At 48.3% G+C, this 124,704-nt stretch overlaps 1 protein-coding gene, 1 long non-coding RNA gene and 3 other non-coding genes across 13 annotated transcripts; 3 read left to right on the top strand and 2 right to left on the bottom strand.

The window, feature by feature from the left end:
- The first annotated feature begins 19,160 nt into the window (after positions 1–19,160).
- On the top strand, positions 19,161–19,233 carry trnak-cuu (transfer RNA lysine (anticodon CUU)). Its single transcript has one exon. It is a non-coding gene; the product is annotated as a tRNA-Lys (tRNA).
- Positions 19,234–19,311: 78 nt separating this feature from the next.
- Positions 19,312–19,394, top strand: trnal-cag (transfer RNA leucine (anticodon CAG)). The gene has a single exon. It is a non-coding gene; the product is annotated as a tRNA-Leu (tRNA).
- Positions 19,395–21,843: 2,449 nt separating this feature from the next.
- Positions 21,844–21,916, bottom strand: trnav-aac (transfer RNA valine (anticodon AAC)). The gene has a single exon. It is a non-coding gene; the product is annotated as a tRNA-Val (tRNA).
- A 6,574-nt stretch (positions 21,917–28,490) lies between these two features.
- LOC137314008 (uncharacterized) lies at positions 28,491–49,492 on the bottom strand. 3 transcript variants are annotated; one of them, XR_010961165.1, is made up of 4 exons: positions 49,261–49,492; positions 41,906–42,234; positions 38,770–39,084; positions 28,491–36,553 (listed from the first exon to the last, which is right to left on the bottom strand). It is a non-coding gene; the product is annotated as an uncharacterized lncRNA (long non-coding RNA). The 3 variants fall into 3 exon arrangements; XR_010961164.1 differs by lacking the exon at positions 49,261–49,492 and adding an exon at positions 43,213–43,926 and having other exon boundaries at positions 35,057–36,553; positions 38,770–42,234; XR_010961163.1 differs by having other exon boundaries at positions 35,058–36,553; positions 38,770–42,234.
- Positions 49,493–57,058: 7,566 nt separating this feature from the next.
- LOC137314026 (NACHT, LRR and PYD domains-containing protein 3-like) lies at positions 57,059–121,994 on the top strand. Of its 7 annotated transcripts, none has more exons than XM_067979724.1 (14): positions 57,059–57,462; positions 64,676–64,828; positions 106,214–106,380; positions 107,740–107,821; positions 108,847–108,940; positions 111,606–111,772; positions 112,089–112,260; positions 112,366–112,431; positions 114,912–116,649; positions 119,221–119,307; positions 119,467–119,637; positions 119,765–119,935; positions 120,085–120,252; positions 120,425–121,994. In XM_067979724.1, exons 5-14 carry the CDS (start codon positions 108,877–108,879, stop codon positions 120,510–120,512), a joined length of 2,892 nt encoding a protein of 963 aa, XP_067835825.1. In that variant the 5' UTR covers positions 57,059–57,462; positions 64,676–64,828; positions 106,214–106,380; positions 107,740–107,821; positions 108,847–108,876; the 3' UTR covers positions 120,513–121,994. The 7 variants fall into 7 exon arrangements, with proteins under 7 accessions (XP_067835825.1, XP_067835823.1, XP_067835829.1 ...); XM_067979722.1 differs by having other exon boundaries at positions 106,214–106,445; XM_067979728.1 differs by lacking the exon at positions 107,740–107,821.
- Positions 121,995–124,704: the final 2,710 nt, after the last annotated feature.

Raw genomic sequence — 124,704 nt, 5'->3', positions numbered from 1 at the left:
CACCACAACAACTACAACAACAATTTTATTGTTATGGTGGCCATCTTGGACAAAATTGCCGCAAGTACGGCAGCCATCTTGGTTGAAATGGCGGTAAATACCGCGCAGAGTGTCCCCAGTGATTACACTGTGACCCCAGAATGTACCAGTAACCCCCACTTTGAACCCAGAGTGCACCCAGTGATCCCGGAGTGCACCCAGGGATCACATATTGCACCCAGTCACCCTAGAGTTGTCACAGGGTACACCCAGGCATCCTAGATAACACCCAGTCACCCCAGAGTGATCCCAGAGTGGGAGTCTTTACATTTAGACCAGCACCACAACGATTACTACTATAACAACAACTTGTATTTATAATATATTTTATTCTACATATAGGTATTTACACACGGCCAGCATAGCGGCAACTTGGACAAAATGTCGGCAAGTACGGCAATTCGCAGGTTGTCCTCAGTGATGCCACGGTTGCCCCAGAATGTCCCAGTGATCCCACAGATACCCGAGACTGCACCCAGTCATTCCAGAATGATTCCTGAGTTAACATCGGGAACCTCGAATGCATCTAATCACCCCAGAGTGATCCCATATTGCACGAAGGGAACCCAGAGTGCACCCAATTATACCAGATTGATCCTCGATTGCACGCAGTGATCCCAGCGTACACCCAGTTAACCCAGATTGATCCCAGAATGCACCCAGGTATCCCAGGGTGCACGCAGTCACCCCTGAGTGGTCCCAGATCGCATCCCAGCCATTCCAGAGTGCACTCAGTCAACACAGAATGATCACAGAGCGCGCCCAGTGATCCCAGACTGAACCCACTCATTGCAGAGTGATCCCAGAGTGGCTGTCTTTATATTTAGACTGCCACAACAACGATTACTAGAACAACAACAACTTGTATTTAAATTATATATACCATATATATATTGGTGTATTTACTCATGGCCAGCATGGAGGCAAGAACGACAGCCACCTTGAACAAAATGGCGGCAAGTACGGCGGCCATCTTCGACAAAATGGCGGCAAGAACGGCAGCCATCTTGGAAAAAATGGCGGCAAATACGGTGGCCATCTTGGACAAAATCACAGTCCCCCTGCCGTATTTCTATGTCTACCACGTCCTCCTCCATGGTGAAAACAGATGCAAAAAATTCATTTAGAACCCCTCCTACATCTGCCGGCTCCACACACAGATTGCCATTTTTGTCCCTAATGGGCCCTATTTTTTCCCTAGTCATCCTCTTACCCTTAATATACTTATAAAACATCTTAGGATTTTCCTTTATTTTGCTCGCCAGTGTAATTTCATGGCCCCTCCTTGATCTCCTAATTTCTTTTTTAAGTATCCCCCTGCACTTTTTGTACTCCTCTAGGGCTTCCTCCGTCTTTAGCCTTTTGTATCTGCCAAAAGCCCTCCTTTTTTTCCTAATCCATTCTCGTATATCCCCTGACATCCAAGGTTCCCTGGAGTTCTTGTAACCACCCTTGACCTTTACGGGAACATGTTGCCATTGTATGGTCTCAATCTCCCTTCTGAAAGACTCCCATTGCTCCGATGCGGATTTTCCTACAAGCAGCTGATCCCAGTCCATTTTGGCCAGATCCTGCCTTATCCTATTAAAATCGGCCTTCCCCCAATTTTGAACCTTTATTTCCGGCCCCTCCCTGTCCTTTTCCATGACCACCTTAAATCTCACCGAATTATGGTCACTGTCACCAAAGTGCTCACCTACTAGCACTTCTTCCACTTGGCCGGCCACATTCCCGAGAATTAGGTCCAGTACCGCCCCCTCTCTTGTAGGACTTTCTGCATGCTGGCTCAAAAAGCTCTCCTGGATGCACGTTCAGAATTTTGTACCCTCTTAGCCTTTTACACTCTGAGTATCCCAGTTAATATTGGGGAAGTTGAAATCCCCCACGATTATTACCCTATTATTTGCACAATTTTCTGAGATTTGCCTACATATCTGTTCCTCGATCTCCCCCTGACTGTTTGGGGGCCTATAGTACACTCCCATCAAAGTGCTTGCCCCCTTTTTGTTTTTAAGCTCCACCCATATGGCCTCATTAGAGGAACCTGCTAATATATCATCCCTCCTTATGGCAGTAATTGATTCTTTAATTAATATTGCGACCCCCCTCCTCTTATACCTCCCCCTCTGTCTCGCCTGAAGATTCTGTACCCCGGAATATTGAGCTGCCAGTCTTGCCCCTCCCTCAACCATGTCTCTGTGACAGCATCAATATCATACTCCCATGTGTTTATCAACACCTTCAGTTCATCCACCTTATTCGCAAGACTCCTTGCATTAAAATAGATGCCATCCAGCCTTGCCCTTACATATTTGCCCTGTCTTCCAAGCTGACTTGTTTTTTTCTCTATATTTGGCTGCACATCACCCCCTATTGTAGCTCCACTCTGTATCCCATCCCCCTGCCAAGTTAGTTTAAACCCCCCCCCCCAACATTGTTCGCAAACCTCCCCGCAAGGATATTTGTCCCGCTCTGGTTCAGGTGCAACCCGTCCGACTTGTACAAGTCCCACCTTCCCCAGAAGCAGGCCCATTGATCCAGGAAACTGAAACCCTCCCTCCTGCACCAACTCTTTAGCCACGCATTCATCTGTTCTATCCTCCTATTTCTATAATCACTAGCCCGTGGCACTGGGAGTAATCCAGAGATTACAACCTTTGAGGTCCTGCTCTTTAATCTGCTACCTAGCTCCCTAAATTCTTGATGCAGTACCTCATCTCCCTTCCTACCTATGTCGTTGGTCCCAATGTGGACCACGACCTCTGCCTGCTCACCCTCCCCCTTGAGAATGCCCTGTATCTTGGATAAAATGACGGTATGTACGTCGGCCGTTTTCGACAAAACGTCGGCATGTACAGTGCAGAATGTCCCAAGTGAGCCCACAGTGACCCCAGAGTGATCTGTGAGTTCACACAGAGATCGCAGAGTGCACCCAGTCAGCCCACATTGATCCCAGAGAGGCAGTATTTATATTTAGACCAACACAACAACAAGTACTACAACAACAACAACTTGTATTTATGATATATATATTTCATATATATATAATATCTCTGTGTATTTAAAAGGCCAGCATGATGGCAAGTATGGTAGCCATCTTGGACAAAATGGCGGCAAGTACCTTGCAGAGTGTCCCCAGTGATACTACAGTGACCCCAGAATGTCGCAGTGACCCCACTTTGGCCCCAGTCTGCACCGAGTCACCCCAGAGTGATCCCAGAGTGCACACAGGGATCCCAGAGGACAGCCATGCACCCCAGACTGATCCCAGAGTGAAGCCAGGGACTCCTGAGTGCACCCAAGTATCCCACACAGCACACAGTCACCACAGAATGACCCCAGAATGCAGACAGGGAACCTAGAATGCACCCGGTCAACCCAGATTTATCCCAGAGTGTCCCCTGTGATACCACAGTGACCTCTGAATGTCCCAGTGACCCCAGCGTGATATCAGAGTGCACGCAACGATCCCAGAGTGCAAAAGGCACCCCAGAGTTATCCCAGGGTGCACGCAACGATCCCAGAGTGCATATGGACACCCCAGAGTGATCACAGGGTGAACCCAGGGGTCACAGATTTCACGCAGTAATCCCAGACTGCACACAGTCAACGCAGAGTGACCCCAGAGTGGCAGTCCATATATTTAGACCACCACAATAACAACTTGTATTTATAAGCTACATATCATATATATATTTGATATATTTATGTGTGTATTTGCATGATGGCAATTACAGCAGCCATCTTGGTCAAAATAGCCGCATGTACGGTGGCCATCTTGGACAAAATGGTCGCAAGTAGCACAGCCGTCTTGAACATAATGGCGGCAAGTAAAGTGGCGATATTGGACAAAATGGCGGCGATTACGGCAGCCACCTTAGGCGAAATAGCGGCAAGTTCCTCAAGGCTGTTCGACAGGAACAGGAGGAGGCCATTCAGCCCCTCGAGCCTGTTACATAGGAACAGGAGGAGGCCATTCAGACCTTCGAGCCTGCCATACGGCAAATGAAGCATACCGAGCACAAAGGAAGATGGTAATGCTTGTTGGAGGCCAATCATCTCAGCCCCAGGACATTGCTGCAGGAGTTCCTCAGGCCAGTGTCCTCGGACCAAACATCTTCAGCTGCTTCATCAATGATCTTCCCTCCATCATAAGGTCAGAAATGGGGATGTTCGTTGATGATTGCACAGTGTTCAGTTCCATTCGCAACCCCTCACATAATGAAGCAGTCTGAGCCCGCATGCAGCAAGACCTGGACAACATCCAGACTTGGGCTAATAAGTGGCAAGTAACATTCGCGCCAGACAAGTGCCAGGCAATGACCATCTCCAACAAGAGAGAGTCCAACCACCTCCCCTTGACATTCAACGGCATTACAGTGTGTACTATCCATAGGATACACTGCAGCAACTCGCCAAGGCTTCTTCGATAGCACCTCCCAAACTCGGGACCTCTACCATCCAGAAGGACAAGGGCAGCCATCACATGGGATCAACACCATCTGCACGTTCCCCTCGAAGTCACACACCATCCCGACTTGGAAATATATCGCTGTTCCTTCAGCGTCGCTGGGTCAAAATCCTGGAACTCCCTTCCTAACAGCACTGTGGGAGAACCTTCACCACACGGACTGCAGCGGTTCAAGAAGGCGGCTCACCACCACCGTTTCAAGGGCGATGAGGGATGAGCAATAAATGCTGGCCTTACCACCGACGCCCACATCCCATGAACGAATAAAATGAAATGAAGGCCATTCAGCTCTTCGAGTCCGTTACACTGGATCTGGAGGCCAATCAGCCCCTGAAGCCTGTTACATAGGAACAGGAGGAGGCCATTCAGCCCTTAGAGCCTTTTACAGGGGAACTGGAGGCCAATCAATCACACAAGCCTGTCAGATAGCAACAGGGGGCGTCGATTCAGCCCCTCAAGTCCGTTGTACGGGAACTAAATGCCATTCAGCACCACGAGCCTGTCATACAAGAACTGGACACCATTTATCCCCTCAAACCTGTTAAGTAGGAACAGGAGGAGGCTATTCAGCCCCTCGAACCTGTTGTACAGGAACTAATGGAGGCTATTCAGCCCCTCAAGCATGTTACAGAGTAACAGGTGGAGTCCATTCAGCCCATCGAGCCTGTTATATAGAAACAAGAGTAGACCCTTCAGCTCCTCGAGCCAGTTCAGACATTCAGTTAAATCATGGCTGATCTGTTTCTGAACTCCATCGACCCGCCTTGGTTCCTTAATCCTTAATACCCTTGTCTAACAAAAATCTATCAATCTCCGTTTTGAAATTTCGTATTGACCCCACGGCTCAACAGACTTTTGTGGGGAGAGTTCCAGATTTCCACTACCCTTTGTGTGAAGAAGTGCTTCCTGACATCAACCCTGAACGGCCTAGCTCTGATTTTAAGGTTATGCCCCTTGTTCTGGATTCCCCACCAGAGGAAGTAGTTTCTCTCTATCTACCCTATCAACTCTTTTAATCATCTCAAACACCTCAATTAGATCACCCCTTAATCTTCTATATTCAGGGGAATACTCGCCTTGTCTATGCAACCTGTCCTCATAATTTAACCCTTTTAGCCCAGATATCATTCTGTTGAATCTGCGCTGCAGCTCTTCCAAGGGCAATATATCCTTCCTGAGGTGCAGTGCACAGAACTGAATGGCGGTCCTTCAGATGGGCTCTAACCAGAGCTCTGTGCAGCTGGAACATAACTTCCACCTCTTTATATTCCAGCCCTCGAGAAATAAAGGCCGACATTCTGTTAGCCTTTTTAATTATTTTTGTCACTGTCCACTAGCTTTTAATGATTTCTGTACTTGGACCCTTAAATCTCTCTGCTCTTCCACAGTTCCGAGCTCCTCACCATTTAGAAAACTCTCTGATCTATCTTTCTTAGATCCGAAGTGGATGACCTCACATTTCCCCACATTGAACTCCATTTGCCACAGTTTTGCCCACTCACATAATCTCTCAATGTCCTGGGAATGCGTGGTGCATTCGTTTGGTTGGAGAATGCTTTATATCAGATCGTTAAGTTAAAAAAGATTACAATTGATTTTTATTTTGTACAGTTTGAACAAGATCCTTATTCACTGATCAGTAAAATGTCTGTGTTTTTCTGATAGTGGAGACAGTTCAAAGATAGTTACCTTTTTGCCTAATTTAATGAAGTGAAATTTTGCTGATTTAAAATCAGCTGTATTTCTAAGCTTCAAAAGCAGCTCCTCTGTTAGGTGAGGCTTCACTCCCAATGTCTCAATGTTTCCGCTTGTCCTGATATCAGTGTAACATTTGAAGGGCTCCAGGTAATGAACAGTGAAACCCCTTCAGATTATCTCAGCCCACTCGTTCTATCCAGTGCCTAATAGTGCCTGCTCTTCAGAGGGTGACAGATTCAGACTAAACTGGACCTTGTTTTAGACTTTAACTGCCAAACAAGTTGATGAAACAGAAAGAGAATAAAAAAATAGTTGCAGTAAGACAACAGTTTTACTGTGAAGCTCAACCAGATCCTTATTGGAAAATAAAATATTAAATAATTCACAAATACTATACGGAACTTTCGAACATCCTGGTTCTTTGTTGTCTTTTTCTCACAAACTATGGAAGCTGTCGACTTGATTAACATTCTCAGAGATTCCAAACAGATTCACCAGTTTGAAAAAGATAGACTGATGAATACCTTCAAGACAGTGACTGGGAGCCAGTCATTTTAAGCAATGGTCTGCTTAATTCAAAGAAGCTGAAAATCAAAACTGTACGAGAAGAAATGACCCCTGAGGTTTGTATCTGAATCAAATGTTTGACTTTACGAGGTGCAGGCTGCCTTTAAGAGGTGAAGCCTGCCTTTAAGAGGTGCTATCCGCTCACGCAATATCGGGGCCCCCCTGCTGGTGAGAAGCCACTCAACAGCACAGCCAGGACTGACTGCTCGCAGGAATCAGGTAAATCACCAGGCAGCACCAATCTCACGGGTTGTCTGCATCTCAATGACCGGGTGCAGGTTAATCGCGCCCGGATTCGGGGGTTATCAGTGCACATCTTTATATACATATATATATATATATATATATATACATATATTTACATACATATGTTACATAGAATACAGCACGGCACAGAAACACGCCATTCAGCCCATCTGGGTAAAGAAGTTCCCCTGAATTTCTTACTTGACAACAACAACTTCTGGAGTAGAAAATACAATACAATATATAATCTAATAATATATTGAGATATGTTTAACATCGAATGTACGGCACATTTCAGAGGCCACTCGGCCCGACTGCTCCTCCTTTTTACAACAATTACTTCTTGTATGTATGATACAACATAATATGTCTTTATTTAAATATTACATAGACTACAGCACGGCACAGAAATAGGCCATTCGGCCCTTCTGGGTAAAGAAGTCTCTTCAGGATTCCTTGTATTACTCCAACAACATTATATATGTTTGTATACGACATGGAATTACATCGAATGTACAGCAGGGAAACAAGGGACTTTCGGCCCATCTGGGTAAATAAATATCCCACAGTGTTCCCACTGTGATCCAGTGATCCCACAGTGCACCCAGTGTTAGTGCCCCATTGATCCATGGTGTCGCAGTGAACCACAGAGCACCCAGTGATCCCACAGTGATCGCAGAATGACCCAGTGATCCCACAGTGCACCCTGTGATAGTACCCTATTGATCCACAGTATTCCAGTGATCCACAGTGCACCCAGTGATCCCACAGTGATCGCAGAGTGCCCCACCGTGATCCCACAGTGCATCCAGTGAGAGTGCCCCAGTCATACACAGTGTCCCAGTAATCCACAGTGCAACCAATGATCCCCTAAAAGGTGTTGGTCTGTCTGTCTGTCCTGGTTAGTGTTTGCTGCAGGGTCCAAATTGCCCCTGTGCTCATTTTCTCTTCTGTTCCTGGAGCAGGGGACAAAAAGCCCGGGCATTTTTTGCGACTTCACCCCTTTATGTTGCAGTTTGCAAAGGCGAATGAACATTACCTTTGCTCTTTTCTCTTGTTTTAATTAGCAGTGGACAAAAAGCCTGTAGTTTGTGGTCAACTTACAGTTAGTGGCTTTTTCCAATTAACTGAAGAGTTCAAATAATTTCATGATGTTTAAAACAGCCAAAGTAAATATGTTTTTAAAAAAAGAAGTTCGGAACTCTCTTCCGCAAATGGCAATTGATACGAGCTCAATTGCTAAATTTAGATCTGAGATAGATAGCTTTTTGGCAACCAAAGGTATTAAGGGATATGGGCCAAAGGCGGGTATATGGAGTTAGATCACAGATCAGCCATGATCTTTTCAAATGGCGGAGCGGGCACGAGGGGCTGAATGGCCTACTCCTGCTCCTGTTCCTATCTTGCTCTGATATTATTAATATTGAATTCCGGCAGGCATTTGGTAAGGTTCCACACAAGAGACTGTTGACAAAAATGAAAGTGCATGGAACTTGAGGCAATGTATTGACATGGGTAGAGAATGGGTGAGGAGATTGGAGACAGAGAGTCGGGATAATGTGTACATACTCCAATTGGCAGCATGGGACTAGTGGTGTCCCCCAGTGTTCTGTAACTAGGGTCTCAGCTTGTCACCATATTTATCAATGACTTTGATGAAGGAACAGAGAGTCGTATATCCAAGTTTGCTGATGACACTAAGTTAGGTGTTGCAGTAAGTAGTGTGGATGCGATTGGAAAGTTGCAAAGGGACATTGATAGATTAAGTGAGTGGGCAAAACTATGGCAGATGGAGTTCAATGTGGGGTAATCCACTTTGGACCTATGGTCAGGGTATTTTCCAAATGTTAAGAAGCAGAGAGAATTAACGGAGTGTTAGCCTTTATCTCAGGGGGCTGGAATATAAAGAAGTGGAAGTTATGTTCCAGTTATATAAAGCTCTGGTTAGACTGCGTCTGGAGTAACTGCGTTCAGTTTTGGACACTGCACCTCAGGAAGGATAGATTGGCCTTGGAGGGGGTGCAGAGCAGATTCACCAGAATGTTACCGGGGCTAAAAAGGTTTAATTATGAGGACAGGCTGCATAGACCGGGCTCGTATTCCCTCGAGTACAGAAGATTGAGGGGCGGTCTGAGCGAGGCGTTTAACATGTTTAAATGATTCGATAGAATAGAGAGAGAGAATCAGTTTCATCTGGGGAATCAAGAACGAGGGGGACATAACCTTAAAATTAGAACCATGCCATTCAGGTTCGAAATCAGGAAGCACTTTTTTACACAAAGGGCAGTAGAAGTCTGGAACTCTGTCCCCCAAAAGGCTGTGGATGCTGGGGGTCAATTGAAGCTTTCAAGACTGAGATCGATAGATTTTTGTTGGGTCAGGGTATCGAGCGATAGGGAGCAAAGGCGGGCAAATCGATTTGAGGTACTGATCATCCATTATATAATTGAAGGGCGGAACAGGTTCAAGGGGCGAAATGGCCTCCTCCTGTTCCCAATGGAGATGTTGAGAATATGCTTTGTTGAGGCTGTGACGTCTGGGTCAAACCCCTGTCCAAACAAGGCAGGCCACATTTGGGAGTTTAATAACATTAAAATGAACATTTTTCTTTCGTGACTTGTGCAACTTCGATCAATTGAATAGTTCTGAAAGAGAATCAATGCAGTCATTCGAACTTCTGGCTGATGATCAGAACAGAGGTTTCTGCAGTGTTGTGGTTATCATGTTCGCCTCACACGCGAAAGTTTCCAGGGTGGAAACATTATGTTGGGGCAATTTTTTTTTTCTCTGTGAAAGTGCCGGTCCTGTTAAATTTAACACAAATTCGTGGTCTCACGAGCACTGAACATTTTAAACCGAGCCCTTAAAAATACAGTGTGTAAAATGAGAAGGGATAAAAAGTTCATCGCACAAAAGAAATTATTAAAGTTTTACAACTTCCCTCAGTCGCCTTTCATTCTGCAAAATAACGTTATCGGCGATTAATGTGTTCAAAAGTTGCTTTCCTGACCGGGGATCGAACCCGGGCTGCAGCGATGAAGGCGCCAAATCCTAACCACTAGACCACCAGGGAGCGCTATTTGCAACATTATCAGATGTAACATGGATTTTCCTTTCTCTGTGATTAAGCTTTTAATTCTGTTTAGTTCCTTATTGCGAATATTTCCGTGATTAAATAAGAATAATGCACAATAGGCCCATGAAAACCCGGGGAGGTAGCATCCCGCTCACCGAGCCTTTATGGCAGCATTTATCTTACCAAGCACTGGAGTGAGTGAAACTGTCTCCGGGGCGGTCTCAGTGTGGAAAGGAATGCGAGTGAACGAGCTATTTGTCGGTTAAGATGGCCGAGTGGAGTTAGGCGTTGCGTTCAGGTTGCGGTCTCCGCTGGAGGCGTGGGTTCAAATCCCGCTTATGACAGTGGTTATTTTGACTCCTATTTCATTTGTTGCTTGAGCTGCAGTTGAATTGCTCTTCCCGCAATAACCAACCCGGTCTCCATCCACGGCACGTTTTGACGCCCACCGTCTCATCCCCAAACCGAGCTTTAAACGAAAATATGCTAGAAACACAAGGCGATAATTCAACAACTGTGGAGAGAACAGACACTTGGGGAAATGTACCATCAGTACAGGAGTAGGCCATTAAGCCCCTCCAGCCCGCTCCGCCATTTGATAAGATCATGGCTAATCTGTGGTCTAACTCCATATATCTGCCTTTGGTCCACATCCCTTCATACCTTCGGTTGGCAAAAAGCTATCTATCTCAGATTTAAAATTCGCAATTAAGCTAGCATCCATTGCCGTTTGCGGAAGAGAGTTCCAAACTTCTATCACCTTTGGTGGGCAGAAGTGTTTTCTAATTTCACTCCTGAAAGATCTGGCTCTAATTTTTAGACTGTGCCCCCTAGTCCTAGAACCCCAACCAGCGGAAATAGTTTCTCTCTATCCGGAAAATGTCAATGACACAGTCAATGGAAGGTGCAGTTCACGAAGGCGACTCACCAGCACCTTCTCAAGAACAATTAGGGATGTGCAATAAATGCTGACCTTGCCATTGACACCCACATCCCATGAATGAAGACAAAAAAAGTCGCCTGCATGGCCGAGTAATTTCGTGCTGCTAAGCGACGGGAAGAATGAAACCATCGGCTTCAGTCCTTTGAACGAACTGTATACACTTGCCGTCGAGTTCAATCCCCACTTGGTCCTCTGCCCTGAAAACTACTGCATCAGAAAATACTCCGTAACATAGAATCACAGCATGGAAACATCATAGAAGGAGGCCATTCGGCCCGTTGTGCCTGTGCGAATTCTTTGAAAGAGCTACCCAATTAGACCCACTCCCCTTCCCTTTCACCAAAGCCCTGCAAAATTTTCCCCTTCAAGGATTTCCCCAGTTCCCCTTTGAATGTTATTATTGAATCTGTTTCCACCACCCTTTCAGGCAGTGCATTCCAGATCATGACAACTCGCTGCGTAAAAACATTCTCCTCATCTCACCTCTGTTGCCAATTACCTTAAACCTGTGTCCTCCGGTTACCATAATTTCTGGCACTGGAAATAGTTTCTCCTTATTTATTCCATCAAAACCGTTCATGATTTTGAACACCTCTGTTAAATCTCCCCTTAACCGTCTCTGTTCAAAGTAGAACAACCCCAGCTTCTCCAGTCTCTCCACCTCACTGAAGTCCCTCATCACTGGCACCATTCTAGTAAATCAACTCTGCTCCCTCTCCAAGGCCTTGACATCCTTCCTAAAGTGTGGTGGGCAGAATTGTGTGGTGGCCAGCTGGGGCGTAACCAGTGATTTATAAATGTTTAGCATAAGTTCCTTGCTTTAGTACTCTAGGCCTCTATTAATAAAGTCAAAGATTCCGGATATTTTTTTTACAATCTATTCAACTTGTCCTGCCACCTTCAAAGATTTGTGTACGTATGCCCCCAGGTCTCTCTGTTCCTACACCCCCTTTAAAATTGCACCATTTAGTTTAAAGAGCTGGCACAGGCACGATGGGCCGAATGGCCTCCTGTGTTTCAATTATTCTATGTTTTTGATTACACCTCTATGAAGCGCTTTGGGATATCCCCCAGAAGTGGGAGTCAGCAGTTCACTTTCTCCTTTAACAATTCCATCTGACCTGGGCTGCAATAAATAGATGTTTTCGTGGTGTAATGGATATCATGTTGGCCTCACACACGAAAAACTCCCGGTTTAATCCCGGGTCAGAAACAATTTGATGGAACTTGCTCCTCACAAACTTCCAGGGGCGAGCTTTCTCTCGTGCAAATTGGGCTGCAATCCTTTCACATTCAACAACGGCTGCTCCAGATTCCTGGTCTCATTACCACTGAACACTTTTAAGCAGTGCGTAAAATGAGAAGGGATGAAAGTTACAAAAGTTAGCGTAGTTTCGACAGTCACTCGGCAAACTTGTAGCATTTCATTCAGTGCGAAACAGAAAGTTGTGCGTTTATTAATGGTGATTAAAAGATTCACCTTTTTTAAAATTCGTTCACGGGATGTGGGCGTCGCTGGCGAGGCCGGTATTTATTGCCCATCCCTAATTGCCCTTGAGAAGGTGGTGGTGAGCCGCCTTCTTGAACCGCTGCAGTCCGTGTGGTGACGGTTCTCCCACAGTGCTGTTGGGAAGGGAGTTACAGGATTTTGACCCAGCGACAATGAAGGAACGGCGATATATTTCCAAGTCGGGATGGTGTGTGACTTGGAGGGGAACGTGCAGGTGGTGTTGTTCCCATGTACCTGCTGCTCTTGTCCTTCTAGGCGGTAGAGTTCGCGGGTTTGGGAGGTGCTGTCGAAGAAGCCTTGGCGAGTTGCTGCAGTGCATCCTGTGGATGGTACACACTGCAGCCACGGTGCGCCGGTGGTGAAGGGAGTGAATGTTTAGGGTGGTGGATGGGGTGCCAATCAAGCTGGCTGCTTTATCTTGGATGGTTTTATTTGTTGCTTGAGCTGCAGTTGATTTTTCGGCCCAGTTGATTTGCTCTTCCCGCAATCAGCAACCCGGTCTCCGTCCACGGCAGGTTTTGACGCCCACCGGCTCATCCCGAAGCCAGGAGAAGTAAATGCCTTTCATGACTGCTGCTTACAAATGTATTTACATGTATCTGTATTATTTATTCACTTATTGGGGTGTATATAATGTCAATGTATTTTCTGGATATTTATTTCTCTATGTCTTATTTCTTATTACACACAAATACATAACAAAGATACACAGCGATATAATGATAACCACCACACAGTTACACACAAATGTATTTATAAGTGTCACAGATGCAATCATATATATTTATAACAAGATATATCATATTGTAAAAATAATTAAAATAAATTTATAAATGGCACACATAACATAAACACTCACTTTGTAAAGAAGCATGACATCCATTTGTACACATCCATTGTTTAAATTTTCACACCGTCCTGTTCGCAGTCCTGAACAAATTCCACACACAGAAACTCTCAGAGTTTTTTCAGATGCTGCCCGCCCTATTGTGCATTTTGAGCAGTTCCTTTCCTGTGATGTGATGATTCTGGGTGCCGGGTGTGTGTAATTGGATTTGCTGCAGTCGTGCTGCCGCGGACAGGTGAAGGCTGCTTCTGAGGCTGCCTGACACCCGGTGGAAGTGGGAGGGGATTTAGTAATCTGAAATAAATGAAACGGTGTGTGAGAAACTTTCATAAAGGTAAACATCCAAATCTTTGCTATCAGACCTTGTAGCGCAACGGTAGCGCGTCTGACTCCAGATTAGAAAGTTGTGTGTTTAAATCACGTCGGGGTCACAGTTGTCCTTAGTGTTGTTAGGAGGCTGGATAATTCCCGCTTCCTTATTACAATCCCGTTTTCACAACAAACAGAATCCTGCTCTGAATTCCGCCTCACGAATTCCCCACTGTCAGGGAGAGAAGCGTCTGATTCCCTCATTTATTTATTGCAAGAAACATACCCAAACACACTTATTAATTCAAAATCAGCCTGCAGCTCCACACGCACAGAGATAAACACAACCAGAGAGACAGGCAAACACCGGGAAATAGACAACCCGGTTTCTCAGAGAATTGCCTGTACCTCCACGGTCGAATGTAAGGCCTTTTGTTGTTCACTTTCGTTCCACACCTTGGAATTCAGGAGAATCTGGTACATGGTTAGTCGGACAAGGCACGGGCGCGATGGCCCGAATGGCCTGCGTCTGAGTTGTATCCTTCCACGATTCTAAACTCAGCCCCTGGGGCGGAGTCAGCAGCCACCTCGCTGCAATAACAGACCAAATGGAAACACTTCAGCAGGCCCGGCGAATTCAGTCAGTCGCACATGAGACCCTTAATGGGCGAATTCTGTTTTAAACTTTGACGCTGCTTTCGCGAGTGAACCCTCCGCTTGCTTGACTGTCAGTGCAAGAGACGAGTCTATCAGTGCCGCGTAGTGTGCAATGGTCAAAACTTTAAACGGAGCAGAAGGTTATTAGGGGTTCAGATACACAAACCTCTCTGATGAGCCTGAGATTTTGTCAGAGGTTGCTGCCTCCCCTACATCTATTGCCCTCTTACGAGGCACTTGCTCCGGTTTCAATTTACAAACTGGGTGAGTTGGTGATCGGGTGTAGGAGAGCTGGTTTGTGATCTGAGTTGGAGACTCAGTGGCCCCGGGTGAGGCAGAGAAAAAAAATCAGTCCAGGCCCGGCCCCAATCTGCGGATGTGGAAGAAAACACGGGAGGAGTGTCCGGTGTGAGGTCCCTGTCAAACCAACTGCCCGAACAAAGCGGGCCACAGTCACAGAATCAGAATGGCTACTTCCTGACGCGGGCGGAGGCCGGTTCATGTGGAAAAGGATCCGGACGAGAATGATCTGATTCATAAGGTTAGGGGAGGGAAATTAGGGAGCTCCTTCGGAACGTTAATTACTTGAAAATGAAGCCTTTTTCCTGTGTAACTTGTGTGGATTTTGATGAATGAAATGTTTGTAAAAAGGCATCCGTGGAGAAGGATTGAGAGCTTTTAGGACTAGAGGGGAAATGAGGAGATTTTTTTCGCACAGATGGTTGTTACGATCTGGTAGCCACTCGCTGAAAGGCTGGTGGAAGCAGCTTTCATAGGAACTTTCAAAAGGCAATTGGACAGGTACTTGAAGAGGACTGATTTGCAAGGTTACGGGGAAAAGGCTGGGTTTTTTGGACTAAATTGGACAGCTCTTTCAAAGAGTAGGCAGGGAACACGGCCGAATGGCCTCCTTCTGTGCTATAATATTCTATGATTCTATTCCATGATTTTAGTGTGGGACAGGAGAGATGTTGTTTAAAGAGAAGTAAAACTGTCCCAATCAGAGCAGAGAGATGTGACTGGTCAGTTCCCCTCTGCCCAGTATAAGTCACCAGCGGTTTTTTGTGGTGTTGTGGTTACCAGTTCGCTTTACACGCGAACGGCCCTGCTTTCGATCCTGGGCGGACAATTTATGTTGCAATTGCTGTTTACATTCTTTATGAATGACTTACTTGAGGAGACCGAATGCAATGGATCCAAGTTTGCGGATGTTACAAAGGGAAGTGGGAAAGTAAGCCGTGAGGAGGACGCAAAGGGAGGTGGACAGGTTAAGTGATTGGGTAAGAAGGTGGCAGTTGGATTATAAGGTGGGAAAATGTGAAATTCTCCACTTTGGTAGGAAGAATAGAAAAGCAGAATATTTTTTAAAAGGTGAGAGTCCAATAAATGTTGGTATTCAGAGGGAGTTGGGTGTATTTGCAAACAAATCACAGATAGTTAACATGCAGGTACAGCAAGCAATGAGGAAGAAAAATGGTATGTTGGCCTTTTTGCAAGGAGGTTGGAGTATAAGAGTAAGGAAGTGTTGCTGCAATTAAATAGGGCTTTGGTGAGAACACACCTGGAGTACTTTGATGTAGTCTACTTGGATTTTAGCAAGGCTTTTGACAAGGTCCCAATTGGCAGACTGGTCAAAAAAGATGTGATTGCACTAGAGAGGGTACAGAGGAGATTTACGACGAGGTTGCCAGGGCTGGAGATTTTTGGCTGTGAGGAAAGATTGGAGAGGCTGGGGTTGTTTTCTTTGGAACAGAGGAATCTGAGGAGTGATTTAATTGAGGTGCACAAAATTATGAAGGGCCTAGATAGAGTGGATGCGAAGGACCTATTTACCATAGCAGGGAGGTCAATAACCAGGGGGCATAGATTTAAAGTGATTGGTGGAAGGATTCGAGGGGAGATGAGGAGAAATATTTTCACCCAGATGGTGGTGGGGGTATGTAACTCACTGCCTGAAAGGGTGGGAGAGGCAGAATCCCTCGTGACATTTAAAAAATACTTGAATTTGCACCTGAAGTGGTGTAACCTGCAAGGCGACGGACCGATTGCTGGAAAGTGGGATTCGGCTGGTTGGCTCATTTTCGGTTGACGCGGACGCGATGGGCCGAATGGTCTCCTTGTGTGCCGTCAATTTGGGGTGATTCTGCAAAAGTGGCAAGTGTTTTTTTGTAACAGCAAATTCCCTGACCCAGAATCGAACCCAGGCTGCGGCGGTGAGAGCGCCGAATCCTAACCACTAGACCACCAGCGAAGGCGTGGAAAGATTCTAAATATATCTGGGAGTGTTTGTATTAGGTACAAATAATATTTATGGTTTCGTGACTCTGTTAGTTGCAAATGTATTTACATGAATCTGTATTATTTATTTATTTATTGGGGTGTATATATTGTAAATCTACTTCTGGCGCTGATAAGAGTCCATATAATTCCGCAATTAATCTTCCATTTGCGTTTTCACAATAACAGGTCTGTCTCACTGGTTCCCCAGTGTCAGGGAGGGAAGTGTCTGATGCCCTCTTTTATTTGATGTTACAAACGGAAGACAAACACTCGTATTCGTTCAAAATCAACCTGAAGGTGGACACACACACAGAGATAAACACAGCCAATGATATGGTCGTTATGTTGGGATTGCTGCACATGCATACCCAGGGGCGAGTTTACTGCAATGATAGACAAGAGCGGCTAAGTTTTTCCGGCCCGGTGAGCTCAGTCGATAGAGTGTGAGACTCTAAATCTCAGGGGCGTAAACTCAAGCCTCATGTTGGGCGTGTTCTGATTTAAACTTTTTATGTTGCTTTCAGGGGTGAACCCAAGCTCTGACTCCCCCCGACATCCCGTGCAGTGTCACCGCGCACATTGTGGCCGCGCCCGGGCTGATTTCTCTCTCTCACACCCGGGACCGCTGAGTCTGCTGTACCGTGATCACCAACTCACCCAGTTTGTGAATTTAAACCGGAACAGGTGTCTCGCAAAGGCCAAGAGAAGTAGGGAAGGCTGCAACCTCTGACAAAATCTCATTCCCATTAAAGGTTTGTGAAACGGAATCCCTAACACTTTCTGCAACTTTTAAAAGTTTTGACATTCACTGCACAGGACGCGGCACCGAGAGACTCGTCTCTGACACTCACAGTGATGCGTTGGGCTGTTTTCACTCGTAAAACAGCTTTTGTGATATTGTGATATTGTCTTTGACTCCCTCACCAGCGGAAAGGGTTTTCCTATCTCCCTTTCAAAATCCTAAAAAGCCTTCTATATTCCAGGGAATACAAGTATGTAACCGCTCCTCATAATTTAACCCTTCGAGCCCTGCTAACATTCTGGTAAATCTGGGCTGCGCTCCTTCCAAGGCCAATATACCCTTTTGGAGTAAAAGGGAATAAAACTTGAAATGAGCGTCACTGAGGATCAGTTTTCTCTCACTCAAAGTTATCTGCTTAATGAAGTAAAAGATGCAGCTTACAAAGAATAAGGGAGCAGCCACTGTCTCCCTTTTTGGCAGGAGAAGAAAATCAACCTGGATGTTTATGGAGACCAAGTTCCAACATAATGTTTCCGCCCGGGATCGAACCGGGGATTTTTCGCATGTTAAGCAAATGTGATAACCGCTGCACGACAGAAACCGATGGCATCGTGTTCAACGCAATGGGCAACTGAATGGTGTCCTCTCTCTGCTCGTACTTGGAATGTGTTCTTTCAAGCACAGCAAGAGATTCAGACAGTGGCTGCTCCGCCTTTTCTTTAAAAACTCTCAGGGTAGTGGCTTTGAGCCCCACGTTGGGCGAGTACCGTTTTAAACTGTTATGCTGCTTCCACCGGTGAGCCCCAGCTCTGACACATCCCCCACCCCCCTCCGTCTCACCGCGCACGATGGGGCCGCGCCCGGGCTGAATATCTCCAATTAGGTTTCCGCCCCAGTCGCAGCATGAAATGGTCCTTATCAAAGTCACAAATGATACTCCATGTGACTACCACCATGATAAACTATCCCTCCTCATCCTTCTCAAATACAATATCTCACCGTGCTGTTACGCTGTTAGACGAGTTTCCTCTCTCTGCTCTTATTTGCAATGTGTTGCTTTTCCGACTGATAACACTTAGTATCATTGTATTCTGTGAGTCCATGAGAGGAGATCATTCGGCCCATCGTGCCTGTGCTGGGTCAAACACACGTATTCGTTCAAAATTCGTTCAGAGATGGATTGAGTGCCTTGTTATCAGAAAATTGCCTGTCCCCCCACAGTCTGCAGCTTTCCTCCTCGCTGTCAACCACATGGCCTATTTTTGTGTCACCCGCAAATTTCTTAATCATGTCCCCTAAGTTTCGGTCCAAATCGTTAATGTGGAGCACAAAAAGCAAAAGACCAAGTACCGAGCCCTGCGGCACCCCACTGGAAACAGCCTTCCAGCCACAAAAACACCCGTCGACCATTACACTTTCCTTCCTGCCACCGAGCTAATTTTGGATCCAATAAGCCACATTCCCTTGGATCCCATGGTCCTTTCCTTTTTTGACCAATCTACCATGTGGGAACTTTTCAAAAGCCTTGCTAAAATCCATGGAGACGACATCAATTGCGCTACCCTCATCGATCCTTCTTATCACCTCCTCGAAAAATTCAAACAGGTTAGTCAGACACAACTTCCCCTTAACAAATCCATGCTGACTGTTCTTGATTAGTCCGTGCCTTTCGAAGTGACAGTTCATCCTGTCCCTCAGAACTGATTCCAATAATTTGAAATGGAGTCTTTCGCCTGCTTGCTGCAATTAAAGATAAGGCGGTTATGTGCATTCAGGCCCGGCTAGCTCAGTCGGTAGAGCATGAGACTCTTAATCTCAGGGTCGTGGGTTCGAGCCCCACGTTGGGCGAGTATCATTTTAAAGTTTTATGATGCGTTCACTGGCCAACGGTGCAGAATTGATGCAGAATGAAACGTTAAATTTGTAGTCAGGATGGCCAAGCGGTCTGAGGCGCTGCGTTCAGGTCGCAGTCTCTTCTGGAGGCGTGGGTTCGTATCCCACTTCTGACATTGCTTATTTTTTACTAAGACGTGGAAGTATATTATTTGTGGATTGGCCTGCAGCTGATTTTTCGACCAAGTTGATTTGCTCCTCCCACAAAAGCAACTGGCTTTGTGATGGAAATGTGACTTGAGAAGTTTCAAACGGTGAAATGTTTGACATATTAATGACCTGGGCAAAGAAATAGAACAGCAGTGGGAAACATTTAAAACGGTGATCAATAGAGTCCAGGAGAAATATATCCCACTAAAAAGCAAGAACAAACCAGCTAGAAATGACACACCAGGGATGAATAAAGAAACAAGGGCAAAATTGAAACTGAAGAAAAAGGCACACACTGGACAATAAAGGAGAGAGGGGAATGTGAAAAGACTGGGAAAGAAGTCTAAAGAACTATTAGAAAGGCAAAAAGGAATATCAAAAAAGCAAAGTATTCAAGACACATCAACAGCCAAAGAAAGTTTAGGATAGGAATAGGGCCACGAAGGGATACACACGACAAACTCACAGGCAATGACAGCGAAATGGCAGAAATATTAAATAATCACTTTGCTTCAGTATTTACCAGGGAGACTAGTATTGTGGGCATGACAGTAGAAGAAGAGATCAAAAAAATATGTAAAGACATTTAAGATGGAAAGGGGGGAGATAATTGATAAACTGATCAAACTTAGAGAGGAAATTTCCTGTTAGGAGCCTAACCAGAGTTTCAAACCGCTCAGCCACGCTAATTTCCATATTACTGTTCAGGAGCTCATTTCACAGGGACACGATTACTGCGCACCATTTAGAGAGGCTCAGTGAAAGGCGGAAATTGATCTATTAATAGAATCATAGAATAGGACAGCGCCATTCGAATGACATTCGGCCCATCGTGCCTGTGCCAGCTCTCTGAAAGAGCTGTCCAGTTAGTCCCACTCACCTGCTGTTTCCCCATAGCCCTGATAATGTTTCCATTCAAGCGTTTATCCAATTCCCTTTTGAAAACTGTGAGTTAAAAAAAAAACAATATTGAAAGGGGTGCTGGGGCCTCTGCAGCGTCGATGTAGAGTGTGTGATGATTGAAGTTATCAAGATGGCTGCTTTACACATGGTATGATGTGCAATCATCCTGAAATATCTTCAATATCCAATACAAATTGAATTGCAAACCTGGCGGACAATCATTGGAAAACAAGTCACGAGTGAACGCAAATCATCTGGGACCCGTTTTCAGCCTCACGGCACTTTAAATAAAGTCAAATAACTTTGCATTGAAAAGATTTGGAACTTGCATCTGTGCCTTTGTCTGTTCCATTTCTTAAAGTTGCTGGTGTCTGATGATGTACACGCCTCTGCTCCCTCCATTGAACAAGAAAAGAGGTGTTTGACGTTGACGGGACCTGTTGGTTATGAGCTCATCCTTTGCATTGAGTGGGTTCGCGTCCTTTAAACGGCGTCAGCTTTAACCCAGCGGTGAACTTCGCAGCAAACAAGTTCGACACCGTCTCACCGCGGGCGCTGACTGACATGTTTATTGTTATTTCTTTCAGACCTAAATAAATAGTAACCGTGATTTCAAATTTGCACCAAGTGATTTTTAGGTAGTCGCCTTTACATGTTTCAAAGGCGACTCCTAATTTATGATAGTCCGACCATTTCACCAGCCGTGTTGAAAACAAAACATGTCTCTGCTTTTCGCGTCTTTTTTCGAAAGGCAAACGAATATATTTCCCGTGACCTCTGAAGGATGGACAAGTACATTTCAGAAAACTGAAGCAAGTTCACCGAGTTTAAATCGTCTGACCACGTTAAAGGCGATATATATATATATATATATATATATATATATATATATATATATATATAAATATATATGCAAGTAATTGCTGTCTGTTTCTGTGGTTGTCTTCTTTCTGTGTGTCTCCATCTGCAGGTCGATTTTGAATCAATACCAGTATTCGTGTCAGTTTGTTGCATGAAATAAATGAGGGTATCAGTCGCTCCCCTCCCTGTCACTGGGTAGGTACTTCGTCAGGGTTTAGACCAAACATCTGTTTTGTTTTGTGTGAAAAAGCAATTAAAACCTTCATTCGGGAATTATCCAGTCTCATGTGAGCGGTGAAAGAAACACTGACCCCGATGTGATGTGAACACGCAGCCTTTTGATCTGGAGTCAGACCTTTGCGCCACGCACTCTGAAAACAGGATCCTGGATGTTATCATATATATCAATGTTTCTCAAACACCGTTTCATATATTGGTTGAATAGATAGGGCTTCTCAAATCTCCGCCAGATCCCACCGGGAATGAGACAGAATTGTAAGCAACCTTCACCCCAAATATCACGCTGGCTTTCATCGCCTGCTCACAGCGGACTGCAATAACAGGGCTGGGAGATATGGACTTCGTTCACATTATTCAGCAATGTGAATCGTTAAATATTTACTCATATTTAATGGGGACAACGTTTCAAAATGTTTCTGCCCAGTTTTGAACCGGTGACCTTTCGCGTGTTAGGCGAACGTGATAACCACTACACGACAGAAACCTGACACTTGACGCTCCGTGCTAGGAGCAAACCCCCTCAGCCAAACTAACTTCCGTGTTACTGTCCAGGAGCTGATTTCACAGGAATGCATTTACTGCGCTGTATTTCGGAAGGCTGCAGAGAAGGATCGGTGGCGATGGTCAGGCAGGGAATCCCAGAGCATCGCGCCCACACAAACATTTCACTGTGTTTTTTCATGTGCCTGATATCCGACCTCAGTGTAAATTATGGCGAATCAGGCATGCTCAGATAACATTGTTCACAGAGTGTTTTCTTGCAGCCAAATCACACATTAGAAAACTTGAAATAAGATTAAGAGATCGGAGCCATTAAAAGTGCTCCCAGTTACTGCAGATCAGGAATTAAAACATGGCACCGGCTTCAGGGCGATCAGAATGAGGCAATGAATCCGAAAGTTGGAAAAAAGTTGCAATTTTTGTCCCTGGGTGGGCTACCGCCATAAGGTCTCCTCAGGGCATAGATTATATATGTACATATACGTATTATGTACTTAAATATATATATTTGATGCTGTGTTCCCTCGTGGTTGGGAATAGTTCATTGCACAAAACTAATTCAAGTCTGTGAGACACTTATTGTTTTTTTAATCAACATTAATACATTCTCTTGCACACTGAAGGAAATACTTACTTGTTTGCCAAGTGACAATTAAAACGTTAATAAATCTTTGTGCTTTGCATGTCATAAACTTTTATCGCTTCCCATTTTATATAATGTATTTTAGGAGTCTGCTTAAAAATGTTTAGTGCTTATTATACCAGGAATCTGGTGCAGCCGCTGTTAAATTTAAAAAAGGTTTGCAGCCCCTTTCACGCTTGAAGAAACTCGACCCTGGAGGTTTATGGCGTGAAAATCACAACAAAATGCTTCCCCCGAGGTCAAATCTGGGACTTTCTGCGTGTAACTGGCGAACATGATAACCGCTACACTACGGAAACGACAAACGTTTCGGTCTTTTGTCTCAGGTCTGAAGGAAGTGTCTCGGGAAAACATGAACTGCTGACTCTCTTGACACTGACCTTTTTCACGAACATTTCATCGATCGAAACTATACAAGTCACAGGGAAAAAATGTCAAAGTCATTAAACTCCCGAATTAGCCTCAAATGAGGATATATCTTTCGTTATGGGCTTCGTCTAAGATAGACATTTGATTTCCAAACGGTTAGACATTTTTGGAATTCAGAATGTGTTGTTTTATTAGTGTTAAAGCAATTCTAAATCGGGCATAAACCCAAGATGTTGTTTAAATTCCAATGTCATTTTTTCTTGTGTATTAATAATAACTGATTGTTTTCTTTATGAAGTCGTGGTCTGTGCTTGAAGTTTCTTAAGGAAAAAGAGACCATTAAGTTAATTATAAAATTAAACGTGGTGAAGATAAAACGTCATTGCCCCAAATTAAAGTGTAAAATCACTTTGTACCTTTTTGCTCCTCGATCTGTACCATGTGTAACTTTCCCAGTGAGCTGCTGGATTCTGTAATAAATCGCACTGTATTCTTACCCCTTTTGCTGTGTTACTGTGTGACAGGGTCCCGCAGTAATCTTCTGCTGTGTTACAGTTACAAATACTGTTATTGTTTCAGATTAAATAATAATGGAGAAATAAACACAATCCCAGATCAGAACTACAGTCACATTGAGTCCAATTTTACTCTGATTTATTTAATAGTTGCTAGAATTGCATTCTCGACACAAAATGACTAATTTGACCTTTCGTCCGATTGTCTGGTCTCTCCTTCGCCGTGAACATTACTTAAAAAATAACAAATGTTAATCCTTTTTTTTCAGCAGAAGTTCACGTTTTGGTGTTTAATTCCCTCACTGCACCACTGCCTTTGTGTTAAACACCAGCTAGTGCCAGTCTCACTCAGTTTGTATCTTTAACTAATGTGCAACTGTGATTTAACAGGAACAGCAAATGAACCCTCTCCGTCTCTCTCATCATAACAAGCTCCACCTTGCCCCTCAGTAAGATGGCTGCCTTCCTGCTGATCATTTTGTTTCAGCATCAGGGCGGCCATTTTGTTTAAGTTTCATGGCGGCCAATTTGTTTGACATTGCCCCCTTGCCCGCTGCTAAGTTGGTTGCCTTGCCCCTCAGTAAGATGGCCGCTTTGCACCTCAGTAAGATGTCCAGTTTGTCCCTCAGTAAGATTGCTGCCATACTGGCTGCCATTCTTTTACAGGTTTATGACGTTGAAGTTGTTGAAGTTGTTTTGTTCATAGTTTCATATTTTAATAGTAGGTACGGCACAAGAGACGGCAATTCTGCCCACTGTGCCTGTGCCAGCTCTTTAAAAAGGGCTATCAAATTAGTCCCTTTATTAACCCACATTTGTCCAAGTGGCTATTAATTTTATCCCTGATTATTTTTTCTAAAAGCTTCCCCACCACCGACGTTAAACTGACTGGCCTGTAGTTGATGGGTTTATCCTGGTACCCTTTTTTGAACAAAGGTGTAACATTTGCAATTCTCCAGTCCTATGGCACCACCTCCATATCTAAGGATGATTGGAAGATTATGGCCAGTACCTCAGCAATTTCCATCCTTACTTCCTTCTGCAACCTCGAATGCATCGCATCTGGACCGGGTGACTTATGTATTTTAAGCATAGCCAGCCTATCTCGTACCTCTTCTTTGTCAATTTTTAGCCCATCCAATAGATGAACTACCTCCCCTTTTACTGAGAATTTGGCAGCATCTTCTTCCTTAGTTATGACAGACTCATTTAGTACCTCAGCCATGCCCTCTGCCACCATGTGTAGATCTCATTTTTGGTCCCAAACCGGCCCCACCCCACTTCTTACTACCCGTTTCATTTATATGCCTGTCGAAGACTTTGGGATTCCCTTCTTGTGTGAGCTGCCCGTCTATTCTCATATTCTCTCTTTGCCCCTCTTATTTCCTTTTTCACTTCTCCTCTGAGCTTTCTATATTCAGCCTGGTTATGACTTGTATTATTAACCCGACATCTGTCATACTCCCCCTTTCTCTGCTTCATCTTACTCTCTATCTCTTTCGTCATCCAGGGAGATCTGGCTTTAGTTGACCTACCTTCCCCCCTCGTGAGAATGTACCTAGACTGTACCCGAACCATCTCCTCTTTAAAGGCCACCCATTGTTCAATTACAGTTTTGCCTGCCAATCTTTGATTCCAATTTACCCGGGCCAGATCCGATCTCAACCCACTGAAATTGTCACTCCTGCAATTAAGTATTGAGATTGCTCCTTGCCCTTGTCCATAACTAATCGAAACCTCATGATATTACGATTGCCGTTCCCTAACTGTTCCCCCATTGAAACTTGACCCACCTCATTCCCCAGAACAGCAGAACGGGAAGACTCAGTAATCAGGAATGATTCTGAGAAGCGGCCGAGCCTGCGGAATGATCACTGCGTGCTCAGTTTCTACACTGGCTGAGCAGATCCAGGTCGTCCCGTCGAGCTGGACCATCCCACACCACCTGTCCCAGGTGGAGAAGTCCCTGAGGAGGAACCCCTTTGACCACAAAGCCCCAAGACAGTGGACGGCACGGAACGTTCTGGGTGTCCTGCGGGGAAAGGAGGGGGTGGCTCCGATCGGGCAGTTCCTCGAGCAGACGGTCGATGCCATTTGGCAGAACGTCTTGTTGCCAGAACTGACCAACAGGCACCGGGATGTGGCCTGGATGGTGGTGAGAAAGGCCTTCCAGTGCCGTCCTTCAAACATGCACAGAATCTCAGCACCACCGCGGGCTGCACTCGAAGCTACAATGCGGCAAGTCCATCATCCAACTCCTGATGGACTGCCCCTTCACGCAGAAGGTGTGGAGAGAGATGCGTTGGTATCTATTACGGTTCATCCCCAACACCTCGGTAACACAGGACGCTGTGCTCCACGGGCTGTTCCCCGGGACACATACCGAGACCGATATGAACTGCTGCTGGAAGGCCATCAACGCGATGAAGGAGGCCCATTGGTCTGGCCGAAATGTCTTGACCTTCGAGCTGAGGGAACAGCCCACGACCAAGTGTTGCCAACTGGCTCACTCCAAGGTCCAGCAGTACGTGCTGCGGGACGCACTGAAGCGAGGTGCGGCCTGCACAAGGGCTCTATGCGGAACGGGAACCGAGTAAGGCCATCCCACGTGCTATTGGCCACCATGTATTATGAGATATATACTGTGGTTGAATTGTAATATTGGGATCATATTGTGTACGATTTGTTTTGAATTGTATTGCTTTGAAATTGGGGTATTTAGTTTGAACTCTGTGGATTCTTAAATTTTATGAAATAAAGTATATTTTGTAACAACAAAAGGTGTGCAGAAACCTTCGAGCGATCTAGAAATCAAACCTACAATCTTCTGATTTGTCGTTAGACACGTTACCCATTGCTCCACTGGCCCAAATTGTGGAGAGTAAGTAACAGCTCACACTCCCACAGCGCTGTGGTATGAGCAGGTACCGAGTCAGTCTCGGTCATGCCCACGTGACTCCACGAGTCAGGGAGTGTCAGAAGACGTACAGTGAACAATCACCAAAGAGAGCAATCTTTGTTGCTTCCCTTCGATCGCTCAGCTGGTAGTGCAGGGGACCAATGTCGAAAACAAAGCAAAGTCTTCCTTAGGTTGCCTGTTTAATTCTGGCTCGAAGAAGCCAGTGTGCTTTTGGAGTAAGCAGCAATTAGCTCAAGGTCTTAACTTTACAGGCAGCCGACAGCTTAACATGTTGGCGCTGAGGCACGGGAGACCTCTTTTCCTTTCTCAAACCTGAAAGCTTTCTGCATCTGCCCTCACATGGCTGTTTTGTTCCAGCATTTGCCTCTGCTCACCAGCAGGGAGCGCCTTTGAGCAACAACACGTCAAATCGCACTCACTTTCAGGCAAATCAGGGCTTCTGTCTGTCAGATGGACAGGGCTCTCGCTGTACCCTCAAGTTCGGGGGCGGCTGTTCCTTTCCGGTGACCTCGTCTGCCTTCTGCAGGCTCGGGCTCTTCTCAGCATCATTCACGATTGCTGTGGCTTCCCGTTCTGCTGATGCTCACTTGCTGATGCTCGATACCGCCGATTGGAACAAAGTATTGAATATATTCAGGTAGGGGGCCAATCTGCAATTCATGGCGCTGCTTGGAGGCGAGTGTGAAGTGGCTACTGTGAAGGACAATTTATCTAAAGCAACTGGGGAATTAGCAGAGCGCTCGCTTAACATGTGCAAAGTAGCGGGGTTGATGTCTGCATTCTCCATTTTTTTAAACCTTGGGGCAAATGTCCAGAAACAAAAATGGTGTCAGTTGTCAGCGAGCCCATAACCCACGAAAATCCTCAGCTTCGATACAGAGAGGTCAAGGGGCAGCAAATCTTTTGGTTTGCTGCAGTCAGCAAAAGTTCTTGAGATTGGTGTTCAGCAAAGATGAAAAAAAAGCTTCACAAGCCCTGCTACCTTTTGCCGAGGAGTGAACCCAGGACCTTCAACATTATGAGACTGATGTATTACCTGCTGTGATAAGACCGCACGTATGGTAGAGACCAGCAGGCAGCACTACCAAGTAGGACAGTTTGCAAGCTATCTGAAGTCATAAAGTAATGGGCAGTTTGCAAAATTCACCCAGCCAGGTAGGAGCAGATCCTACAATCTTCTGATTTGTCATTAAACAAGTTATCCATTGCTCCACTGGCCCAGGGTGCACAGAGTAAGTAGCAAATCACACTCCCACAGCGCTGCGGTATGAGCAGGTATTGAGTCAGGCTCGGTCATGCCCACACGATTCCACAAGTCAGCGAGTGTTAAAAGGGGCACGATGAACAATCACCAAAGAGAGGGACCTCTGCTGCTTCCCTTGGATAGCACAGCTGGTAGAGTGGAGGATAGCACAGCTGGTGGAATTATTCCAGCGCAGAACAAAGCAAATTCATCCTCAGATCACTGTTTTAATTCCGGTTTGAAGGAACATGTCTGCTTTTGGATTAAGCAGCAATTAGCTCAAGGCCGCTCTTTCAACTTTTCAGGCAGCCAACAGATCAACATGTTGACACCTCTTTTCCTTTCTCAAACCTTAAAGCTTTCTGTGTCTGCCCGAAGACGGTTGTTTCACTCGAGCATTTGTCTCTTCTCACCAGCAGGGGGCGCCATTGAGCAGCAACTTTTCTAAAATTTCAAAATATACTTTATTTCATGAATATTAAGCATACATACAGTTCAGTGTAAAAGACGCAATTTGAGTTCAAAACAATACAAAATAGATCGCAGACACAATGATCCCATTATTTCAACACAAAACACACTACATATCTTTTATTGCATTCTGCAAAATACAAGGTGGGGTGGACTCAGCCCATATCTTATTTTACATTCTGTACAATACAAGGTGGGGTGGACTCAGTACATAACTTATATTACATTCTGTACAATACAAGGTGGGGTGGACTCAGTCCATATCTTATATTACATTCTGTACAATACAAGGTGGGGTGGACTCAGTACATATCTTATATTACATTCTGTACAATACAAGGTCGGGTGGACTCAGTACATATCTTATATTACATTCTGTACAATACAAGGTGGGGTGGACTCAGTACATATCTTATATTACATTCTGTACAATACAAGGTCGGGTGGACTCAGTACATATCTTATATTACATTCTGTACAATACAAGGTGGGGTGGACTCAGTCCATTTTTTATATTACATTCTGTACAATACAAGGTCGGGTGGACTCAGTACATATCTTATATTACATTCTGCACAATACAAGGTGGGGAGGACTCAGTATATCGGTCTCTGAAGACGTCACCGAGCCCTCTTCCTCCTTCAGGCTGCTGATCACAGAAGTCTCTCTGTGCAGCTTCTGGAACAAGAAGCGCGAGGACTTCTCGTTCTGCTCCACGGACTCTGGACCGGAAGATAATGGTTGAGGCCCTTTTAACTGGACGGGTGTCACCATGAGATCACAGTGTAAGGCCTCTTTAACTGGAAGGTTGTCACCATGAGATATCAGGGTGAGGCCCCTTTAACTGGACGGGTGTCACCATAAGGTCACAGGGTGAGGCCCCTTTAACTGGACGGGTCATACCGTGAGATCGCAGGGTGAGGCTCCTTTAACTGGACAGGTCATACCATGAGATCGCAGGGTGAGGCCCCTTTAACTGGACAGGTCACACCGTGAGATTGCAGGGTGAGGCCCCTTTTACTGGAAGGGACCTAGCGTGAGATACGCTCTGTATTGGGTTGTATTGCTTCGAAATTGTGATATTTAATTTTAACTCTGTGTATTTTTAAATTCTAAGTGGTGATATATGTTTTGTATTGAAAAAATACAGAAACCTTCAAGTTAAACGGGAATCGAACCTATAATGGGTTGATTTCTAAATAAATATGTTATCTATTGCTCCACTAACTGCAGTTTGATGAAATACATTGCAGCTCACACTCCCACAGCGCTGCGGTATGAGCAGCTACCAATTCAGACTCGGTCATGGCCACGCGATTCCACGAGTCGGGGAGTGTCAAAAGGTGCACGCTGAGCAATCACCAAAGAGAGGGATGATTGCAGCTTCCCTTCAATCGCTCAGTTGGTAAAGCGGAGGACTATCACACAATAATAGATCAAAGTCATCCTTAGTTTGCTGGTTCAAAGTAGCGAACGTGCTATTGTTGTAAGCAGCAATTAACTCAAGGCCGCTTTCTTAATTTTCCAGGCAGCCGACAGCTTAACATGTTGGTGCTGAGGCACAGGAGACCACTTCTCCTTTCCCAAACCTTAAAGCATTCTGTGTCTGCCGAAAACGGCTGTTTTGCTCGAGCATTTGCCTCTGCTCACGAGCAGGAAGTGCCTTTGAACAACGCTTCAAACCGCTTTCAGGCAAGAAAGCCTTCAATCAGTCAGTCAGACAGAGAGACAGACTGGGCTCTCGCTTCTTCCTCAAGCTCGGGGCAACTTTTCCTTCCCGGTGACCCCGTCTGTCTTCAGCAAACTCGGGCCCTTCTCAGCATCATTCACGATTACTGGGGCTTCCCGTTCTGCTGTTGCTCACTTGCTGATACTCGATATCGCCGATTGGAGCAAAGTATTGATTGTATTCAGGGAGGGGCCAACCCAAGGCAAGGCTGGTCGTGGAGCTGCTTGGAGGCGAGTGCGAAGCAACTACTGTGAAGGGCAATTTACAAGGAACAACCTCAAATATGGAATAAAGCGGGCAGTAGAAACATGGATACAGAATTGGCTAAGGGACAGGAAACAGAGAGTAGTGGTGAAGGGTTGTTCTTTCGGACTGGAGGGAGGTGTTCAATGTTGTTCCCCAGGGGTCAGTGCGAGGACCATTGCTTTTCTTGATATATATTAATGGCTTGGACTTGGGTGTACAGGGCACAATTTCCAAATTTGCAGATGACACAAATCTTGGAAGATTAGTAAACAAAGAGGAGGATAGTGATAGACTTCAAGAGGATATAGACAGGCTGGTTGAATGGGCGGACATGTGGCAGATGAAAATTAACGCAGAAAAATGTAAAGTGATGCATTTCGATCGGAATAATGAGGAGAGGCAATATAAACTAGAGGGCACAATTCTAAAAGGGATACAGGAACAGAGAGATCTGGGGGTGTATGTGCACAAATCGTTGAATGAGGCAGGAAAGGTTGAGAAAGCAGTTAAAAAACATACGGGTTCCTGGGCTTTATAAATAGAGGCATAGAGTTCAAAAGTATGGAATTCATGATGAACCTTTATAAAACACTGCTTCGCCCATAACTGGAGTATTGTGTCCACTTCTGGGCACCGCACTTTTGGAAAGATGTAAAGGCCTTAAAAAGGGTGCAGAAGAGATTTACTCGAATGATTCCAAGGGTGAGGGAATTTAGTTACGTGGATAGACTGGAGAAGCTGGGGTTGTTCTCCTTGGAACAGAGACGGTTGCGAGATTTGATAGAGGTATTCAAAACTATGAAGAATCTAATCAGAGTAGATAGAGAGAAATCGTTCCCATTGGCGGAAAGGTGAAGGACCAGAGGAGATAGATTTAAGGTGATTGGCAAAAGAACCAAAGGTGAAATGAGGAAAAACTTTTTTACACAGCGAGTGGTTAGGATCTGGAATGCATTGCCCAAGGGGGTGATTTAATCGTGGAGAGGAAAAAAATGCAGGGCTACTGGGATGGGGCGGGGGAGTGGAACTGGCTGTATTGCTCATGCATGGAGCCAATGCGGACTCGATGGGCCGAATGGCCTCCTTCCGTGCTCGAACCTTCATCTGATTCTGGTTGACTGCTCGCTGAGCATGTGAGAGATAGCAGGATCGATTCTTGCATTCTCCACTCACATTTTGACTTGGGTCAATTGTCCAGAAACAAAAGTGGCGTCAGTTTTCAGCGAGCCCATGGTCCATGTACTTCTTAAGCTTCACTGCGTGCTACGGTACAGAGAGGTCAAGGGGCAGCAAATCTTTTGGTGTGCTGCAGGAAGCAAAAATTCTTGATTTTGGTCTTGAGCAAAGATGGGGGAAAAAAGCTTAATGATGCCTTCTCTGAGGCTTGAACTCAAGATCTTTAAGATTATGAGACTGACGCGCTGCCTGCTGCGCTAAGAAAGCACTTGACGCATAAATGTCCAGGCTGCACGACCAAGTCGGACAGCTTGCAAGCTGTAAAGTCATAAGCTCATTGGCAGTTTGCAAAAACCATCCATCCAGGTGGAAATCGAACCAACAATCTCCTGAATTCTGGTCAGGCACGTTATTCATTTCTCCACTGGCCCAGGGTGCGGCAAGTAATTCGGAGCTCACGCTCCCACAGCGCTGCGGTATGAGCAGGTACCGAGTCAGTCTCGGTCATGCCCACACGACTCCACGAGTCCGGGAGTGTCAATAGGCGCACGGTGAACAATCACTAAAGAGAGGGACCTTTGCTGCTTCCCTTCCATAGCTCAGCTTGTAGTGCAGAAAACTTGTAGAGATTAAAACTTGAAAGGAAAATCGCTGGTTTAATTCTGGCTCAAAGTATATTGCCACCAATCCCATGTGTTTTAATTTTGCACACTTATATGTGGTACTTTATCAAAAGCCTTCTGAAAATCCAAATAAAACACATCGACTGGTTCTCCCTTATCTATTCTGCCAGTTACATCCTCAAAAAACTCCAGTAGATTTGTCAAACATGATTTCCCTTTCATAAATCCATGTTGACTTTGTCGAATCCCGTTGATATTTTCTGAGTGTCCTGTTATCACATACTTTATAATAGACTCTCACATTTTCCCTACTACTGATGTTAGGCTAACCGGTCCGTAGTTCCCTGTATTCTCTCTCCTTCCTTTTTTAAACAGTGGGGTTATATTTGCCACCCTCCAATCTGTAGGAACTGTTCCATAATCGATAGAATTTTGGAAGATGACGACTAATGCATCCACTATTTCCATGGCTTACTCTTTTAGTGCTCTGGGATGCAGGTTATCAGGCCCTTGGGATTTATCGGCTTTCAGTCCAATTATTTTCTCCAGCACTATTCGTTTACTAATACGAATTTCCTTTAATTCCTCCTTCTCACTTGTCCCTTGATTCTGGAGCATTTCTGGGAAATTATTTGTGTCCTCTTCCGTGAAGACAGAACCGAAATATTTGTTGAATTGCTCTTCCATTCCCTTGTTCCCCATTATAAATTCTCCCTTTTCTTACTGTAATGGACCTACTTTTGTCTTCACTGATCTTCTTCTATTTACATACTTGTAGAAGTTTGTACAGTCCACTTTTATGTTCCTTGCAAGTTTACTCTCATACTCTATTTTTACTCTCTTAATCAATCGCTTGTTCCTTTTTTGCTGAATTCTAAACCGTTTCTAATCCTCAGGCTTGCTACTTTTTCTGGCAACTTTATATGACTCCTCTTTGGAGGTAATACTACCCTTAATTTCTTGTGTTAGCCATGGTTGGCCATTTTTCCATTTGTGTTTTTGTGCCAAAAAAGAATGTGTAACTGTTGCAATTCATGCATTCGTTCTTTAAATGTTAGCCATTGCTAATCCACCGTCATGCCTTTAAATGAAGCTTCCCAATCTATCATAGCCAACTCACTCCTCACACATTCGTAGTTTCCTTTGTTCAGATTTAGGATCCTAGTTTAGGATTAGACGACTTCACTTTCCATCTTAAAGAAGAATTCTATTATGTTATGGTCACTCTTCCCTAAAGGACCCCGCACAACAGGATTATTAATTAACCCCTACTCATTGCACAATACCCAATCTAGGACAGCCTGTTCCCTGGTTGGTTCCTCAACGTACTGGTCTAAAAGACCATCTCGTACACACCCCAGGAATTCATCCTCCACAGTATGATGGTGATTTGGGTTTAGCCAGTCTATATGTAGATGAAAATCACCCATGATTATTGAAGTACCCTTGTTACATGCATCTCTCATTTCCTTTTTGATGCTGTCCCCAACATTACCACTACTGCTTAGAGGCCTATTGAAAACTTCCACCAGTGTGTTATGCCCCTTGGTGCTTCTTAACTCCACCGAGACTAATTCCACAGCGGCCATCTTGACAAAATGGCCGCATGTACGGCGGCCATCTTGGTCAAAAAGGCAGTAAGTAGGCGGCCATATTGGACAAAATGTCGGCAGCACGGCGGCCATCTTGGACAAAATGGCGGCAGGTATGGCGGCCATCTTGGACAAAACGGCTGCAAGTGCGGCGGCCATCTTGGTCAAACTGGCGGGAAGTACGGAGGCGCTCTTGGACAAAATGGCGGTTATTACGGCAGCCATCTTGGACATAATAGCGGCAAGTACCTCAACGCTGTTGTACAGGAAGAGAAGGAGGCCATTCAGCCCCTCGAGCCTGTTACACAGTTAGAAGAGACCATTCAGCCCCTCAAGGATATTGCACAGGAAAAGGAAGAGGCCATTCAGCACTTCGAGCCTGTTAAATAGGAACTGGGTGTCATTCAGCCCCTCGAGCCTGATAAGTCGGAACGGGAAGAGGCCATTCAGTCCCTCGAGCATGATATACCGGAACTGAAGGCCAATCAGCCCCTCAAGCCTGTTACATAGCAACAGGCGGAGTCCATTCAGCCTCTCGAGCCTGTTGTACGGGAACTGAAGGCCATTCAGCACATAGAGCCTATTGCATGTGAATAGGGCTAGGTCATTCAGCCCTTCGTGCCTGTTATACAGGAACTGGACGCCGTTCAGCCCCACGAGCCTTTTAGGTAGGAACAGTAGGAGGCTATTCAGTTCCTTGAGCCTGTTCGGCCATTCAATTAGATATGTACCTTAACTCCATCTATCCGCCTTAGCTCTGTAACCCTAAATATCCTTACCTAACAACAATCTATCAAACACATTTCATGAACTTTCAATTGAGCCCCAGCCTTAACAGCTTTTTGAGGGAGAGAGTTCCAGATTTCCATGATCCTTTATGTGAAGAAGTGCTTCCTGACATCACCACTAATTTTAAGGTTATGCCCCCTTGTTCTGGATTCCCCACCAGAGGAAGTAGTTTCACTCTCTCTAACCGAGCAACTCCTTTCATCATCTTAAACACTTCAATTGGATCACCCATTAATCTTCTATATTCAAGGGAATACAAGCCTAGTCTATGCAACCTGTCCTCATAATTTAATTCTTTTAGCCCCGATATCATATTTGTGAAACGGCGCTACACCCCCTCCAAGGGCAATATATCCTTCCTGAGGTGCAGTGCCCAGAATTGAATGCAGTCCTCCAGATGGGCTCTAACCAGAGCTCTGTACAGCTGGAACATAACTTCCACCCCTTTATATTCCAGCCCTCTTGAAATAAAGTCCGACATTCTATTTGCCCTTTTAATTAATTTCGTAACTGTCCACTAGCTTTTAATGATCTCTGTACTTTGATCCCTAAATCTCTCTGCTCCTCCACAGTTCCGAGCTCCTCACCATTTAGAAAACTCTCTGATCTGTCTTTCTTAGATCCGAAGTGGATGACCGCACATTTCCCCACATTGAACTCCATTTGCCACAGTTTTGCCCACTCACATAATCTCTCAATGTCCTGGGAATGCTTGGTGATTTTGTTTGGTTGGAGAATGCTTTACATCGGATCGTTATATTAAAACGATTACAATTGTTTTTTTTATTTTGTAAAGTTTGAACAAGATCATTATTCCCCGATCAATAAAATGTCTGTGTTTTTCAGATAGTGGCGACAGTTCAGAGATAGTTGCCTTTTACCTACTTTAACGAAGTGAAATTTTGCTGATTTAAAATCAGCTGTATTTCTAAGCTTGAAGAAGCAGCTCCTCTGTTAGGTGAGGCTTCAATCCCAATGTCTCAGTGTTTCCGTTTGTCCTGATATCAATGTAACATTTGAATGGCTCCAGGTAATGAACAGTGAAAGCACTTCAGATTATGTCAGCCACTCGTTCTATCCAGTGCCTAATCGTGCCTGCTCTTCAGAGGGTGACAGATTCACACTACACTGGACCTTGTTTTAGACTTTAGCTGCCAAACAAATTGGTGAAACAGTAAGAGAATAAACACATAGTAGCAGTAAGACAACAGTTTTACTGTAAAGTTCAACCAGATCCTTATTGGAAAAGAAAATATATCTGTATATATATATACATATATATATATATATATATATATATATATATATATTGCATAGACTATAGCACGGCAAGAAAGAGACCATTCGGCCCATTTGGGTAAATCAGTGTCTCCGGGATTCCCTGTTTTACTACAACAACAATAACAACATTATCTATATTTGTACACTACATGGAATTGCATCGAATGTACAGCAGAGAGACAGGGTCCTTTCGGCCCGCCTGGGTAAGGAAATATCCCACAGAGTTCCCACAGTGAGCAAGTGATCCCAAAGTGCAACCAGTGAGAGTGCCCCATTGATCCACAGTGTCCCAGTGACCCACAGTTCACCCAGTGATCCCACAGTGATCGCAGAGTGACCCAGTGATCCTACAGTGCATCCAGTGATCCAAAGTGTCCCAGTGATCCCAGAGTGTCCCTGTAATCCCAGAGTGTCCCAGTGCTCTCAAAGTGATCCCAATGATCCCACAGTGCAGCCAGTGTTTTCACAGTGCACCCAGTGATTGCACGGAGCACCCAGAGGTCCCAGGATCCAAACTGCATTTGTGTAAAAGTTGCAGAGACTTTCTTTGTACATATTTATATCAATATACATATATATATATATATATATATGTACAAAATATTTATATATTACATAGAATGGGTAAAGTAATTTCTCCGGTAACGCCACGAAGCTGAAACAAAATGGTGCCAGTAAGGCGGCCATCTTAAATAAAATGGAGGCCATTGTCCCAGTGATCCCTCAGTCAGCCAATAATTCCACGATGACCCACTGATCCCACAGTGTCACAGTGATCCCACAATGTCACAGTGAACCTGCAGTGTCCTAGTAATCCTACAGCACCCCGTGATCCCACAGTGCTCCCAGTGATCCCACAGTGACCCAGGCAAATCTCACGTGAGTCACATTGAGTGCAGCCTGTGGTGAAGGCCTCGGTCAGTTCGCTGTGGAGAGAAAGCTTCTTGTCCAAGGATTCATCCTCCTCCCAAAAATTGTCTTTCCACATCTTCATGTTACAGCATTTCCACAAAAAAATATCCGCTGTAGGGAGAGAGATGGTGAAAAGCAATTGATTAAAAACAAAGCAAGTGATTGAAAAGGCACAGCAAGAGCCCAGAGCTCCCTCACACTCACTCACTCACACACATTCACACTCACTCACTCACTCCATTAATCAGGCAGGCAATCTCTCAGCAAACACCACTGACAAACAAACTCCCCAGTTACAAAGCAGAGAATCAAAAGAAAAGAGAGAAAAGTTGCGAGAGAGAGAGAGACAGAAAGGCACTCAGGGCAGACTGAAGAGCACAAGTTGCTTCTCTCTCTTTCGAATACAAGTTTGCAGGGTTTTCTCTCCTGCTTTGCCACTCACTCCCTCACTCACCCACTCCCCCTCACCCCTCCCCTAAAAAGTGCTGGTCTGTCAGCCTGTCCTAGTTCCTGTTTGCTGCAGGGTCCAAATTGCCCCGTGCTCATTTTCTCTTCTGTTCCTGGAGCAGGGGACACAAACCCTGGGCAGTTTTTGCTACTTCACCCTTTATGTTGCAGTTTGCAAAGGTGAACGAGCTTTCCCTTTGCTCTTTTCTCTTGTTTTAATTAGCAGAGGACAAAAAGCCTGTAGTTTGTGGTCAACTTACAGTTTGTGGCTTTTTCCAATCAGCCAAATATTTCAAATAAATTCATGACATATAAAATAGCCAACGCAAAAAAGTTTTTTAAAAAACCTAATACACAGCAAGATCCCTCACTCAGTTGCAGGGTCAATCTCTCAGCAACATTCATTTACACGGAAACAAAGCCCAGTTTATAAAGGAGAAGAATCTAAAGAGTAAAAGATTGAGAGACAATCTTTGTCGACAACAACAACTTGTATTTATATATTACAGCAACTGCTATAACATCAATTTGTTTGTATATTAGTGTATGTGTATTATTACAACTACTGTTACAAAGCTTCCATAAGGGCAGTTGGGGGAAAGCAGAGCGGGATATGGGACTAATTGGATAGCGTTTTCAAAGAGCTGGCACAGGCACAATGGGCTGAATGGCCTCCTCTTGCACCGTACCTGCAATGAAACCATGAACAACATCTTCAACGCCGTGAACGTGAAAAAAAATGGCCACCAGTAAGACGGCAATCTTACTCAGCAGTAAGGCGGCCAACTTACTTGGAGGGCAAGATGGTTATATTGAGAAAATTGGCCGCCATGAAGCTTAAAGAAAATTGCCGGCCTGATCCTTGAACTGAATGGCCGTCAATAGGGCATCCATCTGACTGAGTGGTAGGGCAGCCATCTAACTGAGGGACAAGGCCGCGATGAATTTTAATCAATATGATCCCTCTGACCTTGAAGCTAAATGGTCACCAGTAAGACAGCCATCTTACTGAGGGGCAAGGAGAAGCTTGTTCTGGTGAGAGATACGGAAAGGGTTAATTTGCTGTCCCTGTTAAATCACTGTTGCATTACAGTTAAAGATACAAACTGAGTGAGAATCGCACTGGCTGGTGTTTAACACAAAGACAGCGGTTCAGTGAGGGAATTAAACACCAAATGTGAACTTCGGCAAAAAAAAGATTAACATTTGGTTATTTGGACGTAATGGTTAAACAAAAGGAGAGAGCAGACATTCGGAGGAAAGGTCCGATTAGCCATTTTGTGTAGAGAATGTAATTCTAGCTTCTATTAAATAAATCAGAGTAAAATTGGACTCAATCTGAATGTCGTTCTGATCTGGGATTTAATTCATTTCTCCATTATTCATATTTTTCTTCAATCTGAAACAATAACAGTATTTGTAACAGAAACAGAACAGGAGAGTGCTGTGGGACCCTGTCCAGTATATTATCACTGCAGCAGAGGTAAAGCTACAGTGTGATTTATTAGAGAATCCAGCAGCTCACTGGGAAAGTTACACATCGTCCAGATGGAGGAGCAAAAAGGGGCAAAGTGGTTTTTACTTTAATTTGGGGCAATGACTTTTTATCTCCACGAGGTTTAGTTTTACATTTAATTAATGGGCTCTTTTTCCTAAACAAACTTTAGGCACAAACCATGGCTTTATAACGAAAACAATCATTTATTATTAATTCAATAGAAAAAGAAATGACATTAGAATTTAAACAACACCTTGGGTTTATGTCCGATTTAGAATTGCTTTAACAAAAATAAAACAACACATTCTCAATTCTCAAAATGCATAACCGTTTGGAAATCAAATGCCTATCTTAGAGTTATTCCATAACGAAAGTTATGTACTTATGGTTGGCTCAAGCTTGCCGAGAAGATTCCAGGTATTTTGATGGATACCGTTGTCGTGTCGCGTGACTTTTTCTTACATCCAGGTCATCTGCTTCACAGGCAATCTATAAACCAGCATCGAGGCATCAAGCTGGGAGGTAGCGAGCAGTCAGGAAGATTCCAGGTGAGGTGGTGCTGCCAGGAAGCGAAAAGTGAGGTTGGAGCAGTTATGGTGGATCTGTGTCTCTCTCCACTCAACTTCTGCCCAGCTTTTAAAGACCGTTTCTACACAGAACAACACCTCTGGGACGCTGGCTTGTCAACAATAGGTTCCTAAAAATACAACCCACGATTGATTGACACTTCACTTGTTTTCTCTCAGTGTCCACAACGTAACCAAGTTAAGTCGGCAGGAGTTCAAACGACCTCTCGCCCCCCTGGAATCGTTATTATTGCTATGGTGATCTATCCCCTGCTGTCTGATCTTTTTACAATGTGTCATTAACAATCCTTTCAACAGCCCTTCCACCTTTTAATCATCCCTTTCCTTCAGACATGATGAAGCCGATTTAGTCTCAGGCTTTCGTTTATCGTATGATTATTTACTACACAGAGCAGCTGGGAAACTCCTGCAGTAAGCAACGGTCAGGGTCAGGTACACAAGACTGAGTGACTTTATTCTGCAGCCTCCAGGCATCATCTTTAGAAATGTCAAAATTAAATCCACAAGAGTGTTACCCCAGAACAAACATGAACTGTCTGGCCTGCTTCATCTGCTGCTGTTCTGCTGGTCAGCACTCTCACACACTCCAGGCTGATTACACAGTTTCTTTGTTTATTTAATGCTTTCTGAGACCTATTTTCACTCCCGTCTCTACCCTCCTGTCACTTTATATGTTTGTCCATGTTTCACCCTGTCTGTTCTCTTTTTATATGGTTGATCTCTGTTTATTTTCTGAGTGTTTTTCTATCTTGTTATTTCCACTTCTACTGTAATTTCAGTCTCTGTCGCTGTTTATCTCTCGATCTTTTTCTGTTACTCTTAGTTTTTATCTGTACGCCTCCCTTTCTCTCTCTCTCGGTCTGTTTGTCGCTGCCTATATCCTCTCTCTGCCTTCTCTGTCTTTTTCCCATCTGCCTCCCTGTCTCTCTCGCTCGTTCTCTCTCTCTCTCTCTCTCTCTGACTTCATCTGTCTTTTTATCTTTCCACCTCTCTCTCCGTATCCTTCTCTCTCTTTCTGTTTTCCTCTGTCTATCTCTGTCTTTGTTTCTCCCTGTGGATCTACTTTTCCCTTTTATTTCTCTCTATTTCTTGCTGCTTCCCTTTTCATCTGTCTTTATTTCATTCTGTCTGTTTCTCACTCTCTCCAGCTCTGCTTCTGTTTACTTCTTTCTCTCTGTTTCTAGTTTACTTTTCGATCTCTTCTTTGCATCTGTTTCTGTATTTCATTGCATTTCTTTCAATATCTGTTTTAATCTTTGTATTTCTCCCCCTCTCCTGTTTTCTATTAGTCTCCATGCTTTCTATTCCACTTTCTCTCTTTCTGTTACTGTCTCTTTATGTCTTACACTCCCCTGCTCTGCCTCTCCCTCAGTCTCTAGTTATTTTAAATGGATTTCCTCCGTCTATTTACCTCTCCGTTTCTATCACGTTGTAATTCTTTATCAATGTCTCTCGTTCGTTCCATCCATGTCTGCTTTCTCTCTCTCTCTCATAATATATGTGCTTTCTTTCTGTCTTTATTTTTCTCTCCTGTCTTAATAACTCTCTCTTTATTTCTCTGCATCGCTGAATAACTCTGTCTCTGCCCTTATTTATTACGATCTCTCTCACATTATCTGCCTTTTATGTGAATCTGTCTTAATTTTCTGCGCTTTTTAAATCGTTACATGTTTTTTGTCCGTGTGCCTCTCTCCTTCTGTCTCTCTCCATCTCTCTGTCGTTCTCGCTCTGTCTGACCCTCTCTGTCTGTCTCACTCTCTCTGTCTGCCTCTTTCTGTCTGTCTTCTCCCTCTGTCTTTCGCTCTCTCTGTCTCTCTCTGTCTTTCTTTCTCTCTGTCTCTCTCTCTATCGGTCTCGCTCTGTCTGTCTCTCGCTGTCTGCCTCTCTCTCGCTCTGTCTCACTCGCTCTGTCTGCCTCTCTCTGGCTCTGTCTCTCTCTCTATCTCTCTCTGACTGTCTCTCTCTCTCTCTTTCTGTCTCTCTCTCTATGTCTCTCCCTCTCTGCTCTCTCTCCCTTTCTCCCTCTCCATTTATATGGAGTGCGCAAATTCCAATTAGACCCTAAACAGCTACTTTAATTCCCAGCTTTGCCCATTTATCGGGGTGGTGATTTAATTCAAGTCCAGCTGAGCTCCTTCGTGCTGACATTTCGAGCAAAAATTCAAGTGTCGTCTGTGGAGTAAATGCTGTCTCAATTGGTAAATTATCAATACAATATAACATCAGAATCAGATTTCACATCATTTCAGGACTCTGTGCTGATAATATAAAATATAATTTCTATCCGCTGGGAAGTGTAGGGGATGGAGAATGAAATGGGATTTAGTTCTAGTGCTTGAAACCCTTCAGCTCTTTCTATCGTTTCATTTATTTAACAATTAGATTGAGTGGGTATTTCACCCCGTTCTTCAGCTCTTCTCTGAATTTAGTCTGGGTCAGGACATAAATACACGTGTTTGTGCAGGAACTGAGAAGCTGCAGCATCTTTGATGAGTGATTTGTGATATAACAAGGGTCAGTGTGAGAGTAAAATGACCGAATGTCTGCAATTCACATGTAAATGTAAAAGACAACCTGTGTCAGCCACAACAGTATAAAACTGCCCGATATACTGAAGAGTAAAATGATGGATTTCTTTCGGTTCTCCATCTCTGCATCACTCTGATTCTCTCCATTGCTGCGGCCCCGGAGTCCCCTGCGGACTAGACTGGACACTAAAATACGCCTGACAGTCAGAACATTGAACAGAAAAATCAGACAGACCGGGAGACAAGGGGTTAAAATGAGGTGAAACATGTCAAATGCGGCCCATGCGGGGGAAGTACGGAAGCTCGGTTTACCCACACAAAATCAGGGAACATTATCAATTATAAATTGAGGTTCATATATAAAGTACGTGGGGACACTTTCTAAACAGCCCAGCACACTCACTGTTCCCAGATCCACAGCCGCCGTTCTCTCGGTGCAATATTTAGTTTTCAGCTTCTCGCAACAAATGGCCACAAATCGATCAAAGGTGAAAGCGACTGTGAGCCAGACAGAAACCACCGTGGTTGCAAAACCCAAGAACCTAATAAAGCTGCACACAGGAGTAATGTCCAGGAATGACACTGGGAGATACATCACATTAATCACCGTCAATATCGGATCAGTGATAACGACCAGGAGATCGGCCACTGCCATTCCCACCAGGTAGCGACTGATACATTTGGAGAGACCGCACTTTCCTCGGGACAGGATCACAATCGCCACCAAGTTAACTGTAAGAGAGAGAAAAGGAAGCAGAGAAATTACTGATCAGACCTGGAGCCAAAGCAGCAGTTTGAGAGGATCTGGGGTGAAATTTCCCGCTTTGTTGCTGCATCGAAGGGTGGAAAGTGATTCATTGACCTGGGCAGCGCTTTCGGGCAGAGAGATGTTTTTTTTTTAAACACAATGATCAATAACGAATTGGGAGATGAATACAGGAAATGAATAAAGTGAGCACCGAATCCAATGGAAGGGCTGCGTGAGGGCACAGTGCGGTGGGGAAGGGAGAAAGGGTTTTGAACACCGGCAATCCATCGGATTAAAGCCGCATTTGGGTTCCAAACGGACGGGGAAGGAGAAGGAAAGGTGAGGAAGTTGAGGGGACAGGGGGAGAAGCAGCTTGTGTGTTGCTCTGGTTTAATAGAGTCGACAGTGAGTGAGATTGGGAAGGAGTCCAGGAAAAGAGTAGTGTAGATGAACGTATGCGGGCTGGAGGTGAGTGAGGAGCAGATGGTTTGGGAAAACGGACAAACTGAAGGAACCGACGAGGAGACAGAGGATTCATTGCAGTGGGAGGATAGGCTGGGATTCACAGGGAGAGACTGCAGCAGAGTGTTTTATGAAATCTAATCTATGGGTCCCACGAACACAATCCAACTAATACATTCAACAGTTCATTTATGTGGTTATTGGTGTCGGGGAACATGTGTTGGGTATAAAATGTCCAAAATAAATTTAATTTGCACATTCAATTAAACTTAAAATGAAAATAATTAATCAAATCAACCACGTTGTTTATTGAATTCAGGCTAGCTTTAAAAATACAGAATCCGAATATTTCATTATGATCAAGAAATTACTGATTCTATCATTTAAGCAAATTCTAATTATGTTTAGTGTCAAGTTGGAAAACAAGGAACATTCACAAAAACAGACTGAGGACCTGAGGGATATAAACATGAGGAGCGAGTCCCACAATAAAAACTCACCCAAACTGACCGCATCATAATAACACCTTCAAATCACATTTTCTCTGTTTAATTGTACTGGAAGTTTCAGCAGTTCATTCTGATGAATTATTCACACAACAGCCTCTCGCTTTCCCTCTCAATCGCCCTCTCTATCACTCACTCTACACTCTTTCCAAAGTAGATTTTCATATCCGATTAAATCCTATCATCCTGTGCCTGCATTCTGTTCACCAGCCCCGGGTTCCACCGATCCTATTTTCAGTGTCAGTCTGTTAAATAGTGAAGCCTCTGTAGAATCGTTTAAAATTTCTACCGATCATCCAATTCTCCACCTGTTCACCTACACTGTTCACTTAATCTACAAATCATGGAATAAACAGAATCAAATGCCTCTCCCAGGCAGATCTCACAATAATTGAGATTCCTTCTCCTGTAATTATGAAGTGAAGTGATAGATGGCGGGATTGTTCAATTAACAAAACGCCAAAATTACACGTATAATCTACAGAAGGGTTCTGATTCCAACAGGTACGGTGCAAACTGAGACAACATAACATCAAAACATTTCATTTCACAGCGAAGTCCAGTGACAGTCAGTGAATTCATCCACAGTGAAGCAGAGAATGAGATGTGAAAGAATGAGCAGAAAACTCAGTTCAGTAACCAGACATCTGAAGCAGCGTCAGATACACACATAATGAAATAATGTTTCATAACAGTGATCACCAATAAATACCCCACTGACCTGGCCCAACACCCATACCCCACTGACCTGGCCCCACATCCTACCCCACTGACCTAGCCCAACACCCATGCCCCACTGACCAGGCCCCACATCCTACCCCACTGACCTGGCCCCTCACGCATACCCCACTGACCTGGCCCCACACCATTACCTCACCAAACTGGCCGCACACACACACACCGCACTGACCTGGACCCACACCCATACCCACCGACCTGGCCCCACAACCACACCCCACTGACCCGGCCCTACGCACATACCCCACTGACCCGGCGCCACACCCATACCACTCTGAACCGGCCCCACACTCATACCGCACTTACCTGGCCTCATACCCATATTCAACTGACCAGGCCCCACACCCATACACACTGACACGACTCCGTGCCCATACACCACTGATCCGGACACGCTCCCATAAATCACTGACCCGGCCGCACACCCATACCCACTGAACCGGCCCCACACCCATACCACACTGACGTGGCCCCACCCTTACCTCACCAACCTAGCCCCACACACAGACACACCGCACTGACCTAGCCCCACACACATACCCCACCTCCCTGGCCCCACACCCATACCCCACTTACCGGGCCACGCGCTCAAACCTCACTGACCCGAACCCACACCCACACCACATTGACCTGGCCCCACAACCTACCCCACCGACCTGGCCCAACACCCATACCACATTGACCTGGCCCAACACCCATACCCCACCGACCTAGCCACACACACCAACACCCCACTGCCTTGGCCTCACACACATACCCCACTGACCTGACCCCACACCGATATCGCACTGACCTCGCCCCACACCTGTATCCCACTGACCTGGCCCCACACCCATACCCCACTGACGTGGCCCCACACCCATACCTCACTGACCTGGCCCCACACCCATACCCCAATGATCTGGCCCCACACCCATACCCAGTGACCTGGCCCCACACCCATACCCCACTGACCTGGCCCCACACCCATAACCCCACTGACCTGGCCCCACACCCATAACCCACTGACCTGGCCCCACACCCATACCCCACTGACCTGGCCCGACACCCATACGCCACTGACCTGGCCCCACACCCTACCACACCGACCTGGCCCCACACCCGTACCCCACTGACCTGGCCCCACACCCTTACCTCACCAAACTGGCTCCACACATACACCGCACTGACCCGGCACCACACCCATACCCTCTGACCCGGCGCCACACCCTTACCCTCTGACCCGGCCCCACACCCATACCACACTGACGTGGCCCCACACACCAACATCCCACTGCCTTGGCCTCACACACATACCCCACTGACCTGTCCCCACACCGACACCGCACTGACCTGGCCCCACACCCATACCACACCTCCCTGGCCGCACACCCATGCCCCACTGACCGGGCCACGCGCCCATACCTCACATACCCCATTGAGCTGGCCCAACACCCATACAACACTGACCTGGCCCTACACCCATACCCCACTGACCTGGTCCGACACCCTACCCCATTGACCTGGCCCCACAACCTCCCCCATCGACCTGGCCACACACCCTACCCTACCGACCTGGCCCAACACCCATACCCCACTGACCTGTCCCCACACCGACACCGCACTGACCTGGCCCCACACCCGTATCCCACTGACCTGGCCCCAAAGCCATACCCCACTGACCGGGCCACGCGCCCATACCCAACTGATCTGGCCCCACACCCATACCTCCTGACACGGCCCAGACACATACCCCACTAACCAGGCCCCACACCTACACCCAACTGGCCCGGCCCCACACCCATTACTCACTGACCCGGCCCCACACCCATACCCAACTGACCCGGCCCCAGACACAAACCCCTCTGTTCTGGCCCCATACACATACCTCACTAAACCGGCCCCACACACATACCTCACTAACCTGGCACCGCACCCATACCTCACTGACTCGGCCCCACACCCGTACCGCTCTGACCCGGCCCCACACCCATACCGCACTGATCTGGCCCAATAACCATATGTCACTGACCTAGCCCCACACCTGTACCCCTCTGATCCGGACCCTTGCCCATACCCCACTGACCTGGCCCCACACCCATACCCCACTGACCTGGCCCAACACCCATACCCCACTGACCTGTCCCCACACTGACACCGCACTGACCTGGCCCCACAGCCATATCCCACTGACCTGGCCCCACACCCATACACTACTGACCCGGTCTCGTGCCCATACCCCACTGACCCGACCCCACACCCACAACACACTGACCCGGCCTTGCGCCCATACCCCACTGAGCCGGCCCCACACCCACACCGCACTGACCTGGCCCCACACCCATACCCCCTGACACGGCCCAGACACATACCCCACTAACCAGGCCCCACATACATACCCATCTGACCCGGCCCCACACCCATAACTCACTGACCTGGCCCCACACCCACACCTCACTGCCCCGGCCCCACACACATACCTCTCTGCTCCTGCGCCACACCCATACCCCTCTGAACCGGCCCCACACCCATAACCTTCTGACCCGGCCCCACACCCATACCCCACTGACCTGGCCCCATACCCATATCCCACTGAACTGGCCCTATACCTGTATCCCACTGATCCTTACCCGTGTCCATATCCCACTGACCGGACCAGGCGCCCATACCCCACTGACCCGGCCACACACCCACACCCCACTGACCTGGCCGCACACTCATACCCCCTGACACGGCCCAGACATATACCCCACTGATCAGGCGCCACACCCATACCCATCTGACCAGGCCACAGACCAATACTTCACTGGCCCCACACCCATACCCCACTGGCTCGAACCCACACCCATACCCCATTGACCCGGCCCCAGACCCATACCTCTCTGAACTGGCCCCACACTCATAGACCTCTGACCCGGCCCGACACCCACAGCCCACTGACCACGCCCCACACCCAGACCCCACTGACCCGGCCCCACACCCCACTGACCCGGCCCCACACCACACCACGCCGACCGGTCCCCACACCCGCACACCACTGACCCGGCCCCGCACCCCACTGACCCGGCCCCACACCCACACACCACTGACCCGGCCCGACACCCACACCCCACTGACCCGGCCCCACACCCACACCCCACTGACCCGGCCCGACACCCACACCGGACTGACCCGGCCCGACACCCACACCCCACTGACCCGGCCCCACACCCACACCCCACTGACCCGGCCCCACACCCACACTCCACTGAACCGGCCCCACACACACACCCCACTGACCACGCCCCACACCCAGACCTCACTGACCCGGCCCCACACACAAACACCACTGACCCGGACCTACACCCCACTGACCCGACCCCACACCCACACACCATTGACCCAGTCCCACACCTAGACACCACTGACAGGGAACAAGAGGTTATTCTACAAGTTTAATTTCTGAATTATGAAGTTTGATGTGTAACAGGAAGTGAATGTGACAGGAGACGAGTGCAGCATTAAGTGTGACACTTACAGGAAGTGTGCGTTAGAAATAAGACTTTTATTTCATCACTAGTGCATCTCGATGGTCTTGCTCATACTGGGCCAGATGAACTGGAATGTGTTCTCACTGTTTGTTCAAACAGGCCAGAATGGGAGGCGGACATGTGTGAATGTTCACTATAATACCAGCAGTGCTGGGAGGACTGAATAACTCGTGGAATAATAATCTCCATTAAATAAGTATTCACACAGGAGTTATCAATTTCAGAAAAGTATTATTAAACCATGGCAACAGAAAGTCTTATGAATTGTACATATCTGCACAACCTACTGCTGTATTTTAATATTATTTTTCTGGATTAATAACAACTCTTCAAATTTTTTAATCGTATCTACTCCTGGTATGCCGAATACATAGATATGAGTTTATACTGAATGTTTCATGGTCTGAATATATCGATAGGAGTTTACACTGAACGTGTCATGGTCTGAATATATAGATAGGACTTTTCACTGAATGTTTCATGGTCTGAATATATAGATAAGAGTTTACACTGAATGTTTCATGGTCTTTCGGATATAAATTGGAACCAACGCCTCTTGTACTGAGATCTGACAGATTTTTACCCTGGCAATAGAGGAACTCACTCAACCAAAGTTACTGAAAAGGACATAACAAAAACACCATCACGTGCTTGGAGTTTCGGAAAGACGAAGATTAACCCTGAACATTCAGACAATTTTTCGAACCATGAAGCTGCGATTCCAGCAACGGATTTTTTACACCACAAGAACTGATATTGGGGCTTTACTGAATTCACTATCAGTTCCAGCTCGACAGAACATTAAGCAGCACCGCATCCACAGAAGGACTTCGATAAAACAGTCACATTGTTAAAAGCAGACACCGCCTGCTCTGAAAATCTGATTGTCTTAAACCATCTAAACCTGTAACTGTTAATATTTAAATTACTGAAACATCTGATCGTCACATTCTTTGTACATCTGGAATGTTACAAAATTTGGATAAACGACATTTCTGGAAACTCCAGTTAGTGTTTAAGATGGTGTTTATATTTTCTACTAAAAGCAGACCCCATAATAATCAGGTAATTGTGATGAAAGAGCACAGAAATGAATCTGAATTATATCGGGACAAACATCACTCTCAGTTTAATAAAACGACCCCTCGGCCGAGCCCGAGAGCTGGATCATGTGATCACCCAGAACATTTATTCTGACAACACACAGAATAATCAATTGGAAGAAATTTTACAAATCATTATTAGAATACGATTTACGTATCATTTTATCACCAGTTTATATTTAAATGATAATCATTTAATTCAACTGCAATTGTGAAATCCAGAAATAGATTTACTGATGGGAAATAACATTAAGTTAAACCCAGTATCCAGTTCAGAATTGTAAGATGATTGATTTTGATAGTTGGATATGAAGTATATTTGAATTCAGTTACACTGTCTGGTACTACATTAACACACAGTGTAATATCGATATTATGGGGGTCATAAAGGTGGGTTGTTTCCGAGTTGGTACTGGGGGCGGAGACACTGTATATCTGCTGGGCTTTGCCTCAGACTGGAGTCACCTCTTAGATCAAACCCCTTTTCTCTAAAACACACACAAGATTAATTTGTGACTGTGTGTTTTGAGACAGACACTGATCTCACTTCACATTACATTGCACGGCCTCATGCTGAATAATTGTCCTCGGTGATTAGACTCTCCCAGTCTCATTCTCACAATTTCCCCCCGAAGCTTTGTGGACTGTCTACAGGACCAGTGTTTATCTGAGGAAATGGGACTTTCTCTTACATTTCTCCCCAGTCGATCTATGGAAGCTCTTTGAATCGGAAGGGTTCTCTCTGGTTGCTGCTCTCACAATCCTGTGCTGGTTCACCTGCTGTTGTTCCTCAGTCTCCAATCCCTGTTTACTTCCAGCTGTGGACTTTACTGAATCACTCCGTCATTCACCGAGAGATCTAATTCTGGAAGGGCAGAAAATGAGACCAATACTGACGGTGTGGATGAGAATCTAATCGATAATTTCCCTCGCTACAGAAATTAATGTCCCTCACTGAATCCGCCCCTTCCATTGGTTCAAAACAAATGATTGATACCCCCACCCGCCAATCAGGGCCTGTTCCCACTCACAGACCCGCCCCCACATGTTTTGAACTGACAGAAAGGGCGGAAGTCACTCTCATATGAGAATCTCCATTGGAGTTTTTTGCGGATGTAAATTCGCAGGGTAGATGAAGGGGATCCAGTGGATGTTGTATATTTGGATTTTCAAAATGCATTCGATAATTTGCCACATAAAAGGTTGTTACACAAGATAAGTGCTCATGTGATTGGGGGTAATATATCAGCATGGATTGAGGATTGATTAACGGACAGAAAACAGAGAGTGGGGATAAACGGGTCATTTTCAGGTTGGCAGGCTCTAACTAGTGGAGTTGCACAAGGATCAGTGCTTGGGCCTCAGCTATTTACAATCCATATTCATGACTTAGATGAAGACACCGAATGTAATGTATCCAAGTTTGCTGACGATACAAAGCTAGGTGGGAAAGTAAGCTTTGAGGAGGACATAAAGAGTCTGCAAAGGGGAATAGACAGGTTTAGTGAGTGGGTAAGAAGGTGGCAAATGGAGCATAATGTGGTGAAATGTGATGTTATTCACTTTAGTGGGAAGAATAGAAAAACAGAATATTTTAAATGTTGAGAAACAATTACATTTTAGCGTTCAGAGAGATCTGTGCGTCCTGGTACAAGAAACACAGAAAGTTAACATGCAGGTACAGAAAATAAATATTAAGGCAAATGGCATGTTGGCCTTTATTGCATGGGAGCTGGAGTCTCAGAGTAAAGAAGCTTTCCTACAATTGTACTGAGCTTTGGTGAGACCTCATCTGGAGTATTGTTTACAGTTTTGGTCTCCTTATCGAAGAAAGGGTGTACTTGCCTTACAGGCGGTGCAACGAAGGTTCACTAGATTGATTTCTGGGATGAGGGGGTCTTTCTATGGGGACAGATCAAGTAGAATGGGCCTATACAGTCTGGAGTTTAGAAGAATGAGAGGTGATGTTTTTGAATCATGTACAATTCTAAGGGGCTTGACAGGGTCGATGCTGAGAGGTTGTTTCCCTTGGCTGGATAGTCTCGAACAAGGGGGCATAGTCTCAGGATAAGGGGTCGGACATATAGGACTGAGATATCCACCACACTCAGAGGTATTCTCTCCCCAGAGGGCTGTGGGTGTTGAACAAGGCTGAGATCGATAGAGTTTTGGATTCTAAGGGATTCAAGGGAAATGGGGATCGGGCAGGAAAGTGAATTTGCCATCGATGATCAGCCAGGATCTTATTGAATTCCGGAACTGACTGGAGTGACCGCCCTGCGCCTGCATCAATTCTTATGTTCTTACGTGGATACCCAGGGGATGGACCGGGCTGTGAGACCGGGCGGGAGAGCGGGCGGGAAGAGCGGAAGTGCGGCTCCTCACTGACTGAGGCCCGGGGTTCAGGGAGAAGGAGATTTCTCGGAGCTGCTCCCTCCATACCCAGAGCCGCCAACACGTTCCTGGGCCCAGAGAGAGGGAGAAGGCGATCGCTCACATCCCCCTCGATCACCCGAACTCCCATCCAACTCACTCCACACTCACTCACATCCCCTCCCTCCATCCTCACTCAAATCTCCGTCCCTCCATCCTCATTCACACAACACCCTCCCTCCACACACACTCACACATCCCCATCCGTCCAAACTCATTCACATCCCACTCCCTCCAATTTCATTCAAATCCACGTCCCTCCACGCACACTCACATCCCTCTCCCGCCTCGTTCACTCACATCCCCCTCCCTCCACACTCACTCACACCCCCATCCTCCACCCTCACTCACATCCCATCCCTCTTCCCTCATTGACACATCACCATCCCTCCAGAATCACCCACGTATCCCCATCCCTCCACCATCCCTCACATTCTCCACGCTCCAACCTCACTCACATCCGGCCTTCCACGCTCAATCACATCCACCTCCCTCCAACTGCACTCACATCCCACTCCCTCCACCACCATTCACATATCACCCTCCCTCCACAATTACTCACACATCCCCATCTCTCCACGATCATTCATAACTCCGTCCCTACACCATCACTCAGATCCCACTTCCTCCGCTCTCATTCACAACCCCCTCCGTCCACTCATTTCCCCATCTCTCCACGCTCAGTCATACCCGCATCCCTTCACAAACACTCACATCCCCCTCCCTCCACCCACACTGACACATCTCCCTCGATCCACCCACACGAACACACCCCCTTCCCTCCACGCTCACTCACACACCCCATACCTCCACCATCACTCACAACCAGCTCCCTCCATCCTCACTAACATCCCCCTCACTCCACCCACACTCATAAATCCCCTTCCCTCCACGCTCTCTCATACAGCCCCATTCCTTCGCCGTCAATCACAACCAACTCCCTCCATCCTCACTTGCATCCCCCTCGCTCCACCCTCACTCACGTCACCGTCATTCCACACTCATTCACATACCCCTCCCTCCACACGCACTCACATCCCCCTCACTCATATCCCCCTCCTTCCACCCACACATTTCCCTCCTTACAGCCTCACTCGCTGGGGGAGAGTGATGTGTGAGTGAGAGTGGAGGGAGGGGTATGTCCCATTGAAGGTCGAGGGAGTGAGGTGAGTGTGAGGGTGGAGGGAGTGGGATGTGTGAGTGAGAGGGAATGGAGGGGAATACTAGTGAGATTGAAGGGAGGGGATCAGAGTGAAGGTGGAGGCAGGGGGATGTGAATGAGTGTGGAGGGTGGGGGTGTGTGAATGAGGATGGAGGGGCTGTGTGAGTGAGGGTGGAGGGAGGGGGATGTTGAGTGAGGATGGAGGGAGGGAGGTAATATGTCTGAAAGGGCTGAAGGGGGGATATTTGTGTGAGGGTGGAGGGAGGGCGATATGTCGGTATGGGCTGAGGGAGTGTGATGAGAGTGTGGGTGGAGAGAGGGGAATGTTTTAGAGAGGATGGAGGGAGGGCGATATGTCGGTAAGGGCTGAGGGAGGGTGATGTGAGTGAGGGTGGAGAGAGGGGGATGTGAATGAGGGTGGATGGAGGGGGATGTGTGAGTGAGGGTGGAGGGAGGGGGATGTGAATGAGGGTGGAGGGAGGCGGATGTGTTGGAGAAGTTGGAGGGAGCGGTTTGTGTGAGTTACGGTGGAGAGAGTGGGATGTGTTCGTGAGGATGGAAGGAGTGGGATATATGAGTGAAGCTGAAGGGAGGTGGATGTGAGTGAGGGTGGAGGGAGGGGGATGTTTTAGTGAGGATGGAGGGAGTGGGATATGTGAGTGAAGGTGAAGGGAGGTGGATGTGAGTAAGGGGGAGGAACGGGGATTTGTGAGTGAGCGTGGAGGGTGGGGGTTGTGTGAGTGACTCTGAAAGGAGGGGGATGTGTGAGTTTGGGTGGAGGGAGGGTGATGTGAATGAGCATGGATGGAGCAGGATGTTTGAGTGACAGAGGAGGGAGAGGGATATGTGAATGATGGTGGAGGGAGTGGGATGTGTGAGTAACGGTGGAGTGTGACACATGTGATTGAGTGTGGAGGGAGGGTAATGTGATTGTGCGTGGGGGGACGGGGATGTGCGTGCATGTGGAGGTAGGGGATGTGAGTGTTGGTGGAGGGAGGGGCATTTGAGTAAAATTGGTGGGAGTGGGATGTGAATGAGGTTGGACGGATGTGGATGTTTGAGTGAGTGTGGAGGGAGGGTTATGTGTGACTGAGGATGGAGGGCCGGGGATTTGAGTGAGGATGGAGGGCCGGGGATTTGAGTGAGGGTGGAGGAAGGGGATGTCATTGAGCATGGAGGGCGGGACGTGAGTGAGGATGATGGGAGTAGGATGTAACTGAGTGATGGTGGAAGGAGGGTGATGTATGAGTGAAGGTGGAGGGAATGGGATGTTTCTGTGATGGAGGTGGGAGGTGAAGTATGAGTGAGGGTGGTGGGAGTGGGCTGTTTGAGTGATGGTGGAGGGAGTTGGATGTGTGAGTGAGTGTAGAGGAAGGGGGATGTGATTGAGGGCGGAAGGACGGTGATGTGTGAGTGAGGGTGGAGGAAGGGGGATGTGTGAGTGAAGGTGGAGTGAGAGGGATATGGGTGAAGGTGGAGGGAGGGGGATTTGTGAGTGACGGTGGAGTGAGGGGGCTGAGTGAGTGAGGATGGAAGGAGGGAGATGTGAGTGCGGATTGACGGAGGAGGATGTTAGAGAGGGTGGAGGGAGGGCGATTTCAGTGAGGCCAGTGGGAGTGGGAAATGTGAGTGACGGTGGAGGGAGGTGGATATGTGATTGAGTTGGAATGCGGGGTATGTGTGAGTGAGGTTGGAGGGAGGGGGATGCGTGAGTGAGGTGTAGGGAGGGAGTTGTGTGAATGAGGGTAGTTGTAGGGTAATGGGATTGATGCTGTTAGGAGGGGGATGTGATTGAGTGTGTTGGGTGTGGCATACGAGTGAGGGTGGAGTGTGGTGGATGTGAATGAGGGTGAAGATATTGGGATGTGTGAGTAAGGGTGGAGGGAGGTGGATATGTGAGTGAGGTTGGAGGGAGGGAGCTGTGTGAGTGAGGTCGTAGGGAGGGGACTGTGTGAGTGAGTGTAGAGGGAGAGGAATGTGAGTGATGGTGGAGGGTGGGGGATGTGAATGAGGATGAAGGGTGTGGGATGTGCGAGTGAGGGTGGAAGGAGGTGGACATGTGATTGAGGGTGGAAGGAGTGGTACGTGATTGAGTGTGAAGGGAGTGGGATGTGTGAGAGACGGTGAAGCGAATGGGATGTGTGTGACGGTGGAGGGAGGGGGATGTGTTATTGAGGGGGAGGAAGGTGTATGCGAGTGAGGGAGTTGTGAGTGTGGAGTGACGGTGATGTGATGAGGGTGAAGAGAGGGGCTGCGAGTGAGGGGGGCAGACGTGTGAGTTAGTGTGAAGGGAAGGGGATGTGAGTGTGTGTGAAGGGATGCGGGTGTGACTGAGCGTGGAGAGAGGGGGAAATGAGTGTGGGTGGAGGGAGAGAGTTGTGAATGATGGTGGAGAGTTTGGGATATGTGAGTGATTGCGGAGGAAGCGTGATGTATGAATGAGGGTGCAGGGAGTGGGATGTGAGTGAAGGTGGAGGGCGAGATATGAGTGTGGTTGGAGGGAGGGGTATTTGAGTGAGAGTGGAGGTAATGGGATGTGAATGAGTGTTGAGGGAGGGGATTGTGAGTGATGATGGAGGGATGGGGATGCGTGGTGATGTGTGAATGAGGGAAGAGGGAGCAGGATGTGAGTGAGTGTGCAGGGAGGGGTATTTGGGTGAAATTAGACGGTTTGGGATGGGAGTGAGTGTGGAGGGAGGGTGTTGTGGGTGGACGTGGAAGGAGGTGGATGTGATTGTGGGTGGAGGGAGGGGGTGTGAGTATGTGTGGATAGTGGGGGATGTGAGTGAGTGTGGAGGGAGGGGAATGAGAGCAAACTTGGAGGGAGGGGATGTGAGTGTGGGTGGAGGGAGGGGGTGTGAGTATGTGTGGATAGTGGGGGATGTGAGTGAGTGTGGAGGGAGGGGAATGAGAGCAAACTTGGAGGGAGGGGATGTGAGTGTGGGTGGAGGGAGGGGGTGTGAGTGAGGGTGGAGGGTTGGGGATGTGAGTGTGGGTGAAGGGAGGGGGATTTGAGTGAAATTGAATCGAGTGGGATGTGACCGAGGTTGGACGAATGGGGATGTGTGAGTGACTGTGGAGGGAGGGGGATGTGTGAATGGGGGTGGACGGCAGGGGATTTGAGTGAGGGTGAAGGGAGGGGATGTGAGTGAGCGTGCAGAGCGGGATGTGAGTTAGGATGGAGAGAGTCGGATGTGATTGAGGGTGGAGGGAGGGGATGTGAGTGAGGATGGAAGGACTCGAATATGAGTGAGTGTGGAGGGAGTGAGCTGGAAGTTAGGGTGGAGTGAGGGGTGTGTGCTCGATCGCCTTCTCCCTCTCTCTGGGCCTGGGAACGTGTTGGCGGCTCTCGGTATTGAGTGAACAGCTCAGAGAAATCTCCTCCTCCCTGAACCCCGGGCCTCAGTCAGTGAAGAGATGCACTCCCGCTCTCCCCGCCCGTTCTCACTGCCTGCTCCATTCCCATGGATGCAGGACAAGAACATAAGAATTGGTGCGGGAGTAGGCCATATGGCCTCTTCAGTGAGCTCCCAAATTCAATAAGATCATGGCTGATTTTCGACTTCAAATTAACTTTCCTGCCCGATCTCCATTTCCCTGGATTCCCTAAGAGTCCAAAACTCTATCGATCTCAGCCATGAATATTTTCAACGGTTCAACACCCACAGCCCTCTGGGGGAGAGAATTCCACAGATTCACAAACCTCTGAGTGAGGAAATTTCTCCTCATCTCAGTCCTAAACTAAAATGTCCGACGCCATATCCTGAGACGATGCCTCCTTGTTCGAGGCAATCCAGCCAGGGGAAACAACCTCTCAGCATCTACCCTGTCAAGTCCCTCAGAATCGTATCGCTTTCAATCTTCTAAACTCTCATTCTTCTCAACTCCAGAGCAAAAAGGCCCATTCTACTTAATCTCTCCTCATAGGACAACGCCTTCATCTCAGGAATCAATCCAGTGAACCTTTGTTGCACCGCCTGTAAGGCAAGTCCACCCTTTCTTAGATAAGGAGACCAAAATTGTACATATTACTCCAGGTGAGGTCACACCAAAGTCCAGTACAATTGTCGGAAAACTTCTTTAATCTTATACTCCAACCCCCATGCAATAAAGGCCAACATGCTATTTGCCTTCATAATTGTTTGCTGCACCTGCATGTTAACTTTCTGTGATTCTTGTACGAGGACACCCAGAAATCTCTGAACACCAAAATTTTATTGTTTCTCACCATTTAAAATATATTCTGTTTTTCTATTCTTCCCACAAAAGTGAATAACCTCACATTTCCCCACATTATACTCCATCTGCCATATTCTTGCCCACTCACTGAACCTGTCGATATCCCTTTTCAGACTCTTTATGTCCTCCTCACAGCCTACTTTCCCACCTAGCTTTGTATCGTCAGCAAACTTGGATACCTAACACTCAGTGCTTTCATTTAAGTCATTAACATATAGTGTAAATAGCTGAGGCCCCAGCACTGATCCATGTGGCACTCCACGAGGTACAGCCTGCCAACCTGAAAATGACCCGTTTATCCCGACTCTCCGTTTTCTGTCCGTTTACCAATGCTCCATCCTCAATATTACCCCCAACCCAATGAGCCCTTACCTTGCATAACACACTTTTGTGTGGCAACTTATTGAATGCCGTTTGAAAATTTAAAAATACAATATCCACTGGTTCCCCTTTATCGACCCTGCTCGTGACATCCTCAAAAAACTCCAATAGAAATTCACCGAGGCGAGTGATTCCGCCCTTTCTATTATTTTTTATTCGTTCATGGGATGTCGTCGTCGCTGGCGAGGCCGGCATTTATTGCCCAGCCCTAATTGCCCTTGAGAAGGTGGTGGTGAGCCGCCTTCTTCAACCGCTGCAGTCAGTGTGGTGAAGGTTCTCCCACAGTGCTGATCGGAAGGGAGTTTCTATTCTATTGGTTCATAACAAGCGGGCGTGGGGCTGTGTGTGGGACCAGGCCCTGATTGGCGGGTGGGCTATCAATCACTTGTTTTGAACCAATGGAAGGGGCGGACTCAATGAGCGGCAATCATTTCTGCAGCGAGTGAAAGTGTCGATTCGATTCTCCTTCACACCGTCAATATTGGTCTCATTTTCTGCCCTGCCATAATTCGATCTCCCGGTGAATGACGGAGTGATTGGGAAAAGCCCACAGCTGGAATTAAACAGGGATTGTAGACTGAGGAACAACAGCAGGGGAATCAGTTCAGGATTGTGAGATCAGCAACCAGAAAGAACCCTTCCGATTCAAAGAGCTTCCATCGATCGACTGGGGAGAAAGGTAAGAGAAAGTCCCATTTACTCAGATAAACACTGGTCCTGTGGACAGTCCACAAAGGTTACAAGCTAATGGGGAAATGGTGAGAATGAGACTGGGAGAGCCTGATCACAGAGTACAATTATCCAGCATGAGGCCGTGCAATGAAACGTGAAGTGAGATCAGTTTCTGTCTCAAAGCACACAGTCACAAATGAATCTTGTGTGTGTTTTAGAGTGAAGGGGTTTGATCTAAGAGGTGACTCCAGTCTGAGGCAGTGCCGAGCAGATATACAATGTCTCCCCGCCCCCAGCACCAACTGTGAATGAACCCACCTTTATGGTCCCCATAATATCAATATTACACTGTATTAATGTAGTACCAGTCAGTGTTACCGAATTCAAATATATTTCATATCCAACTATCAAAATCAATCATCTTACAATTCTGAACTGGATACTGGATTTAACTTAATGTTATTTCCCATCAGTAAATCTATTTCTGGATTTTAGAATTGCAGTTGAATTAAATGATAATTTAAATATAAACTGGTGATAAAATGATACGTAAATCGTATTCTAATAATGATTTAAGCAGAAAATATAATCACTGTCTTTCAGCCCTTTTAAACACGAACTGGAGTTTCCAGAAATGTTGTTTATCCAAACTTTGTAACATTCCAGATGTATAAAGAATGTGACGATCAGATGTTTTGCCATCGAATTCAGTATTGTGGCAGTAATTTAAATGGCCACTGCTAACAGTTACATGTTTAGATGGTTTATGACAATCTGATTTTCAGAGCAGATGGGGTCTGTTTTTAATAATGTGACTGTTTGATCCATGTCCTTCTGTAGATGCGGTGCTGCTTAATGTTCTGTCGAGCTCGAACTGACGGTACATTCAGTAAATTCCCAGTATCAGGTCTCGTGGTGTAAAAAAATCTTTATTGGAATGGCAGCTTCGTGGTTAGAAAAAGTGTCTGAATGTTTAGGGTTAATCTTCATCTTAACTAAACTCTAAACACGATGGTGGTTTTTGTCATTTCCGTTTCAGTTATTTTCCATGAGTGATTTCCTCTACTGCCATGGTAACAATCTGTCAGATCTCAGTACAAGAGGTGTTGGTTCCAATTTATGTCCGAAAGACCATGAAACATTCAGTGTAAACTCTTCTCTATATATTCAGACCATGAAACGGGACACCCAAATTTCTCTGAACACCAACGTTCAATAGTTTCTTACGATTTAAAAAATATCCTGTTTTTCTATTCTTCCGACCAAAGTGAATAACCTCACATTTCTCCATCTGCCACCTTCTTGCCCACTCACTCAACCTGTCTATATCTCTTTGCAGACTCTTTGTGTCCTCCTCACAGCTTACTTTCCCACCTACCTTTTATCGTCAGCAAAATTGGAGACATTACACTCGGCCCCTTCATCTAAGTCATAGAATCGTTGCAACACAGAGGGAGGCCATTCGACCCGTCGACCATGCGCCGAATCTATGCAAGAGCAATCCAGCTAGTCCCACTCCCCTGCCCTATCCCCGGAGCCCTGCAATTTTTGTTCCCTTCAAGTATTTATCCAATTCCCTTTTAAAGGCCATGATTGAACCGGGGCGGGCCCAGAGAGAGAAGTATGAGTGAGAGTGGAGGGTGGAGGATGTGAGCGATGGTGAAGGGAGGGGGGTGTAAGTGACTGTGGTGGGAGGACGATGTGAATGATGATGGAGGGAGTGGGATATGTGAGAGAGGGTAGAGGGAGTGGGATGTGTGAGTGACGGTGGAAGGAGGGGGATTTATGAGAGAGGGTGGAGGCAGGGAAATGTGTGAATGAGGATGAAGGGAGGTGGATGCGTGATTGAGGGTGGGGGTTGGGGGATGTGAATGAGGGTGGAGGTATGGCGATGGGAGTGAGGGTGGAGTGAGAGGATGTTTGAGTGAGGGTGGTGGGAGAGGGTATGAGTGAGGGTAGAAGGGTGGACGTGTGTGAGGCTGGATGGAAGGGGTTGTGAGTGAGTTTGGAGGGAGGGGATGTGAGTGAGTGTATTGCGAAGAGGATGTATGACTGATGGTGGAGTGTGGGGGATGTGTAAGTGAGGGTGGAGTGTGAGGTATGAGTGTTCGAGGGTGAAGGGAGGGGGATGTGAGTGACAGTGGAGGAAGGGTGATGTGTGAGTGACGGTGGAGCGAGATGAAAGTGTGAGTGTGGGTGGTGTGAGGGGTATGTTTGAGTGAATGTGGAGTGAGGGTGATGTGTGAGTGAAGGTGGAGGGATGGTGATGTGAGTGAGGATAGAGGTAGGGCGATGTAAGTGAGGTTGGGGGTGTGGGTTTTGAGTGAGGGTGGAGGGAGGAGGATGTTTGAATGAGGGTGAATGGAGAGGAATGTGAATGAGGGTGGACGGAGTGGGGTGTGTGAGTGACGGTGGAGGTAGAGGGATGTGAATGATAGTGGAGGGAGGGCCATGTGAGTGAGGGTGGAGGAAGGGACGTGTGAGTGAGGGTGCAGGGTGGTGGATGCGTTATTTTGGGTGGAGGGAAGAGGATGTGAATTAGGGTAGAGGAATTGTGATGTGTGAATGACAGTGGAGAGAGGGTGCTGTCTGAGTGAGGGTGGAGTGATGTGGATGTATGAGTGAGAGTGGAGGAAGGGGGATGTGAGTGAGGGTCGACGACGTGGGATGTGTGATTGAGGTTAGAGGGATGATGAGTGAGTGAACATGGATATAGAGGGATGTGAATGAGGGTGGAGGGAGGGGATGTGAGTGAGTATGGAGGGAAGGGGTTGCGCGTGAGGGGGAGGGAGTGGGATGTGTGAGTGAGGATGGTGGGAGAGGGATGTGTGAGTGTCAGTGGAAGGAGATGGATGTGTGAGTGATGGTGGAGGGTGGGCCGTGTGTGAGTGAGGGTATGGTGACGGGATGCGATTGCGGGAGGAGGCAGACGATGTGTGAGTGAGTTTGGAGGGAGGTGGATGTGTGATTGACTCAGGATGGATGAGTGGTGGGAGGAGGATTTGTGAGTGAGGATGGAGGGAGGGTTAGGAGTGAATGATGGTAGAGAAAGGAGGATGTGTGAGTGAGGGTGGAGGGCGGGGAATGAGTGAATAAGGTTGGAGGAATGGTGTGTGTTTGAGTGTGCAGTTAGTGGGATGATTGTATAAGGGTGGAGGGATGGGATTTATGAGTGAGGGTGGATGGGGATGTGTCAGTGAGGGTGGATGGAGGGCGATGTGAGCGAGGTTGGTGGTAGGTCAATGGGAGTGAGGTTGGAGGGCGGCGATGTGAGTGAGGGTGGATGGTGGGGTCTGACTGAGGGTGGGATGTTTCAGTTAGGGAGGAGGGAAGAGAATGTGAATGAGGATGGAGGGTGTGGGGTGTGTGAATTAGGGTGGAGGGAATTTGATGTGTGAGTGAGCGTGGAGTGAGGGGGATGTGTGAGTGAGGGTGGAAGGAGAGGGATGTGTGAGTTAGGGTGGAGGGAGTGGAATGTGAATGACTGTGAGGGGATATGAGTGAGTGTGGAGGGAGGGGATGTATGAGTGAGGTTGGAGAGAGGATGACGTGAGTGAGGGTGGAGCGAGGTGAATATGTGATTGATGGAGGAGGGACGGGGAAGTATATGTGAGGGTAGAGGGAGGTGGATGTGGGTGAGGGTGGGCTGTGTGAGTTAGAGTGGAGGGAGGAGTATGTGAATAAGGGTGGACGGAGTGGGATATGTGAATTAGGGTGGAGGGAGGAGTATGTGAATAAGGGTGGAGGGAGTGGGATATGAGAATTTGGGTGGAGGGAGGAGTATGTGAATAAGGGTGGAGGGAGTGGGATGTGTGAGTTAGGGTGGAGGGAGGAGTATGTGAATAAGGGTGGAGGGAGTGGGATGTGTGAATTAGGGTGGAGGGAGGAGTATGTGAATAAGAGTGGACAGAGTGTGATGTGTGAGTCAGGGTGGAGGGAGGAGTATGTGAATAAGAGTGGACAGAGTGGGATGTGTGAGTCAGGGTGGAGGGAGGAGTATGTGAATAAGAGTGGACAGAGTGGGATGTGTGAGTCAGGGTGGAGGGAGGAGTATGTGAATAAGAGTGGACAGAGTGGGATGTGTGAGTCAGGGTGGAGGGAGGAGTATGTGAATAAGAGTGGACAGAGTGGGATGTGTGAGTTACAGTGAAGGGAGGGGAATGTGTGAGTGAGCGTGGAGTGACGGTGATGTCTGAGTGAGTGTGGAGGGAGGGGGATGTGTGAGTGAGGGTAGTGGGAGTGGTTATATGAGTTAGGATGGAGGCATGGAGATGTGAATGAGGGTGGAGGGAGGTGGATATGTGAGTGAGTGTTGTGGAAGGGGGTTGTGTGTGGGGGGTGGCGTAGGTAGGGAAATGTGTGAGTGCCTGTGAAGTGAGGGGGAAATGTGAGTCAGGGTGGAGGGAGGGGGATATTCATGAGGGTGCAGTAACGGTGATGTGAGTGAGAAGGGAGGGAAGGGAATGTGAGTGAGGGTGGAGACAGGAGGATGTATGATTGAGCGTGGAGGGAGGGGAATATGAGTGAGGGTAGAGGGAGGTGAATTTGAGTGAGAAGGGAAGGAGGCGGATGTGAATGAGGTTGATAGGAACGATGTGAGTGAGTGTAGATGGAGGAGTTTGTATGTGATGGTGGAAGCACGGGGTTGTGAGTGAGGCTGGAGGGAGGCGGAAGTGTGAGTGAGAGTGGAGGGAGGGGATTGTGAGTAAGGTTGATGGGACCAATGTGAATGAGGCTGGAAGGAAGTGGATGTGTGAGTGTGAGTGGAGGGAGGGGATTGTGTGTTATGGTGGAGGGAGGGGGATGTGTGAGTGAGAGTGGAGGGAGGGTGTTATGAGTCAGGGTGGAGGGAGCAGGATGTGTGTGAGGGTGGAGGGAGTCGTATGTGAGTGAGGCTGGACGGAAGTGAATGTGAGTGAGAGTGGGGTGAGGGGGATGTGAAAGAGGATGGAGGGATAGGGATATGAATGCGTGTTGAGGGAGGGTGATCTGAGTAAGAGTGGAGAGAGGGGCATGTGCTTGAGGGTGGAGTGAGGGGGATGTGTGTGAGGGTGGATGGAAGTGGATGTGAGTGAGTGTGGAAGGAGTGGGATGTGAATGAGTGTTGTGGGAGGGTGAGGTGAGTGAGAGTGGAGGGAGGAGATGTGAAACAGGGTGGAGGGATGGGGATGTGGTTCAGGGTGAGGGTGCAGGGAGGGGGATGTGTGCGAGGGTGGAGGGAGGGGATGTGTGTGAGGGTGGAGGGAGGTGGTGTGTGTGAGTGTGGAGGGAGGGGGATGTGTGTGAGGGTGGAGGGTGGAGGATGTGAGAGACGGTGGAGGGATAGGGATGTGGGTGACTGTGGAGGGAGAGGCACGTGAATGAGGGTGCATGGAGGGTCATGTGAGTGACTGTGTTGTCCCTCTCTCTGGGCCCGGGAACGTGTGGCAGCTCCAGGGAGTGTGCTTGTGGCTCAGATAAATCTCCCCCTCCCTGAACCCCGGGCTTCAGTCAGTGAGGAGCTGCACTCCCGCACTCTCCGCCCGGTCTCACTGCCTGGTATCACCGCCCGGTCCATCCCCTGGGTCACCTCATAAGAACATACAAAATAGGAGCAGGGCTGGGCCATCCGGCCCCTCGATCCTGCTCCGCCATTCAATAAGATCATGGCTGATCTTCAACCTCAACTCCACTTTCCCGTCTGATCCCCATATCCCTTGAGTCAATTACAGTCCAAAAATCTCTCAATCTCAGCCTTGAATATACTCAACGATTGACCATCCACAGCCCCCCGGGGAAAAAGAAATCCAAAGGTTCACAACCCTCTGAATGAAGACATTTCTCCTCATCTTATTCCTAAAAGTCTGACCCCGTATCCTGAGACTATGCCCCCTTGTTCTAGACTATCCAGCCAGGGGAAACAACCTCTCAGCATCGACCCTGTCAAAACCCCAATGAATCTTATATGATTCAATAATATCACCTCTCATTCTTCTAAACTCCAGAGAGTATCGGCCCATTCTACTCAATCTCTCCTCATAGGACAACCCTCTCATCCCAGGAATCAATCCAGTGAACCCATCTTGCACTGCCTGTAAGACAAGTATATCCTTCCATAGATAAAGAGACCAAAAGTGTACACAGTACTCCAGGTGAGGTCTCATCAAAGCCCGATACAATTCTCGGAAGAATTCCTTACTCTTGAACTCCAACCCCCTTGCAATAAAGGCCAAAATGCTATTTGCCTTCATGATTGTTTGCTGTACCTGCATGTTAACTTTCTTTGTTTCTTGTACGAGGACACCTCTGAACGCTAAAATGTAACAGTTTCTCACCATTTAAAAAATATTCTGTTTTTCTTTGCTTCGGACAAAAGTGAATAACCTCACATTTCCCCACATTATACTCTATCTGCCATATTTTTGCCCACTCACTGAAGCTGTCTATATCACTTTGCAGACTCTTTGTGTCATCCTCATTGCTTACTTTCCCACCTAGCTTTGTATCGTCAGCAAACTTGGATACACAGCACTCGGTGCCTTCATCTAAGTCATTAATATAGATTGTAAATAGCTGAGGCCCCAGCACTGATCCTTGTGGCACTCCACTGGTTACAGCCTGCCAACCTGAAAATGAATCGTTTATCCCGACTCTCTGTTTTCTGTTCGTGAACCAATTCTCAATCCTCAATATTAGCCCAACCCAATGAGCCCTTCTCTTGTGTAACAAACTATTGTGTGGCAATTTATTGACTGCCTTTTGAAAATCGAAATAAGCAACATCCGCTAGTTCCCCTTTATCTACCCTGCTCGTGACATCCTCAAAAAACTCCTACAGAGATTCGCATAGGCGAGTGACTTCCGCCCGTTCTATTATTTTTTTATTCGTTCATGGGATGTGGGCATCGCTGGCGAGGCCAGCATTTATTGCCCAGCCCTAATTGCCCTTGAGAAGGTGGTGGTAAGCCGCCTTCTTCAACCGCTGCAGTCTGTGTGGTGAAGGTTCTCCCACAGTGCTGATCGGAAGGGAGGTTCTATTCTATTGGTTCATAACAAGCGGGCGTGGGGCTGTGTGTGGGACCAGGCACTGATTGGCGGGTGGGGTTATCAATCACTTGTTTTGAACCAATGGAAGTGGCGGAATCAATGAGCGGCATTCATTTCTGCAGCGAGGGAAAGTGCAGATTAGATTCTCCTTCACACCGTCAGGATTGGTCTCATTTTCTGCCCTGCCATTATTAGATCTCCCGGTGAATGACGAAGTGATTGAGAAAAGTAAACAGGGATTGTAGACTGAGGAACAACAGCAGGTGAATCAGCACAGGATTGTGAGAGCAGCAACCAGAGATAACCCTTCCGATTCAAAGAGCTTCCGCAGATCGACTGGGGAGAAAGGTAAGAGAAAGTGTCATTTCCTCAAATGAACACTGGTCCTGTAGACAGTCCACAAAGGTTACAAGGTAAAGGGGGAAATGGCGAGAATGAGACTGGGAGAGTCTAATCACCGAGTACAATTATCCAGCATGAGGCAGTGCAATGAAATGTGAAGTGAGATCAGTTTCTGTCTCAAATCACACAGTCACAAATGAATCTTGTGTGTGTTTTAGAGTGAAGGGGTTTGATCGAAGAGATGACTCCAGTCTGATGCGGAGCCCATCAGGTTTAAAGTGTCTCCCCGCCCCCTGCACCAACTTGGAAAGAACCCACCTTTCTTGTCTCCATAATATCGATATTATACTGTGTTTTAATGTAATGCCAGACAGTGTTACTGAATTCAAATATATTTCATATCCATCAAAATCAACCATCTTACAATTCTGAACTGGATACTGGGTTTTGCTTAATATTATTTCCCATCAGTAAATCTATTTCTGGATTTCACACTTGCAGTTGAATTAAATGATTATCATTTAAATATAAACTGGTGATAAAATGATACGCAAATCTTATTTAATGGATTGTAAAAATTCTTCCAATTGATTATTTTGTGTGTTGTCAGAATAATGTTCTGGGTGATCACCTGATCCAGCCTCTGCCGAGGATTCTTTTTAATAAACTGAGAGCGATGTTTGTCCCGATACAATCCAGATTCATTTCCTTGCTCTTTGATTCGATAGAAGTGTTCAAAATCATGGCGATTTAGATTAAGTAAATAAAGTGGAACAGTTCCCATTGGCGGAAGGGTCACGAACCAGATGACACACATTTAAGTTGCTTGGCGAAAGAACCAAATGCAGTGAGTTTAATGATCTGGAATGCGCTGCCTGACAGGATGGTGGAAGCAGATTCAAAAGCGAATTGGATAAATTGTGCAAGGGAAAATATTTGCAGGTCTACGTGGAAAGAGCGGGGGAATGGGATTAAATGTAATGCTCTGACTAAGAGCCGGCACAGGCTCGATGGCCTGAATGGTCTCCTTCGATGCTGTAATCATTCCGTTATTCTATCCAATTCCTTTTTCAAGTTACTATTGAATCTGCTTCCACCACCCGTTCAGGTAGTCCAGTCCAGATCATAATATCTGGCCACATCAAAATGCAAATCTCTTCATCTCCCCCCGCCTGCTTCTTTTGTCAATTATCTTAAATCTGTGTCCCCTGGTTATCGACACATATTAATCTTAAAAGCCTTTTTCTAACCATCCGTTTATCGATTTATAATTATGTTTAATCTAACTTAACAGGTATAAATAGAGGACCGTGTTTTCAAAATATCAGTGAGAGACAGGCCCTTGAGATTAATGTACAAGTCTGGCGTGTCATGCAACTTTCATATTACAAAGCGATCATAAATAATACCGTTGTTAAGAAATGGCGGGGTGAAAATATGTTTTTGAAAAACAAGCATAATTGCAGCGACACAAAGTTCAAAACACTTTTTTTCCATTTGGCAGCTGGAAGTTGCCAGCGAACTCAAGGAACGGAAACGAGATCTGTTGCATTGCCCGTCTCTGCTGACAACGGTTTGTAAACTGGAGAATGGGTGTAAAGTAGATCAGTTGCATCGCCCCCCTCTGCTGACTGAGGTTTGTAAACTGGAGAGTGGGGGGTAAAGTAGATCTGCTGCATCGCCCCCCTCTGCTGACTGAGGTTTGTAAACTGGAGAATGGGTGTAAAGTAGATCTGTTGCATCGCCCCCCCTCTGCTGACTCAGGTTTGTAACCTGGAGACTGGGGTAAAGTAGATCTGTTGCATCGCCCCCCTCTGCTGACTGAGGTTTGTAACCTGGAGACTGGGCGGTAAAGGAGATCTGTTGCATCGCCCCCCTCTGCTGACTGCGGTTTGTATCCTGGAGACTGGGGGGTAAAGTAGATCTGTTGCATCGCCCCCCTCTGCTGACTGCGGTTTGTAACCTGGAGACTGGGGGGTAAAGTAGATCTGTTGCATCGCCCGCCTCTGCTGACTGCGGTTTGTATCCTGGAGACTGGGGGGTAAAGTAGATCTGTTGCATCGCCCCCCTCTGCTGACTGCGGTTTGTAACCTGGAGACTGGGGGGTAAAGTAGATCTGTTGCATCGCCCCACTCAACTGACTGAGGTTTGTAACCTGGAGACTGGGGGGGTAAAGTAGATCTGTTGCATCGCCCCCCTCTGCTGACTGAGGTTTGTAACCTGGAGACTGGGGGGTAAAGTAGATCTGTTGCATCGCCCCCCTCTGCTGACTGAGGCTTGTAACCTGGAGACTGGGGGGTAAAGTAGATCTGTTGCATCTCCCCACTCTGCTGACAGCGGTTTGTAACCTGGAGAATGGGGGGTAAAGTAGATCTGTTGCATCTCCCCCCTCTGCTGACTGCGGTTTGAAACCTGGAGACTGGGGGGTAAAGTAGATCTGCTGCATCGCCCCCCTCTGCTGACTGCGGTTTGAAACCTGGAGACTGGGGGGTAAAGTAGATCAGTTGCATCGCCCGCCTCATCTGGCTGCGGTTTGTATCCTGGAGACTGGGGGGTAAAGTAGATCTGTTGCATCGCCCACCTCTGCTGACAGAGGTTTATAAACTGGAGAATGGGTGTAAAGTAGATCAGTTGCATCGCCCCCATCTGCTGACTGAGGTTTTAAACTGGAGAGTGGGGGGTAAAGTAGATCTGCTGCATCGCCCCCCTCTGCTGACTGAGGTTTGTAAACTGGAGAATGGGTGTAAAGTAGATCTGTTGCATCGCCCCCCTCTGCTGACTGAGGTTTGTAACCTGGAGACTGGGCGGTAAAGGAGATCTGTTGCATCGCCCCGCCTCTGCTGACTGCGGTTTGTATCCTGGAGACTGGGGGGTAAAGTAGATCTGTTGCATCGCCCCCCTCTGCTGACTGCGGTTTGTAACCTGGAGACTGGGGGGTAAAGTAGATCTGTTGCATCGCCCGCCTCTGCTGACTGCGGTTTGTAACCTGGAGACTGGGGGGTAAAGTAGATCTGTTGCATCGCCCCCCTCTGCTGACTGAGGCTTGTAACCTGGAGACTGGGGGGGGGGGGGTGGGTAAAGTAGATCTGTTGCATCGCCCCCCTCTGCTGACTGATGCTTGTAACCTGGAGACTGGGGGGTAAAGTAGATCTGTTGCATCTCCCCCCTCTGCTGACAGCGGTTTGTAACCTGGAGAATGGGGGGTAAAGTAGATCTGTTTCATCGCCCCACTCTGCTGACTGCGGTTTGAAACCTGGAGACTGGGGGGTAAAGTAGATCTGTTGCATCGCCCCCCTCTGCTGACTGAGGCTTGTAACCTGGAGACTGGGGGGTAAAGTAGATCTGTTGCATCGCCCACCTCTGCTGACTGAGGTTTGTAACCTGGTGACTGGGGGGTAAAGTAGATCTGTTGCATCTCCCCCCTCTGCTGACTGAGGTTTGTAACTTGGAGACTGGGGGGTAAAGTAGATCTGTTTCATCGCCACACTCTGCTGACTGTGGTTTGTAACCTGGAGACTGGGGGGTAAAGTAGATCTGTTGCATCGCCCCCCTCAGCTTACTGAGGCTTGTAACCTGGAGACTGGGGGGTAAAGTAGATCTGTTGCATCTCCCCCCTCTGCTGACAGCGGTTTGTAACCTGGAGAATGGGGGGTAAAGTAGATCTGTTGCATCGCCCACCTCTGCTGACTGAGGTTTGTAACCTGGTGACTGGGGGGTAAAGTAGATCTGTTGCATCGCCCCACTCTGCTGACTGTGGTTTGTAACCTGGAGACTGGGGGGTAAAGTAGATCTGTTGCATCGCCCCCCTCTGCTGACTGAGGCTTGTAACCTGGAGATTGGGGGGTAAAGTAGATTTGCTGCATCGCCCCCCTCTGCTGACTGAGGTTTGTTACCTGGAGACTGGGGGGTAAAGTAGATCTGTTGCATCGCCCCCCTCTGCTGACTGCGATTTGTAACCTGGAGACTGGGGGGTAAAGTAGATTTGTTGCATCGCCCCCCTCTGCTGACTGAGGCTTGAACCTGGAGACTGGGGGGTAAAGTAGATCTGTTGCATCGCCCTCCTCTGCTGACAGCGGTTTGTAACGTGGAGACTGGGGGGTAAAGTAGATCTGTTGCATCTCCCCCCTCTGCTGACTGCGGTTTGTAACCTGGAGACTGGGAGTTTAAGTCGATCAGTTGCATCGCCCCCCTCTGCTGACTGAGGTTTGGAACCTGGAGACTGGGGGGTAAACTAGATCTGTTGCATCTCCCCCCTCTGCTGACTGAGGTTTGTAACTTGGAGACTGGGGGGTAAAGTAGATCTGTTTCATCGCCCCACTCTGCTGACTGTGGTTTGTAACCTGGAGACTGGGGGGTAAAGTAGATCTGTTGCATCGCCCCCCTCTGCTGACTGAGGCTTGTAACCTGGAGATTGGGGGGTAAAGTAGATTTGCTGCATCGCCCCCCTCTGCTGACTGAGGTTTGTAACCTGGAGACTGGGGGGTAAAGTAGATCTGTTGCATCGCCCCCCTCTGCTGACTGAGGTTTGTAACCTGGAGACTGGGGGGTAAAGTAGATCTGTTGCATCGCCCATCTCTGCTGACTGAGGTTTGTAACCTGGTGACTGGGGGGTAAAGTAGATCTGTTGCATCTCCCCCCTCTGCTGACTGAGGTTTGTAACTTGGAGACTGGGGGGTAAAGTAGATCTGTTTCATCGCCCCACTCTGCTGACTGTGGTTTGTAACCTGGAGACTGGGGGGTAAAGTAGTTCTGTTGCATCGCCCCCCTCTGCTGACTGAGGCTTGTAACCTGGAGATTGGGGGGTAAAGTAGATTTGCTGCATCGCCCCCCTCTGCTGACTGAGGTTTGTAACCTGGCGACTGGGGGGTAAAGTAGATTTGTTGCATCGCCCCCCTCTGCTGACTGAGGCTTGAACCTGGAGACTGGGGGATAAAGTAGATCTGTTGCATCGCCCTCCTCTGCTGACAGCGGTTTGTAACCTGGAGAATGGGGGGGGGGGGGTAAAGTAGATCTGTTGCTTCGCCCCCCTCTGCTGACTGCGGTTTGTAACCTGGAGACTGGGAGTTTAAGTAGATCAGTTGCATCGCCCCCCTCTGCTGACTGAGGTTTGTAACCTGGAGACTGGGGGGTAAAGTAGATCTGTTGCATCTCCCCCCTCTGCTGACTGAGGATTGTAACTTGAAGACTGGGGGGTAAAGTAGATCTGTTTCATCGCCCCACTCTGCTGACTGTGGTTTGTAACCTGGAGACTGGGGGGTAAAGTAGATCTGTTGCATCGCCCCCCTCTGCTGACTGAGGTTTGTAACCTGGAGACTGGGGGGTAAAGTAGATCTGCTGCATCGCCCTCCTCTGCTGACTGAGGTTTGTAACCTGGAGACTGGGGGGTAAAGTAGATCTGTTGTATCGCCCCCCTCTGCTGACAACGGTTTGTAACCTGGAGACTGGGAGGTAAAGTAGATCTGTTGCATCGCCCCATTCTGCTGACTGAGGTTTGTAACCTGGAGACTGGGGGGTAAAGTAGATTTGTTGCATCGCCCCCCTCTGCTGACTGAGGCTTGAACCTGGAGACTGGGGGGTAAAGTAGATCTGTTGCATCTCCCCCCTCTGCTGACTGAGGTTTGTAACCTGGAGACTGGGGGGTAAAGTCGATCTGTTGCATCGCCCCCCTCTGCTGAATGGGTCGATATGAGGAAGAGGTTTCTGATACTTTGCCCCGAGACGCCACTTGCAGTGTCTGATCCAACCAGTGTTATGGACACGTGTCTTCTGGGAATTTAACTTGTTCAGTCCCAGTCTGTGTCGTGTTTTAGAAGTTGTTGATGGTTCAAGGTTGGGTTTCATCATCCTGCCGCTTGTCCCCTACACACAAAATACACACAGATACTCAGTCACTCACTGATATACAGAGGCATCGTCTCTCTCACACACGTTCACTCAGAGTCACTCACTGATATACAGAGGCATCCTCTCTCTCACACACGTTCACTCAGAGTCACTCACTGATATACAGAGGCATCGTCTCTCTCACACACGTTCACTCAGAGTCACTCACTGATATACAGAGGCATCCTCTCTCACACACTCACTCCGAGTCACTCACTGATATACAGAGGCATCCTCTCTCTCACACACACTCACTCATTCACTGATATACGGAGGCACCCTCGCTCACACTCACTCATTCACTGATAGACAGAGGCATCCTCTCTCTCACTCTCACTCACTGATATACGCACACATCCTTTCTCACTGTGTCTCTTACACGGTACCCTGCCATTGTGTGGTGACCCAGTGCCTTCCCCAAAGTGTTTGATACTGTATCATTACCCGTGTGTTTCACTCCAAACCCAATGACATTATATAGGAACAGGAGGAGGCCGTTCAGCCACTCGAGCCTGTTACACTGGAATTGGGGGAGGCCGTTCAGCCCCTCGAGCTTGTTACACAGGAACAGAAGGAGGCCGTTCAGCCCCTCGAGCCTGTTACACAGGAACAGGAGGAGGCCATCCGGCCCCTCGAGCCTGTTACACAGGAACAGGAGGAGGCCATTCAGCCCCTCGAGCCTGTTATACTGGAACAGGAGGAGGCCATTCAACCCCTCGAGCCGGTTACACCGGAACAGGGGGAGTCCGTTCAGCTCCTCGAGGTTGTTACACAGGAAAAGGAGGAGGCCATTCATCCCCTCGATCCTTTCCCGCCATTCTATTAAATCGTAACCGATCTGTACTTCAACTTCCTATCACCTCAACACACCTAATAAAAGGGTAGATTTGATTCCCTGTTACTTTGTACTGAAAACAGAATCTGACTCTATTGGGGAAACTGGAAACCAGGGACACAGACAGACTAAGTGAGTGAGGAAAACTGTGGGAGATGGTGTTTAATGTGGGCAAGTGTGAGGTCATCCACTTTGGATCAGAAAAAGACAAATCGGAATATTTTCTGAATGGGAAGAGTGTGGGAACTGTGGATGAGCAGAGAAATTTAGGGGTCCAAGTACACAAATCTCTAAAACCCAGTGGGCAGGTACACGAAGTGATCAAAAAGACTAATGTAATGTTGGCCTTTATCTCAAGGGCTGGAATATGAAGTGGAGGAAGTTATGTTACATCTTTCCATAGCTCTGGTTAGAGCCCGTCGAGAGCTCGATCAATCAATGAGGTAGATTTTAAGGAGCGTCTTGAAGGATTAGAGAGAGGCGCAGAGGTTTAGCGAGGAAATTCCAGAGCTTGGGGTCCAGGCAGCAGAAGGCACGGCCGCCAGTGGTGAAGCAATGGAAATGGGGGGATCGGCAAGAGGCGAGATTTGTAGGAGCGCATAGATCGCGGAGGGTTGTAGGGCTGGAGGAGGTTACAGAGATGGGGAGGGGGGAGGGTCGTGCACGGATTTCAAAACCAGGATGAGAATTTTAAAATGGAGGCGTTCCCAGACCGTGTGCCAATGTAGGTCAGTGAGCAAAGCGGGTGATGGGTGAACGGGACTTTGTGCGAGTTCTGACATGGGCAGCAGAGTTTAGGATGTTTATGGAGGGTGGAAGATGGGAGGACGGGCAGGAGAGTATTGGAATAGTGGAGTCTGGAGGTGAGAAAGGGATGGATGAGTCTGATTAACCGTCTGATTCACACTCCCGCCAGGGGGAGGATGGCGGTGGATTGAGATGATGGCGGTGGATTGAGATGATAGCGGTGGATGGGGACCGGTTGATCTTCTCCAGGGGGAGGATGGCGGTGGATTGAGATGATGGAGATGGATGGGGACCGGTTGATCTTCTCCAGGGGGAGGATGGCGGTGGATTGAGATGATGGCGGTGGATGGGGACCGGTTGATCCTCTCCAGGGGGAGGATGGCGGTGGATTGAGATGATGGCGGTGGATGGGGACCGGTTGATCGTCTCCAGGGGGAGGATGGCGGTGGATTGAGATGATGGCGGTGAATGGGGACCGGTTGATCTTCTCCAGGGGCAGGATGGCGGTGGATTGAGATGATGGCGGTGGATTGGGACCGGTTGATCTTCTCCAGGGGGAGGATGGCGGTGGATTGAGATGATGGCGGTGGATAGGGACCGGATGATCCTCTCCAGGGGGAGGATGGCGGTGGATTGAGATGATGGCGGTGGATTGAGATGATGGCGGAGGATAGGGACCAGTTGATCGTCTCCAGTCCCCTGGATTCTTCCATCAGTCAGGTCGCGACCCCGCCGGATTGCTGACATCACACAAGCGCGCTGCATCCGGGCCCGCGCTGAGTCGGTGAAACGGCCGAAAGGGTTTAAAAATCTGGAGACACGTGACCCTTTCTGCGGTCGGTCAATCAACTGAGAGAGGGCGGTGCCTGTGGGGGAGGCGTTCATTTGTCCCGAGTGTGCAGTGCGCAGACCCTGCCCCGGAAGGGCCCCGGGGGAGGAGTCAGTTGGGGATGACAGGGGGACGGACTTGTCAATCGGGTTTGATCCAATAGGGACAAAATCTATGGGGGGAGTTGGAGAATGAGAGAGAGCCCCTGACATTAATCAGTGATGGGTGGGGAGGGGGGAGAGGGAGGAGGGGGGAGAGGGAGGAGGGGGGAGAGGGAGGAGGGGGGAGAGGGAGAATGAGAGAGAGCCCCTGACTTTAATTAGTGATGGGTGGGGGGAGGGGGAGAATGAGAGAGAGCCCCTTACTTCAATCAGTGATGTGTGGCGGGAGGGGGGAGGGAGAATGAGAGAGAGCCCCTTACTTTAATCAGTGATGGAGGGGGGAGCGGGAGAATGAGAGAGAGCCACTGACTTGAATCAGTGATGGGCGGGGGGAGGGGGAGAGGGAGAATGAGAGAGAGCCTCTGACTTGAATCAGTGATGGGCGGGGGGAGGGGGAGAGGGAGAATGAGAGAGACACCATTACTTTAATCAGTGATGGGTGGAGAGAGAGGGAGAATGAGTGAGAGCCCCTTACTTTAATCAGTGATGGGTGGAGGGAGAGGGAGAGGGAGAATGAGTGAGAGCCCCTTACTTTAATTAGTGTTGGGTGGAGTGAGGGGGAGAGGGCGAATGAGAGAGAGCCCCTTACTTTAATCAGTGAAGTTTGGGGGGAGGGGGAGAGGGAGAATGAGAGAGCCCCTTACCTTAATCAGTGATGGGTGGGGGGAGAGGGAGAGGGAGAATGCGAGAGAGCCCCTTACTTTAATCAGTGATGGTTGGGGGGAGACGGAGCGGGAGAATGAGCGAGAGCCCCTTCCTTTAATCAGTGATGGGTGGGGGGAGAGGGAGAATGAGAGCGAGCCCCTTAATTTAATCAGTGATGGGTGGGGGGAGAGGGAGAGGGAGAATGAGAGAGCCCCTTACTTTTATCAGTGAAGGGTGGTGGGAGGGGGAGAAGGAGAATGAGAGAGAGCCCCTCACTTTAATCAGTGATGGGGGAAGGGTGAGAGAGAGAATGAGAGAGAGCCCCTTCCCTTAATCAGTGATGGGTGGGGGGAGAGGGAGTGGGAGAATGCGAGAGAGCCCCTTACTTTAATCAGTGATGGGTGGGGGGAGGGTGAGAGGGAGAATGATAGGGAGCCCCTCACTTTAATCAGTGATGGGTGGGGGGAGAGTGGAGAGGGAGAATGAGATAGAGCCCCTTACTTTAATCATTGATGTGTGGGGGGAGTTGTGGATGGAGAATGAGAGAGAGACCCTTACTTTCATCAGTGATGGGTGGGGGAGGGGGCAGAGGGAGTATGAGAGCGAGCCCTTAACTTTCATCAGTGATTGGCGGGGGGAGGGGGAGAGGGAGAATGAGAGAGAGCCCCTCACTTTAATCAGTGATGGGGGAGGGGTGAGAGGGAGAATGAGAGAGAGCCCTCAACTTTAATCAGTGATGGGTGGGGGGAGGGGGAGAGGGAGAATGAGAGAGAGCCCCTGACTTTAATCAGTGATGGGTGGGGGGAGGGGGAGATTGAATGAGAGAGAGCCCCTTCCTTTAATCAGTGATGGGTGGGGGGAGTTTTGAGGGAGAATGAGAGAGAGCCCCTTACTTCAATCAGTGTTGGGTGGAGGGAGGGGGAGAGGGAGAATGAGAGAGAGCCCCTTACTTTAATCATTGATTGGCGGGGTGAGAGGGAGAGGGAGAATGAGAGAGAGCCCCTTACTTTAATCAATGATGGGAGGGGGGAGAGGGAGAATGAGAGAGAGCCCCTTACTTTATTCAGTGATGGGTGGGGGTAGGGGAGAGGGAGAATGAGAGAGAGCCCCTTACTTTAATCAGTGATGGATGGGGGTAGAGGGAGAGGGAGATTGAGAGAGAGCCCCTTACTTTCGTCAGTGATGGGTGGGGGGAGAGGGAGAGGGAGAATGAGAGAGTGCCCCTTAATTTAATCAGTGATGGGCGGGGGTTAGAGGGAGAATGTGAGGCAGCCCCTAACTTTAATCATTGATGGGCGGGGGTTGGAGGGAGAATGAGAGGGATCCCCTTACTTTAATCAGGAATGGGTGAGTGGAGGGGGGAGAGGGAGAATGAGAGAGAGCACCTTACTTTAATCAGTGATGGGTGGGGGGAGGGGGAGAGGGAGAATGAGAGAGAGACCCTGACTTCAATCAGTGATGGGTGTGGGGAGGGGGAGAGGGAGAATGACAGAGTGCCCTCTACTTTAATCAGTGATGGGCGGTCGGAGGGGGAGAGGAAGAATGAGAGGGAGCCCCTTACTTTAATCAGCGATGGGCGGAGGGAGAGGGAGAATGACAGAGAGCCCCTCACTTCAATCAGTGATGGGCGGGGGGAGAGGGGAGTGGGAGCCCCTTACTTCAATCAGTGATGGGCGGGGGGAGGGGGGAGAGGGAGAATGAGAGAGAGCCCCTGAAATTAATCAGTGATCGGTAGGAGGAGAGGGAGAATGAGACAGAGCCCCTTATTTTCATCAGTGATGGGTGGGGGGAGAGGGAGAATGAGAGAGAGCCCCTTACTTTTTTCAGTGTTGGCTGGGGTGGGGAGAGAGGGAGAATGAGAGAGAGCCCCTTACTTTAATCAGTGATGGGTGGGGTGAGGGGGGAGAGGGAGAATGAGAGAGATCCCCTCACTTTAATCAGTGATGGGTGGGGGGAGAGGGGAGAGGGAGAATGAGAGAGAGCCCCTTACTTTCATCAGTGATGGGTTGGGGGAGAGGGAGAGGGAGAATGAGAGAGAGCCCCTTACTTTCGTCAGTGATGGGTGGGGGGAGAGGGAGAGGGAGAACGAGAGAGTGTCCCTTAATTTAATCAGTGATGGGCGGGGGATAGAGGGAGAATGAGAGGTTGCCCCGAACTATAATCATTGATGGGCGGGGGTTAGAGGGAGAATGAGAGGGAGCCCCTTACTTTAATCAGGAATGGTTGAGTCGAGGGGGGAGAGGGAGAATGAGAGAGAGCCCCTCACTTTAATCAGTGATGGATGGGGGGAGAGTGGAGAGGGAGAATGAGAGAGAGCCCCTTACTTTAATCAGTGATGTGTGGGGGGAGTTGCAGAGGGAAAATGAGAGAGAGAGACCCTTACTTTCATCAGTGATGGGTGGGGGAGGGGGCAGAGGGAGTATGAGCGCGAGCCCTGAACTTCAATCAGTGATTGGCGGGGGGAGGGGGAGAGGGAGAATGAGAGAGAGCCCCTTACTTTCATCAGTGATGGGTGGGGGGAGAGTGGAGAGGGAGAATGAGAGAGAGCCCCTCACTTTAATCAGTGATGTGTGGGGGGAGAGGGAGAGGGAGAATGAGAGAGCCCCTTACTTTAATCAGTGATGGGTGGGGGGAGAGGGAGAGGGAGAATGAGAGAGAGCCCCTTACTTTAATCAGTGATGGGCGGGGGGAGAGGGAGAGGGAGAATGAGAGAGCCCCTTACTTTAATCAGTGAAGGGTGGTGGGAGAGGGAGAGGGAGAATGAGAGAGAGCCCCTTACTTTAATCAGTGAAGGGTGGTGGGAGGGGAAGGGGGAGAGGGAGAGGGAGAATGAGAGAGAGCCCCTTACTTTAATCAGTGATGGGTGGGGGGAGAGGGAGAGGGAGAATGAGAGAGAGCCCCTTACTTTCATCAGTGATGGGTGGGGGGAGAGGGAGAGGGAGAATGAGAGAGAGCCCCTTACTTTAATCAGTGATGGGTGGGGGGAGAGGGAGAGGGAGAATGAGAGAGAGCCCCTTACTTTAATCAGTGATGGGCGGTGGGAGGGGGAGTGGAAGAGGGAGAATGAGAGAGAGCCCCTTACTTTAATCAGTGATGGGCGGTGGGAGGGGGAGTGGGAAAGGGAGAATGAGAGAGAGCCCCTTACTTTAATCAGTGATGGGTGGGGGGAGGGCGGAGAGGGAGAATGAGAGTGAGCCCCTTACTTTAATCAGTGATGGGTCGGGGGAGGCGGGAGAGGAAGAATGAGAGAGAGCCCCTTACTTAAATCAGTGATGGGTGGAGGGAGAGGGGCGAGGGAGAATGAGAGAGAGCCCCTCACTTTAATCGGTGATGGGGAGGGGGAGAGGGAGAATGAGAGAGAGCCCCTGACTTTAATCAGTGATGGGTCGGGGAAGGGGTGAGAGGAAGAATGAGAGGGACCACTTACTTCAATCAGTGATGGGTCGGGGGAGAGGGAGAATGAGAGAGAGCCCCTTACTTTCATCAGTGATGGGTGGGGGAGGGGGAGAGGGAGAATGACAGAGTGCCCCCTACTTTAATCAGTGATGGGTGGGGGGAGGGGGGAGAAGGAGAGGGAGAATGAGAGAAAGCCCCTGACTTTAATCAGTGATGGGTGGGGGGAGAGGGAGAATGAGAGAGAGCCCCTTACTTTAATCAGTGATGGGTCGGGGGAGGGGGGAGAGGAAGAATGAGAGAGAGCCCGTTACTTTAATCAGTGATGGGTGGGGGGAGTGGGAGAGGGAGAATGAGAGAGAGCCCCTTCCTTTATTCAGTGATGTGTGGGTGGAGTGGGAGAGGAAGAATGAGAGAGAGCCCCTTACTTTAATCAGTGATGTGTGGGGGGAGTGGGAGAGGGAGAATGAGAGAGAGACCCTTACTTTATTCAGTGATGGGTCGGGGGAGGGGGGAGAGGAAGAATGAGAGAGAGCCCCTTACTTTATTCAGTGATGGGTCGGGGGAGGGGGGAGAGGAAGAATGAGAGAGAGCCCCTTACTTTAATCAGTGATGGGGAGGGGGAGAGGGAGAATGAGAAAGAGCCCCTTGCTTTAATCAGTGATGCGTGGGGGGAGTGGGGAGGGAGAATGAGAGAGAGCCCCGAACTTAAATCAGTGATGGGTGGGGGGAGTGGGAGAGGGAGAATGAGAGAGAGCCCCTGACTTTAATCAGTGATGTGTCGGGGGAGTGGGAGAGGGAGAATGAGAGAGAGCCCCTGACTTTAATCAGTGATGGGTGGGGGAGGGGAGAGAGGGAGAATGAGAGAGAGCCCCTTATTTCAATCAGTGATGGGTCGGGGGAGAGGGAGAATGAGAGAAAGCCCCTGACTTAAATCAGTAATGGGTGGGGGAGGGGAGAGAGGGAGAATGAGAGAGAGCCCCTGACTTTAATCAGTGATGGGTGGGGGGGAGGGAGAATGAGAGAGAGCCCCTGACTTTAATCAGTGATGGGTGTGGGGAGGGGGAGAGGGAGAATGAGAGAGAGAGCCCCTCACTTTCATCAGTGATGGGTGGGGGAGGGGGAGAGGGAGAATGAAAGAGTGCACCCTACTTTAATCAATGATGGGTGGGGGGAGTGTGAGAATGAGAGAGAGCCCCTTACTTTAATCAGTGATGGGTCGGGGGAAGGGGGAGAGGAAGAATGAGAGAGAGCCCCTTACTTTAATCAGTGATGGGTGAGGGAGGGGAAGAGGGAGAATGAGAGAGAGCCCCTTACTTTAATCAGTGATGGGTGGGGGAGGGGGAGAGTGAGAATGAAAAAGTGCCCCCTACTTTAATCAGTGATGGGTGGGGGGAGAGGGAGAATGAGAGAGAGCCCCTTACTTTAATCAGTGATGGGTGGGGGAGGGGGAGAGGGAGAATGAGAGAGAGCCCCTTACTTTAATCAGTGATGTGTCGGGGGAGAGGGAGAATGAGAGAGAGCCCCTTACTTTAATCAGTGATGGGTGGGGGGAGGGAGAATGAGAGAGAGCCCCTGACTTTAATCAGTGATGGGTGTGGGGAGGGGGAGAGGGAGAATGAGAGAGAGCCCCTGACTTTCATCAGTGATGGGTGGGGGAGGGGGAGATGGAGAATGAAAGAGTGCCCCCTACGTTCATCAGTGATGGGTGGGGGGAGAGGGAGAATGAGAGAGAGCCCCTTCCTTTAATCAGTGATGCGTAGGGGGAGGGGGGAGAGGAAGAATGAGAGAGAGCCCCTTACTTTAATCAGTGATGCGTGGGGGGAGGGGGGAGGGAGAATGAGAGAGAGCCCCAAACTTAAATCATTAATGGGTGGGGGAGGGGGAGAGGGAGAATGAGAGAGAGCCCCTTCCTTTAATCAGTGAATGGCGGGGGGAGAGGGAGAATGAGAGAGAGCCCCTTACTTTAATCAGCGATGGGTGGGGGAGGGGGGTGAGGGAGAATGAGAGAGAGCCCCTTACTTTAATCAGTGATGGGTGGGGGAGTGGGAGAGGGAGAATGAGAGAGAGGCTCTTCCTTTCATCAGCGATGGGCGGGGGGAGAGCGAGAACGACAGAGAGCCGCTTACTTCAAACAGTGATGGGTGGGGGGAGAGGGGAGAGGGAGAATGAGGGGGTGCCCCTTTCTTTAATTAGTGATGGGTGGGGGGAGGGGGAGGGGGAGGGGGAGAGGGAGAATGAGAGAGAGCCCCTGACTTTAATCAGTGATGGGGGGGGGAGGGTGGAGAGGGAGAATGAGAGAGAGCCCCTTACTTTAATCAGTGATGTGTGGGGGGAGTGGGAGAGGGAGAATGAGAGAGAGCCCCTTACTTTATTCAGCGATGGGTAGGGGGAGGGGGAGGGGTAGGGGGGAGAGGAAAAATGAGAGAGAGCCCCTTATTTTAATCAGTGATGGGTAGGGGGGAGTGGGAGAGGGAGAATGAGAGAGAGACCCTTACTTTCATCAGTGATGGGTGGGGGAGGGGGAGAGGGAGAATGAGAGAGAGCCCCTTCCTTTAATCAGTGAATGGCGGGAGGAGACGGAGAATGAGAGAGAGCCCCTTACTTTAATCAGTGATGGGTGGAGGGAGAGGGAGAATGAGAGAGAGCCCCTTACTTTAATCAGTGATGGGTGGGGGTGAGGTGGAGGGAGAATGAGAGAGAGCCCCTTACTTTAATCAGTGATGGGTGGAGGGAGAGGGGGAGAGGGAGAATGAGAGAGAGCCCCTCACTTTAATCAGTGATGGGTGGGGGATGAGGGGAGAGGGAGAATGAGAGAGAGCCCCTTACTTTAATCAGTGATGTGTGAGGGGAATGGGAAAGGGAGGATGAGAGAGAGCCCCTTACTTTATTCAGTGATGGGTCGGGGGAGGGGGGAGAGGAAGAATGAGAGAGAGCCCCTTACTTAAATCGGTGATGGGGAGGGTGAGAGGGAGAATTAGAGAGAGCCCCTTACTTTAATCAGTGATTGGTCGGGGGAGGGGTGAGAGGAAGAATGAGAGAGAGCCCCTTCCTTCAATCAATGATGGGTCGGGGGAGAGGGAGAATGAGAGAGAGCCCCTCACTTAAATCAGTAATGGGTGGGGGGAGGGGGGAGAGGGAGAATGAGAGAGAGCCCCTTACTTTCATCAGTGATGGGTCGGGGGAGAGGGAGAATGAGAGAGAGCCCCTTACTTTAATCAGTGATGGGTGGGGGGGAGGGAGAATGAGAGAGAGCCCCTGACTTTCATCAGTGATGGGTGTGGGAGGGGGAGAGGGAGAATGAGAGAGAGCCCCTTACTTTAATCAGTGATGGGTGGGGGGGAGGGAGAATGAGAGAGAGCCCCTGACTTTCATCAGTGATGGGTGTGGGGAGGGGGAGAGGGAGAATGAGAGAGAGTGCCTCACTTTCATCAGTGATGGGTGGGGGAGGGAGAGAGGGAGAATGAGAGAAAGCCCCTGACTTTTATCAGTGATGGGTGGGGGGAGAGGGAGAATGAGAGAGAGCCCCTTCCTTTAATCAGTGATGTGTCGGGGGAGGGGGGAGTGGAAGAATGATAGAGAGCCCCTTACCTTAATCAGTGATGGGTCGGGGGCAGGGGGAGAGGAAGAAAGAGAGAGAGCCCCTTACTTTAATCAGTGATGGGTGGGGGGAGGGGGGAGAGGAAGAATGAGAGAGAGCCCCTTACTTTAATCAGTGATATGTGGGGGGAGTGGGAGAGGGAGAATGAGAGACAGCCCCTTACTTTAATCAGTGATGGGTACGGGGAGGGGGGAGAGGAAGAATGAGAGAGAGCCCCTTACTTTAATCAGTGATGCGTGGGGGGAGTGGGGAGGGAGAATGAGAGAGAGCCCCGAACTTAAATCAGTAATGGGTGGGGGGAGGGGGAGAGAGAGAATGAGAGAGAGCCTCTTACTTTAATCAGTGAAGTGTGGGGGGAGTGGGAGAGGGAGAATGAGAGAGAGACCCTTACTTTATTCAGTGATGGGTCGGGGGAGGGGGGAGAGGACGAATGAGAGAGAGCCCCTGACTTTAATCAGTGATGGGTGGGGGGAGGGTGGAGAGGGAGAATGAGAGAGAGCCCCTTACTTTAATCAGTGATGGGTCGGGGAGAGGGAGAATGAGAGAGAGCCCCTTACTTTAATCAGTTATGCGTGGGGGGAGTGTGAGAGGGAGAATGAGAGAGAGCCCCGACCTTAAATCAGTAATGGGTGGGGGGAGGGGGAGAGAGAGATTGAGAGAGAGCGCCTTACTTTAATCAGTGATGTGTGGGGGGAGTGGGAGAGGGAGAATGAGAGAGAGCCCCTTACTTTAATCAGTGATGGGTCGGGGGAGGGGTGAGAGGAAGAATGAGAGTGAGCCCCTTCCTTGAATCAGTGATGGGTGGGGGAGGGGTCAGAGGGAGAATGAGAGAGAGCCCATTACTTTAATCAGCGATAGGTGGGGAAGGGGGGAGAGGGAGAATGAGAGAGAGCCCCTGACTTTAATCAGTGATGGGTGGGTGGTGGGGTGTGGGGGGAGGGGGGAGGGGGTAAATGAGAGAGAGCCCCTTACTTTAATCAGTGATGGGTCGGGGGAGGGGTGAGAGGAAGAATGAGAGAGAGCCCCTTACTTTAATCAGTGATGGGGAGGGGGAGAGGGAGAATGAGAGAGAGCCCCGAACTAAAATCAGTTGTGGGTGGGGGGAGGGGGAGAGAGAGAATGAAAGAGAGCCCCTGACTTTCATCACTGATGGGTGGGTGAGGGGGAGAGTGAGAATGAGAGAGAGTCCATTACTTTCATCAGTGATGGGTGGGGGAGGGGGAGAGGGAGAATGAGAGAGAGCCCCTTCCTTTAATCAGTGATGGGGGAGGGGGAGAGGGAGAATGAGAGAGAGCCCCTTACTTTAATCAGTGATGGGTGCGGGGTGGGGGAGAGGGAGAATGAGAGAGAGCCCCTTACTTTAATCAGTGATGGGTGGGGGGAGGGTGACGGGGAGAATGAGAGAGAGCCCCTTACTTTAATCAGTGATGCGTGGGGGGAGTGGGAAGGGAGAATGAGAGAGAGCCCCGAACTCAAATCAGTAATGGGTGGGGGGAGGGGGAGAGAGAGAATGAGAGAGAGCCCCTTACTTTAATCAGTGATGTGTGGGGGGAGTGGGAGAGGGAGAATGAGAGAGAGCCCCTGACTTTAATCAGTGATGGGTGGGGGGAGGGGGGAGAGGGAGAATGAGAGAGAGCCCATTACTTTAATCAGTGATGGGGAGGGGGAGAGGGAGAATGAGAGAGAGCCCCGAACTAAAATCAGTTGTGGGTGGGGGGAGGGGGAGAGAGAGAATGAGAGAGAGCCCCTGACTTTCATCACTGATGGGTGGGTGAGGGGGAGAGTGAGAATGAGAGAGAGCCCCTTACTTTAATCAGCGATGGGTGGGGGGAGGGGGAAAGGGAGAATGAGAGAGAGTCCATTACTTTCATCAGTGATGGGTCGGGGGTGGGGTGAGAGGAAGAATGAGAGAGAGCCCCTTCCTTTCATCAGTGATGGGTGGAGGGAGGGGTCAGAGGGAGAATGAGAGAGAGCCCATTACTTTAATCAGCGATAGGTGGGGGAGGGGGGAGAGGGGAGAGGGAGAATGAGAGAGAGCCCCTGACTTTAATCAGTGATGGGTGGGGGGTGGGGGGTGGGGGGAGGGGGGATGGGGAGAATGAGAGAGAGCCCCTTACTTTAATCAGTGATGGGTCGGGGGAGAGGGAGAATGAGAGAGAGCCCCTTACTTTAATCAGTGATGGGTCGGGGGAGAGGGAGAATGAGAGAGAGCCCCTCACTTTAATCAGTGATGGGTGGGGGGGAGGGAGAATGAGAGAGAGCCCCTGACTTTAGTCAGTGATGGGTGTGGGGAGGGCGAGAGGGAGAATGAGAGTGAGCCCCTGTCTTTAATCAGTGATGGGTGGGGGGAGGGGTGAGAGGGAGAATGAGAGAGAGCCCCTTACTTTAATCAGTGATGGGTCGGGGGAGGGGTGAGAGGAAAAATGAGAGAGAGCAACTTCCTTTCATCAGTGATGGGTGGAGGGAGGGGTCAGAGGGAGAATGAGAGAGAGCCCATTACTTTAATCAGCGATAGGTGGGGGAGGGGCGAGAGGGAGAATGAGAGAGAGCCACTGACTTTAATCAGTGATGGGTGGGGGGTGGGGTGTGGGGGGAGGGGGGATGGGGAGAATGAGAGAGAGCCCCTTACTTTAATCAGTGATGGGTCGGGGGAGAGGGAGAATGAGAGAGAGCCCCTTACTTTAATCAGTGATGGGTCGGGGGAGAGGGAGAATGAGAGAGAGCCCCTGACTTTAGTCAGTGATGGGTGTGGGGAGGGCGAGAGGGAGAATGAGAGAGAGCCCCTTACTTTCATCAGTGATGGGTGGGGGAGGGGGAGAGGGAGAATGAAAGAGTGCCCCCTACTTTAATCAGTGATGGGTGGGGGGAGAGGGAGAATGAGAGAGAGCCCCTTACTTTAATCAGTGATGGGTGGGGGAGGGGGAGGGGGAGAGGGAGAATGAGAGAGAGCCCCTTACTTTAATCAGTGATGGGTCGGGGGAGAGGGAGAATGAGAGAGAGCCCCTTCCTTTCATCAGTGATGGGTGGTGGAGGGGGAGAGGGAGAATGAAAGAGTGCCCCCTACGTTCATCAGTGATGGGTGGGGGGAGAGGGAGAATGAGAGAGAGCCCCTTACTTTAAACAGTGATGGGTAGGGGGAGGGGGGAGAGGAAGAATGAGAGAGAGCCCCTTACTTTAATCAGTGATGCGTGGGGTGATGGGGGAGGGAGAATGAGAGAGAGCCCCAAACTTAAATCATTAATGGGTGGGGGAGGGGGAGAGGGAGAATGAGAGAGAGCCCCTTCCTTTAATCAGTGAATGGCGGGGGGAGAGGGAGAATGAGAGAGAGCCCCTTACTTTGATCAGCGATGGGTGGGGGAGGGGGGAGAGGGAGAATGAGAGAGAGCCCCTTACTTTATTCAGCGATGGGTAGGGGGAGGGGGAGGGGTAGGGGGGAGAGGAAGAATGAGAGAGAGCCCCTTACTTTAATCAGTGATGGGTAGGGGGGGAGTGGGAGAGGGAGAATGAGAGAGAGACCCTTACTTTCATCAGTGATGGGTGGGGGAGGGGGAGAGGGAGAATGAGAGAGAGCCCCTTCCTTTAATCAGTGAATGGCGGGAGGAGACGGAGAATGAGAGAGAGCCCCTTACTTTAATCAGTGATGGGTGGAGGGAGAGGGAGAATGACAGAGACCCCCTTACTTTAATCAGTGATGGGTGGGGGTGAGGTGGAGGGAGAATGAGAGAGAGCCCCTCACTTTAATCAGTGATGGGTGGGGGATGAGGGGAGAGGGAGAATGAGAGAGAGCCCCTCACTTTAATCAGTGATGGGTGGGGGATGAGGGGAGAGGTAGAATGAGAGAGAGCCCCTTACTTTAATCAGTGATGTGTGAGGGGAATGGGAAAGGGAGGATGAGAGAGAGCCCCTTACTTTATTCAGTGATGGGTCACGGGAGGGGGGAGAGGAAGAATGAGAGAGAGCCCCTTACTTAAATCGGTGATGGGGAGGGTGAGAGGGAGAATGAGAGAGAGCCCCTTACTTTAATCAGTGATTGGTCGGGGGAGGGGTGAGAGGAAGAATGAGAGAGAGCCCCTTCCTTCAATCAATGATGGGTCGGGGGAGAGGGAGAATGAGAGAGAGCCCCTCACTTAAATCAGTAATGGGTGGGGGGAGGGGGGAGAGGGAGAATGAGAGAGAGCCCCTTACTTTCATCAGTGATGGGTCGGGGGAGAGGGAGAATGAGAGAGAGCCCCTTACTTTAATCAGTGATGGGTGGGGGGGAGGGAGAATGAGAGAGAGCCCCTGACTTTCATCAGTGATGGGTGTTGGAGGGGGAGAGGGAGAATGAGAGAGAGCCCCTTACTTTAATCAGTGATGGGTGGGGGGGAGGGAGAATGAGAGAGAGCCCCTGACTTTCATCAGTGATGGGTGTGGGGAGGGGGAGAGGGAGAATGAGAGAGAGCCCCTGACTTTCATCAGTGATGGGTGGGGGGAGAGGGAGAATGAGAGAGAGCCCCTTACTTTAATCAGTGATGTGTCGGGGGAGGGGGGAGTGGAAGAATGATAGAGAGCCCCTTACCTTAATCAGTGATGGGTCGGGGGCAGGGGGAGAGGAAGAAAGAGAGAGAGCCCCTTACTTTAATCAGTGATGGGTGGGGGGAGGGGGGAGAGGAAGAATGAGAGAGAGCCCCTTACTTTAATCAGTGATATGTGGGGGGAGTGGGAGAGGGAGAATGAGAGACAGCCCCTTACTTTATTCAGTGATGGGTACGGGGACGGGGGAGAGGAAGAATGAGAGAGAGCCCCTTACTTTAATCAGTGATGCGTGGGGGGAGTGGGGAGGGAGAATGAGAGAGAGCCCCGAACTTAAATCAGTAATGGGTGGGGGGAGGGGGAGAGAGAGAATGAGAGAGAGCCCCTTACTTTAATCAGTGAAGTGTGGGGGGAGTGGGAGAGGGAGAATGAGAGAGAGCCCCTTACTTTAATCAGTGATGGGTCGGGGAGAGGGAGAATGAGAGAGAGCCCCTTACTTTAATCAGTTATGCGTGGGGGGAGTGGGAGAGGGAGAATGAGAGAGAGCCCCTTCCTTGAATCAGTGATGGGTGGGGGAGGGGTCAGAGGGAGAATGAGAGAGAGCCCATTACTTTAATCAGCGATAGGTGGGGAAGGGGGGAGAGGGAGAATGAGAGAGAGCCCCTGACTTTAATCAGTGATGGGTGGGTGGTGGGGTGTGGGGGGAGGGGGGAGCTGGGAGGGGGTAAATGAGAGAGAGCCCCTTACTTTAATCAGTGATGGGTCGGGGGAGGGGTGAGAGGAAGAATGAGAGAGAGCCCCTTACTTTAATCAGTGATGGGGAGGGGGGAGAGGGAGAATGAGAGAGAGCCCCGAACTAAAATCAGTTGTGGGTGGGTGGAGGGGGAGAGAGAGAATGAAAGAGAGCCCCTGACTTTCATCACTGATGGGTGGGTGAGGGGGAGAGTGAGAATGAGAGAGAGCCCCTTACTTTAATCAGCGATGGGTGGGGGGAGGGGGAGAGGGAGAATGAGAGAGAGTCCATTACTTTCATCAGTGATGGGTGGGGGAGGGGGAGAGGGAGAATGAGAGAGAGCCCCTTCCTTTAATCAGTGATGGGGGAGGGGGAGAGGGAGAATGAGAGAGAGCCCCTTACTTTAATCAGTGATGGGTGCGGGGTGGGGGAGAGGGAGAATGAGAGAGAGCCCCTTACTTTAATCAGTGATGGGTGGGGGGAGGGTGACGGGGAGAATGAGAGAGAGCCCCTTACTTTAATCAGTGATGCGTGGGGGGAGTGGGGAGGGAGAATGAGAGAGAGCCCCGAACTCAAATCAGTAATGGGTGGGGGGAGGGGGAGAGAGAGAATGAGAGGGAGCCCCTTACTTTAATCAGTGATGTGTGGGGGGAGTGGGAGAGGGAGAATGAGAGAGAGCCCCTGACTTTAATCAGTGATGGGTGGGGGGAGGGGGGAGAGGGAGAATGAGAGAGAGCCCATTACTTTAATCAGTGATGGGGAGGGGGAGAGGGAGAATGAGAGAGAGCCCCGAACTAAAATCAGTTGTGGGTGGGGGGAGGGGGAGAGAGAGAATGAGAGAGAGCCCCTGACTTTCATCACTGATGGGTGGGTGAGGGGGAGAGTGAGAATGAGAGAGAGCCCCTTACTTTAATCAGCGATGGGTGGGGGGAGGGGGAAAGGGAGAATGAGAGAGAGTCCATTACTTTCATCAGTGATGGGTCGGGGGAGGGGTGAGAGGAAGAATGAGAGAGAGCCCCTTCCTTTCATCAGTGATGGGTGGAGGGAGGGGTCAGAGGGAGAATGAGAGAGAGCCCCTGACTTTAATCAGTGATGGGTGGGGGGTGGGGGGTGGGGGGAGGGGGGATGGGGAGAATGAGAGAGAGCCCCTTACTTTAATCAGTGATGGGTCGGGGGAGAGGGAGAATGAGAGAGAGCCCCTTACTTTAATCAGTGATGGGTCGGGGGAGAGGGAGAATGAGAGAGAGCCCCTCACTTTAATCAGTGATGGGTGGGGGGGAGGGAGAATGAGAGAGAGCCCCTGACTTTAGTCAGTGATGGGTGTGGGGAGGGCGAGAGGGAGAATGAGAGTGAGCCCCTGTCTTTAATCAGTGATGGGTGGGGGGAGGGGTGAGAGGGAGAATGAGAAAGAGCCCCTTACTTTAATCAGTGATGGGTCGGGGGAGGGGTGAGAGGAAAAATGAGAGAGAGCACCTTCCTTTCATCAGTGATGGGTGGAGGGAGGGGTCAGAGGGAGAATGAGAGAGAGCCCATTACTTTAATCAGCGATAGGTGGGGGAGGGGCGAGAGGGAGAATGAGAGAGAGCCCCTGACTTTAATCAGTGATGGGTGGGGGGTGGGGTGTGGGGGGAGGGGGGATGGGGAGAATGAGAGAGAGCCCCTTACTTTAATCAGTGATGGGTCGGGGGAGAGGGAGAATGAGAGAGAGCCCCTTACTTTAATCAGTGATGGGTCGGGGGAGAGGGAGAATGAGAGAGAGCCCCTCACTTTAATCAGTGATGGGTGGGGGGGAGGGAGAATGAGAGAGAGCCCCTGACTTTAGTCAGTGATGGGTGTGGGGAGGGCGAGAGGGAGAATGAGAGAGAGCCCCTTACTTTCATCAGTGATGGGTGGGGGAGGGGGAGAGGGAGAATGAAAGAGTGCCCCCTACTTTAATCAGTGATGGGTGGGGGGAGAGGGAGAATGAGAGAGAGCCCCTTACTTTAATCAGTGATGGGTGGGGGAGGGGGAGAGGGAGAATGAGAGAGAGCCCCTTACTTTAATCAGTGATGGGTCGGGGGAGAGGGAGAATGAGAGAGAGCCCCTTCCTTTCATCAGTGATGGGTGGTGGAGGGGGAGAGGGAGAATGAAAGAGTGCCCCCTACGTTCATCAGTGATGGGTGGGGGGAGAGGGAGAATGAGAGAGAGCCCCTTACTTTAAACAGTGATGGGTAGGGGGAGGGGGGAGAGGAAGAATGAGAGAGAGCCCCTTACTTTAATCAGTGATGCGTGGGGTGATGGGGGAGGGAGAATGAGAGAGAGCCCCAAACTTAAATCATTAATGGGTGGGGGAGGGTGAGAGGGAGAATGAGAGAGAGCCCCTTCCTTTAATCAGTGAATGGCGGGGGGAGAGGGAGAATGAGAGAGAGCCCCTTACTTTGATCAGCGATGGGTGGGGGAGGGGGGAGAGGGAGAATGAGAGAGAGCCCCTTACTTTATTCAGCGATGGGTAGGGGGAGGGGGAGGGGTAGGGGGGAGAGGAAGAATGAGAGAGAGCCCCTTACTTTAATCAGTGATGGGTAGGGGGGGAGTGGAAGAGGGAGAATGAGAGAGAGCCCCTTACTTTAATCAGTGATGGGTGGGGGAGGGGGGAGAGGGAGAATGAGAGAGAGCCTCTTCCTTTCATCAGCGATGGGCGGGGGGAGAGCGAGAATGAGAGAGAGCCCCTTACTTCAAACAGTGATGGGTGGGGGGAGAGTGAGAATGAGAGGGTGCCCCTTTCTTTAATTAGTGATGGGTGGGGGGAGGGGGAGGGGTAGGGGGAGAGGGAGAATGAGAGAGAGCCCCTTACTTTAATCAGTGATGGGCGGGGGGAGGGTGGAGAGGGAGAATGAGAGAGAGCCCCTTACTTTAATCAGTGATGGGTGGGGGGAGTGGGAGAGGGAGAATGAGAGAGAGCCCCTTACTTTATTCAGTGATAGGTAGGGGGAGGGGGAGGGGTAGGGGGGAGAGGAAGAATGAGAGAGAGCCCCTTACTTTAATCAGTGATGGGTGGGGGAGGGGGAGAGGGAGAATGAGAGAGAGCCCCTTCCTTTAATCAGTGAATGGCGGGGGGAGAGGGAGAATGAGAGAGAGCCCCTGACTTTAATCAGTGATGTGTGGTGGAGAGGGGAGAGGGAGAATGAGAGAGAGACCCTTACTTTATTCAGTGATGGGCGGTGGGAGGGGGAGTGGGAGAGGGAGAATGAGAGAGAGCCACTTCCTTTAATCAGCGATGGGCGGGGGGAGAGGGAGAATGACAGAGACCCCCTTAGTTTAATCAGTGATGGGTGGGGGTGAGGTGGAGGGAGAATGAGAGAGAGCCCCTTACTTTAATCAGTGATGGGCGCTGGGAGGGGGAGTGGGAGAGGAAGAATGACAGAGAGCCCCTTACTTTAATCAGTGATGGGTGGAGGGAGAGGGACGAGGGAGAATGAGAGAGATCCCCTCACTTTAATCAGTGATGGGTGGGGGATGAGGGGAGAGGGAGAATGAGAGAGAGCCCCTTACTTTAATCAGTGATGTGTGGGGGAGTGGGAAAGGGAGGATGAGAAAGAGCCCATACTTTATTCAGTGATGGGTCGGGGGAGGGGGGAGAGGAAGAATGAGAGAGAGCCCCTTACTTAAATCGGTGATTGGTCGGGGGAGGGGTGAGAGGAAGAATGAGAGAGAACACCTTCCTTCAATCAATGATGGGTCGGGGGAGAGGGAGAATGAGAGAGAGCCCCTCACTTAAATCAGTAATGGGTGGGGGGAGGGGGGAGAGGGAGAATGAGAGAGAGCCCCTTACGTTCATCAGTGATGGGTCGAGGGAGAGGGAGAAGGAGAGAGAGCCCCTTACTTTAATCAGTGATGGGTGGGGGGGAGGGAGAATGAGAGAGAGCCCCTGACTTTAATCAGTGATGGGTGGGGGGAGGGGGGAGAGGGAGAATGAGAGAGAGCCCCTTACTTTATTCAGTGATGGGTAGGGGGAGGGGGGAGAGGAAGAATGAGAGAGAGCCCCTTACTTTAATCAGTGATGGGGAGGGGGAGAGGGAGAATGAGAGAGAGCCCCTCACTTTAATCAGTGATGGGTGGGGGGGAGGGAGAATGAGAGCGAGCCCCTGACTTTAGTCAGTGATGGGTGTGGGGAGGGCGAGAGGGAGAATGAGAGAGAGCCCCTTACTTTCATCAGTGATGTGTGGGGGAGGGGGAGAGGGAGAATGAGAGAGAGCCCCTTACATTTATCAGCGATGGGTGGGGGACGGGGGAGAGGGAGAGTGAGAGAGAGCCCCTTACTTTAATCAGTGATGGGTGGGGGACGGGGAGAGGGATAATGAGAGAGAGCCTCTTCCTTTAATCAGTGAATGGCGGGGGGAAAGGGAGAATGAGAGAGAGCCCCTTGCTTTGATCTGTGATGGGCGGTGGTAGGGGGAGTGGGAGAGGGAGAATGAGAGGGAGCCACTTACTTCAATCAGCGATGGGCGGGGGGAGAGGGAGAACGACAGAGACCCCCTGACTTTGATCAGTGATGGGTGGGGTGGGGAGAGAGGGAGAATGAGAGAGAGCCCCTTACTTTAATCAGTGATGGGTGGAGGGAGAGAGGAGAGGGAGAATGAGAGAGAGACCCTCACTTTAATCAGTGATGGGCGAGGGGGGGAGGGTGAGAGGGAGAATGAGAGAGAGCCCCTGACTTTAATCAGTGATGTTTTGGGACAGTGGGAGAGGGAGAATGAGAGAGAGCCCCTTACTTTATTCAGTGATGGGGAGGGGGAGTGGGAAGAGGAAGAATGAGAGAGAGCCCCTTACTTTAATCAGTGATGGGGAGGGGGAGAGGGAGAATGAGAGAGAGCCCATCACTTTAATCAGTGATGGGTGGGGGGAGGGGGAGAGGGAGAATGAGAGAGAGCCCCTTACTTTCATCAGTGATGGGTGGGGGTGGGGGAGGGGAGAGGTAGAATGAGAGAGAGCCACTTACTTTAATCAGTGATTGGCGGGGGGAGAGGGAGAATGAGAGAGAGCCCCTGACTTTAATCAGTGATGGGTGGGGGGAGAGGGAGAATGAGAGAGAGCCCCTTACTTCAATCAGTGATGGGTGGGGGGAGAGGGAGAATGAGAGAGAGCCCCTGACTTTAATCAGTGATGGGTGGGGGTAGAGGGAGAGGGAGAATGAGAGAGAGCCCCTTACTTTCATCAGTGATGGGTGGGGGTGGGGGAGGGGAGAGGTAGAATGAGAGAGAGCCACTTACTTTAATCAGTGATTGGCGGGGGGAGAGGGAGAATGAGAGAGAGCCCCTTACTTTTATCAGTGATGTGTTGTTGAGGGGGAGAGGGAGAATGAGAGAGAGCCCCTTACTTTAATCAGTGATGGGTGGGGAGAGCGGAGAGGTAGAATGAGAGAGAGCCCCTTACTTGAATCAGTGATGGGCGGGGGGAGAGGGGAGAGGGAGTTAGAGAGAGAGCCCCTTACTTTCATCTGTGATGGGTGGGGTGAGGTGCGATGGATAATGAGAGAGAGCCTCTTACTTTAATCAGTGATAGGTGGGGGGAGAGGGAGAGGGAGAGGGAGAATGAGAGAGAGCCCCTGACTTTCGTCAGTGATGGGTGGGGGGAGAGGGAGAGGGAGAATGAGAGAGAGCCCTTGACTTTCGTCAGTGATGGGTGGGGGGAGAGGGAGAGGGAGAATGAGAGAGAGCCCCTTACTTTCATCAGTGATGGGCGGTGGGAGGGGGTGGGGGAGAGGGAGAATGAGAGGGAGCCCCTGACTTGAATCAGTGATGGGTGGGGGGAGTGCAGAGGGAGAATGATAGAGAGCCCCTTACTTTAATCAGTGTTGGGTGAAGGGAGGGGCCGAGGGAGAATGAGAGAGTGCCCCTTACTTTAATCAGTGATTGGCGGGGGGAGAGGGAGAATGAGAGAGAGCCCCTTACTTTTATCATTGATGGGAGGGGGGAGAGGGAGAATGAGAGAGAGACCCTTACTTTAATCAGTGATGGGTGGAGGGAGGGGGAGAGGGAGAATGAGAGAGAGCCCATCACTTTAATCAGTGATGGGTGGGGGGAGGGGGAGAGGGAGAATGAGAGAGAGCCCCTTACTTTAATCAGTGATGGGTGGGGGGAGGGGGAGAGGGAGAATGAGAGAGAGCCCCTTACTTTAATCAGTGATGGGTGGGGGGAGAGGGAGAATGAGAGAGAGCCCCTTACTTTAATCAGTGATGGGTGGCGGGAGGGTAGAGAGCGAGAATGAGAGATAGCCCCTTATTTAATCAGTGATGGGCGGGGGGAGGGTGAGAGGGAGAATGAGAGAGAGCCCCTTACTTTAATCAGTGATGTGTGGGAGGAGAGGGAGAATGAGAGAGAGCCTCTTACTTTAATCAGTGATGGGTGGGGGGAGAGGGAGAGGGAGATGGAGATGGAGAATGAGAGAGAGCCCCTTACTTTAATCAGTGATGGGTGGGGGGAGAGGGAGAGGGAGAATGAGAGAGAGCCCCTTAATTTAATCAGTGATGGGCGGGGATGAGAGGGAGAATGAGAGGGAGCCCCTTACTTTAATCAGTGATTTGCGGTGGGAGGGGGAGGGGGAGGGGGAGGGGGAGAGGGAGAATGACAGAGAGGCCCTTACTTTAATCAGTGATGGGTGGTGGGAGAGGGGAGAGGGAGAATGAGAGGGAGCCCCTTACTTTAATCAGTGTTGGGTGGGGTGGGGAGAGAGGGAGAATGAGAGAGAGCCCCTTACTTTCATCAGTGATGGGTGGGGGGAGGGGGCAGCGGGTGAATGAGACGGAGCCCCTTCCTTTCATCAGTGATGAGTGGAGGGAGAGGGGAGAGGTAGAATGAGAGAGAGCCCCTTACTTTAATCAGTGATGGGTGGAGGGAGAGGGGAGAGGGAGAATGAGAGAGAGAAGCTTATTTAATCAGTGATGGGTGGGGGGAGGGGGAGGGGGAGAGGGAGAGGGAGAATGGGAGAGAGCCCCTTAATTTAATCAGTGATGGGTGGGGGGAGGGGGGTGAGGGAGAATGAGAGAGAGCCCCTTACTTTAATCAGTTTTAGGTTGGTGAGGGGGAGGGGGAGAATGAGAGAGAGCCCCTTTCTTTAATCATTGATGGGCGGGGTGGAGAGGGAGAATGAGAGAGAGTCCCTCACTTTAATCAGTGATGGGAGGGGGGAGGGGGGGGTGGGAGAATGAGAGAGAGCCCCTTCCTTTAATCAGTGATGGGTGGGGGAGGGGGGAGAGGGAGAATGAGAGGGAGCCCCTTCCTTTAATCAGTGATGGGTGGTGGGAGGGGAAGAGGGAGAATGAGAGTGAGCACCTTACTTTAATTATTGATGGGCGGGGTGGAGAGGGAGAATGAGAGAGAGTCCCTCACTTTAATAAGTGATGGGCGGGGGGAGGGGGGGGTGGGAGAATGAGAGAGAGCCCCTTCCTTTAATCAGTGATGGGCGGGGGGAGGGGGAGAGGGAGAATGAGAGAGAGCACCTTACTTCAATCAGTGATGGGTGGGCGGAGGTGGGAGAGGGAGAATTAAAGAGAGCCCCTTCCTTTAATCAGTCATTGGCGGGGGGAGGGGGAGAGGGTGAATGACAGAGAGCCCCTTACTTTAATCAGTGTTGGGTGGGGGGAGGAGGGAGAGGGAGAATGAGAGAGAGCCCCTTACTTTAATCAGTGATGTGTGGGGTGAGATTGAGAGGGAGATGGAGAGGGAGAATGAGAGAGAGCCCCTTACTTTAATCAGTGATGTGTGGGGGGAGTGGGAGAGGGAGAAGGAGAGAGATCACCTTTCTTTGATCAGTGATGGGCGGGGTGTGAGGGAGAATGGGAGAGAGCCCCATACTTTAATCAGTGATGGGTGGGGGGAGGGGGAGAGGGAGAATGAGAGAGAGCCCCTTACTTTTATCAGTGATGGGAGGGGGGAGAGGGAGAAGGAGATAGAGCCCCTTACTTTAATCAGTGATGGGTGGGGGTGGGGGAGAGGGAGAATGAGAATGAGAGAGAGCCCCTTGCTTTAATCAGTGATGGGCGGGGGAGAGGGATAGGGAGAATGAGAGAGAGCCCCTTTCTTTAATCAGTGATGGGTGGTGGGAGGGGGAGAGGGAGAATGAGAGAGAGCCCCTTACTTTAATCAGTGATGGGCGGGGGAGTGTGAGAGGGAGAATGAGAGAGAGCCCCTTCCTTTCATCAGTGATGGGTGGGGGGAGGGGGGAGAGGGAGAACGAGAGAGAGCCCCTTACTTTAATCAGTGATTGGTGGGGGGAGGGGGAGGGAGAGAATGAGAGAGAGCCCCTTGCTTTCATCAGTGATTGGTGGGGGAGGGGGAGGGGGAGAATGAGAGAGAGCCTCTTACTTTTATCAGTGATGTGTGGGGGAAGGGGGAGAATGAGAGAGAGCCCCTTACTTTCATCAGTGATGGGTGGCGCAGGGGGGGTGTGGGAGAATGAGTGAGAGCCCCTGACTTTAATCAGTGATGTGCGGGGGGAGGGGGAGAGGGAGAATGAGATCGAGCCCCTTATTTATTCAGTGATGGTGAGGGGGAGAGGGAGAGGGAGAATGAGAGAGAGCATCTTAGTTTAATCAGTGAAGGGCGGGGGGAGAGGGGAGAGGGAGAATGAGAGAGAGCCGCTTACATTATTCAGTGATGGGTGGGGGGGAGGCGGGAGAATGAGAGAGAGCCCCTTACTTTAATCAGTGATGGCTGGGGGGTGGGGGTTGAGGGAGAATGAGAGAGAGACCCTTACTTTAATCAGTGATGGGTGTGGGAGACGGAGAATGAGGGAGTGCCCCTTACTTTAATCAGTGATGGGCGGGGGGAGGGGGTGAGGGAGAATGAGAGAGAGCCCCTTACTTTAATCAGTGATGGGTGGGGGGAGGGGGTTGAGGGAGAATGAGAGAGAGACCCTTACTTTAATCAGTGATGGGTGTGGGAGACGGAGAATGAGGGAGTGCCCCTTACTTTAATCAGTGATGGGCGGGGGGAGGGGGAGAGGGAGAATGAGAGAGAGCCCCTTCCTTTCATCAGTGATGGGTGGGGGAGCGGGAGAATGACAGAAAGCCCCTTCCTTTCATCAGTGATGTGTGGGGGGAGGGAGGTGAGGGAGAATGACAGAGAGCCCCTTACTTTAATCAGTGATTGGCGGGGGAGGGGGGAGAGCGACAATGACAGAGAGACCCTTACTTTGATCAGTGATGGTTGGGGGAGGGGGAGAAATAGAATGACGGAGATCCCCTTACTTTTATCAGTGATGGGCGCGGGGAGGGGGTGAGCGAGAATTACAGAGAGCCCCTTACTTTAATCAGTGATGGGTGGGTGGAGGGGGGAGGGGGGAGTGGGAGAATGACAGAGAGCCCCTTACTTTGAACAGTGCTGGGCGGGGGGAGGCGGAGAGACGGAGAATGACAGGTTGCCCCTTAATTTAAACAGTCCAAATTGTTTCCTAGTTTTTTGTAAAATACTGACTGTTCAGATTTCCCACATTCCTGATTTCATAGAATCATAGAATCATAGAAGTTGCAACATGGAAACAGGCCCTTCGGCCCAACATGTCCATGTCGCCCAGTTTGTACCACTAGCAAGTCCCAATTGCCTGCACTTGGCCCATACCCCGCTCTACCCATCTTACCCATGTAACTGTCCAAATGCTTTTTAAAAGACAAAATTGAACCCGCCTCTACTACTGCCTCTGGCAGCTCGTTCCAGACACTCACCACCCTTTGAGTGAAAAAATTGCCCCTCTGGACCCTTTTGTATCTCTCCCCTCTCACCTTAAATCTATGCCCCCTCGTTATAGACTCCCCTACCTTTGGGAAAAGATTTTGACCATCGACCTTATCACTGCCCCTCATTATTTTATGGACTTCTATAAGATCACCCCAAAACCTCCTACTCTCCAGGGAAAAAAGTCCCAGTCTATCTAACCTCTCCCTATAAGTCAAACCATCAAGTCCCGGTCACATCCGAGTAAATCTTTTCTGCATTCTTTCTCGTTTAATAATATCCTTTCTATAATAGGGTGACCAGAACTGCACACAGTTTTCCAAGTGTCGCCTTACTCATGTCCTGTACAACTTCAACAAGACATCCCAACTCCTGTATTAAATGTTCTGACCAATGAAATCAAGCATGCCGAATGCCTTCTTCACCACCCTATCCACCTGTGACTCCACTTTCAAGGAGCTATGAACCTGTACTCCTAGATCTCTTTGTTCTATAAATCTCCCCAACGCCCTACCATTAACGGAGTAGGTCCTGGCCCAATTCGATCCACCAAAATGCATCACCTCACATTTATCTAAATTAAACTCCATCTGCCATTCATCGGCCCATTGGCCCAATTCATCAAGGTCCCGTTGCAATCCCAGATAACATTCTTCACTGTCCACAATGCCACCAATCTTGGTGTTATCTGCAAACTTACTAACCATGCCTCCTAAATTCTCATCCAAATCATTGATATAAATAACAAACAACAGCGGAACCAGCACCGATCCCTGAGGCACACCGCTGGACACAGGCCTCCAGTTTGAAAAACAACCCTCTACAACCACCCTTTGTCTTCTGTCATCAAGCCAATTTTGTATCCAATTGGCCACCTCACCTTGGATCCCATGAGATTCAACCTTATGTAATAACCTACCATGCGGTACCTTGTCAAAGGCTTTGCTGAGGTCCATGTAGACCACGTCTACTGCACAGCCCTCATCTATCTTCTTGGTTACTCCTTCAAAAAAACTCAATCAAATTCGTGAGACATGATTTTCCTCTCACAAAACCAAGCTGACTGTTCCTAATCAGTCCCTGCCTCTCCAAATGCCTGTAGATCCTGTCCCTCAGAATACCCTCGAACAACTTACCCACTGCAGATGTCAGGCTCACCGGTCTGTAGTTCCCAGGCTTTTTTTTTTTTATTATTCGTTCACGGGATGTGGGCGTCGCTGGCAAGGCCGGCATTTATTGCCCATCCCTAATTGCCCTCGAGAAGGTGGTGGTGAGCCGCCTTCTTGAACCGCTGCAGTCCGTGTGGTGACGGTTCTCCCACTGTGCTGTTAGGAAGGGAGTTCCAGGATTTTGACCCAGCGACAATGAAGGAACGGCGATATATTTCTAAGTCGGGATGGTGTGTGACTTGGAGGGGAACGTGCAGGTGGTGTTGTTCCCATGCGCCTGCTGCCCTTGTCCTTCTAGGTGGTAGAGGTCGCGGGTTTGGGAGGTGCTGTCGAAGAAGCCTTGGCGAGTTGCTGCAGTGCATCCTGTGGATGGTGCACACTGCAGCCACAGTGCGCCGGTGGTGAAGGGAGTGAATGTTTCGGGTGGTGAATGGGGTGCCAATCAAGCGGGCTGCTTTGTCCTGGATGGTGTCGAGCTTCTTGAGTGTTGTTGGAGCTGCACTCATCCAGGCAAGTGGAGAGTATTCCATCACACTCCTGACTTGTGCCTTGTAGATGGTGGAAAGGCTTTGGGGAGTCAGGAGGTGAGTCACTCGCTTCAGAATACCCAGCCTCTGACCTGCTCTCGTAGCCACAGTATTTATATGGCTGGTCCAGTTAAGTTTCTGGTCAATGGTGACCCCCAGGATGTTGATGGTGGGGGATTCGGCGATGGTAATGCCGTTGAATGTCAAGGGGAGATGGTTAAACTCTCTCTTGTTGGAGATGGTCATTGCCTGGCACTTATCTGGCGCGAATGTTACTTGCCACTTATGAGCCCAAGCCTGGATGTTGTCCAGGTCTTGCTGCATGCAGGCTCGGACTACTTCATTATCTGAGGGGTTGCGAATGGAACTGAACACTGTGCAGTCATCAGCGAACATCCCCATTTCTGACCTTATGATGGAGGGAAGGTCATTGATGAAGCAGCTGAAGATGGTTGGGCCTAGGACACTGCCCTGAGGAACTCCTGCAGCAATGTCCTGGGGCTGAGATGATTGGCCTCCAACAACCACTACCATCTTCCTGTGTGCTAGGTATGACTCCAGCCACTGGAGAGTTTTCCCCCTGATTCCCATTGACTTCAATTTTACTAGGGCTCCTTGGTGCCACACTCGGTCAAATGCTGCCTTGATGTCAAGGGCAGTCACTCTCACCTCACCTCTGGAATTCAGCTCTTTTGTCCATGTTTGGATCAAGGCTGTAATGAGATCTGGAGCCGAGTGGTCCTGGCGGAACCCAAACTGAGCATCGGTGAGCAGGTTATTGGTGAGTAAGTGCCGCTTGATAGCACTGTCGACGACACCTTCCATCACTTTGCTGATGATTGAGAGTAGACTGATGGGACGGTAATTGGCCGGATTGGATTTGTCCTGCTTTTTGTGGACAGGACATACCTGGCCAATTTTCCACATTGTCGGGTGGATGCCAGTGTTGCAGCTGTACTGGAACAGCTTGGCTCGAGGCGCAGCTCGTTCTGGAGCACAAGTCTTCAGCACCACAGCTGGGATGTTGTCGGGGCCCATAGCCTTTGCTGTATCCAGTGCACTCAGCCGTTTCTTGATATCACGTGGAGTGAATCGAATTGGCCGAAGACTGGCTTCCGTGATGGTGGGGATATCGGGAGGAGGCTGAGATGGATTATCCACTCGGCACTTCTGGCTGAAGATGGTTGCAAACGCTTCAGCCTTGTCTTTTGCACTCACGTGCTGGACTCCGCCATCATTGAGAATGGGGATGTTTGCAGAGCCTCCTCCTCCCGTTAGTTGTTTAATTGTCCACCACCATTCACAACTGGATGTGGCAGGACTGCAGAGCTTTGATCTGATCCGTTGGTTGTGGAATCGCTTAGCTCTGTCTATAGCATGTTGCTTCCGCTGTTTAGCATGCATGTAGTCCTGAGTTGTAGCTTCACCAGGTTGGCACCTCATTTTTAGGTACGCCTGGTGCTGCTCCTGGCATGCTCTTCTACACTGCTCATTGAACCAGGGTTGATCCCCTGGCTTGTTGGTAATGGTAGAGTGAGGAATATGCCGGGCCATGAGGTTACAGATTGTGCTGGAATACAATTCTGCTGCTGCTGATGGCCCACAGCGCCTCATGGATGCCCAGTTTTGAGCTGCCAGATCTGTTCTGAATCTATCCCATTTAGCACGGTGGTAGTGCCACACAACACGTTGGATGGTGTCCTCAGTGCGAAGACGGGACTTCATCTCCACGAGGACTGTGCGGTGGTCACTCCTACCAATACTGTCATGGACATATGCATTTGCGACAGGTAGATTGGTGAGGACGAGGTCAAGTAAGTTTTTCCCTCGTGTTGGTTCGCTCACCACCTGCCGCAGGCCCAGTCTAGCAGCTATGTCCTTCAGGACTCGGCCAGCTCGGTCAGTCGTGGTGCTACCGAGCCACTCTTGGTGATGGACATTGAAGTCCCCCACCCAGAGTATATTTTGTGCCCTTGCTACCCTCAGTGCTTCCTCCAAGTGGTGTTCAACATGGAGGAGGACTGATTCATCAGCTGAGGGAGGACGGTAGGTGGTAATCAGCAGGAGGTTTCCTTGCCCATGTTTGACCTGATGCCATGAGATTTCATGGGGTCCAGAGTCAATGTTGAGGACTCCCAGGGCCACTCCCTCCTGACTGTATATCACTGTACCGCCACCTCTGGTGGGTCTGTCCTGCCGGTGGGACAGGACATACCCAGGAATGGTGATGGAAGAGTCTGGGACGTTGGCTGAAAGATATGATTCTGTGAGTATGGCTATGTCAGGCTGTTGCTTGACTGGTCTGTGGGACAGCTCTCCCAATTTTGGCACAAGTCCCCAGATGTTAGTAAGGAGGACCTTGCAGGGTCGACTGGGCTTGGTGTTTTGCCGTTGTCGTGTCCGGTGCCTAGTGGTCTGATGCCGGGTGGTCCGTCCGGTTTTATTCTTATTATGACTTTTCGTAGCGAGATTTTACAACTGAATGGCTTGCTAGGCCATTTCAGAGGGCAATTAAGAATCAACCACATTGCTGTGGGTCTGGAGTCACATATAGGCCAGACCGGGTAACGACGGCAGGTTTCCTTCCCTGAAGGACATGAGTGAACCAGATGGGTTTTTACGACAATCCGGTAGTTTCATGCTTTTCCCTGCCGCCCTTCTTAAACAAAGGCACAACATTTGCTACCCTCCAATCTTTAGGCACCTCACCTGTAGCTGTCGATGATTCAAATATCTCTGCTCGGGGACCCGCAATTTCCTCCCTAACCTCCCATAACGTCCTGGGATACATTTCATCAGGTCCCGGAGATTTATCTACCTTGATGCCCGTTAAGACTTCCAGCACCTCCCTCTCTGTCATATGTACACTCCTCAAGACATCACTATTTATTTCCCCAAGTTCCCTCACATCCATGGCTTTCTCAACTGTAAATACCGATGTGAAATATTCATTCAGGATCTCACACATCTCTTGTGGTTCCGCACATAGATGACCTTGTTTATCCTTAAGAGGCCCTACTCTCTCCCCAGTTACTCTTTTGCCCTTTATGTACTTGCAGAAGCTCTTTGGATTCTCCTTTGCCTTATCTGCCAAAGCAATCTCATGTCCCCTTTTTGCCCTCCTGATTTCTCTCTTAACTCTACTCCGGCAATCTCTATACTCTTCAAGGGATCCACTTGATCCCAGCTGCCTCTGCATGTCATATGCCTCCTTCTTTTTGAATAGGGCCTCAATCTCCCGAGTCATCCAAGGTTCCCTACTTCTACCAGCCTTGACCTTCACTTTATAAGGAATGTGCTTAACCTGAACCCTGGTTAACACACTTTTGAAAGCCTCCCACTTACCAGACGTCCCTTTGCCTGCCAAGAGACTCTCCCAATCAACTTCTGAAAGTTCCTGTCCAATACCATCAACATTGGCCTTTCCCCAATTTAGAATTTTAACTTTTGGGCCAGACCTATCATTCTCCATAGCTATCTTAAAACTAATGGAATTATGATCACTGGTCCCAAAGTGATCCCTCACTAACACTTCTGTCACCTGCCCTTCCTTATTTCCCAAGAGGAGGTCAAGTTTTGCCCTCTCTCTCGCCGGCCATCCACATACTGAATGAGAAATTCCTCCTGAATACACTCAACAAATTTCTCTCCATCCAAGCCCCTCATGCTATGGCTGTCCCAGTCAATGTTGGGAAAGTTAAAGTCCCCTACTATTACCACCCTATTTTTCTTGCAGCTGTCTGTAATCACCTTACATATTTGCTCCTCAATTTCCCGTTGACTATTTGGGTGTCTGTAGTACAATCCTGTCAAAGTGATCTTTCCCTTCTTATTTTTCACTTCTACCCATATAGACTCAGTGGGCGAACCCTCGGATATATCCCCTCTCACTACTGCCGTGATGTTCTCCCTAATCAAGAACGCAACCCCCCCCTCCTCTCTTACCTCCTGCTCTATCTTTCCTATAGCATCTGTACCCTGGAACATTGAGCTGCCAGTCCTGCCCCTCCCTTAGCCATGTTTCAGTAATATTAATAACATCCCAGTCCCATGTACCCATCCATGCCCTGAGTTCATCTGCCTTGCCCATCAGACTTCTTGCATTGAAATAAATGCAGTTTAATCTAGACTTCCCTTGGTCTTTGCCCTGCTTTCTCAGACCATCTGTCCGGTCATGTTCTGTACACTCTCCCTTACTGCCTTTTGTTTCTGTCACCACTTTACTTCCCACTGACTTCCTGCATCTGTTCCCATCCCCCTGCAACATTAGTTTAAACCCTCCCCAACAGCACTAGCAAACACTCCCCCTAGGACATTGGTTCCAGTCCTGCCCAGATGCAGACCGTCCAATTTGTCCTGGTCCCACCTCCCCCAGAACCGGTTCAAATGGCCCAGGAATTTGAATCCCTCCCTCTTGCACCATCTCTCAAGCCACGTATTCATCCTAGCTATCCTGTCATTCCTACTCTGACTAGCCCGTGGCACTGGTAGCAATCCTGAGTTTACTACCTTTGTGGTCCTACTCTTTAGTTTAACTCCTACCTCCCTAAATTCAGCTTGTAGGACCTCATCCTGTTTTTTACCTATATCGTTGGTGCCGATATGCACCACGACAACTGGCTGTTCACCCTCCCCCTCCAGAATGTCCTGCAGCCGCTCCGAGACATCCCTGACCCTTGCACCAGGGAGGCAACATACCATCCTGGTGTCTTGGTTGCGTCCGCAGAAACGCCTGTCTATTCCCCTTACAATCGAGTCCCCATATCACGAGAGCTCTGCCACTCTTTTTACTGCCCTCCTGTGCAGCAGAGCCAGCCACGGTGCCATGAACCTGGCCACTGCCACCTTCCCCTGGTGAGCCATCTCCCACAACAGTATCCAAAACGGTATACCTGTTTTGGAGGGAGATGACCGCAGGGGACCCCTGCACTGCCTTCCTACCCTTCCTCTGTCTGTTGGTCACCCATTCACTATCTCCCTCAGTAATTTCCATTGACTTCAGTAACATTAACTTCCAGCGAATATCCTGCAATTTTCTGCGTCTGGCCCGAGGGACTTCAAATCTCGGTTTGTTCTTCTTCGAGCAGGTTAAGTAGAGATTTCATAGTGGAGTTTTGATTGGGTAGATATGGAGAAACTGTTTCCACTGGCAGGAGGGTCGCTAACCAGAGGACGCAGATTGATGAGAATTGGCAATAAAGCCAGGGGGGAGATGAGTGGAATTTTCTTTACGCAGCGAGTTGTTCTGATCTGGAACCGAATGCCTGTGGAAGCAGATTCGTGTTTAAAATCTACCCCAATGACTCTGTCTATAACCGATGCTCTGTCTGTCCAGTCGCTCGCGGTGAACAAATTTGTTTAGTAACTTTCAAAATGGAATTGGATAAACACTTGTAAAGGAGAAAGGTTGCAGGACCATTGGGAAAGTGCAGGGGAGTAGGATTAAATGGATAGCTCTTTCAAAGAGCCAGCACAGACAGCAGGGGCCGAATGGTCTCCTTCTGTTCTGTGTGCTTCAAATCAATGGGGGGATTGTAAATCGAAGCATTTACATCATTTGAGCACTTAATACGAAACTTAACTCGCATCAAAACCACGTGAATCATCAGGTAGGAAGAGTAAAGGCAACGCGAGGTTTCGGGTTATGCGCCTCACGATCTTAAAATGTCAGTAACATTCAGCGGAAGAGGTGACAGCGAGGTTGATGTGCGCTGACACGCCCTGGAGGGCTCCACTCAGATTGTGTCGAGCGGAGAGGAAGGCGGGGAGATCAACCGAATCCACGACTACCACAGTCCTGACTGGGGACAGGGAGAGCAAGGCGGGGAGATCAGCCGAATCCCCCAGTACCAGAGTCTTCACTGGGTACAGGGAGAGCAAGGCGGGGAGATCAGCAGAATCCCCGAATATCAGAATCTTCACTGGGGACAGGGAGAGCAAGGCGGAGAGATCAGCCGAATTCCCGAGTACCAGAGTCTTCACTGGGTACAGGGAGAGCAAGGCGGGGAGATCAGCCGAATCCCCGAGTACCAGAGTCCTGACTGGGGACAGCGAGAGCAAGGCGGGGAGATCAGCCGAATCCCCGACGATCAGAGTCCTGACTGGGGACAGGGAGATTAAGGCGGGGAGATCAGCCGAATCCCCGAGTACTAGGGTCTTCACTGGGGACAGGAGCCGTGCGGACCAGATCTCATGTCGCTTCAGTCTTTTCATTGGATGAATTGGGTGAGTGACTGAGAATGTCTCAGAGTGGGGGATTATATCGAAGGAAACACATTTCTGCATTAAGTGCAGAGCTCGTCGCACACACGGTTCTGGGTAGAACCGGATGGTGATCAGAATGAAAGATAAAACCTTATGCAGAGAATTAATCAACACCAAATGTCGGTGACCCCATTATTCTCAGGTGAATGTTAGGGTCGAATTGAAACCCAGAGCTACTTTAATCAGAACACAGTGGAATTGAATAAACCTTCTTGTAAAAAAAACAAATTGAAGGGGGAACTGAGAGGGTTTCAAAATGTCTGCCCCTGAGTGACACAAAGTAAAAGCAACATGCTGAAACTTGCAGAGACAGAGGCGAACGGTTTCCGTTTTTGGGAACTCACTTCCTCCAACTTTTTATCGATAAGAGCAAGAGGTTTTAGTACTTTGCACGTTGTCGGCACTTGCTGTGTCTGATTCAACGTTTGATATGGAAAAGTATCTTCTGGAAATTTAACTTGTTAAATACCGGTCTGTGTAGGATTTTAGAAGTGGTTGATGGTTAAAGGTTAGATTTCATCATCCTGCTGCTTCTCCCCAACAGAAAATACACACAGATACTCTGTCACTCATTGATATACAGAGGCATCCTCTGTCTCCCTCTCTCACACACACACTCACTCTTTTCTCTTTCTCTCTCCTCTCTCTCCCTCTCACATATGCACACACTCAGTCAGTCCCTCACTAATACACTGTGTGTCTCCCTCCATCACATATACACACACCTGCTCAGAGTCACTCAGATATACAGATGCATCCTCTCTCTCTCGCTCTGTCTCTCTCATAGACACGCACTCATTCAGCTGTTCACTGATACACTATGTATCTGGCTCCCTCACATAAACGCACATTAAGAGTCTCACAGTTATACAGAGGCATCCATTGTCTCTCTCTCATACTTATACAATCCTCAGTTGCCCACTGATAAAATCTGTTTCACGCTCCCTCTCTCATATACGCACACACATTCAGATTCATTCATTGATATAGATAAGTAAGCACTTCCCCTATCTCTCTCTATCAAACACACAAAGAGTCACTGACTGATATACACACGCCTCCTCTCTCTCTCATATGGTGCACTGCCATCGTTTGGGGTCGGTGCCCTCGAGTGCCTGCCCCGCCTCTTGTGTAAACTGTCATCCTGTGGTAACACAGTGCCCTCCCCGCTCCGTTGTATCAGACACGGGAGAATGTCATCCTTGGGTGACACCGTGCCCTCGCTAATGTGTGAGTTCTTCGATCATATCCATTGTGTTTGGAGAGTGGCCCCGATAAATCTTTCAACTCCAATTCCCCATCAACTATTGATATTTTTGGGGATAGTGATTTGATTTATCCTAAAACTAAGAGTGGGCCATATTTGTCCACACATTCTACTTCAAATCATTCACTTACTGATCCTGATTTTATCTAATCAGAAATATTTTATTACAGGCATGTGAATGAGTTGTAATCTATCGTCCAGTTGTGTACATCAATGACCATTTATAGCAAAATAAAAACTAGTTAATTGCTGAGAGCTTCTATTTTCTTTTGTTCTCTTAAATATGGTCAACGTTCCCTCCACATTCCCACACTGAGGTGTTGTTATTACAGATAATAATTATTTGATGGTTAAATATTCCAAATAAAAGCTCTCACTTGTAGTTACAAACGTTCCGTCCCCACCCCCACATGCCATAACTTTGGAATTTGCAGCTAACTGGAAAAACATCCAGCCTCTGAGTCAGGAACTGTCAATTCAAGACGGTTAGAAACCCAGTCCACAGCTGTGAACAGGACTTTTACTCATTGGAGTGTCCACAATAAACAGTAACACTCAAAGCAGGGGAAATCTCTTCTTTCTGTGATAAATCAGTCCCATGTTATGTTATGTAAATATTCAGTGAAGTGAACTCACTACAATAGTCACACTTCCCAGTCACGGTGTTGGGGCAGTACAGCTGCCTTCTGTGGGTCGAACCATGTCGCTGAGGATATTGTCCCATCAACTCTCCCTGTTTGTCGATGATGCCACTAAAATACACTTGGAAATTGGGAATCTGGCCCATGGATGGAGTTCAGCCAGAAAATATAAAGGAATGGCCACTGATTCAAAAATAGCAAATGTGATCCCAAAAACAGGGGCAGGACACGGAGAAGGAATTGCCTCTAACTGGGGCTGGAGAATGAAACGATCACATATTGTGGTCGGGGTGGTAAAGAGACATGGAATGTGGAACAGAGTTCATCAAACAGTGTGTTTATTCAATCAAATATTTGTTATTCAATTGTTTAAGTTTCAATTACTTTTATTTTAATTAAACATTCGAGGAAAAGTGCACATTACATTCTACTTCACACCGTCAATATTGGTCTCATTTTCTGCCCTGCCATCATTAGATCTCCCGGTGAATGACGGAGTGATTGCGAAAAGTCCACAGCTGGAAGTAAACAGGGATTGTAGACTGAGGAACAACAGCAGGTGAATCAGCACAGGATTGAGAGAACAGCAACCAGAGAGAACCCTTCCGATTCAAAGAGCTTCCATAGATCGACTGGGGAGAAATGTAAGAGAAAGTCCCATTTCCTCAGATAAACACTGGTCCTGTCGACAGTCCAGAAAGGTTACAAGGTAAGGGGGGAAATGGTGAGAATGAGACTGGGAGAGTCTGATAACCGAGTACAATTATCCAGCATGAGGCCGTGCAATGAAATGTGAAGTGAGATCAGTTTCTGTCTCAAAACACACAGTCACAAATGAATCTTGTGTGTGTTTTAGAGTGAAGGGGTCTGATCTAAGAGGTGACTCCAGTCTGAGGGACAGCCCAGCAGATATATAATGTCTCCCCGCGTCCAGCACCAACTCGGAAAGAACCCGTCTTTATGGTCCCCATAATATCGATATTACACTCTGTGTTAATGTAGTACCAATGTAACGAATCTTACAACACCAGGTTATAGTCCAACAGCTTTATTTGAAAATCATAAGCTTTCGGAGGCTTTCTCCTTCGTCAGGTGAGTGTCGGAATCCTTGAACATTACCGCATTTATGGTCACAGAACAATGCCTGGGTGATTGCAGATAATCTTTCCAACTGCCCGTTGTCAAGACAATCAACGGGATTGAACAGTGTTCAGACAGTGAAACATTAGGTACCAGACTACTGAATATAGAGTTGGAAAGATTATCTGTAATCACCTGGCATTGTTCTATGACTATCAATGCGGTACCTTCCGTGGAATCCCACACTCAGCTGACGAAGGAGAAAGCCTCCGAAAGCTTGTGATTTTCAAATAAATCTGTTGGACTATAACCTGATGTTGTAAGATTCGTTACATTTGTACACCCCAGTCCATCACCGGCATCTCCACATCAATGTAGTACCAAACAGCGTTACCGAATTGAAATATATTTCATATCCAGCTATCAAAATAAATCATCTTGCAATTCTGAACTGGATGCGAAGTTTTACACAATGTTATTTCCTATCAGTAAATCTATTTCTGGATTTCACATTTGCAGTTCAATTAAATGATTATCATTTCAATATAAATTGGTGATAAAATGATGGGGAAATTTTATTTTTAATAAAGATTTGTAAAATTTCTTCCATTTGATTATTTTGTGGGTTGTGTCAGAATAAAGACCATCCTAAAACCGATTTCTTCGACCAAAATGATGGCCATTTTCATTCTGATTCGGCTTCTGTGATGCACCTTGGGATGTTTTTTCGAGGTTAAAGGTTCTGTGGCAATGCAAGTTGTTGCTGTTGTGTGCTTTTATACTAGTGTCAGTGTGAGTGAAACAGCAGCAACTGAATTTTACAAAATCCCAAACTTGGTTATAAATTAATGCCGGTGAATAACTTCAACTATAGTTTGGAGAAATTACTGATCCGAGACATAATCACTTTTACATTTCCACAGTGATGAAAGGAAAGGACATTGACTGATAGTTTGATTGGTCGGCACGTCCGTGAGATACACGCACACAGCGAGACACACACAGGTGATTGTATAAAAACAGTACATTCTGCCACTTGACTATTTATGGTGTTTATTGAGATTGTAAGAACCCTGGCGACATTCCATAAATTAGGACTGTGCATCACCGAAATGTTTAAAGTTACACAATTCATAACATTAATATTAGAACAGTGGTAAATCTCCTCACCTCTTACAGTGCTCATTAGTGTTAAAATTAGAACAGTGGTAAATCTCCTCACCTCCTAAAGTGCTCATTACTGTTAATGTTAGAACAGTGGTAAATCTCCTTACCTCCTAAAGTGCTCATTACTGTTAATAATTGAACAGTGATAAATCTTACCTCCGACAGTGCTCACTAGTGTTAATATTAGAACAGTGGTAAATCTTCTCACCTCCTACTGTGCTCATTAATCAGCTGCTGACACCATGAGGAATGTGATGAATATTTTCTAACAGAAGCACCAACGAGGACACATCTCCATGAACACACGCACACTGTCACTGCCCATACAGACCAGAGGAATCACACCCTGCTATATATTGTATATGTGGATAGATATCATATTCATAAAGTAACAGGATTTAAAATCAAAACTCAACAAATCAAAAATACCAAACACTTATGTGAATAAAATAATACAATATCACCAGACTGTGTTAAACCGAGTGAAGGGTCATTTAATTCACCAATGATCACCCTGCTCCATATTTCCTTCCAGAATATTAACTACCTGAGGAATAAAACTGTTTTTGATCTGCAATGTGCGAGTGAAGCTTACAAATTGGCCCTCCCAGTGCAGAGTCTCGGCCGACAGTAACTGGGTTGTGGAGATCAGCGGGACTTACTGGATTTCACGGGGCAGCTGTCTGTGTCACACCAGATGTGGAGTGTTGATCATAACACTCAGGAAATGCTCGATATTAGAGATAACAGCTGTTGCACTGATGGGGGAAGAGGGGCTTTGTAACATGTTTAACAAGGGAACGCTCTCCTGCTCATTTTAATATTTCTGTCTAACTCTCCTATTAATATTATATTTATTACAGAGCATCAGAATCTGGGAATTTGTCACCACCATGGCTGAAGGTTCAAACAGGGGAGAAAAGCCAACATCTTCAACAAGAATGAGAATGGACACAGGTAGGTTCAGAAAATTCTTCAAAATTGAATTTCTGTCCTGACAAAGGGTCCAGATCACGAGCAAGAACCTGCAGCTCACACTGGAAGAGGTAACTGCGCAGATACTGTGAAGATAGAGGGAAGTGAGTGACCATCTAGAGGGACAGTGCAGTCACAGGTGGAGGGATCTCCTGAGTACTGGAACTGTCCAATAGATACCTGGTGTTTGGGACTGTAAGGTGGATAGAGACAGTGACTCAGAGGATGGTCTTCCTGAGTAACAGTGTGAGATCGGGCAGCAGGGGGACACCCCGAGTGGGGCGGGGGATGAGAGGCAGGTGGGTCACAGGAATGGTGGAATGATAGTGGTGGGATATTCCATAGTCAGGGAATAAACAGACTCTTCTGTAGCCCTGAGCAGGTCCCGAATGGTAAGTTGCCTCCCTGGTGTCAGAGGGAAGAACATCCTGGAACAGGTGGGACCATCTCTGGGATGGAAACGAGAGTAGTGAATAGTTATGGTCGGAATCAATAACACGGAGATAAATACATTTATGGTGGGAATATTAAGGCTCAGGTTCTAAACTAAAAACAAGGCCTCTCGCTGGTGATCTCCGAATTGGTTTGCACTGGGCTGCTTAAGGAGGTAGGCAAATGTGTGGCTGCAGGGCTGTAGCAGGAGGGAAGAGTACACCGTCTTCTGGACAAGAGTGAGTTCAGGGAGAAGGGAAGGGACAGTCACGGTCTGAACCGACCATCAATAGTTTTACAGACTGGGTGAATGGAGCAGGAGGGAAGGGTTCACGGTCTTCGCGACGAGAGTGAGTTCAGGGAGAATGGAAGGGACGGTCACGGTCTGAACCGACCATCAATAGTTTTACAGACTGGGTGAATGGAGCAGGAGGGAAGGGTTCACGGTCTTCGCGACGAGAGTGAGTTCAGGGAGAAGGGAAGGGACAGTCACGGTCTGAACCGACCAACAATGGTTTTACAGACTGGGTGAATGGAGCAGGAGGGAAGGGTTCACGGTCTTGGGGACTGGAGTGAGTTCAGGGAGAAGGGAAGGGACGATCACGGTCTGCACCGACCAACAATGGTTTTACAGACTGGGTGAATGGAGCAGGAGGGAAGGGTTCACGGTCTTGGGGACTGGCGTGAGTTCAGCGAGAAGGGAAGGGAAGGGACGGTCACGGTCTGAACCGACCAACAATGGTTTTACAGACTGGGTGAATGGAGCAGTGGGAGGGTTTCAGCTGATATGACTGGAGGATGGGGAAACTCCGGATCTGAGACTAGAGAGTGGAATTAATGAAACCTGGAGCAGGAACGAAGATTTATGAAAGAGTGAAAAGTTATTAGCAGGTAAAGAGGAAGTTGGTTTTGAAATATTGAGAGAGAAAGTCACTTGCTATTAAAAAAAAACAAGAAACGAAAATGGGTCAACATTACAAAAAATCGGAGTTAGGATTGTGTGTTATGTCTGTGAATATACAGATCATTCCAAACACATTCGGAAAATCAGAAACATGACAGATGTGATCTGGTATCTGTAAGACAGGGCCTGAGTTTCCACAAGGCTCAGAGCGAAATGCTCCTGGTTGTAACATTTTGAGGGGAGAGAAAAATACCCCTGGTCTCCAGTATTAATAAAGGTTCTATGACAGAGCTGGAACAATAACAAATTGTGTTTATGTTTCAAATTTAATGTAGTAAAACGACCCAGGGTGTGTGACAGGAGCGATTATCAAACACAATTTGTCACTGAATCAAATAAGGAGATATGAGGACAGGAGACCAAAAGCTTGGTCAAAGAGGACGGTTTTAAGGAGAGTCTTAAAGGAAAACAGAGGGAGAGAGAGAAGGAGAGGTTTCGAACATAAGGCTGTTCCAGGGAGCTGTGTTAAGATAGAATCCATATGTACACAGTTAACTAATAGGAAGGGAAATAGCACAATTCTCGGTGGGTTTTGCAGGCCAGCAATCAGTGGAGGTGAGATAGAGGGGAACTGGGGGAAACTGGTTGTGGATGAAGGTTTGGGGAGATACAAAATATTTCCTTTAATTTCTAAAAATGATGGTGGAAGTGAAAATGTTGGTGTACTGGAGGAGGATGTGGGATCATAGTTAGAGGTAACTGTAGAGAAGGATTTGGATCTGAGAAACATCGCCGAGGTGGATAAATCACTGAGCCCAGAGATAACACACCCGAGGCTGTTAAAGGAAGTTAGATAGGCGACAGGAGGGACTCTGATCACAATTTCTCAATCCTCCTTTGTTATCAAAAATATCCAGATGGACTGAAGGAGCCCAAGTAATGTCTCTGGTAAAATAAGGAGAGAGGGTCAACGACCAATTAGTCTCTGTCAGTACTGGGCAAACTCCTCGAATCTGTAATTCCAGGTAAAATTAGTGAACATTTAGAGATACAGGGGAAGATCAGGGGGAGGGGGGGGGGGCAGGAACTGATTCGCTGCAGACAAGCCGTATTTGATAAATTTAATACAGCTTTGTTGAGAGGTGACCATATAGATCGATGGGGTGCAGCACAGGTGGTGCATATGGGTTTTCAGAAGGTGTTTGATAATGTGGCTCCCAAGGAGGCTTCAGCCGTTTGGTATATGAGGAAATGTAGCCGTCCGGATGGAAAGACAATAATGTGTTTAGTTTTGTCCATTTTTGTTCACAGATCCGAACATTGCAATCATTGAGTTCCTGACAAATTGCGACGATTACCAGCTGTTCCAATTGACGAAATTCTACCGGGACAGACTAGAACAGGCGATTGAAGAAGGGGTGGACGGAGTCAGCTCGTTGTTAACATACGAGAGGCATTTCAGTGGACAGGAACATCGGGTAAGTGGGAGGGACACAGAACAAGTTTGGATTATTTAAATATCACAGAACTAAAAGGATATCAGATCTTAGAATCATAGAATGTGACAGAACAGAAACAGGTCAAATAGGAAAGAAATGGATCAAACTGAAAATACAGTGAATCTGAAACAATGATGCGAAGAGGAGAAAATACCCGGTGGATCGGTCAGTGTCTGTACAAAGGACAGGGGAACGGTTCGGTTATAACTCTTGTGTGAACTGAAAACAAAAAGGAAACAGTTTAAGTGGGACTGCGAAAAGGAGAGGACAGTATATTAATTATTATTCTTTACAGAAAGTCACTGATCTCGTGGAGAAGGGTAACAGGACGGACAGTTCCAAACTTCTCCTAAATCTGGTGATGGAGAAAGGCTCTCGGGCCCGAAGGGTGATGTGGGAATCCTTTGTGAAAATGCACCATGTGGTACCAAAATTGGACAAAATACTGAAAGAGATGCAGGAACTTGGTACGGTAAAATCTCAAACTGAATTCAATTTCAGATTGAAACACTGCAGAATTTACTATAATATTACACAGATCTGATTTCATGAAAGCTAATTTATTTAAACAGGTCCTGATCCATTTGATTATATGAACATCAGACGAGGTTTATCTGAAATACCCAGTCACCTGAAAGGTAAATGATGAAATGGAGATTTCAAACTGTTCATTTCACTTCTGAGAATCAGAATGTTTGACTGTAGACTTTTGTTTAGAGACTGTCAGAATCGGGGGATCAGAAATTCAAAGGGTGGATGAAACAGAATAAAAGTCCATTTTGATTACTCATTAATCCTGTGAAACCACAAAAGCATCTGGCAGGATCCGAATTCATGCAGCACTTCATACACATCTGTGAGGTGCCCTGGCATCGCAGAAAAATAATATTTTGCGTTGATTGAAGTTAAAATTCACTACGGATTTTGAATTATTGATAAATTTGCAAGTTTTGCATTGCTCCAATTAATCCAGCTGCATACATACCAGGCAGGATCCTGACACTGTGTGAATCCCCCGACACACCTGGCAGGATCCTGATACACTGTGAATCCCCAGACATTCCAGGCAGGATCCTGATACACTGTGAATCCCCATAAACATCAGGCAGGATACTGAAACACTGTGAAATCCCCATACACACCTGGCAGGATCCTGATACACTGTGAATCCTCATACACACCTGGTAGGAGCCTGATACACTGTGAATCCTCATACACACCTGGTAGGATCCTGATACACTCTGAACTCCATACACACCTGGCAGGATCCTGCTACACTCTAAAACCCAATACACACTTTGCTCGGTTCCGACACCCTGTGAGTCCGAATGCACACTTCCTATGTGCCGCCCTGATGTTCTGGGCTCAAAGTAAAGAGCGGTGCCTTGAGCCGGATGCTGTGGGTTACTTGCACCCCTCGAAATCTGACACAGCATCAACTCGAGGGAATGAGGTGGAGAAATGCGAAATATTTAAATGTTATCATTACACAGCACAGAACGATACGCCAAAGGTTTCGATCTGATCTGAGAAGATGTACAGATGTTCACTCAATTGATCATTAATCCGTGGAGAAATGTGAGGGAAAGACAATGCTCAGGGTAATTAGGAAGTTATGGGCTGGCTTCCGAATGGCAATGAAAGAGACAACCTTATTCTACTGAAAGAATAGTCCTTTAACTCAAGGGTCTTTTTGCTCCTAATGTAATGACTAATGGAAACAGATTTGTAATTTCCCAAACTTTCATTGAAGGAAATTCAGACCAAAATGAAACAACGGAGTACAATTATTAGTCGAACAGTTGAAATGAACTGTGAATGTTTACTGCTCTAACATTACACTGAGTGATGTGGTCAGTAGTTCTAATTCTAATTCTAATCGGTGATATGACAGGACTGTTCGAAAAACACATTCAATGTAGGTGTAAAACTGATGAAAAATTGTTCACAATTTCTGAAACACAACATAACAGGAGAATGATTAGAGACAGGAAAAGGCCATTTGGCCCAAATAAGCCTGTCCCTGTTAGATAGATGACCACACCTATCCCTCCTCGCAGTGTATCCACAGAAACACGTTCAATTATCTCTTCACCCCACTTACTCTGCCCCTTTAGTGTCCTTCCCTGGTAACTGGTCTTCGCTTTCTGACCCTTTGGGTGAGAAAATTATCCTGATTTACCTTCGTATTTCTGACTTTCAGTTTTCTCCGTTATTAATTATTTTGATGATTGTGAGCCTGTTTCCTGCAGTAATGTTCTGAATTCCATTAAAACATTTCAATATCGAAGTTTCTTGCCCAAACAAAATACATCAAGCCCCGTCACCCTTCCCTCGACCAATACTCCAATACATGAAATCACCTCTCTGATTCCCCTCTGTACCTTAAGAATGGCAACAAGCTTTACCTGCGATCAGGTGACTATAGATGTACAGGTAATACCCCAGATAGCATACCCGAGTCCCGATTCTAAAAGTTTCCCCAATACCGAGGTTAAACAGTGGGACTTCTGTCCATTCACAGTCTGTCCCTCTCCCAATGCACACAGTACCCCAGATAACCTGCCCGAGGTCGAACACAATAACAGTGGGACTTCTGTCCATTCACAGTCTGTCCCTCTCCCAGTGCCCACATTATCCCGGTAACCTTCCTGAGGTCTGATAGAATAACAGTTGGACTTTTGTCCATTCACAGTCTGTCCCTCTCCCAATGCACACAATAATCTTGTTCCCATTTCCGCAGAAGGTCAGCACCATTGACGGTTTCATAGATTAATCGACACGAACCTCGAGTTTCACATAACTAGAATCAGGTCTGGATATGCCATGAGATGTCCATGGTACAGGACAGGGCTGATAATATTAACCATCAGAGGGAAAATATCACCGTCATAGAAATCTCCACGTTCTGTAAATATTCGAATCAAGTGAGGATTTGAAACTTCTCTCAGCCTTGTTAATTTTCAAGCGAGGTTTTCAGTAACTGAGTTTAATTTCCTGCTCGCACCTCTATTGAAGCTGTGAACTCAATCTCGGAACATTTTACTGATATAGAGAATTTGTTTTTATATCAATACAACTAACATTGAGAACCACTTTCTGTCTGTTCTAATTGAAGATGTTCAACAGAAACACAAGGAAACACTCCGGGTCCAAACTGAAACACTGAGAGTGAACACGATCCTAATAAAGGAGAAGGTTAAGATTTTCCAGCTGGTCACTCTATACACTGAGCTAACGGTCATTTCTGCAGTTCGAGATCGGACACTTGTAGAACATGAACTGCTGGCAAGAGGCCGAGACCATGAACAGTGGAGAGAGAAACATCTCCGGAGAGAACTGGAAAAAATCCGAACTGATCAATTGTTCCAGAGCAGTTTTTCCCAGAGAAAATCCAAATCTGGGAGTTCAGCAGCAGTGAGCGGAGTCGCGGGGATTGGAAAAACAACAATGGTACAAAAGATTGTTTATGACTGGGCCACTGGGAAAATATACCCACAGTTTCAATTTGTTTTCAGTTTTAAATTCCGGGATTTGAACGCTATTAACTGTAGAATAAACCTGAGGAATCTAATACTGGATCTGTATCCTTACTTTGGGAATATTCTGGGAGAGCTCTGGAAGAACCCAGAGAGATTACTGTTTATATTCGATGGTTTAGATGAATTCAAGGACAGTATTGATTTTGCTGACGATCAGAGAAATACAGAACCTCAGTACATGTGCACAGATCCTGAAGACCAGTGTGAAGTGTCTGACATTGTGTACAGTTTAATACAGCACAAGCTGCTCCCAGGATGTTCAGTGCTCGTGACCAGCCGCCCCACTGCATTATATTTATTGGAAAAGGCTGAGATCAGTGTCTGGGCTGAAATCCTGGGATTTGTTGGTGAAGAAAGGAAGGAATATTTCAACAAGTTTTTTGAAGATCAGATGGTGGCAGCAGCTGTTTTCAAACATGTGGGGGAGAACGAGATCCTGTACACCATGTGTTACAACCCTTCCTACTGCTGGATCCTCGGTCTGTCACTGGGTCCCTTCTTCACACAAAGAGACAGGAAACAGCAGCGAGTTACCAAGACCATCACCCAACTATATTCCTACTATATTTACAATATTCTGAAAAACCATGGCCGAGAGATTGAATCCCCCCGTGATGTGTTACTGAAGATCGGTGAGATGGCCTTCACAGGAGTCTCGGAGAAGAAGATTGTGTTTAGAAATGGAGATTTGATCAAGTACAATCTGCAACCTTCCCAGTTCCTGTCTGGGTTCATGATGGAACTTTTGGAGAGAGATGATTCTGCCCAGAGTGTGGTTTACACATTCCCGCACCTCACCATCCAAGTGTTTGTAGCCGCACTCGCACAATTCCTGACTCCAGATCCAGGGGACATCCGGAAACTCCTCAGTGAAGCCCACAACAAGGAAGATGGGAGATTTGAGATATTTCTCCGTTTTGTTGTTGGTCTCTCCTCCTCACAGTCAGCTCGGCCCCTGGTCGAGTTTCTGGGTCCATTTCTTCATCAAACAATCTGCGGAGTGATTGACTGGGTGAAGGAGAAGGTTGAAGGAGAGATTGGAAAGACAGAGAGTGAAACTGGTAAAAGGGACCTCCTGAATACATTCCACTACCTGTTTGAGTCTCAGAATCAAACACTGGCTCGGGTCACAGTGGGATCTGTGGAAACACTTACATTTAGTGGATTCAGACTGACCCCGATTGACTGTGCGTTGCTGTCTCATGTCATTGGACTCTGTGATACAATCAAACACCTCGATCTGTGGCACTGCTCCATTCGGTGTGAAGGACTCCAGCGGCTGGGACCCGCACTGCACAAATGCCAGGCGTTGAGGTAACTGTTTATTTGTCTCTAACTGTTAGGCCAATTGTAGAACAGTCACGGATTGTATTGTTGCTCCGTAATTAAGGGAAACAGCAGTTCAGTTAAGCCAGAGAGATGTAGATTCAACACAAATATGACAAATGATAATAGGATCGGTTAGTAATTCCCTGACGACTGAAGAATCTAAAATGGATCCTTGTGAACAATTCGGGATTGTACAGTTTTTCTCAGATCAGTAAATACAGGTCACTGAAAGAGTCTGATAATTTAATTCCAATGAATGATATTTATTGTTGTTTTTCTCACTGCCTGAGATACGTCCATTGAAGAGACTCCTTCTCACTGTTACTTACACGTAGACCGACACTAACTGCAACAGTCAGTGTGTCGGGGCATCCCACCCTCTTACCGAGGTGTGGGGGCAAGTGACAGTCACCGGACTGTCACTGTGAGGGAAGCAGAAATACCAAACATTCAGTAACAAAGAGCAAAACACAGCTTTCGGGCAGTCAACCCCCAGTGGACGAGCTGAGCTTTCCCCGCAGGACGGCGGTCCGTTATCTTAACTCATCAATGACACTGCCCTTCACACTCTCCAATACATCCACCATCTCTTCACCCAGCTGGCAGCACTCGTGCCTCTGAGTCAGAAGGTCGTGGATTCAGGCCCCTCGCTCATTAATCCAGGCCGACGCTTCAGTGGGATTTGGGAACTAAAATCTGCCGGTAAAAAGGTACAAATCTAACTGGTTGTGGGGTATTAGTCCAGGAGTACAGACACAGACTGGCCAGCGGTGGGGTCTCACACACAGCGGGAGCCTCCTGGGTAAACAAGTGAGCAGTCAATCCAGGAATTTCCCATAATCTGCCCCCTGTTTGTGAGGACCCGCTCGGGGAGGGAACTTCTGAAAAATCCCCATAAACTGTCGGGCCCGTTACACCTGAAATAAATGTAGAGCCAGCTTAATGGGAATAAAGAGAGAGACTCCCCTCCCCTATAAACTAGGAGTACAGGGACATTGAAAAATTGTCACAGGACAGAATAATCTCACCTTGTTACATAAAATCCTGGGGGACGGATTTTACAGCAGCCGTTTGCGCTGTTTCACAATATAACTCACCCCGAGATGTTAAACAGATCAACATAATGCTGCATAAAATACAGGTAATCATCACTTTATCATTTAATTCGGGGAAAATCACCGCATTCCCATGAAATCTGGGATTTAAGACCAGAAATGAGACAAGTTTCCCCAAACATGACAAGACCTGTCACTGACCTCCAGGAGGGTAATTCTGATCATCAGGGAATGAGACTGGACTGAGGGACATTTAAAGGCTTCACACAGACAGCAATTTAGTTAATAAATACATTTACTGACAGTCCCTGAATACATGGGGAGTTGGGTAGAGTGAGATTCATTGTCAGTGACAGGGAAATCTGGTTATTAATTTCCTGAAGATTTTTCAGTGTTTCCTGTAATATCAGAGAGAAATTGTGTCAGTTCGGAGATTGGATTCAGTTTGTCTCTCACTCTCTGCCTGTTTGTGTTCATGATGTGGAGATGCCGGTGATGGACTGGGGTGGACAAATGTAAGGAATCTTACAACACCAGGTTATAGTCCAACAAATTTATTTTAAAATCACAAGCTTTCTGAGATTATCTCCTTCGTCAGATGACACAATTTCTCTCTGATATTACAGGAAACACTGAAAAATCTTCAGGAAATTAATAACCAGATTTCCCTGTCACTGACAATGAATCTCACTCTGCCCAACTCCTCATATATTCAGGGACTGTCAGTAAATGTATTTATTAAATAAAGTGCTGTCTGTGTGAAGCCTTTTAATGTCCCTCAGTCCGGTCTCATTCCCTGATGATCAGAATTACCCTCCTGGAGGTCAGTGATCGGTCCCGTCATGTTTGGGGAAACTTGTCTCATTTCTGGTCTTAAATCCCAGATTTCATGGGAATGCGGTGATTTTCCCCGAATTAAATGATAAAGTGATTATTACCTGTATTTTATGCAGCATTATGTTGATCTGTTTAACATCTCGGGGTGAGTTATATTGTGAAACAGCGCAAACGGCTGCTGTAAAATCCGTCCCCCAGGATTTTATGTAACAAGGAGAGTTTATTCTGTCCTGTGACAATTTTTCAATGTCCCTGTACTCCTAGTTTATAGGGGAGGGGAGTCTTTCATTTTATTCCCATTAAGCTGGCTCTACATTTATTTCAGGTGCAACGAGCCCGACAGTTTTTGGGGAATTTTCTGAAGTTCCCTCCCCGAGCGGGTCCTCACAAACAGGGGGCAGATTATGGGAAATTCCTGGATTGACTGCTCACTTGTTTACCCAGGAGGCTCCCGCTGTGTGTGAGGCCCCACCGCTGGCCGGTGTGTGTCTGTACTCCTGGACTAATACCCCACAACCAGTTAGATTTGTACCTTTTTACCGGCAGATTTTAGTTCCCAAATCATCTGACGAAGGAGATAATCTCCGAAAGCTTGTGATTTTAAAATAAATTTGTTGGACTATAACCTGGTGTTGTAAGATTCCTTACATTTGTTTGTGTTCAGACTGGCGAGCAATAAACTGGGAGATTCAGGAGTGAAACTACTGTCTGCGGCTCTGAGGAACCCGGACTGTAAAATACAGGAACTGCAGTAAGTATCAGACTGTGTGAGATTGTGTTTGTAAGAACTGGATGTCTAACACTGTACATTAATGTCAGTATAAGTAATAATAATACAAATAAATACTGGGAATTTACTCTGATTCCCGTTATCTCTGCTCGTCTTTCTCTCTCTCTCTCTGATCTCCAGGTTACGGGATAACGATCTCACAGATTCTTGTACCGAAGATCTCGTCTCTGCTCTCAGTACAAACCGGTCACTGATGGTACTGAACCTGAGTTATAATAAACTGGGAGATTCAGGAGTGAAACTACTGTGTGTGACTCTGAGGAACCCGGACTGTAAAGTACAGGAACTGCGGTAAGTATCAGAATGTGTGAGATTGCGTTTATAATAACTGAATGACTGAACACTGTACATTAATGTACATTGATTCCTGTTATCTCTGCTCTGCTCTCTCTCCCTCCTCTCTCTGTCTGATCTCCAGGTTATGCGCTAACGGTCTCACAGCTTCTTGTACCGAGGATCTCTCCTCCGCTCTCAGTACAAACCGGTCACTGACGGGTCTGGACCTGAATTATAATGAACTGGGAGATTCAGGAGTGAAACTACTGTCTGCGGCTCTGAGTAAACCGGACTGTAAAATACAGGAACTGGAGTAAGTATCAGACTGTGTGAGATTGTGTTTATAATAACTGGATGTCTAAAATTGTACATTATTATTAGTATCAGTAATAGTGTTATTAATAAATTAATACTGGGGATTTAACCTGATTCCTGTTATTTCTCTCTCTCTCTGATCCCCAGTCTGGATGATGTCGGTCTCACAGATTCTTGTACCAAGGATCTCGTCTCCGCTCTCAGTACAAACCGGTCACTGACGGGTCTGAACCTTGGATTAAACTCCTTTACAGACCGATCTGTCCCCGCTCTCCGCTCCCTCATACTGACCCGCAGGAGTCTGGAGCGGATCGGGTGAGTGTTTGTGTTAATGTTTAAAGTAATAAATAAAATATTAATGGGATTCAGTCCCTTTTATGGGTAATATTTGTCTGTAACTTTGATTGAAATATTAACCCCAGTCTCCCTGTTATTTACACCGTTGTTCAATCTGTTTATTTCCTGTTTAATCTTTAATCTGTTTCAGGCTTTGGGGGAATCGGTTCAGTCCAAATGGAAAGAGACACCTGGAGTCACTGCGGGAATCCAGACCCGGACTGAATGTGGGAGTGTGAACATTTCAATTTATGACCATTCCTGGTCTCATTATATGAACATTTCAATTTATAACCATTCCTGGTCTCATTATATGAACATTTCAATTTATAACCATTCCTGGTCTCATTATATGAACATTTCAATTTATAACCATTCCTGGTCTCATTATATGAACATTTCAATTTATAACCATTCCTGGTCTCATTATATGAACATTTCAATTTATAACCATTACTGGTCTCATTGTATGAACATTTTTGGCCGATTCTCTGTGGCCTCCCCTTTAACCGGCCGCGCTCCAGGTTGAAATCCTAACGGCCCTTTAACGGTTTCCAGCTCGAGCTGAGCGAGCGTCGTCTCCCATTGTGACGTCAGAGGCCCAGCGACAGGGTCACGAGACTCAGTCACCCGGTCCCCCAGCGCTGATTCTGCCGGATATCCGGGGCTGGATGGTCACCAATGGGACACTGGGTCAATGTACAGACAGGAAGGGCCCAGGGTGGGGCTCAGTCTGGGCTGCAGTGGGACACTGGGTCAATGTACAGACAGGAAGGGCCCAGGGTGGGGCTCAGTCTGGGCTGCAGTGGGACACTGGGTCAATGTACAGAGAGGAAGGGCCCAGGGTGGGGCTCAGTCTGGGCTGCAGTGGGACACTGGGTCAATGTACAGACAGGAAGGGCCCAGGGTGGGGCTCAGTCTGGGCTGCAGTGGGGCACTGGGTCAATGTACAGACAGGAAGGGCCCAGGGTGGCGCTCAGTCTGGGCTGCAGTGGGACACTGGGTCAATGTACAGACAGGAAGGGCCCAGGGTGGCGCTCAGTCTGAGCTGCAGTGGGACACTGGTTCAATGTACAGACAGGAAGGGCCCAGGGTGGGACTCAGTCTGGGCTGCAGTGGGACACTGGGTCAATGTACAGACAGGAAGGGCCCAGGTTTGGGCTCAGTCTGGGCTGCAGTGGGACACTGGGTCAATATACAAACAGGAAGGGCCCAGGATGGGGCTCAGTCTGGGCTGCAGTGGGACACTGGGTCAATGTGCAGACAGGAAGGGCCGAGGGTGGAGCTCAGTCTGGGCTGCAGTGGGACACTGGGTCAATGTACAGACAGGTAGGGCCCAGGGTGGGGCCCAGCCTGAGCTTTAGTGGGACACTGGGTCAATTTACGGAAAGAAAGGGTGCCTCTCCCAGTAAGGAGTCAGAATCTGGAACGTGCCCCTGTGAACCGTGCCTTCAGCTGCAGAAGGCCCTAGGCTCTGCAATTCACCCCCTAAACCTTTCCACCTCTCTCCCTCTCTCTCCTCCATTTTGATGCTCCTTATAACCTACCACTTGGACAAAGGTTTTGGCCACCTGCCCTTATAGTTCCTTATGTGGCTCAGTGTAAAGTTTTGTCTGATTGCTCCTGTAAAGTACCTTGGACGTTTTGCTAATATAAAGGCGCTATTTAAATGTAAGTTATTGTCCGTGTGCTGTGTTAATAAAACTCCACCGTTTCATTCAGCTCAGGCCTGGTCTCCTCATTATTTAAAATAAAAATACTGGTGTTCGTATTTTCAAATATTGAATAATTTTTCCTGGAAACTACATCACACCTCGTCCAACTGGCATCATAGATGTGACCATCGGTCTATTGAACTGGGAAGGTCTTACCCCGGGTGGGAGGGTCTGGATATACAATTTACACAAAATGGTGAGACGGACTGTGAGCAAAAGAGCTCATCTGGAACTTCACAAAATAGCTTCCCGACATTCAACGTAAAATGAGGGCAACGCAGCAAGATGGCGGCATGTACAGCAGCCACCTTTGACAAAATGGACGCAAGTGCAGCGGCCATCTTCGAAAAAATAGCGGCGAGTACACCAGCCATCTTGGACAAAAAAGCCGCAAGTACGTTGGCCATCTTGGACAAAATGGCGGCAACTATGGCACCCATCTTGTGCAAAATTGCTGCGAGAACAGTGGCCATATTGGAAAAAATCGCTGCAATTACGTACCCCATCTTGGACAAAATTACGGCATATATGGCAGCCACCTTGGGCAAAATGGCCGCAAGTACAGTGGCCATCGCCGAAAAAATGGCGGCAAGAAAGGCTGCCATCTTGGATAAAATAGATTTAAGAACAGTCACCATCTTGGATAAATTTATTTCAAGTACGTCGGCAACCTTGGACAGAATGGCGGCATGTACGGCGGCCTTCTTTGACAAAATTGCGGCAATTACGGCAGCCATCTTCAATGAAATCGACGCAAGTACGGACGCCAACCTGGACAAAAAGGCGGCAAGTACGGCGGCCATTTTCGACAAAATGGCGGCAATTACGGATGTCATCTTGGACAAAATGGCGGCAAGTAACGCCGCCATCTTGGACAAAATGGCGGAAAATACGGAGGCCACCTTGGACAAAATGACGGCAAGTTCGGCGGCCACCTTGGACAAAATTGGGACAAAATGGCCGCAAGCACGTTGGCCATTTTGGATAAAATGGCGGCATATACGGCGGCCATCTTGGACAAAATGGCTGCAAAACGGCAGGCGCCTTCGCCAAAATGGCCGCAAGTACAGCGGCCATCTTCGAAAAAATGACGGCAAGAATGGCAGCCATCTGGCACAAAATAGCAGCAAATATTGAGGCCATCTTGACCAAATTGGTGGGAACTCCGGTGGCACCTTGGCCAAAATCGCAGCATGTATGGCGGCCACCTTGCACAAAATAGCGGCCAGTACGGCGACAATGCTGGACAAATGGCCTTAAGTATGGCGGCGATCTTGCACAAAATGCCTGCTAGTACCGCCGCCATCTTGGACAAAAGGTCAGCAAGTATGGAAATCATCTTGGACAAAATGGCGGCAAATACGCAGCCATGTAGGACAAAATGTCAGTAAGTACCGTGCAGAGTGTCCCCATTGAAACCAAAGTGAACCCAGAATGTTCCAGTGCCCCCTCAGTACATCAGATTGCATGCACCCAGTCACCCCAGAGTGGTCCCTGAGTTCACACAGGGATCCCAGAGTGCACCCAGTCAAGCCAGAGTGATCCAGATTGCAAGCAGGTAACCAAGAGTGCACCCAGTCAATCCTGAATGAGCAGTCCAGTCAATCCAGAATGATCTGAAATGGCACCCAGTCACCCAGAGTGATCCCGGAGTGCTCCCAGGGATCCCAGATTGCACCCCATGATCCCAGATTGCACCCATTCACCCCAGAGTGATCCTGGAGTGGCAGTTTTTTTATTTAGACCATCACCACAACAACTACTAAAACAACAGCAACATATTTCATATATATTTGATACATATATATATATGCATATATATGTGTGTGTGTGTGTGTATTACAGCAGCCATCTTGGACAAATTGGAGGCAAGTACCGCACAGATTGTCCTCAGGGATCCGACTGTGACCCCAGAATGCCCCAGTGATCGCACAGTGGTCCCAGAGTGCACAGAGTCACCCCAGAGGGAGCCCAAAGTGCACCCAGGGAACCAAGACTGCACCCAGTCACTCCGGAGTGACCCCAGAGCACAAATAGGGATCTCAGATTGCACGCTGTCACCCCAGATTGATCACAGAGTGCACCCAGGATTCCCAGAGTGCTCCCAGTCCACCCAGAGTCCACCCAGGTATCCCATAGGGCACGCAGTGAAGCCAAAGTGCACCTAGTCACCCCAGAGTTACCTCAGAGTGCACCCAGGGGCACGAGATTGTACACAGTCACACCAGTGTGACCCCAGGGTACACCCAGTGAGCACAGAGAGCGCCCAGACATCCCAGAGTGATGATTAGTGGCAATCGTTTTATTTAGACCACCACCACAACTACTACTAAAAAAAAACTTGAATTAATATATGTATATATATTTATAAATATGTGCATTTACACAAAGCCAGCATGAGGGCAAGTATGGCAGCCATCTTGGACAAAATGGCCACAAGTGTGGCGGCCTCTGGGACAAAATGGCAATGATTACGGCAGCCATCTTGGACGAAATAGCAGCAACTACCCCACGGCTGGTCTACAGGAACATAAGGGGGCCATTCAGCCCCTCTAGCCTGTTATATAGTTAAGGGCGGCCATTCAGCCCCTCATGGCTGTTACACGGGAACAGAAGGAGGCCAGTTATCAACTCGAGCCTGTTGCACAGGAAAAGGAGGATGTCATTCAGGCCCTCGAGCCGGTTACAACAGTCCTGGAGACCGATCAGCCCCTCA

This window comes from Heptranchias perlo, unplaced genomic scaffold (assembly GCF_035084215.1).
Source record: "Heptranchias perlo isolate sHepPer1 unplaced genomic scaffold, sHepPer1.hap1 HAP1_SCAFFOLD_50, whole genome shotgun sequence".
Taxonomy (NCBI): Eukaryota; Metazoa; Chordata; class Chondrichthyes; order Hexanchiformes; family Hexanchidae; genus Heptranchias; species Heptranchias perlo.
The sequence above is the reverse complement of the archived record's forward strand: the minus strand, read 5'-3'. Positions and strand labels throughout refer to the sequence as shown.

Excerpts from the sequence above, each read along its gene's own strand:
- LOC137314026 (XM_067979728.1), top strand. The coding sequence starts at position 108,877 with ATGGCTGAAGGTTCAAACAGGGGAGAAAAGCCAACATCTTCAACAAGA. Across the intron at positions 111,773-112,088 it reads TCAGTGGACAGGAACATCGG|AAAGTCACTGATCTCGTGGA; the intron begins GTAAGTGGGAGG and ends TATTCTTTACAG. Across the intron at positions 119,638-119,764 it reads TGTAAAGTACAGGAACTGCG|GTTATGCGCTAACGGTCTCA; the intron begins GTAAGTATCAGA and ends TCTGATCTCCAG.